The 144179-nt window shown below is 44.3% G+C and overlaps 1 protein-coding gene across 1 annotated transcript; it reads right to left on the bottom strand.

Moving 5' to 3' along the window:
• Positions 1-41513: 41513 nt before the first annotated feature.
• Positions 41514-101064, bottom strand: LOC138638134 (leucine-rich repeat-containing protein 15-like). The gene is made up of 2 exons (XM_069727174.1): positions 100928-101064; positions 41514-43795 (listed from the first exon to the last, which is right to left on the bottom strand). The coding sequence occupies exon 2, from the start codon at positions 43785-43787 to the stop codon at positions 42012-42014; it is 1776 nt and encodes a 591-aa protein (XP_069583275.1). The 5' UTR covers positions 43788-43795; positions 100928-101064; the 3' UTR covers positions 41514-42011.
• Positions 101065-144179: the final 43115 nt, after the last annotated feature.

Raw genomic sequence — 144179 nt, forward strand, 5'->3', positions numbered from 1 at the left:
ATTTCTCTAAGATGGTGCATTTGGTGCCGCTTCCTCGGTTACCTTCAGCACGGGCCTTGGCGGTGTTGTTCATTAAGCACTTTTCCGATTGCATGGTATGCCTGATAAGATTGTCAGCGATCGGGGTCCCCAGTTCGCATCTCGGTTTTGGAGAGAGCTCTGCCGTTTACTCAGCATAGAGTTAAACCTCTCTTCTGCATACCATCCCGAGACGAATGGGTTGGTGGAGAGAACCAACCAGACTCTGGTGACATATTTGCGTCATTTTGTCTCTGCTAGGCTGGACGACTGGGCATCTTTGCTACCTTGGGCGGAATTTGCCTTGAACAACGCCGTAGCCGATTCCACTGGTCAGACTCCTTTTCTCCTTAATTACGGCCAGCATCCGCGTGTCCCTGTGCCCGTGTCATCCACCGATTCTAGGGTGGCAGATTGGGCGGTGGAGGCACGTGACATCTGGGACCGCACACAGGATGCCATCCGGGCCTCCAAGGAGAGAATGAGGGTTTCGGCTGATACACACCGGTGCCCCGCTCCGGTCTTTGCTCCTGGCGACTTAGTGTGGCTCTCCGCCCGTAACATCAGGCTGCGAGTTGAGTCCACTAAGTTTGCTCCTCGCTACATTGGCCCGTTTAAGGTTCTGGAACAGGTCAACCCTGTGGTCTACCGTTTGGCTATTCCTCCACGCCTTTGTATCACCGATACTTTTCACGTTTCCCTCTTAAAGCCCGTTCGTTTGTCCCGGTTTTCTGAGTCATCTGCTGGGACATCGGGTTCATCCACTGATGAGTTTGAGGTGAATGCTATTGTGGGGTGCAAGGTGGTACGTGGCAAGAAATTTTATCTGGTGGACTGGAAGGGTCACGGCCCAGAGGATAGAACCTGGGAGCCTGTAGAGCACATTCGGGCTCCGCTGCTTATTGCAGCTTTTGAGCGTAGTGAGGCTCAAGGAGGGGGGGCCCTAGGAGGGGGGGTAATGTTAGGAGTCGAGTTTCCTCTGCTGCACAGGAGGAATCTCGATCCGTGTCTGCATCGGCCGCAGTGGGGTCTGCTCAGCGGAGGCGTCGCTCCCAGCGTCTTGCTGGGACTGATTCTGTGCAGAGGGTTACTACTGCCTTTTCTGGCTCTCCTGTTGTACCCTGCACTGATCTGCGGCGAGCAGGCTTCTCTGGGACTAAGTCCTTATTTTCACACACATGAGCATGCCCAGGGCAAGATCTCCCGTTGGAGATCAAGGGTCACATGCTCAGGTACTGCAGCACATTCCATTGGTCCTCCAGGAAGGTCCTGAAAGGGCAAAACTTCGGTAGCAGCTTCCTGTGCTGCAACTATATAAACTGCGCATGACCGCACGGCCATGCGCTAGTATTGTCTTGATAATATGTGTGTGTGTTGTGAGTGAAAGTCGCTCTTTAAAATACCCTCCCTATTGGATGACTGTTCGCGGAAGGTGTATGTTTGCTATTTAGCGCCCGACTTGTCCAACAGCACGTTACACACATAACAGCGTCTAGTTGCTGTGACCGCCTGTACGGCGCCGTGCGCTTCCTCTGCGCTTTCCTTACCCAAGCCTGGGTGGTTAGTGGCGTCCGTCAGTGCGGCACTGCATGCACTCTCGTGCCTTTATATACTATTTTTAATAGTTTCCTTACACACCCAGTTGCGGTGTTGTGCCAGCAAATGGTCTAATCGGACTTCAATCCTGTGTTGGGGTTGTGTTCGCTGACTTCTTGCTCGCGCTCTATGTGCGGTACCGCGGTCCTGTGACTCAACAGGATCGCTTCTTTCACGCAGGGTGAAGTTAACCCGTGCGTGTATACTTATAGTACCGCCATATAGTCCGTCTTACTAGCAGCAGGGTTTTTACCTGCACGGTGGACCTCGGACTGCGAACGCACCTAGTTTCATATCATCTATACTTGGTACGTTCCGCCAGTCCTTAACACTGACTGAGCTTGTTGAACTGTTAAACTTCTCTTATTTCCTGCCATTATGATACAGGAACGATATGCAGTATATTTTTGTATCGTGTTAGCCAGTAGAAAGAAAAATATTTCTATGCCTAATGAAGGGACTTGAGTATGTTGAGGAGAGCCATAAGATCAAATAATTAACCTCAAGACATAAGAGATTGGGAGATACGACCCATAACAAGTATTGTTTCACCTTACATAAGCTCACTCAGATCAAAGTGAGACACAATAAAGATGGCTGCCATTTCCTGTTTCACCACACCATGTGATGATATCCAAGATGACGCCCACCCTGATGACCCAATGGGTCCACCCATGGTGATGCCCACCCTGATGAGCTCATGGACCAACCCACCCTGATGACCTCATGGATCCACCCACAGTGATGCCCACTCTGATGAGCTCATTGACCAGCCCAGCCTGATGACATCATGGAACCGACCATGGACTAGCTCATTGCCCAACCTACTAACCAATGGAATACATCCGATCTCTCCCATTTTAGAGCTAACTGAGCCCCCTTACAGGGGTTATATAAGCCTATGTTAGGCTTAAATAAAGGTCCTTGGAGCTGAGACATAGATTGATCAAGGATAGTTTACATCCGACTGTGTGTTGTCTGATGTATTTCTTTAGCACATACCTGATCAATATCCATTAGACCAGGAGTAGGCAACTAGAGTGAACATTTCTTATTGTTCAACCTCAAAAGTCTCGAAAGCTTGCAATTTGTTACCATCTTGTCAGTTAGCCATTAAAGGGAGCCTGTCACCTCATTTTTTAGCTATGAGCTGCGGCCACTGCCTTTCAGGGCTTATCTACAGCATTCTAGAATGCTGTAGATAAGCCCCCGACCTAACCTGAAAGAGAAGAAAAACAAGTTACATTATTGTTATGATAGGCAATTCAGTAACACAATGTACATAGCGATCAGAGCACATACAGTGATCTGACAATAACCCAAAATAATAGAACGAGCTCTGAGACGTGGAAACTCTGTAGACCGCAATTCCTGATCCTCTCCAAACACAACTAGAGGCAGCTGTGGATTGCGCCTAACGCTCCCTATGCAACTCGGCACAGCCTGAGAAACTAACTAGCCTGAAGATAGAAAAATAAGCCTACCTTGCCTCAGAGAAATACCCCAAAGGAAAAGGCAGCCCCCCACATATAATGACTGTGAGTAAGATGAAAAGACAAACGTAGGGATGAAATAGATTCAGCAAAGTGAGGCCCGATATTCTAGACAGAACGAGGATAGGAAAGATAACTTTGCGGTCTACACAAAACCCTAAAGAAAACCACGCAAAGGGGGCAAAAAGACCCTCCATACCGAACTAACGGCACGGAGGTACACCCTTTGCGTCCCAGAGCTTCCAGCAAAACAAATAGACAAGCTGGACAGAAAAAATAGCAACAAATAGCAAAGAAGCACTTAGCTATGCAGAGCAGCAGGCCACAGGAATGATCCAGAGAAACACAAGTCCAACACTGGAACATTGACAGGAAGCATGGATCAAAGCATCAGGTGGAGTTAAGTAGAGAAGCAGCTAACGACCTCACCAGATCACCTGAGGGAGGAAACTCAGAAGCTGCAGTACCACTTAACTCCACAAACGGAAGCTCCCAGAGAGAATCAGCCGAAGTACCACTTGTGACCACAGGAGTGAACTCTGCCACAGAATTCACAACAGTACCCCCCCCTTGAGGAGGGGTCACCGAACCCTCACCAGAGCCCCCAGGCCGACCAGGATGAGCCACATGAAAGGCACGAACAAGATCGGGAGCATGGACATCAGAGGCAAAAACCCAGGAATTATCTTCCTGAGCATAACCCTTCCATTTAACCAGATACTGGAGTTTCCGTCTTGAAACACGAGAATCCAAAATCTTCTCCACAATATACTCCAATTCCCCCTCCACCAAAACCGGGGCAGGAGGCTCAACAGATGGGACCATAGGTGCCACGTATCTCCGCAACAATGACCTATGGAATACGTTATGTATGGAAAAAGAATCTGGAAGGGTCAGACGAAAAGACACAGGATTAAGAACCTCAGAAATCCTATACGGACCAATAAAACGAGGTTTAAACTTAGGAGAGGAAACCTTCATAGGAATATGACGAGAAGATAACCAAACCAGATCCCCAACACGAAGTCGGGGACCCACACGGCGTCTGCGATTAGCAAAAAGTTGAGCCTTCTCCTGGGACAAGGTCAAATTGTCCACTACCTGAGTCCAAATCTGCTGCAACCTGTCCACCACAGTATCCACACCAGGACAGTCCGAAGACTCAACCTGTCCTGAAGAGAAACGAGGATGGAACCCAGAATTGCAGAAAAACGGCGAAACCAAGGTAGCCGAGCTGGCCCGATTATTAAGGGCGAACTCAGCCAAAGGCAAAAAGGACAGCCAGTCATCCTGATCGGCAGAAACAAAGCATCTCAGATATGTTTCCAAGGTCTGATTGGTTCGTTCGGTCTGGCCATTAGTCTGAGGATGGAAAGCCGAGGAAAAAGACAAGTCAATGCCCATCCTACCACAAAAGGCTCGCCAAAACCTCGAAACAAACTGGGAACCTCTGTCAGAAACAATATTCTCTGGAATGCCATGCAAACGAACCACATGCTGGAAGAACAAAGGCACCAAATCAGAGGAGGAAGGCAATTTAGACAAGGGTACCAGATGGACCATCTTAGAAAAGCGATCACAGACCACCCAAATGACTGACATCTTTTGAGAAACGGGAAGGTCAGAAATAAAATCCATAGAGATATGTGTCCAAGGCCTCTTCGGGACCGGCAAGGGCAAAAGCAACCCACTGGCACGAGAACAGCAGGGCTTAGCCCGAGCACAAATCCCACAGGACTGCACAAAAGTACGCACATCCCGCGACAGAGAGGGCCACCAAAAGGATCTAGCCACTAACTCTCTGGTACCAAAGATTCCAGGATGACCAGCCAACACCGAACAATGAAGTTCAGAGATAACTCTATTCGTCCCCCTATCAGGGACAAACAGTTTCTCCGCTGGGCAACGATCAGGTTTATTAGCCTGAAATTTTTGCAGCACCCGCCGCAAATCAGGGGAGATGGCAGACACAATTACTCCTTCCTTGAGGATACCCGCTGGCTCAGATAAACCCGGAGAGTCGGGCACAAAACTCCTAGACAGAGCATCCGCCTTCACATTTTTAGAGCCCGGAAGGTACGAAATCACAAAGTCAAAACGGGCAAAAAACAACGACCAACGAGCCTGTCTAGGATTCAAGCGCTTGGCAGACTCGAGATAAGTCAAGTTCTTATGATCAGTCAATACCACCACGCGATGCTTAGCTCCTTCAAGCCAATGACGCCACTCCTCGAATGCCCACTTCATGGCCAGCAACTCTCGGTTGCCCACATCATAATTTCGCTCAGCAGGCGAAAACTTCCTGGAAAAGAAAGCGCATGGTTTCATCACTGAGCAACCAGAACCTCTCTGTGACAAAACAGCCCCTGCTCCAATCTCAGAAGCATCAACCTCGACCTGGAACGGAAGAGAAACATCTGGTTGACACAACACAGGGGCAGAAGAAAAACGACGCTTCAACTCTTGAAAAGCTTCCACAGCAGCAGAAGACCAATTGACCAAATCAGCACCCTTCTTGGTCAAATCGGTCAATGGTTTGGCAACACTAGAAAAATTGCAGATGAAGCGACGATAAAAATTAGCAAAGCCCAGGAACTTTTGCAGACTTTTCAGAGATGTCGGCTGAGTCCAATCATGGATGGCTTGGACCTTAACCGGATCCATCTCGATAGTAGAAGGGGAAAAGATGAACCCCAAAAATGAAACCTTCTGCACACCAAAGAGACACTTTGATCCCTTTACAAACAAAGAATTAGCACGCAGGACCTGAAAAACCGTTCTGACCTGCTTCACATGAGACTCCCAAACATCCGAGAAGATCAAAATGTCATCCAAGTACACAATCAGGAATTTATCCAGGTACTCACGGAAGATGTCATGCATAAAGGATTGAAACACTGATGGAGCATTGGCAAGTCCGAACGGCATCACTAGATACTCAAAATGACCCTCGGGCGTATTAAATGCAGTTTTCCATTCATCGCCTTGCCTGATTCTCACCAGATTATACGCACCACGAAGATCTATCTTAGTGAACCAACTAGCCCCCTTAATCCGAGCAAACAAATCAGATAACAATGGCAAGGGGTACTGAAATTTAACAGTGATCTTATTAAGAAGGCGGTAATCTATACACGGTCTCAGCGAACCATCCTTCTTGGCTACAAAAAAGAACCCTGCTCCTAATGGCGACGATGACGGGTGAATATGCCCCTTCTCCAGGGATTCCTTCACATAACTGCGCATAGCGGTGTGCTCAGGCACGGATAAATTAAACAGTCGACCTTTTGGGAATTTACTACCAGGAATCAAATTGATAGCACAATCACAATCCCTATGCGGAGGCAGGGCATCGGACTTGGGCTCATCAAATACATCCCGGTAATCAGACAAGAACTCTGGAACCTCAGAAGGGGTGGATGACGAAATTGACAGAAATGGAACAACACCATGTACCCCCTGACAACCCCAGCTGGACACCAACATGGAATTCCAATCCAATACTGGATTATGGGCTTGTAGCCATGGCAACCCCAACACGACCACATCATGCAGATTATGCAACACCGGAAAGCGAATAACCTCCTGATGTGCAGGAGCATGCACATGGTCAGCTGGGTCCAGTACTGAGGCTTATTCTTGGCCAAAGGCGTAGCATCAATTCCTCTCAATGGAATAGGACACTGCAAGGGCTCCAAGAAAAACCCACAACGCCTAGCATAATCCAAGTCCATCAAATTCAGGGCAGCGCCTGAATCCACAAACGCCATGACAGAATACGACGACAAGGAGCATATCAAGGTAACGGACAGAAGAAATTTTGACTGTACAGTACCAATGGCGGCAGACCTAGCGAACCGCTTAGTGCGCTTAGGACAATCAGAGATAGCATGAGTGGAATCACCACAGTAGAAACACAGCCCATTCAGACGTCTGTGTTCTTGCCGTTCAACTCTGGTCATAGTCCTATCGCACTGCATAGGCTCAGATTTAATCTCAGGTAATACCACCAAATGGTACACAGATTTACGCTCATGCAAGCGTCGACCGATCTGAATGGCCAAAGACATAGACTCATTCAAACCAGCGGGCATAGGAAATCCCACCATGACATCCTTAATGGCTTCAGAGAGACCCTTTCTGAAAATGGCTGCAAGCGCAGATTCATTCCATTGAGTGAGCACGGACCATTTTCTAAATTTCTGGCAATATAGCTCTATCTCATCCTGAGCCTGACAAAGAGCCAGCAAATTTTTTTCTGCCTGATCTACTGAATTAGGCTCATCGTACAGCAATCTAAGCGCCAGGAAAAACGCATCGATATCACTCAATGCAGGATCTCCTGACGCAAGAGAAAATGCCCAGTCGTGAGGGTCGCCACGCAAAAAAGAAATGACGATCCTAACCTGTTGCGCTGGGTCACCAGAGGAGCGAGGTTTCAAAGCCAGAAACAGTTTACAATTATTCTTGAAACTCAGAAATTTAGTTCTATCTCTAAAAAACAAATCTGGAATAGGAATTCTCGGTTCTAACAAAGAATTCTGAACCACAAAATTTTGAATATCTTGAACTCTTGCCGTGAGCTGATCTACACATGAAGACAGACCTTTAATGTCCATTGTAACACCTGTGTCCTGAACCACCCAAATGTCTAGGGGAAAAAAAAGACAAATCACAGTGCAAAGGAAAAAAAATGGTCTCAGAACTTCTTTTTTCCCTCTATTGAGAATCATTAGTACTTTTGTCTTCCTGTACTGTTATGATAGGCAATTCAGTAACACAATGTACATAGCGATCAGAGCACATACAGTGATCTGACAATAACCCAAAATAATAGAACGAGCTCTGAGACGTGGAAACTCTGTAGACCGCAATTCCTGATCCTCTTCAAACACAACTAGAGGCAGCTGTGGATTGCGCCTAACGCTCCCTATGCAACTCGGCACAGCCTGAGAAACTAACTAGCCTGAAGATAGAAAAATAAGCCTACCTTGCCTCAGAGAAATACCCCAAAGGAAAAGGCAGCCCCCCACATATAATGACTGTGAGTAAGATGAAAAGACAAACGTAGGGATGAAATAGATTCAGCAAAGTGAGGCCCGATATTCTAGACAGAACGAGGATAGGAAAGATAACTTTGCGGTCTACACAAAACCCTAAAGAAAACCACGCAAAGGGGGCAAAAAGACCCTCCGTACCGAACTAACGGCACGGAGGTACACCCTTTGCGTCCCAGAGCTTCCAGCAAAACAAATTGACAAGCTGGACAGAAAAAATAGCAACAAATAGCAAAGAAGCACTTAGCTATGCAGAGCAGCAGGCCACAGGAATGATCCAGAGAAACACAAGTCCAACACTGGAACATTGACAGGAAGCATGGATCAAAGCATCAGGTGGAGTTAAGTAGAGAAGCAGCTAACGACCTCACCAGATCAACTGAGGGAGGAAACTCAGAAGCTGCAGTACCACTTTCCTCCACAAATGGAAGCTCCCAGAGAGAATCAGCCGAAGTACCACTTGTGACCACAGGAGTGAACTCTGCCACAGAATTCACAACACATTATACTCACCCAGGTGTGGTCCAGTTCCGATGGGCGTCGCAGGTCTGGGTCCGGCGCTTCCAATCTTCATGCGATGTCGTCTTCTTCCTTGCTTCTTGTCGTGGCTCCTGCACAGGCGTACTGATCTGCCCTGTTGAAGGCAGAGCCAAGTACTGCAGTGCACAGGCACAGGACCTCTATGACCTTTCCCAGCACCGGTGCACTGCAGTACTGCAGTACTTTTGAGGTATCCACAAAATCACATTGGCGTGCCAAATAAAAAATGACGTCTTTGCAAATATACATGTTTTTCAAAACTATATCGTCTCTCGTTAATTAGAACCCTAAATATCCTACTGTTACTCTCTATTTACCTGTCATTGCTACCAGGGCTATGCTTCAGTAATTCTTTGCTTGTTGGTTGAATATGCACTGCTCTTTTTCCTTATTGTTCAATCAAATTGATAAATCACATGAGCGGGTTTCCAGTCTTCAGCTCAGAGTAACACCCTTGTGCCTCTGCCAATCTTTACTTTCCCCTGAGGGTCCAGAAGAAACGCAGTTCAGAAACAGGAACAGTCTTGGCACAGTCTACACCTTTCCATCTGTTTTTAATAAGAATCATCAATGTTTTACCTTGTTGGTGAGTGCTATCTTGTTTCTTCTATATTGGACATTACTTACTCTCCCCTGCATAGAGTAAGAATTGCCCGGCTGTGTATCAATCAAAGAAGTGAGTGTGCTACAGATTTTAAAAAATCTCTATATCTATGACATCAGTAACATTATCTAACATTACCATCTTCCCTTCCACATTGAACATAATTGTATCATCCAGATGTCAGGAGGACCAAGTATCCTCGGGATACATGCATTAGTATACTGTACTAGTTGCAAATACACTGTGTTCCAAATTATTATGCAAATTGGATTTAAGTGTCATAAAGATTTAATTGTCTTGTTTTTCAAATAAACTCATGGATGGTATTGTGTTTCAGGGCTCAATGGATCACTGAAATCAATATTAAACACATGTGATAATTAGTTTTCCAGGTGATTCTAATGAAAGGAAAACTACTTAAAAATGATGTTCCACATTATTAAGCAGGGCACACTTTTCAAGTAACATTGGGAAGAAAAAGGATCTCTCTGCTGCCCAAAGCATCAAATAATGCAATGCCTTGGCCAAGGGATGGAAAATTAGATATTTCCCGAAAACTTAAGCGTGATCATCGTACTGTTAAGAGATTTGTGGCTGAATCTGAGCACAGATGTGTTCGTGCTGATAAAGGCATAATGAGGAAGGTTTTTGCCAGGCATGTTCATCAGATTAAGAGAGCCGCTGCCAAAAAGCCATTACAAACCAGCAAACAGATATTTGAAGGTGCTGGTGCTTCTGGAGTCCCTCAAACCTCAAGGTGTAGGATCATTTGAAGGCTTGCTTTGGTTCATAAACCTACTATTTGGCCACCCTAGATAGTGTTTACAAGCACAAACAGTTGCAGTGGGCCCAGACATACATGAAGAGTAATTTTCAAACATTCTTGTTTACTGATGAGTGTTGAGCAACCCTGGATGGTCCAGATGGATGGAGTAGTGGATGGTTGGTAGATGGTCATCATGTCCCAATAAGGCTGCAACGTCAGCAAGGAGGTGGAGCAGTCATGGGGAAACAGCTGTTAGGGCCCTTTAAGGTTCCTGAAGGTGTGAAAATGACCTCTGCAAAGTATATAGAGTTTTTGACTGACAACTTTCTTCCATGGTATAAATAGCAGAAACGTGCCTTCAGGAGCAATACCATCTTCATGCATGACAATGCACCATCTCATGCTATTATTATTATTTATTGTTATAGCGCCATTTATTCCATGGCGCTTTACATGTAAGGAGGGGTATACATAATAAAATCAAGTACAATAATCTTAAACAATACAAGTCATAACTGGTACAGGAGGAGAAAGGACCCTGCCCGCGAAGGCTCACAATCTACAAGGGATGGGTGAGAATACAGTAGGCGAAGGTAGAGCTGGTCATGCAGCGGTTTGGTCGATCGGTGGTTACTGCAGGTTATAGGCTTGTCGGAAGAGGTGGGTCTTCAGGCTCTTTTTGAAGGTTTCGATGGTAGGTGAGAGTCTGATATGTTGTGGTAGAGAGTTCCAGAGTAGGGGTGATGCACGAGAGAAATCTTGTATGCGATTGTGGGAAGAGGAGATAAGAGGGGAATAGAGAAGGAGATCTTGTGAGGATCGGAGGTTGCGTGCAGGAAAGTACCGGGAGATGAGGTCACAGATGTACGGAGGAGACAGTTTGTGGATGGCTTTGTATGTCATGGTTAGGGTTTTCTACTGGAGTCTCTGGGCAATGGGGAGCCAGTGAAGGGATTGACAGAGGGGAGAAGCTGGGGAATAGCGGGGGACAGGTGGATTAGTCAGGCAGCAGAGTTTAGAATAGATTGGAGGGGTGCGACAGTGTTTGAGGGGAGGCCACAGAGCAGGAGGTTGCAGTAGTCAAGGCAAGAGATGATGAGGGCATGGACTAGGGTTTTTGCAGATTCTTGGTTGAGGAATGAATGGATTCATGAAATATTTTTGAGTTGAAGTCGGCAGGAAGTGGAAAGGGCTTGGATATGTGGTTTGAAGGAGAGATCAGCATCAAGGATTACCCGAGGCAGCGAGCTTGTGGGACTGGGGAGTGTGGGCAGCCGTTTACTGTAATGGATAGGTTCATTGGGGGGGTCATGTGAGATGGGGGAAAGATGATGAATTCTGTTTTGTCCGTGTTAAGTTTCAGAAATCTAGCGGAGAAGAAGAATGAAATAGTGGACAGACATTGAGGGATTCTGGTCAGTAGGGAGGTGATATCTGGAACAGAGATGTAGAGCTGTGTGTCATCAGCATAGAGATTATACTGAAAGCCATGAGATTCTATGAGCTGTCCCAGGCCAAAGGTGTAAATGGAGAAGAGCAGGGGTCCTAGGACTCAACCTTGTGGGACTCCGACAGATAGGGGTCGAGGAGGTGGTGTGTGAGTGGGAGACGCTGAATGTCCGGTCTGTTAGGTATGATGAGATCCAGTATATGGCCAAGTCTGTGATGCCAAGGGATGAGAGGATCTGTAATAATAGCGAATGGTCCACTGTGTCAAAGGCAGCCGACAGGTCCAGGAGGAGGAGGACAGAGTAGTGTCGCTTGCTCTTGGCGGTTAAGAGGTCATTGGTGACCTTAGTAAGGGCAGTTTCAGTGGAGTGGTGTGACCGGAAGCCAGATTGTAAGCGGTCAAAGAGGGAGCAAGAAGAGAGATGGGAGGACAGTTCAAGATAGACGTGTTGTTCCAGTAGCTTGGAGGCATAGGGGAGAAGTGATATAGGGCGATAGCTAGATACAGAGGATGGGTCAAGAGAGGGCTTTTTGAGGAATACCTCTGAGTCATTGGCTGCTATGGGCATAAAAGGAGAGGGACATGAGTAGCTCTCATGTATATGAGATGCAAATATTTGAGCATCCACGGTCAGTAGATGGCAGCAGTGGGGAACGGCAGTTAGTGTCTGCAGAGCGAGGACAGTAGCATGGAAGGGGAGTAATCCGCAGCACTGCAAAAGGGAATAAGAGGCAGTGAGGTGGCCATAAGAAAAAGGCGGGTAACTGTTCCCCAGAGCACGCACACACAGCAAGAACCCAGGCCAAGGGTTAGGTGTTCCCCAGGCTGGTGCTGTCTTGTGCGCGAGACAAGAAAACAGTCATTTGCAACATGTGCCGTACCAAGAACAGCAGGGGCATGACCACTACCAGCCTGACCACCAACAACATGCTCAGGCACATGTCATCCAAGCACCTAACTAGGTGGGCCAAATGCTTGGGTCCACAATCTCTGTTTGCGGGTCACACCACTGCCTCTTCCCCTGTGGTAGGTGCTTGCCAAATCCATGACCAGGATGCAGGCACCAATGCATCCACTTGTCATTGGACAAGTGTAAGAACCATCAGCAACCACATCCACTTCCTTGTCCCAGTGCAGTGTTCAGCTGTCCCTACCCCAGGCTTTGGAACGCAAGCAGAAGTATGTAGCCACCCACCCACAGGCACAAACAATAAACAGCAACATGTACAGAGTTTCCAGGCATGCCATAGAAATGTTGCCACTTAGGTTTGTGGACACTGAGGCTATTCACAACCTCATGGAAGTGGCCATCCCTCGGTACTTGGTCTCCAGCTGTCACTCTTTCTCCCATTATGCCATCCAAGCCTTACACAAGCCTGTGTCCCATAGCATCACACGTGCCCTGACCAATGCAGTTACTGGGAAGGTCCACTTAAACACTTACACATGGACAATTGCTTGTGACTAGGGATGCTACATTTCCCTCACGGCACACTGGGTGAACCTTGTGGAGGCCGGGACCAAGTTGGACCTTGGTACGACACACGTGCTGCCGACACCTAGAATTGCGAGACTTCCCCCATCTCCTACACCAGTTCCCCTCATCCTTGATCTCTGAATTGTCATTCATACAGTGGGGAAAAAAGTATTTAGTCAGCCACCAATTGTGCAAGTTCTCCAACTTAAAAAGATGAGAGAGGCCTGTAATTGACATCATACTGTAGGTAGACCACAACTAAGAGAGTCAAAATTGATAAAACAAATCCAGAAAATCACCTTGCCTGATTTGGTAAGATTTATTTTTCAAATTATGGTGAAAAATAAGTATTTGGTCATTAACAAAAGTTCATCTCAATATTTTGTTGTATATCCTTTGTTGGCAATGACAGAGGTCAAACATTTTCTGTAAGTCTTCACAAGGTTGGCACACACTGTTGGTGGTATGTTGGCTCATTCCTCCAAGCAGATCTCCTCTAGAGCAGTAATGTTTTGGGCCTGTCATTGGGCAACATGGATTTTCAATTCCCTCCAAAGGTTTTCTATGGGGTTGAGAGCTGGAGACTGGCTAGGCCACTCCAGGACCTTCATATGCTTCTTACGAAGCCACTCCTTTGTTGCCTTGGCGGTGTGCTTGGGATCATTATCATGCTGTAAGACCCATCCACATTTCATCTTCAATGCCCTTGCTGATGGAAGGAGGTTTGCACTCAAAATCTCACGATACATAGCCTCATTCATTAATTCATGTACACGGATCAGTCGTCCTGTCCCTTTGCAGAGAAACAGCCCCAAAGCATGATGTTGCAACGCCCATGCTTTACAGTAGGTATGGTGCTCTTTGGATGCAACTCAGCATCCTGTCTCCTCCAAACACACAAGTTTTTTGTCTACCAAAAACTTCTAATTTGGTTCCATCAGACCATATGACATTCTCCCAATACTCGCTAGATAATCCAAATGCTCTCTAGCACACTTCAGATGGGCCCAGTCATGTACTGACTTAAGCAGGGGGACACGTCTGGCACTGCAGGATCTGAGTGCCTGGCAGCATAGTGTGTTACTGATTGTAGCTTTTGTTACGGTGGTCCCAGCTCTATGCAAGTCATTCACCAGGTCACCCCGTGTGGTTCTGGGATTTTTGCTCACCGTTCTTTTGATCATTTTGACCCCATGGGGTGAGATCTTGTGTGGAGCCCCAGATCCAGGGTGATTATCAGTAGTCTTGTATGTCTCCCATTTTCTTATTATTGCTCACACAAAGCTGCTTGTCTATTGCAGATTCAGTCTTCCCACCCTGGTGCAGGGCTACAATTTTGTTTCTGTTGTCTTTTAACAGCTCCTTGTTCTTCACCATAGTGGAGTTTGGAGTATGACTGTTTGAGGTTGTAGACAGGTGTCTTTTATACTGATAACAAGTTTAAACAGGTGCCATTACTACAGGTAATGAGTGGAGGACAGATGAGCCTCTCAAAGAAGAAGTTACAGGTCTGTGAGAACCAGAAATCTTGCATGTTTTAGGTGACCAAATACTTATTTTCCAGCCTAATTTGCAAAAAAACATCTTGCCAAATCAGACAAGGTGATTTTCTGGATTTGTTTTCTCAATTTTGACCCTCATAGTGGTGGTCTACCCATGATGTCAATTACAGGCCTCTCTCATCTTTTTAAGTGGGAGAACTTGCACAATTGGTGGCTGACTAAATACTTTTTTTCCCACTGTATATGCAACAATACGATTACTGCAGCCAGGGCTGGACTGGCCATCTGGCAATTCTGGCAAATGCCAGAAAGGCCTGTCTGGTAGTGGGCTGCTTTGTCTGCTACATTGTCATCAGAATCTGCACCCTCAAGATGCCCATACTTTTAACAGTTGTGACGGAGCACAAAGTCACCAGCACCGTCACTTTCCCCAGCAGGCAGCGGGCGTCCCTTCTGTCTGCTACCTGCTGGAAGTCAGCACCAACAGGAGACATCGGTGGTGCAATGACGTCACTGCATCGCACCGCCAGCATCCACTGCGAGAATAACTAGAAGAGGAGTCAGATGTTACGGAGGATTAGGTGTCTGGATTAGGTGAATATTTCTTTTTTTCATTTTTGAGGGGTTGTGAGGGACTATCACACTATATAGAGTGCTGTGAGTCGGACCATCATAGTATATAAGGGGCTGTGGGTGGACCACCATAGTATATCGTGTCCTATTGGGGGGACCATCAAACTGCACAGGGGCTGTTGGGAGAACCATCATACTATATGGGGTCTGTTGGGGGTACCATTATACTACATAGGAGCTGTGACATGTATCATCATAATATATAAAGAGCTGTGGGGTGTACCATTATACTATATAAGGGGCTATTGGAGGGACCATCATACTATATGGGGGTCTGTTGGGGGTACCATCATATTACATAGGAGCTGTGAGTTATACCATCATAATATATAAAGAGCTGTGGGATGTACCATCATACTATACGGGGGGTTATAGGGAGACCATCATACTATTCAGGGGACTGTTAGAGGGACTGTCATACTATATGGGGGCTGTAAGATGGTTCATCATACTATATAGGGGGCTGTGATGTGCACCATAATTCTATATAGGGTGCTGTGGAGGGACTGTCATACATAATTGGTTTATCAGGGTCTTCATAGTATTTGAAAGATCTATCATACTGTGTGGGGTAGCTGTGGAGGGACCAGCTTACTGTCTAGGGTGGTTGTGATGGAAATCATACTGTGTGGGGTGGCTGTTGTGGTACATTATGTTGTCTGGAGGTCTATAGGGTACAATATACTAGGTTGGGGGCTGTGGTGGCCATCATACTGTATGGGATGGATATGGGGGTCACCATTCTGTACGGGAGGCTTTGATAGACATCATACTTTATATATGGCTCTGTGGTGGAGCTTATAATGTGTGGGGGCCTGTGGTGCCTCTCATACTGTATATTGTGGGCTGTGGTGGATACCATTCTGTATAGGAGGCTGTGGTGACAATCTTACTGTGTGGGGTGCTGTGGGGCATCATACCTTGTGTAAGGTTTGGGGGGTCACCATACTATGTGGGGGCATAATATTCTACGAGGTCATGAAAGGGGTATCATAGTAAGACCACTTAGAGGCTTCAGTATAAGGGCAAAATAACTGTCTAAGTGTTGCAGTACACTTCCTTTCTCTGTTTCTTAAAATATTTGGAGATATGATCTTCTTTGACTGTGACGTGATAGGATTTTTTTATGACACCTGTTATTTCTATGTATGCCCCTTTTCAGCAGTCTTATTTCTGTACAGTAAAGAGGCACTGAGGATCGTTATTATAAGGAGGCACAATGGGGGGATCGTTATCATTTTAGGGGAAGCAAGGAGCCATTATTATTATTAATATAAGAAAGCACAGGAAATATTTACTGGGCAGTAAGTGAGATATAACACTCTTCTACTTAAAGGAGCACGAGAAGGAGGGCTGACATGTACCGCACATTTCTTACATATGGGTTGTGACACAACAGGTCAGACCTGAATCAGGATCTCAGCTACTGCAGGGCCCTTAGATATTTATCCTTCGTTTTTCCTTTTGTTCCCCTGATGAATCCCCTCTACTGGGGAGGAAATGCGTAGGGAGAAAAACAAACTATACTATGGTGGGTATGTCTGTTCCTGTGTGACCTGAACCTGCTAATGAACAATTCAACAAACTGATGAGATCAAACTATGTTTTTAATTGAGCATTGGTTTCAGCACTGGCACTTTATCAATGTGTATATATTTTTTCTTGTGTCACTACTTTGAATGTCCAGAGTTAATTTAAGTTTATCTTGAATAAAAGTTACATTTTAGATATAGGGAATCTCTCCTTGCTATATTCCTGTTACATAGACTTTAATCTCAACCCCTTTAGCGATCAGTATGGTAGTATTATTAGTAGTGTGTATCCTGGTACGATTTGGGTATGGTTTGTTGGTATTTGTCTGTACTATCGCATTATTATTTTGATATAATTATTGAATTTTAGATAGCAATGTTATTGGTATTATTATAAATATTGGTCTTGTAGTAAATCTTGATTTCCTCCAGGCAGGGTAATATTGGTAATATAGCCCCACATGGGGCTCAGGGGAGAGGACAGCATGGGCCTGTGTGATTTCAAATGCCAAGGCCGAATTTCTGTCCCAGTCTGTCCCTGACTGCAGCCTAGGTGCATTATTTTACATTTATAACATCAAAGTTCATCTGCCAAGTGTTTGTCCATGCAGATATTTTCTCTAGATAGTTCTGTAATACTGTCAAGCTGAGTTTTTATTATCATACAAAGTTTTGTGTCATCAGCAAAGGATACTTCTTGGATATCGGTCAGACACCTCTCACTCAGCCAAACTAGATCTCCACTTTGCACTGACGAGGGGCAGTACCACGAAACACAGTGTCTGCAAATTGAGATTCTGGTTTGGCTTTTATCCTAAGTCATGTGACAAGGCTCGTGAAAGGGTCGACATTGACTTGTAGGATTGCTACCTTCCAATAGGTGGCACTAGAGTTCTAGTTCTCGTCCTCTCTGAAGAGATAATTTACATAATTAGCATATTTCCCAGAGGAGCATTGCAGCTTTAAGTCTCCTCATCTCGGCATGCTTAGCATGTCAATCTCCACAAGTAGAAAACATACTTCTTGGATCCCAGTCGGACGCCTCTCACACAGCCAAACCAGATCTCCACTTTGCACTGGCGAGGGAAAGTACCCCGAAACACAGTGTCTGCAAATTGAGATTATGGTTTGGCTTTTATCCTAAGTCATGTGACAGGGCTCGTTAAAGGGTTGACATTGACTTTTAGGATTGCTACTTCCAATAGGTGGCACTAGAGTTCTAGTCCATTTCCTCTCTAAAGAGACAATTTGCAGCAAAGACTGACACTTTACTCTCAGTCCTATCCACATGGTCATTAAGTAAAATAATACAAAGAATTGGCCTAATTCAGATCCTTGTGGACCCCACTACTGACTATTTTGATTTAGTGAATGTACCATTTAGAACAGAGGTCTCAAACTGCATTCCTCAAGGGCCGTAAACAGGTCATGTTTTCAGGATTTCCTTGTACTGCACAGGTGATAATTTAATCACATACACACATAATGATTACAGCACCTTGTGCAAAGCTAAGGAAATCTTGAAAACACGCATGGTTTGCGGCCCCCGAAGAAAGCAGTTTGAGACCCCTGATTTAGAATGACACTTTTCTTGCTGTCCCTTAACCATTTTTTCACCCATCTGCACGTATTTCCCCTAATCCTTGCTTCTGAAGCTTCAGTACATTCCTGTTAAGTAGTATAGTATCAAATGCCTTTACAAAGTCCAGATATGTCACATCTGCTGCATTACCAACATCCAGATTTGCACTTAGGTCGCTGATAGCTTTATTTAAACATTGAGAATTTGATTTTGTGCACATTAACTATTAGATAAGTACATTTCCTACCTGCACTTATTAGTAGAGCTTTCCTCACAGACTACACAGAGCCCTGGTTCGCAAATTAACTGCTGATAGAGTAGAATGTTACCAGATCTCCTTCAATTAAAAAGCTCCTTACATGAGAAAGCTATTTTTGCATGTTCCTATACTGTACAGTTAGTGATTGGACAGTTTCAGAATGCGCAGGGAAATACCTCACAAGAATAGGAATGGTAAAATTTAGTTGTCAATTTATTCCTACATTTACAAAAGACAAATGTTATTTCATGAAGAATGCAAGTCACGAGAATTGCTGGATTCTCCTTATTTTCTCTCTCTTTTTACAACCATTGTTTTCCGATTTAAAAAACGAGGCCACGACCAATCAGCGACGGGCACAGTCCGGCCGCAAATTGGCCCCTCCCTCCTCCCCTGCAGTCAATGCCCCCTCCCTACTCCCCCCCCAGTCAGCGCCCACATAGCATTAACCGGACTGCCTTACACCGCGGCATAACGCGGTGTAAGGCAGTCCCTTAACGCTGCCATTAACCCTCTGTGTGACCAACTTTTTACTATTGATGCTGCCTATGCAGCATCAATAGTAAAAACATATAATGTTAAAAATAATAAAAAAATTTATAAAATCATTATATAATCACCCTCCGACGGCCCCCTTCTCTAGCCCAGGACTTTCCCACTCCTTGCGTGCCGCTCCGGTCCCCAAAATGCATTGCGGCAATGACCGGAGATGACATAGCGATCTCGCGAGACCGCCACATCATCACGAGTTATTGCCGCTTGGGACCGGAGCGGCGTGCAAGGAGCGGGAAAGGCCTGGACTGGATCCAGGGGCCGTCGGAGGGTGAGTATATAACTATTTTTTATTTTAATTCTTTTTTTAACAGTGATATGGTGCCTGTTCTGTCCCCACATGAGGCGAATGGAGGTGTAGTTGATTAATAAGAGTTGTGAGAGAATTGTACCTTCCGTATTTTCCTCCACGTGAGGCAGACAGGACCAATGCTGCTCAGCGTCTGAATAGATGATGCACTCCAGGGATTGTGTAATCCAGACTTGTTTATTTTGTAGATCTGGACATACAGCCGATAACTGGTGATACAGTACTTTCTCCAGAAATGCAGGTGTAGACAGGGTACAGTAAGATGTAGCACCAAGTATGACTGCAAGTGTGAGCAACAAAAGAGAGTGGTCAAAAGACGGATGCCTTCCTAAGCCGGTTAATGTGTGTCTTCTCACAACAGAAAGTAAACTGGAAATGGCTGCCAGAGGAAGAGAAGATTTGACCCCTGAACCGGAAGTAAGACATGCCCACAAGAAATAATGAATAAAAAGCTGCCATACGGAAAAAGGCCACTGGGTGGCAGCAGAGTTAAATACAGAGTAAAATATAAACATACATGGAAACTGAGGAATATACATGGAACGGCACACTCCCCGTCTGAAATTCCATAAGGGATTTCACTATATTAATGTCCTTAAAATAATGTCCAACAACCTAGAAAAATGAAACCAAACATGCATGCAATGCAATAACAACTTTAAACAACATAAGACATTAAGTCAATTCCTGAGATAATCCAAAGGAAAACCCATCTTCGGATCAGAGAAGCCGCACTAGGCCAAACTATCTCTGACCCACTGTAATCCAATGGACAAAGCTACTATTGCAGAGTTCTGTTCAGGGTTTATCCTCCCGGAATGTCCTTGATCGGGAGTACCAGTACGAGCTTGTGGATTCGCCTCTGAAATATCTTAGGTTCACCTTTCACCTTTCCACCTTCCGGACCTTACCGTCTTCACTAGGGAAAGTCTTTGTAATGATTCCCATAGGCCAGTCAATCCTTTGAGCTTGTTGTTCCTTCATTAACGCGATATCTCCTTCTTTCAAGTTCGGTTTACTCTGTCGCCATTTTCTTCTTCCTTGCAGAACCACAAGATACTCCTTTCTCCACTGGTTCCAGAAGTAATTGGCGAGGTACTGTACACGTTTCCACTGCTTCTGGTAGGAATTTGCGTGAGTAAACTCTCCACTGACTGTTAGCGGGTTCCCGATCTTTTGGGTAAGAAGAGTAGCTGGCGTAAGAATAGTTGGCGTTTCAGGATCCATTGACACTGGGACAAGGGGTCTTGAGTTGATTATGGCGGAAACTTCAGCCAGAAGAGTAGCCAAGGTCTCATGCGTAAGTCTTGAAGAGATTATGTCCATAAGCATAGAGTTCAAGATGTTGCGTGAGATCCCGATCATCCTTTCCCAGGAACCTCCCATGTGAGAACTATGCGGAGGATTGAAGATCCAGGTGCAACCTCTTTCTGCCAGTTGATCCTGAATTGGCTTGATGTCAATATCCAGCTCTCGACATGCACCGATGAAGTTGCTTCCGCGGTCGGACCTTAACTGTTTCACTGGTCCTCTGATCGCTAGAAACCGCCGAAGAGCGTTAATCAGGCTGGATGTGTCCATAGATTCTATTACTTCTATGCGAATGGCACGGACACTCATGCAAGTGAATAGTACGGCCCAACGTTTGCTGTTAGCATGACCTCCACGAGTCCTGCGTGCAGATACCATCCATGGCCCAAAGACGTCTAGGCCAACATAGGTGAAAGGCGGTTCGGTGCTCAGTCTGTCGAAGGGTAGGTCGGCCATTTGTTGATGTACCTCTTTTCCTCTAGTTTTGCGACATTGCACACAGCGATGTATTGATCCCGCTACACGTCTTTTCATGCCTATGATCCAAAGTCCCGCAGACCGTATCTTGCCCTCTGTGATCTGCCTGCCTTGGTGTTCAGTTTTTTCATGAAAGTGCCGAATCAGTAGATCGGTGATGTGATGTCTACTGGGAATGATGCAAGGATGTTGCTCTGAAAACTCTAGCTTGGCTCGACTTAATCGACCACCGACTCTCAGCAAACCGAAGCTGTCCATTAGTGGATTCAAATGGGCAATGGGGCTTTTCAGAGGGATCTGCTGTTTGTGGTATAAGCATTCCCATTCGGTACTGAATACACTCTGCTGCACATAAAGTATTATAAGGGACTCGCAGTGAGAAATGTCCTCAGCAAAGAGTGGTTTTTGGCAGACGTGCCAACCATGACAGTCTTTGTCTCCATGGGAATTGTGATAAGATCTCACAATGTGGACTAACCTTGACATAGTCTTGACGAGTTTCATCCAATTGGAGAAGCGTTCGAAGCGCTGGCAACCGAGGGTGGAGGTTGGTTTAGCGTTCGTGGCCAGAGCACTGACCTCGGAGTGGACTTCTGGATCATCATCCGGATCCTGGATGCTGAAGACTTCCTGGACACATTCACTTCCCTTCTGTTCCAGCAGAAACTTTGGACCTGAAAGCCAAGAAGAGTTAGTAAAGGAATTTATAGACATAGGTCTAGTGGCATGGTCAGCTGGATTAAGTTCAGATGGGATATAGTGCCACTGTTCAGGTTTGGAAGACCTTCTTATTCTCTCAATGGGGTTACTGACGTACCCGTAGAAGCGCCTTGTTTGGTTGTAGATGTAACCTAAGACAACTTTACTGTCACTGTAGTATTGTACGTCATCTATGTTAGTGTCCAGCTCATGCTGAATAAAGTCTGCAAGTTCTACTGCAAGCACAGTCCCACAGAGTTCAAGCCTGGGAATAGTGTGGTCAGGCTTGGGAGCCAACTTAGCTTTGCCGAAAATGAAACCAACGTGATCTTGATTGTCGGATCCCGTCACCTTCAGGTAGGCAACAGCTGCAATGGCCTCCGTGGATGCATCCAAGAACACATGGAGTTCCGTCCTAGTGCTAGCAGCAAGTGAGATTCCGGCGTAGCATCTCGGTATATGGATTTCATCCAAAGCACACAAAGACTGCTTCCAGGTTTCCCATTTCGATTCCTTATCAGGAGGAGTGGGGTATCCCAGTCCTTGACGGTTTCGGATAGCTGTCTCAGAAGGTATTTACCTTGTATGGTAATTGGTGCTACGAATCCCAGTGGGTCATACAGGCTATTTACCACTGACAGGACACCACGTTTAGTGAATGGTTTGTCTGCACAGTTGATTTGGAATCCGAAAGTGTCGACTGACATGTTCCATCTCAAGCCTAAGCTTCTCTGCACAGGCGGTTGGTCTGGTCCTAGGTCTATGTCCTTGAATCCAGGTGCGTGGTCACTTGACTCAAAGGCTCTCATGACAGCCAGGCTGTTTGAAGCAATTTTGTGCAGTCTAAGCTTAGCTCGGTATAGCATATGTTGGGTCCTTTTAAGTAGGTTGATTGCCGCTTCTTCTGTGGGTAGAGATTTTAGTCCATCATCTACGTAGAAGTCTTCCTCTACAAAGTCTCTGGCGTCTGTTCCATACTCGGACTCTCCTTCTTGTGCGGTTCTCCGCAGGCCATATGTTGCCACTGCGGGTGAAGGGCTGTTCCAAAATACGTGCACCCGCATGCGATACTCCACTATCTCTTTGCTGGGGTCATTGTCCTTGTACCACAGGAACCTGAGGAAATTCCTGTGGTCCTCTCTGACTATGAAACAGTGGAACGTCTGTTCAATGTCGGCGGTGATGGCAATGGGCTCTTTCCTGAACCTCATCAACACTCCTACTAGGTTGTTTGTCAGATTAGGACCTGTGAGGAGTACATCATTGAGAGATACGCCTTGATGTTTGGCACTTGAATCAAAGACAACTCTAATTTGTTTAGGTTTCTTCGGGTGATATACTCCAAATGAGGGTAGGTACCAGCACTCCTCATTTTCCATTAAGGGAGGCGCTGGCTCCGCATGATTGTTATGGAAAATTTTGCCCATAAAGGTGACGATGTGTTCTTTCATCTCCGGTTTAATGCTTAGTGTGCGCTGGAGAGAGTTAAATCTGGACAAGGCTTGTTCACGATTGTTTGGGAGCCTTACCCTGGTAGCTCGGAAAGGTAAGGGAAAAACCCAGTGATTGGTCTCATCCTTAAGGAACTCATTGTCCATTATCCTGACAAATTCCTTGTCTTCCATAGATGGGGCTACTTTGTTGTCATCCTTAGTGGTACGAAACACCAATTTTCCCAAGTCGTCTGCATAGGGAGAAGGGATAACATCAGGCAGCTGTACAGGATCTGGAAGCTTTTCCTTCACCTCATAGTGATGAGGACATGGTTTGCAGAAGGTAGTGCGCCCGTCTCGGCGTACGTACGTCTTAAAGGAATGGACTCCTGTTCGGTCCAAGCATACATTTCCTATGACTACCCACCCCAAGTCAAGTCTCTGGGCGTAGGGGGCGTAGTCAGGACCATTACACTGTTGGCGGACCTTATGTATCCTTAAATTATCTCTGCCAAGCAGAAGTAGGATTTCAGCATCTGTGTCCAAAGGTGGGATAACGCTGGCTAGGTGCCTTAAGTGTGGTTGGTGGAAAGCAGCTTCCGGGGTAGGGATCTCATCCCTTTGGTCTAGTATTTGATCGCATTCGATTAGCGTAGGTAGGGGTATTTCTACGTCTTCATTGACAGGAGAAGCGATGAAACCTTGTGCTCTTCTGCCACTAGTCTCTATGCGCCCCGAGCAAGTATTCAGAGTGTAGGGAGTTGCTGGTCCCTTGATTCTAAAGGCTTCAAAGAACTTAGGTCCAGCTAGGGATCGATTGCTCTGATCATCAATGATGGCATACATTTTTACAGCCTTCTCTGGTTGCCCTTCTGGATAGACTCTGATTAGGCATATCCTGGCACAGCATTTAGCACTTTGACTCTCCCCACATACCTCTGAGCATGAGCAGGAAACAGCTGTGGTGGACTTGGCGTGATTCTGTGGCTCCCCGCCATGGTTTGTAGCGGGACCAGAGGTAACTGCAACTGCTGGATCGCCGGTGACTGAGGCTGGGTGGAAAGCTGATGGGTGTCTGTCGCTGTGACACTCCTCACACTTAATGGCAGATTTACAGTCCTTGGTCATGTGTTCTGATGAAGCGCAGCACTTGAAACATACCCCAAGTTCGCTGAGGATTTTCTTGCGCTCTTGCATGGTTTTGGACCTGAAACCTCTACATTTGTTCAGTGTTGTGAGTTCTGTTCTGGAGCTCCCTCCTGTGGTTGCTAATGGTATGTTTGCGAGTTCTGCCCTTGGGCTCCCTCTGGTGATTTCGAGTGGAACTGCTGCTCCGTTAGGTAGCTGTAGCAGCTGCCTTCACTAATCGCCTTGCCTGGGTTTGTTATTTAAACCTGCTCTGGGCTTTAGTCCATGCCTGCTGTCAATGTTCTTGGTTGGATTTGATTCTTCCCTTGGATTTCTCATATGGCCAGTCCTTGTCTGCAAAAGATAAGTTTTGCTAGTTTTGTTTGTCCATTTGTTTGGACTCTATTGCTTTGCATTTTGTCTCTTTTGTCCAGCTTGTCACTATGTATTATTCAGGCCAGCTGGAAGCTCTATCAAAGCAGATTTGCCCCTCCACACCGTGAGTCGGTGTGGAGTTCATTTTTGTAAACTCTGCGTGGATTTTGTAGTTTTTAATACTGACCGCACAGTATCCTTTGCTCTCTGTCTATCTAGTTTAGTATTGGCCTCCCTTTGCTGAATTCTAATTTCATTTCTGTGTTCGTCATTTCCCTCTCCTTTCACAGTCAATATTTGTGGGGGGCTGTCTTTCCTTTTGGGAGTTTCTCTGAGGCAAGATAGCTTTCTATTTCCTTCTTTAGGGTTAGTTATATCTTAGGCTGTGACGAGGTGTCTAGGGAGTGTCAGGAACATCCCACGGCTATTTCTAGTTGTGTTGTTAGGATTAGGGACTGCGGTCAGTAGAGATACCACCTTCTCTGAGCTCGTTCCATGTTGCGTTTTAGCCACCAGGTCATTTCAGTGTGGCCTCTTAACCACCAGGTCATAACAGTACAGCAGGCCCAAGAATGAATTGAATGCATCTCAAAAGAAGGAAAAAAAAAGAGTTTTGAACCATTTTTTTTTCTGTGCTCTGTTCTGTCTTTTTTTTTTCCTCTTGATATCTGAGTGGTGCTGGATATATGCTCTGGTATGGAGGTTCAGGGTTTGTTTTCTCGTGTGGATAAACTTGCTGCAAGAGTCCAGAGTATCCAAAATTATGTTGTTCAGACTCCGGCTCTAGAGCCAAGAATTCCTACTCCTGATTTGTTTTTTGGGGACAGATCCAAGTTTTTGAACTTTAAAAATAGCTGCAAATTGTTTTTTGCTTTGAAACCCCGTTCTTCTGGTGATCCCATTCAGCAAGTGAAAATCATCATATCCTTACTGCGTGGTGATCCTCAAGACTGGGCATTTGCTCTTGAAACAGGGAATCCGGCATTATTGAATGTAGATGCATTTTTTCAGGCGCTCGGATTGTTGTATGACGAACCTAACTCTGTAGAGCATGCTGAGAAAACACTGTTGGCCCTGTGTCAGGGTCAGGAAGCAGCAGAGTTATATTGCCAGAAATTTAGAAAATGGTCTGTGCTCACTAAATGGAATGAAGAGGCACTGGCTGCTATTTTCAGAAAAGGTCTTTCTGAAACCCTTAAAGATGTTATGGTGGGCTTTCCTACGCCTACCGGTTTGAGTGAATCTATGTCTCTAGCCATTCAGATTGATCGGCGCTTGCGTGAGCGCAAGGCGGTGCACCATATGGCAGTGTCCTCTGAGCGAAGTCCTGAGCCTATGCAATGTGATAGGATTTTGACTAGAGCAGAAAGGCAGAAATTCAGACGTCAGAATGGCCTGTGTTTTTACTGTGGTGATTCAGCTCATGTTATTTCTGATTGCCCTAAGCGTACTAGGAGGGTCCCTAGGGCTGTTACCATTAGTACTGTGCAGCCTAAATTTTGTCTTGTCTGTTACCCTGATTTGCTCATTGTCGCCCTTTTCTGTTATGGCATTTGTGGATTCTGGCGCTGCCCTGAACTTAATGGACTTAGAGTTTGCCAGGCGCTGTGGTTTTTCCTTGGAACCTTTGCAGAGTCCTATTCCCTTAAGGGGAATTGATGCTACGCCATTGGCTAAGAATAAACCTCAGTACTGGACACAGTTAACCATGTGCATGGCTCCAGCACATCAGGAAAATATTCGTTTTTTGGTGTTGCATAATTTGCATGATGTTGTTGTGCTGGGTTTTCCATGGTTACAGGTACATAATCCAGTGCTGGATTGGAGATCTATGTCTGTGACTAGTTGGGGTTGTCAGGGGATACATAGTGATATTCCTTTGATGTCCATTTCCTCGTCCCCTTCTTCTGAAGTTCCTGAGTTTTTGTCGGATTTCCAGGCTGTATTTGATGAGCCCAAGTCCAGTTTCCTGCCTCCTCATAGGGACTGCGATTGTGCCATTAATTTGATTCCTGGCTGTAAGTTCCCTAAGGGCCGACTATTCAATCTGTCTGTGACAGAGCATGCCGCTATGCGGAGTTATGTAAAGGAGTCCTTGGAGAAAGGGCATATTCGCCCGTCTTCATCACTGTTGGGAGCTGGATTTTTTTTTGTTGCCAAGAAGGATGGCTCCTTGAGACCCTGTATAGATTATCGCCTTCTCAATAAGATCACTGTCAAATTCCAGTATCCGTTACCTTTGCTTTCTGATTTGTTTGCTCGGATTAAGGGTGCTAGTTGGTTTACTAAAATCGACCTCCGAGGGGCGTATAATCTTGTGCGTATTAAACAAGGTGATGAATGGAAAACAGCATTTAATACGCCTGAAGGCCATTTTGAATATCATGTGATGCCATTCGGGCTCTCTAATGCTCCATCTGTGTTTCAGTCCTTTATGCATGATATCTTCCGGAATTATCTGGATAAATTTATGGTTGTGTATTTGGATGATATTTTGGTTTTCTCCGATGATTGGGAGTCTCATGTGAAGCAGGTTAGGATGGTGTTTCAGGTCCTTCGTACTAATGCGTTGTTTGTGAAGGGGTCTAAGTGCCTCTTTGGAGTTCAGAGGGTTTCTTTTTTGGGTTTCATTTTTTCTCCCTCGGCTATTGAAATGGACCCTGTTAAAGTCCAGGCCATTCATGATTGGACTCAACCTACATCTGTAAAGAGCCTTCAGAAATTTTTGGGCTTTGCCAATTTCTATCGTCGCTTTATTGCTAATTTTTCTAGTGTGGTGAAGCCTCTGACCGATTTGACGAGGAAGGGCGCTGATGTGGTGAATTGGTCCTCTGTGGCTGTTGAGGCCTTTCAGTAGCTTAAACGTCGTTTTACTTCTGCCCCTGTGTTGCGTCAGCCAGATGTTTCCCTCCCTTTTCAGGTTGAGGTTGATGCTTCTGAGATTGGGGCAGGGGCCGTTTTGTCTCAGAGAAATTCTGATGGCTCTTTGATGAAACCATGTGCCTTCTTCTCCAGAAAATTTTCGTCTTCTGAGCGTAATTATGATGTCGGCAATTGGGAGTTGTTGGCTATGAAGTGGGCATTTGAGGAGTGGCGACATTGGCTTGAGGGAGCCAAGCATCGCGTGGTGGTCTTGACTGATCACAAGAATCTGATTTACCTCGAGTCTGCTAAGCGGTTGAATCCTAGACAGGCTCGGTGGTCTTTGTTTTTCTCACGTTTTGATTTTGTGGTCTCATATATTCCTGGATCTAAGAATGTGAAGGCTGATGCCCTTTCTAGGAGTTTTTTGCCTGATTCTCCGGGAGTTCTTGAGCCGGCTGGGATCCTCAAGGAGGGGGTGATTCTTTCTGCCATCTCCCCTGATTTACGGCGGGTACTTCAGGAGTTTCAGGCTGATAAACCTGACCGCTGTCCTGTGGGGAAATTGTTTGTTCCTGATAGATGGACTAGTAGGGTAATTTCTGAGGTTCATTGTTCGGTGTTGGCTGGTCCCCCTGGGATTTTCGGTACCAGAGATTTGGTGGCTAGGTCCTTTTGGTGGCCTTCCTTGTCGCGGGATGTGCGTTCGTTTGTGCAGTCCTGTGGGACCTGTGCTCGGGCTAAACCTTGCTGTTCCCGTGCCAGCGGGTTGCTTTTGCCTTTGCCTATTCCTGAGAGGCCCTGGATGCATATTTCCATGGATTTTGTTTCTGATCTTCCTGTTTCTCAGAGGATGTCTGTCATCTGGGTGGTTTGTGACCGGTTTTCTAAGATGGTCCATTTGGTGCCGTTGCCTAAGTTGCCTTCCTCTTCTGATTTGGTTCCATTGTTTTTTCAGCATGTGGTTCGTTTGCATGGTATTCCGGAGAATATTGTGTCTGACAGAGGTTCCCAGTTCGTTTCTAGGTTTTGGCGGTCCATTTGTGCTAGAATGGGCATTGATTTGTCTTTTTCTTCTGCATTCCATCCTCAGACAAATGGCCAAACGGAGCGAACCAATCAGACCTTGGAAACCTATTTGAGATGCTTCGTGTCTGCTGATCAGGATGATTGGGTGACCTTTTTGCCGTTGGCCGAGTTTGCCCTTAATAATCGGGCTAGTTCGGCTACCTTGGTTTCGCCTTTTTTTTGTAACTTTGGTTTTCATCCTCGTTTTTCTTCAGGGCAGCTTGAGCCTTCTGACTGTCCTGGTGTGGATTCCGTGGTGGACAGGTTGCAGCAAATTTGGACTCATGTGGTGGACAATTTGACGTTGTCTCAGGAGAAGGCTCAGCGTTTTGCTAACCGTCGTCGGTGTGTTGGTCCCCGGCTTCGTGTTGGGGATTTGGTCTGGTTGTCTTCTAGTCATGTTCCTATGAAGGTTTCTTCCCCTAAGTTCAAGCCTCGCTTTATTGGGCCTTATAAGATTTCTGAAATTATCAATCCAGTGTCTTTTCGTTTGGCCCTTCCAGCTTCCTTTTCCATTCATAATGTGTTCCATAGATCCTTGTTGTGGAGATATGTGGTACCTATGGTTCCCTTCGTTGATCCTCTTGCTCCGGTGTTGGTTGAGGGGGAAATGGAATATGTGGTGGAGAAGATTTTGAATTCTCGTTTTTCGAGGCGGAAGCTCCAGTATCTGGTCAAGTGGAAGGGTTATGGCCAGGAGGATAATTCTTGGGTTGTTGCCTCCGATGTTCATGGTCCCGATTTGGTTCGTGCTTTCCATTTGGCTCGTCCTGATCGGCCTGGGAGCTCTGGTGAGGGTTCGGTGACCCCTCCTCAAGGGGGGGGGGTACTGTTGTGAGTTCCGTTCTGGAGCTCCCTCCTGTGGTTGCTAATGGTATGTTTGCGAGTTCTGCCCTTGGGCTCCCTCTGGTGGTTTTGAGTGGAACTGCTGCTCCGTTAGGTAGCTGTAGCAGCTGCCTTCACTAATCGCCTTGCCTGGGTTTGTTATTTAAACCTGCTCTGGGCTTTAGTCCATGCCTGCTGTCAATGTTCTTGGTTGGATTTGATTCTTCCCTTGGATTTCTCATATGGCCAGTCCTTGTCTGCAAAAGATAAGTTTTGCTAGTTTTGTTTGTCCATTTGTTTGGACTCTATTGCTTTGCATTTTGTCTCTTTTGTCCAGCTTGTCACTATGTATTATTCAGGCTAGCTGGAAGCTCTGGGAAAGCAGATTTGCCCCTCCACACCGTGAGTTGGTGTGGAGTTCATTTTTGTAAACTCTGCGTGGATTTTGTAGTTTTTAATACTGACCGCACAGTATCCTTTGCTCTCTGTCTATCTAGTTTAGTATTGGCCTCCCTTTGCTGAATTCTAATTTCATTTTTGTGTTCGTCATTTCCCTCTCCTTTCACAGTCAATATTTGTGGGGGGCTGTCTTTCCTTTTGGGGGTTTCTCTGAGGCAAGATAGCTTTCTATTTCCTTCTTTAGGGTTAGTTATATCTTAGGCTGTGACGAGGTGTCTAGGGAGTGTCAGGAACATCCCACGGCTATTTCTAGTTGTGTTGTTAGGATTAGGGACTGCGGTCAGTAGAGATACCACCTTCTCTGAGCTCGTTCCATGTTGCGTTTTAGCCACCAGGTCATTTCAGTGTGGCCTCTTAACCACCAGGTCATAACAGTTCAGTGAGTGTGGTCTTTTGTGAATGGGACACTCACGATTGAAAGACTTATCCCTCAACGGAATAGTATTCTGCTTATCGGCAGGTACTGCAGGTGATGGCAGGTTAGTCTTTCTGACGCTTATACTGTTCCTCAAGTCCTTGCGCCTATGTGTGAAGCTTTCATACCTTGATGAAGGTGTTGCTGGAGCTGCAGTGTTAGACTCCAGGAAGTCGAGGCTAGGGTTGTTCCTCATTTGGGCTTGTTCGTCAATGAACTTGCAGAACTGAATGAACGGAGGAAAGGTGACATCATGTGACCTTTTATACCTGGAGACGCACACTGCCCACTTCTCTTGCAGACTATGTGGCAGTCCAGACAGACAAGGGTCTCTTTTAGCAAGATCCAGCTCCATAAGCAGGTCACTTAAGTCCAGAAGCTTGTGGGCTTCCTTAAGGTTGATCCTTGGAACGTTCTGCAGTCTCTTGAATAGGGACTTTTCTATGGCTTCAGAGCTGCCATAGGTTCTTTCAAGTCTCTGCCAGGCCGCAGCGAGACCTGCTTCAGCTTGCCCCACATAGATGGTCCTAAGACTCTTGATACGGTTTGTGGATTCAGGGCCCAACCATTTTACCATGAGGTCGAGCTCCTGCTCCGCGGATAGGTTGAGATCAGCAATGGCGGCCTTGAAGGTTGCTTTCCAGGCTCTGTAGTTCTCTGCACGGTCATCGAATTTTGAGAGGCTAGTGCTGATTAGCTCCCTGCTCACCATGAACCTGGCAAACTTGGACATGTCTGATCCTTCACTCCTTGTTACCGTAGTAGCTTGTGGTGCCCCTCAGGCATATAAGCTGTGTGGCGTGGAAGGGTGAATTGTTCCCGGGTAGAATGATGTTGCTGCAGGGTTGAGCTGTGGTTTAACCTCTGGAGATTCCGATGACTGCTGCTTGAACTGGGGAGGCAGGCTGGAGTGTGCCTTGTAGTCGTCTTGCGATGATGACTGCTCCTGAGGGGGTGCATCACGACGTTGGTTTTGGGTCTCTGTAGGGGCTGTGGGCGACACTGGCACCATAGATTGGGCTGACTTGGACGTTTCTGCAATGTTGGGTTGAACGTCGCTGGAGAAAGTGTGCGCTGCAGGTATTTGTTTCTGCACATAGTCTCTGGTACGAACAGCTGGGTCGTCTTCTTCCTGTGGTGGCAGGCAAATCGGGTCGAGGTTTTGCTTCAATGCTTGCTCGAGTATTTTTACTTCGGCTAATGCGATTTCTTCCTCCATTTCTGTTTGAAGAATCTTTGCTCGAGCCTCTGCTTCTGCTCTCTTCGCTTCTGCTTCTGTTTGAAGAATCTTTGCTCGAGCCTCTGCTTCTGCTTTATTTTCAGTGTATGAACGTCTTAGCTTGGACCGCTCTGCATTTAAACAGGCCTCTAGAATTCTGTCACTGAGGGCTGAAGTTCTTGAGCAGGATGATTTGTATGACCAGAGTGTTCAGATGAGGCTGACCTCTGCAATCTAGTTTCTTGCAGATGGGCGATACGAAGCTCCGCTTTATCTTTGGTGTCTTGCACGGCGGCGTCCCTTTCTCTGTCCGTGGAATCTGCCTTGCTTAACTCTGATAGGGCTTCATCGATTTTAGAGTCTTTTAGGAAGGCAGCCTACTTTGCGGACAGTCTCTTGTATCTGCCGTGGGCCACGTCTAGCTGTCTTATAGTGTCCTGTAAACTCGCTATATCATCTTTGTGGCGTTGGACGCTTGACATGAGGGAGGCAACTCGATCCCATAGGCCATCCAGGTTGTCATTGAACTCATCCCTTGTGGAATTCTCGAGGACCTTTAATGTTGGCTTGATGGAGCGTACTGGTCGTGCACCTGGGTCTGCTGCAGAAGCGGGCTCTGCTTCCTGGTCTTCATGATGGACAGTATCGGGTTGTATTTGCTCTGTTTCAGCATTGGGGAACTGCGTAAGGTCCTTTTCGGCCATTTTGATTTAAGGTGCGCTGTCCCTTTAACCCCTTCCCGACCTTTGACGCCACGTAGGCATCATGAAAGTCAGTGCCAATCCGACCCATGACACCTATGTGGCGTCATGGAAAGATCGCGTCCCTGCAGATCGGGTGAAAGGGTTAACTCCAATTTCACCCGATCTGCAGGGACAGAGGGAGTGGTAGTACAGCCCAGGGGGGGTGGCTTCACCCCCCACCGTGGCTACGATCGCTCTGATTGGCTGTTGAAGCTGAAACTGCCAATCAGAGTGATTTGTAATATTTCACATATTAAAACTGGTGAAATATTACATTCCAGCCATGGCCGATGCTGCAATATCATCGGCCATGGCTGGAAACACCGATCTCCCCCCCAAGCCACCGATCTGTCCTGTACACTGCTCCGCTCCCCTCCATCCTCCTGTCCGCTCCCCCCGTGCTCTTGTCCGCTCACCCCGTGCTCCAATCCCACCCCCCGTGCTCCAATCCAACCCCCCTGCACTCCAATCCACCCCCCATGCTCCAATCCACCCCCCTGTGCTCCAATCCACCCCCCCCATGCTCCGATCCACCCCCGCGCTCCGATCCACCCCCCGCGCTCTGATCCACCCCCCATGCTCCAATCCACCCCCCCGTGTTCCGCCCCACCCCATCATACTTACCGAGCCTCCTGGGGTCTGTCCGTCTTCTCCATGGGCGCCACCATCTTCCAAAATGGTGGGCGCATGCGCAGTGCGCCCGCCGAATCTGCCGGCAGGCAGATTCGTTCCAATGTGCATTTTGATCACTGTGATAAAATCTATCACAGTGATCAAAATAAAAAAAATAGTAAATGACCCCTCCCCCTTTGTCACCCCCATAGGTAGGGACAATAATAAAATAAAGAAATTTTTTTTTCCACTAAGGTTGGGGTTAGAACTAGGGTTAGGGTTAAGGTTAGGGTTAGGGTTTCGGAATGTGCACACGTATTCTGGTCCTCTGTGGATTTTTCCGCAGCGGATTTCATAAATCCGCAGTGCTAAACCGCTGCGGATTTATGGTGGATTTACCGCAGTTTTTCTGCGCATTTCACTGCGGTTTTACAACTGCGATTTTCTATTGGAGAAGTTGTAAAACCGCTGCGGAATCCGCAGAAAGAAGTGACATGCTGCGGAATGTAAACCGCTGCGTTTCCGTGCAGTTTTTCTGCAGCATGTGTACAGCGATTTTTGTTTCCCATAGGTTTACATTGAACTGTAAACTCATGGGAAACTGCTGCGGATCCGCAGCATTTTCCGCAGCGTGTGCACATACCTTTAGAATTAAGCTATGTGCACACGGTGCGGATTTGGCTGCGGATCCACAGCGGATTGGCCGCTGCGGATTCGCAGCAGTGTTCCATCAGGTTTACAGTTCCATGTAAACCTATGGAAAACCAAATCCGCTGTGCCCATGGTGCGGAAAATACCGTGTAGAAACGCTGCGTTGTATTTTCCGCAGCATGTCAATTATACTTCGTGGCTGTGCAATATACTACTTGGCTGTGCTATATACTACGTGTGCTGTGTTATATACTGCATCGGCTGTGCTACATACTACGTGGCTGTGCAATATACCACGTGGGCTGTGTTATACACTACATGGCTGTGTTATACACTACGTGGGCTGTGTTATATGCTATGTGGGCTGTTATATACTACGTGAGCTGTGTTATATACTACGTGGCTGTGTTATATGCTATGTGGGCTGCTATATACTACGTGGCTGTGCTATATACTATGTGGACTGTGCAATATACAGTTATATGAAAAAGTTTGGGCACCCCTATTAATCTTAAGCTTAATGTTTTATAAAAATTGTTTTTTTTGCAACAGCTATTTCAGTTTCATATATCTAATAACTGTTGGACACAGTAATGTTTCTGCCTTGAAATGAGGTTTATTGTACTAACAGTTAAGAATATCATCAAAAAGTTAATTTATTTCAGTTCTTCAATACAAAAAGTGAAACTCTTATATTATACTAGATGGCAGCCCGATTCTAAAGAATCGGGAGTCTAGAATCCATATATACTTTATTTATTCAAATGTAAGAATAATACAATTAATAAATAATAGTAAGAAAGAACAAAAATAATAGGCAGTATATGGAGAAAACACCAAACAAAAGTTCAAAATTGGTGTGAAAATGTCACTGAACCACTTCACAACTAAATATATATAGTTTTGGTAAATGGTATTATCATTTTTTTGACGAAATTCGGCAGGAGCTTGAAGAGCAACGTCACTGGGCCCGCCTCCACGCAGTAGAAACTTGCTGTGAGGTAAAAATTCAAAAATCACACCAAAATGGCGGGCGGAGTGTGTCACAGTACGGCACGTTTCTGATTGGTCGCTCGCAGCAGGCGGCAACCAATCAGACACTGGACACTGTTGACGTCACTTATCTCCGGACATTAGCTCCGGACATTAGCTCCGGACATTAGCTCCGGACATTAGCTCCGGACAAAGCCACGGAAGTTGGCACAAATTGCAGGAAGTAGTATTCTAGGCAATTATATATTAGACTAGATGGCAGCCCGATTCTAAAGAATCGGGAGTCTAGAATCCATATATACTTTATTTATTCAAATGTAAGAATAATACAATTAATAAATAATAGTAAGAAAGAACAAAAATAATAGGCAGTATATGGAGAAAACACCAAACAAAAGTTCAAAATTGGTGTGAAAATGTCACTGAACCACTTCACAACTAAATATATATAGTTTTGGTAAATGGTATTATCATTTTTTTGATGAAATTCGGCAGGAGCTTGAAGAGCAACGTCACTGGGCCCGCCTCCACGCAGTAGAAACTTGCTGTGAGGTAAAAATTCAAAAATCACACCAAAATGGTGGGCGGAGTGTGTCACAGTACGGCACGTTTCTGATTGGTCGCTCGCAGCAGGCGGCAACCAATCAGACACTGGACACTGTTAACGTCACTTATCTCCGGACATTAGCTCCGGACATTAGCTCCGGACATTATCTCCGCACATTAGCTCCGGACAAAGCCACGGAAGTTGGCACAAATTGCAGGAAGTAGTATTCTAGGCAATTAATCTCCGGACATTAGCTCCGGACATTAGCTCCGGACATTAGCTCCGGACAAAGCCACGGAAGTTGGCACAAATTGCAGGAAGTAGTATTCTAGGCAATTATATATTAGATAGAGTCATTACAAACAGAGTGATCTATTTCAAATGTTTATTTCTATTAATTTTGATGATTACGGATATTAAAATACGAAATATTGGCCTGCTGAAATGTATGTTCAGTAAATGCACTCAATACTTGGTCGGGGCTCCTTTTGCATCAATTACTGCATCAATGAGGGGTGGCATGGAAGCGATCAGTCTGTGGCACTGCTGAGGTATTATGGAAGGCCAGGTTGCTTTGCTAGCAGCCTTCAGCTCGTCTGCATTGTTGGATCTGGTGTCTCTCATCTTCCTCTTGACAATACCCCATAGATTCTTTATGGAGTTAATGTCAGGCGTGTTTGCTGGCCAATCAAGCACAATGATACTGTTGTCTTTAAACCAGGTATTGGTACTTTTGGCAGTGTGGACAGGTGCCAAGTCCTGATGGAGAATGAAAATTCCATCTCCCATAAGCTTGTCGGCAGAGAGAAGCATGAAGTGCTGGTAGATGGCTGCGCTGACTTTGGTCTTGACAAAACACAGTGGACCTACACCAGCAGATGACATGGCTCCATAAGCCATCGCTGATTGTGGAAGCTTCACGCTAGACCTTAAGCAGCTTGGATTTACTGTCTCTCCACTTTTCTTCCAGACTCTGGGACCTTTTTGGAGATGGAAATTTCATTCTCCAGCAGGACTTGGCACCTGTCCGCACAGCCAAAAATACCAATTTATGGTTTGAAAACAACAGTATCATATCGTCTGACCTTAACCCCATAGAGAATTTATGGGGTATTTGTCAAGAGGCAGATGAGAGACACCAGACCCAACAATGTAGATGTGCTGAAGGCTGCTATCAAAGCAACCTGGGCTTCCATAACACCTCAGCAGTGCTACAGTGAGACATGCCATGCCTCATTGATGCAGTAATTAATGCCAAATGAGCCCCCAACCAAGTATTGAGTGCATTTACTGAACATACATTTCAGTAGGCCAACATTTCATATTTTAAAATATTTTTTTCAAGCTGGTGTTATGAAGTATTCTAATTTACTGAGATAATGACTTTTGGGTTTTCAGTGGCTGTAAGCCATAATCATCAACATTAACAGAAATAGACGGTAAATGAAGGTGAATGTTTCTACAATAAAATTATTTGTTTAAGGAGCTGGGACATTCACCTTCATTTACTGCTGCTTCACGTCGAGTCTGGACGGAGTCCCGTGCACCTGTGGCTGGAGTTGGTGAGCTGGTTAGGGCTTTCAGACCAAATTTTCTATATATTTGTGAACAGAAATAAGCACCCAAAATACATCATTCTGTTTGTAATGACTCTATATAATATATGAGTTTCACTTTTTTGTATTGAAGAACTGAAATAAATTACGGTAACTTTTTGATGATATTCTAATTTTGTGAGATGCACCTGTATGTTCAGCACACAGACGGCACATGAATGTCTTGTAGACTTGTATTGGCCTTTTTTATCCATGATACCGTAACAAAATGAACATGTCTCTGTGAGATTTGCATGGACACACGGGCAGTGTAAAAACACAGACATGTGGATAGCACCATGGATTACATTGGGTATGTGTAGTAACTGTGAAAAAAACCAGTATGTGCTGCCTTATTTGATTGATTGTCCCTACATGTCTACACTGACACTACAGGATTTGAGCAAACACAGTGTCAGTGTGTGTGTGCTCTCATCCCTCTCTCCTGTCAACAGCGCTCACTCACTGCACAGAATATCACAGTAGGGGGTGACCGCTGCACATTGCAGAATGAGTGTGCGCCCACATTGCCACAGCGTATGTGCACTCAGCTCCTGCATTGTCAATGTACACGTTTGTGGCCGAGAACTCAATTCAGGCAGGGCTCGCTCTGGGCTAGTGAGCGCTGTCAATCAGGATAAGGGGAGGTGCGCAGCATGTTGACTGAGTGGGCGGAACAGTGCAGATTATTATGACATTTTGTTTGATCCGCTATTAACAGCATTTATAGATATGGTTTACAGCCGCTATATGGGTTATAGGTAGAAAACTAGAGAAGCACATTGACGTCCATAGTGGAGTTTTTTTTAGGAATGCATGTAACGTGTGCATAGGTCATTGCGCAGAAAGGAGGAGCAGGTAAGCTGTGCCCATCACTTATCTCAAAGTTCCCATTTATTGAGAACCTCAATGGCCAGGTTGACAACTGCAAGATTTCTGGCATTTTTAATAAATAGTAACCACTTTAAAGAAAAAAGCATAACCCCAAATTTTTAGAAATGTTTAATACAAAAATGTGAACTAAACAATAGGTCATTCTCTGATGACACATTCTTTTCAAATGTGTTTATTTTGCTGATAAATTCAGTACTAGAAAACTAAACTAACTAAAAAACAATAAGAGCAGTAAAAATACTAGTCTAAAAAATACAAGTTATATAGAAAAGCTATTCACTCATAAAGCAACCAATATACTGTACATAACGCTGCAAATAGACAAGGCGTTCTGAGAAAAATATTTCCGGTTCGGCCATCTGGTAAGGTATGCCTGGACATACTTGTGCTGGTCATTTTCTTGCCAGTCATATTCCTGAAAGGTGAGCTCCGTTCCAGTCTTCTATTGTACCAGGCGCCTGCACTCTGAGCAGTCACTCACACGAGCGTACAACTCAGACAAGTGCTATCTGATATTATATGCTATCTAATGTTATCCCATGGGGCGGTGCTGATCAGCAATTTATTTCTCAAGCCATTTCGGCACAAAAAAAAAACTTGCAGCATGTTGCAAATGGCTCTTCATCAGGCTTACGAGGACAATGGAAAAGATGGAGAAATGAAGTTCTCCATCTTCTGTCATTAGTATAATCGAGCTGATTCTCTTGCATGAGAGGATTATCACTCGTGTGACCCCAGTCAGACTCTCTAAATCACAGTTTCGTTTCTGTGGAGCAGTTTCTCTATGTAATCCTACGGAACTCGTGTCAGGGCTCTCATGGGAAAACACAGAGAAAACTGACATCTGATCCATACATGAAAGCCTGAATGTTTTGCATGGTCAGAGTGGGGGTCATGAGGTACAACTACAGGACCAGAACGCAGCTGACTAATCGGGAATACAGTGACCAGTAAGAAAATGAATGGGCAACATGATGTTGCAACAGAATCCCTAATTCCAGTGATGTGTCACTTACCGGGATGCTTGATGTAGTTTTGATAAAATCACTGTTTTATAAGCAGGACATTATCACTAAAGGGTCTCCACTTTCATGAGCTCTTTATAACTCCACCTCCACCATGGATTGGCAGCTTTCTGCCTATGCACAGTGCACCAGTGGTGTGGGCTGGGGTTTACAGAGCTCAGTATTAGAGAACTGGTAGATCTGCAGCAGATAAAATTAGCGATTTTATTAAAACTACAGAAACCAGTAAAGTAAGTAATCCCTGGAATCAAGGTCTATGCTGTTCTCAGATGACGTAACAAAAACCTGGTGGCAGATTCCCTTTAACAACACAATTATGTTTATTACCAACAAATGAAAAGATCCATTATTTCTAGGAGTGCATCATCAAAAAAAAACATAACCTTACCACCCAAAACATAAAAATGACTGTAATAGTAAATCAGAAGTTAGAGCAGAAGTGATCATGTTTTACTTACAGAAACATTTAGAAAAAGTGACAAAAGGAAGTCCAGTCATATTGGTTATTAAAGGGAACCTGTCACCCCCCAAATCGAAGATGAGCTAAGCCCACCAGCATCAGGGGCTTATCTACAGCATTCTGGAATGATGTAGATAAGCCCCTGATGTATCCTGAAAGATGAGAAAAAGAGGTTATACTCACCCAGGGGCGGTCCTGCTGCGGTCCGGGGCCTCCCATCTTCAGAATGCTGTAGATAAACCCCTGATGCTGATGGGCTTAGCTCATCTTCGATTTTGGGGGTGACAGGTAGTTCCCTTTAACTTTCTTTTAATTGTGGTATAATTGCTATTATATGATTGAAGTAGTTGTCCACTACTAGGACAACCCATTCTCATTCCTTATGTTTGGCCTCGGTAAAATGAAATTCTTATTTTCACCTCCTGTGCCAGGGGTGTCGGCACTCATATTCCAGGGGTTCTTATGACGCGTGAGCCATGCGCCAATCAGAGTCGTCTTCACTCTCCCCTCCTTCATACTAATAATCAAAATGAAGTGAGAGCTGAGAGCGGCCGCTCACTTCCTGTTACTTACTTATACGTCTGAAGGTGGGGAAACTGATGCCAGCGGTGATTGGGCGCAGGGCTCACGTGTCATAAGAACCTCTCGTGAGCTCTGGGAACATCATGAGTGCCGCCACCACTGGCACAAGAGGTGAGTATAAGCTCTTTTATTTTAACAGGTCCAAATGAGAAGGATTGAGAAGGGGAATGAGAAGAGGTTATCCCAGTGGTGGAAAATTCCTTTTAAGTCAGCATTCTGGGCAAGTTACAATTATATGTAGTATTATATGTGGTCATTAGCTACCAAGATGGTGCTGTAGATGACAAGTATGGCTTTAATTCCCTTTGTTGCTTTTGCTACCAGAACAAAGCATTATCTCAACGTCTCTATAAGTAAAAAACCTAATCTAATTTTTCTCAGATTGTACCCTTCTAGAAAACTGATTTACATTTATTTATTAAGGTATCTTCATATTTATCATTTACTTTAAAATGCATGACTTCTTCCATCAAAAATTGCAGAAAATCTCTATTTTGAGGATAGGGACTCATATTAATTTTTATGGCCCTCTTTTTTCTGCCTTAGTTAAGAGGTAATACTGATAAATAACCTGTAGCTTGTGTTAAGAAAATACAGTAGTGACAGTCAGACTACAATTCTCATGTTTTATACCATTCCCAGTTGTTTTGCCATAGTCATAGCCTCCACAATTATAACTGTATTCAATATATACACGCACATATAATGTTAATAGACATAACTGTTATTTTAGGCTCATGTTGTTGGTATACAATGTCCTGCTAATTCATATTACAGATTTGTGGATAATTTTTAGGCTGGGATCACATAAATCAATTGCATCATACTCTCTTTTTTTGCCTAATGTAAAAAGGTATCAATTCCCACCTCTCTTTTTACCCTTTTACCCCCATGTGCTGGTCTAGGACACTTGTCCCACACAACAATGGATGAACCGGGCTGGATCCATTGCAAATAGTATGATACGTTCCTCCATCAGTTTTCATTCTGCATTTTTGTCATACTTTAGATGGAAACATTGACCTGGTGCCGGCCCTATGCAATCCCAGCCTTAGTAATAGCCCCCCGAGGAAGCAACACTTGCGAAACGCGCGTCGGGGCCTTTCCTTCCATGCACGGCAGCAGCAGGTTGGTGCACTTTGCATTTGATATTCCCTGTCTCTTCCCCATCTGCCATTTGGCAGGCATAGCTTGGGCTCAGTCTTTCTCACGCATGTATATGGGACCTCCCGGGATATTATTTAACATGTATTTGTGTTGATGAGCCGCTTGGGGTGAGTCACCATATAACGCCTGCATTGAACACTTTGTTTATATGGTAATCCACTGTTTGCACCTCCCTGCTGTTTGCTAACTATTCTGGAGCTCTCTTTCTCTTATGTAATTGCCCACTTATTGTTATAATTATACTCCACGATTAGATTGAATATTGGGCTAACATCTCTATCTATCTGGTACATCCTCAACAGTTTATATATATATATTTATATATATGGTTTTTATGGTATATTTATCATTGCTGATTTGCTCCTTATCTGATAGTGGTATTCGTGCGTGGCACTAGGTCTGCCTCTCCTTTTTCTATTGTATCTTTATTACTCTGGTTTTTATTGTGGTACTTATTTGTAATATTTTAGAGTCTTCTCAATAAAATTGTTAATTTTAGCTCTTGTGTCCATCTTTTTCTTGGTTTTCTATTGTATTAATTATGGCGGAGCATTTATTTTGATTGCCCTTTCTATAGGTTTACTGACTTAGTAATAGGTAGATTATGACTGTAAAAAGTTTTATTGAATTAACAGAAGAAATATTGAAATATTCACAAGATTGATCTTTTACAGTTTACTTCATTTACATGGAAATGCAATAATAACCTCCCAAGTCTTAAGAATATTAAAATCCACACAAACAGATACTTCTAGATTTTTTTTTCCTGAGAACATATAAAATGCTCACAGTCACCAGAAAGCTGTGGTAGTACCAACTGTGAGAAGAATGTGCTGAGTCTTTTTCCTTTGCAAACTTCTTTGTGGTTGAATATATTGGAAACTTTATGCAACTCCTATTATACATTATAGAGAGTGGAGTTTATTTTGACCACATCTGTGCATACTAAGTCTTGTGAAAAAAATAAGAAATGTTTCCTGATTTGAGAATCAATGGTCAAGGATCCAGTAACTTCCAATGAAGTCAAATATACTGAAGCAATCTTAAAACAGTGCTTCAATGGAAAATGTCCCAGTGATTAAATGTGAAAACTAATTCCCTCATGCTTGATTCTGCTGCTTCATTCTCATCAGTACCACATGGTTCTTCTTCTTCCTGTGATATAGTACACAGGCAATAACTGTACAAACAACTGCTATGCAGCACAAAACAATTATTGCAATAACTACTCCAATCATCTTGCTTCCACCATGTCCTTTTTCATCAGTAATTAGGTCTTCGTCTGAGGCATCAACAATCTCATAATCATCATTGTTAACAACTGAGTTTCCAGATTGGGTTGTGGTGGATGTGGTTGTGCTACTAACTTGTTTGGGTTCTTCAGAAGTTTGGATTGGGACATTAGTACTAATTTCTTCATAAATAGATGTTGTTTCGCCCATTTCTGGAGCTACTGTGGATTTCAGAGATAATAGTTGCTCTTCGTTAAGCTCAGCTATGGGTGTTCCTATGAAGGGAAAGTTGACACATACAAGTTGACTTTGGTTTCCAAGTTTTCCCAAATTGTTAGCAATCCAATTCTTGAAAGGAAGAATGTGATGGTCGCATTTCCATGGATTATTGAAGAGTCTGACTTCATTTACATGTTCTAGAGTTTCAAAAATGTCCTCTGGCAGATACTCTAGAGAATTATTTTGCAGTTGTATGGTCACTAAAGAATCCATGTTTCTAAAGACTCCTGCAGGAAGATGTTTAATCTTGTTGCTATGAAAAGAGATGTTTTGCAGCTTGTACAGGCCCTGTAAGACATCTTCATTTAAAGTGGACAGTGCATTGGTATGAAGTGAAAGTTCCAGAAGTTCATCTAATCCATTGAAGGCATTTCTAGAGATAGATTGGATTTGGTTCCTGGATATAATCAACAGTTGTATTTGTGTTAGATTGGAGAAGGAATTATCCACAAGTTCTTCAAGATGATTATCATATAACCAGAGTTCTTTTAATTTTGGCAACATCCCAAACACACCTGGGGAAATGTGTTTTATGGCATTTTCAAATAAAGTTAGTTTTGATAGTTCTGGTAAATTCGCAAATAATCCTTGGGGTAACGATGTGATCAAGTTATTTGATAAGTATATTTTCTGTAAATTTGGGTTGTTGGAGAACATGTCAGCAGATATTTGGCTTATCTGATTACTTTGCAGTGCAACTTCTTGTAGGTTTGTAAGTGTTTTCAGTAATCCCTCAGGGACATCCTTTAACTGATTTTCATAGGCTCGAAAGGTTTCAAGTTTAGTGACTTTATCTAAAGTTCTTGCGTGTAGACGTGAAATATAATTTTTAGCTAAATTCAGCTTTAAAAGTCCGTTCATCTGATCAAAAGCTCCCCTTGGTATGGACCTGAGCCTGTTTCCTAATAAGTTGAGTTCCCGCATGCTAACTAGTGGAGTAAATAGTGATTGGGCAATCTGACCAATCTGGTTGTTTGACACAAAAAGTGTTTCCAGCTTGGCTAGGTCTTTAAATAAACTTTCAGGCAATTCTTGTAGTTTATTGTTGGCCAAACTTAAATAACGGAGAGAAATAAGGTTTTTGAACGCATTAGGACCAATCACAGATAGCTCACTTTTTTCAATTCTCAAAATTATCAGAGATGTCATGTTTTCCAAGACACCATCTTCGATTTCAGAGACTTCAGTGTTTATGATCTGAAGGTTTTTGGTGTTCTGAGAGATAGAACGTGGAACTTCAACAATATCTGCTCCAAAACAGTCTACCTGGCCAGCTCGAAGGCATCTGCATTCTTTAGGGCACTGGCTGTAGGTTTGATGAATCATAAGGACAAGCACAATCCCAATGAGATGACGGGTCCACATTGTGACACCTAAAATAAAAGGGAAAGTGTTACATTTCATTTATTATTCGATCTTATCCCAAAATAAGGAAATGTTCTGATAAGATGATAAAAAATGCATTGCCTAAAACAAATGTAACAAATCGGCACAACACACTTTGTCTATTACACAGAAAAAAAAGTCACACTGGTTTCTGCTAAATTTAGCAATTTTGAAATGAAGGGTTATTCGGATCTCTGCCATTGATGCAGTCAGGGCTAGATAATTAGCCTTGTGGACTATGCTGTTTCTTACCCCCATTATAAGTTGGTGTTACGTAGAGAGAATGGCAGTGTCCACGCTGTTTCTGTAACTTGCTTGTTAACCTAGCCTTACTGTTTATGAATTTATCTGTTGTGCATAAAAGAATTTTGCAACTTTACATTATATATATTACACTTATTGAGAGAGCTGTATTAGTATTTCCGCAGAGCTGCTCTTCAGGTTTTATTGGTGACTCAATGTCTCTACAATATCTGTACAGAGCTTCTTCTGATTATCTTGATTTTTAGAAGTGTAGTCCTTATACCAGGCAAGGAAAAATTAACCATCCCACTTCTTTATAGAACTTCACTATTAGGTGTTGCTGTAGTGGCAACTTGGTCAATTGTTTCCAAATATGACTAACATAATGGCAAATGAAGATTGGGCAAAAGGAGGGGATAAACTCTATATAATCGGTTCAAGATATGTAGTCAGTGCAAAATATTCCTGGAATATGCAATAATATTCTGAGCTACAAAGTAAAAAAAATGGCAGCCAACCACTTTTCCACATTTAACCCCTTTACCCCCAAGGGTGGTTTGCACATTAATGACCAGGCCAATATTTACAATTCTGACCACTGTCACTTTATGAGTCAATAACTCTCGAATGTACCTTGGTGATTCTAAGACTGTGTTTTCGTGACTTGCTGTACTTTATGATAGTGGTAACATTTCTTGGGTATGACTTGTGTTTGTTTGTGAAAAAACTGGAAATTTGGCGAAAATTTTGAAAATTTTGCAATTTTCCAACTTTGAATTTTCATGCCCTAAAATCACACAGATATGTCACACAAAATACTTAATAAATAACATTTCCCACATGTCTACTTTCCATCAGCACAATTGTGGAACCAAAATTTTTTTTGTTAAGGAGTTGTAAGGGTTAAAAGTTGACCAGCGATTTCTCATTTTTACAACACAATTTTTTTTAGGGACCACATCACATTTGAAGTCACTTTGAGGGGTCTATATGATAGAAAATACCCAAACGTCACACCATTCTAAAAACTGCACCTCTTAAGGTGCACAAAATCACATTCAAAAAGTTGATTAACCCTTTCTGGTGCTTCACAGGAATTTTTGGAATGTTTAAAAAACAAATGAACATTTAACTTTTTTTACAAAAAAATTACTTCAGATCCAAATTTTTTTTATTTTCCCAAGGGTAACAGGAGAAATTGGACCCCAAAAGTTATTGTGCAATTTGTCCTGAGTACGCTGATACCACATATGTGGGGGGAAAACCACTGTTTTGGCGCATGGCAGAGCTCGGAAGGAAAGGAGCACCGTTTGACTTTTTCAATGCAAAATTGACTGGAATTGAGATTGGATGCCATGTCGTACTTGAAGAGCCCCTGATGTGCCTAAATAGTGGAAACACCCACAAGTGACACCATTTTTGAAACTAGACCTCCCAAGGAACTTATCTAGATGTGTGGTAAGAACTTTGAACCCCCAAGGGCTTCACAGAAGCCTATAACGTAGAGCCGTAAAATTTTAAAAAAATCATATTTTTTCCCAAAATGATCTTTTCACCCCCAATTTTAATTTTCCCAAGGGTAACAAGACCCCAAAAGTTATTGTGCAACTTGTCCTGAGAATGCTGTTACCCCATATGTGTGGGTAAACCACTGCTTGGGCGCATGGCAGAACTCGTAAGGGAAGGAGCGCCGTTTGACTTTTTAATGCAAAATTGGCTAGAATTGAGATCGGAAGCCATGTCACGTTTGGAGAGACCCTGATGTGCCTAAACAGTGGAAAGCCCCCACAAGTGACACCATTTTGAAAACTAGACCCCCAAAGGAACTTATCTAGATGTGTGGTGAGAACTTTGAGCCCCAAGGTGTTTCACTAAAGTTTATAGCGCCTGAGCATGAAAATTAAAAAATCATTATTTTTCTACAATCATAATATTTTAGTCACCAATTTTTTATTTTCCCAAGGGTAACAGGAGAAATTGGACCACAATAGTTGTTGTCCAATTTGTCCGGAGTATGCTGACATCCCCAATGTGGGAAAAAAATTACTGTATGGGCACACGTCCAGTAGTGGCGTTTTGGTATGCAGACTTTGATGGAATGGTCTGCAGGCGTCTTGTCACGTTTGGAGAACCCCTGATGTGTTACAGTGGAAACCCCCACAAGTGACCCCATATTGGAAACTAGACCCCCAAGGAACTTATCTAGATATGTGGTGAGCATTTTGAACCTCCAAGCGCTTCACAGAAGTTTATAACGTAGAGCTGTAAAAATAAAAAATCATATTTTTTCCACAAAAAAATGATCTTTTCACCCCCAATTTTGTATTTTCCCAAGAGTAACAGAAGAAATTAATTGGACCCCACGAGTTATTGTGCAATTTGTCCTGAGTACGCTGATACCCCATATGTGGGGGTAAACCACTGTTTGGGCACATGGCAGAGCTCAGAAGGGAAGGAGCGCCAGATTTTACTGTCATGGTTTGCAGGTGCCATGACCCAATGGGAGAGCCCATGAGGTGCCAAAACAGCAGAACCCCCATAAGTGACCCCATTTTATGGATTACATCTCTCAATGAATTCATCTAGGGGTGCAGTGATCATATTAAAACCATGGGTGTGTCACAGAATTTCATACTATTGGGCAGCCATGCGGAGAGACTCGGGAGGAACGGAGCGCTATTTGTCTATTCAAGTGAATGGGTCTGTGCACATGTCAGTGTATTTCCACGGACCGTGTGCCCCTGGGCAAATCACGCTGACATGTCTCTTTTTTAATGTCAGCACAGGCCACAAAACATCCAGCACATGTGCATATGCATAACAGTGTCAATAGAAAAAACAGCCGCACACTCAAGACTTGCAGGTTTTTACGTGAAAGTTGTATTTTTTATTATTAGTACAGGCATCACCAAATGCTTATTAGTGTTCAGAGAAAATGACGGATACTTTAAGTTAACCGTAACTTAAAGTATCCGTCATTTTCTCTGAACACTAATAAGCATTTGGTGATGCCTGTACTAATAATAAAAAATACAACTTTCACGTAAAAACCTGCAAGTCTTGAGTGTGGGGCTGTTTTTTCTATAGACACTGTGACTTTGTGTTCAGCCTGCACCTTTTTTCCATGCGGAGTGCACCACATCTCTTGTACTACATATGCATAACACACATGGATGTCATCCATGTGACACACAACGGCACTGGGAAAGAAGTGTTACAGTAAGCACTGTTCCCCCTGATTCTCCACTGCTTGTGCCGATCACTGACAGAGCAGGGGAGAATGATGAGTGCCATGTTCAGCACCCGGTGCCGGGGAAGAGCGCTTACTGTAACGCTTCTTCCCTGGCGCCTGTCCTTGTGGTACTGATGCAGCACACGCATGCAACACGTGTGCTGCAAGTATTACACACACGAACACTGACATCTCCGGTACCAGAAATATCAGGACGTGTGAAAGAGGCGTTATAGCGGATTTTTATGTTTGGCAGCTGTCAAACACTAAAAGACGCTTTTTATTTCAAAAAATAGTTTTTGCATCACCATATTTTGAGAGCTATAATTGTTCCATATTTTGGCCCACAGAGTCATGTGAGGTCTTGTTTTTTGCGAGACAGGTTGACGTTTTTATTGCTACCATTTTCGGGCATATGACATTTTTTGATCGCTTTTTATTCCGATTTTTGGGAGGCAGAATGAACAAAAACCAGCAAATCATAAATTTCGTTTGGGAGAGACGTTTATACCGTTCCGCGTGTGGTAAAATTGATAAAGCACTTTTATTCTTCGGGTCAGTACGATTACAGCGATACCTCATTTATATTCTTTTTATGTTTTGGCGCTTTTATACAATAAAAATTATTTTAGATAAAAAATAATTATTTTTGCATGACTTTATTCTGAGAGCTATAACATTTTTATTTTTCCGCTGATGGAGCTGTATTGGGGCTCGTTTTTTGTGGGACGAGATGACGTTTTCAGCGGTACCATATTTGTTTTTATCCGTCTTTACGATCCACTTTTTGTTCGGCGATATGATGATGAAGCATTGTTTTTTGTCTTGGTTTTTTTTATGGTGTTCACCAAAAGCGGTTAAATAGTGGGACAGTTTTATAGGTCAGGTCATTACGGACGCGGCAATACCAAATATGTGTACTTTTATTGTTTCGATTTTTTAATTTAAATATTTATTTATTGATAGAATAAATATTGATTTTTTATTATTTTTTTACTATTTTTTTTTAAATATATTTACAATTATTTAGAAAAAAAATTGTATTTCATTCTTACTTTTACACTTTGTCCCACTATGGGACAATCATTTTGTGCAGGCTAATCGCTTCTATAGCATGCAGATCTGCATGCTATAGAAGCTGTCAGCGCTGTAGCTTCTGTACACTAACCTTAGAGACTTCCTGACATGCACTGCGCATGACAGGAAGTCTCTCAACTCTGGAGGCCCGGATGTCATCATGACACGACACCTGGTCTCCATGTCAGTCATCGGGGCCCCGTGGCGTGCCGCAGGTTTTCCGCTCCAAAGGCAAAGGGGCTGTCAACCCCTATGCCGGCTCCAGAACGCTGCGATCATATTTGATCGCAATGTTCCTGGGGTAAAGTGCCGGGAGCGGTCTGTGACCGCTCCTGGCACTTTGTGCCGGGTGTCAGCCGTGAGGATCATCTTGAAAACATTATTCCCCTTCAAAATCCTGTCCATTGAATGATACTTGTCCCAACAGTTTTTCCACTTCCCAAAACATATTCTTCTGAACTTAGTTCCTCCAGCTATTTTTTCCCTTTAGGTTTTTCTTCATTCTTGGAAATAAGAAGTCGCATGGGGCAAGGTTGGACTGTAAGGGGGGGTGAGAAACCATTGTCATGCTGGTTTTCGCCAAAAAAGATTGATTTTCAACGCTGTGTGAGCAGCCAGTGTCCCGATGGCCACAATTCAGGTGTTTTTTTTCTCACTGCCTAACGCAATCGCTTCAGCACTTGCAGATAGTAATGATGGTTCATTGTGCTGTCCTGACTCCTGAGGAACAAATTCAACGTAAATGACTCCTTTGATGTTGAAAAACAAACCATCATGGACCTCAGATTTAACATAGTAACATAGTAACATAGTTAGTAAGGCCGAAAAAAGACATTTGTCCATCCAGTTCAGCCTATATTCCATCATAATAAATCCCTAGATCTACGTCCTTCTACAGAACCTAATAATTGTATGATACAATATTGTTCTGCTCCAGGAAGACATCCAGGCCTCTCTTGAACCCCTCGACTGAGTTCGCCATCACCACCTCCTCAGGCAAGCAATTCCAGATTCTCACTGCCCTAACAGTAAAGAATCCTCTTCTATGTTGGTGGAAAAACCTTCTCTCCTCCAGACGCAAAGAATGCCCCCTTGTGCCCGTCACCTTCCTTGGTATAAACAGATCCTCAGCGAGATATTTGTATTGTCCCCTTATATACTTATACATGGTTATTAGATCGCCCCTCAGTCGTCTTTTTTCTAGACTAAATAATCCTAATTTCGCTAATCTATCTGGGTATTGTAGTTCTCCCATCCCCTTTATTAATTTTGTTGCCCTCCTTTGTACTCTCTCTAGTTCCATTAAATCCTTCCTGAGCACCGGTGCCCAAAACTGGACACAGTACTCCATGTGCGGTCTAACTAGGGATTTGTACAGAGGCAGTATAATGCTCTCATCATGTGTATCCAGACCTCTTTTAATGCACCCCATGATCCTGTTTGCCTTGGCAGCTGCTGCCTGGCACTGGCTGCTCCAGGTAAGTTTATCATTAACTAGGATCCCCAAGTCCTTCTCCCTGTCAGATTTACCCAGTGGTTTCCCGTTCAGTGTGTAATGGTGATATTGATTCCCTCTTCCCATGTGTATAACCTTACATTTATCATTGTTAAACCTCATCTGCCACCTTTCAGCCCAAGTTTCCAACTTATCCAGATCCATCTGTAGCAGAATACTATCTTCTCTTGTATTAACTGCTTTACATAGTTTTGTATCATCTGCAAATATCGATATTTTACTGTGTAAACCTTCTACCAGATCATTAATGAATATGTTGAAGAGAACAGGTCCCAATACTGACCCCTGCGGTACCCCACTGGTCACAGCGACCCAGTTAGAGACTATACCATTTATAACCACCCTCTGCTTTCTATCACTAAGCCAGTTACTAACCCATTTACACACATTTTCCCCCAGACCAAGCATTCTCATTTTGTGTACCAACCTCTTGTGCGGCACGGTATCAAACGCTTTGGAAAAATCGAGATATACCACGTCCAATGACTCACCGTGGTCCAGTCTATAGCTTACCTCTTCATAAAAACTGATTAGATTGGTTTGACAGGAGCGATTTCTCATAAACCCATGCTGATATGGAGTTAAACAGTTATTCTCATTGAGATAATCCAGAATAACATCCCTCAGAAACCCTTCAAATATTTTACCAACAATAGAGGTTAGACTTACTGGCCTATAATTTCCAGGTTCACTTTTAGAGCCCTTTTTGAATATTGGCACCACATTTGCTATGCGCCAGTCCTGCGGAACAGACCCTGTCGCTATAGAGTCACTAAAAATAAGAAATAATGGTTTATCTATTACATTACTTAGTTCTCTTAGTACTCGTGGGTGTATGCCATCCGGACCCGGAGATTTATCTATTTTAATCTTATTTAGCCGGTTTCGCACCTCTTCTTGGGTTAGATTGGTGACCCTTAATATAGGGTTTTCATTGTTTCTTGGGATTTCACCTAGCATTTCATTTTCCACCGTGAATACCGTGGAGAAGAAGGTGTTTAATATGTTAGCTTTTTCCTCGTCATCTACAACCATTCTTTCCTCACTATTTTTTAAGGGGCCTACATTTTCAGTTTTTATTCTTTTACTATTGATATAGTTGAAGAACAGTTTGGGATTAGTTTTACTCTCCTTAGCAATGTGCTTCTCTGTTTCCTTTTTGGCAGCTTTAATTAGTTTTTTAGATAAAGTATTTTTCTCCCTATAGTTTTTTAGAGCTTCAATGGTGCCATCCTGCTTTAGTAGTGCAAATGCTTTCTTTTTACTGTTAATTGCCTGTCTTACTTCTTTGTTTAGCCACATTGGGTTTTTCCTATTTCTAGTCCTTTTATTCCCACAAGGTATAAACCGCTTACACTGCCTATTTAGGATGTTCTTAAACATTTCCCATTTATTATCTGTATTCTCATTTCTGAGGATATTGTCCCAGTCTACCAGATTAAGGGCATCTCTAAGCTGTTCAAACTTTGCCTTCCTAAAGTTCAATGTTTTTGTGACTCCCTGACAAGTCCCCCTAGTGAAAGACAGGTGAAATTGCACAATATTGTGGTCGCTATTTCCTAAATGCCCAACCACCTGCAGATTTGTTATTCTGTCAGGTCTATTAGATAGTATTAGGTCTAAAAGTGCTGCTCCTCTGGTTGGATTCTGCACCAATTGTGAAAGATAATTTTTCTTGGTTATTAGCAGAAACCTGTTGCCTTTATGGGTTTCACAGGTTTCTGTTTCCCAGTTAATATCCGGGTAGTTAAAGTCCCCCATAACCAGGACCTCATTATGGGTTGCAGCTTCATCTATCTGCTTTAGAAGTAGACTTTCCATGCTTTCTGTTATATTTGGGGGTTTGTAACAGACCCCAATGAGAATTTTGTTACCATTTTTCCCTCCATGAATTTCAACCCATATGGACTCGACATCCTCATTCCCTTCGCTAATATCCTCCCTTAAAGTGGACTTTAGACAAGACTTTACATAGAGACAAACCCCTCCTCCTCTCCGATTTTTACGATCCTTTCTAAACAGACTGTAACCCTGTAAGTTAACTGCCCAGTCATAGCTTTCATCTAACCATGTCTCGGTTATTCCCACTATGTCAAAGTTACCTGTAGATATTTCTGCTTCTAGTTCTTCCATCTTGTTTGTCAGGCTTCTGGCGTTTGCGAGCATGCAGTTTAGAGGATTTTGTTTTGTTCCAATCTCCTCACTGTGGATTGTTTTAGAAATGTTCTTACCTCCCTTCTGAGTATGTTTTCCTGGGTCGTCTTTGTTCGAGTCTAATGTTTTTCTTCCCGTCCCCCCTTCTTCTAGTTTAACGCCCTCCTGATGAGTGTAGCGAGTCTTCTGGCGAATGTGTGTTTCCCAGGTTTGTTGAGGTGTAGTCCGTCTCTGGCGAGGAGTCCATCATACCAGTAATTCACACCGTGGTCCAGGAATCCAAATCCTTGTTGTCTGCACCATCGTCTTAGCCAGTTGTTTGCATCAAGGATCCTGTTCCATCTCCTGGTGCCATGCCCATCTACTGGAAGGATAGAAGAAAAAACTACCTGTGCATCCAGTTCCTTTACTTTCTTCCCCAACTCTTCAAAGTCCTTGCAGATTGTCGGTAGGTCCTTCCTTGCCGTGTCATTGGTGCCAACATGTATCAGAAGAAATGGGTGGACGTCCTTGGAGCTGAAGAGCTTTGGTATCCTATCGGTCACATCCTTGATCATCGCACCTGGAAGGCAGCATACTTCTCTTGCAGTTATGTCCGGTCTGCAGATGGCTGCTTCTGTGCCTCTCAGTAGTGAGTCTCCCACCACCACCACTCTTCGTTGCTTCTTGGCTGTACTTTTTGCTGTCACTTGTTGCTGTGTGCCCTTTTCTTTTTTGCTTGCTGGTATTTCTTCATTCTTAGGTGTGCCATCTTCATCCTCTACAAAGATTTGATATCGGTTCTTCAGTTGTGTGGTTGGTGATTTCTCCATGGTCTTCTTGCTTCTTTTGGTCACATGCTTCCACTCATCTGCTTTTGGAGGTTCTCTGACACTTTTTGCACCTTCTGTGACCAGTAGAGATGCTTCTGTTCTGTCTAGAAAGTCTTCATTCTCTTTGATGAGTTTCAAAGTTGCTATTCTTTCTTCCAGACCCCGCACCTTTTCTTCTAAAAGGGCCACTAGTCTACACTTCTGACAGGTGAAATTGGATTCTTCTTCTGGTCGATCTGTGAACATGTAGCACATGCTGCAGCTCACCATGTAGGTTGTCACATCTGCCATGTTGCTCCTAGATCCTGCTGACTTGCTGTGTGTTTTCCTTCTTGTGTAATCTACTCAGCCAAGCTCTCTTGCAATAATGTCCTACAGGCAAAAATTGGTTTGATTTCACTTGCCATGCTTTTTGGTCTGGGTGATGAAGGTGTCTTCTACTGCTGTTCTGCTGTTCCCCTGTGATGATTTTTGACAAAAAAATCAGGGTCACCCCCCCTTACTTGCCCCACCTAGCCCTCTGCAACTTCTTCTTATTCCCAAGAATGAAGAAAAACCTAAAGGGAAAGTGTTTTCAGGACGCAGAAGATGTTAAGAACAAATAGCTGGAGGCACTTAGCTCAGAAGAATATAAAAAATGTTTTGAACAGTGGAAAAACTGTTGGGACAAGGGCATATTATCTAATGGACAGGATTTTAAAGGGGATTCATGTTTTTGAGATGTTATTTTGAATAAAAATAAATAAATAATTAATTCTTGTTATTTGGGGGGTTATCCCCTCATATATAGTCCCTTGCAGTCCAATCAAAATAAACCTTTCCCTCTGCTTCTTAAGTAAGTGGGCCGCCTAATCTCTTGGGCACAGGTTGCTCCAGTAATATGTCCTCTCCTGTGTATGGGTATATTGCATGTAATACATGCAATTGAAATGAGCAGTAGGAAAAGCTTTCCCTGTGATAAAAATCCAATCACTGGGTTAAGAGGAGTCAACTCCACGGTAAATGTGAATTAGCTACTTATAACAATCAATTACATTCAAACGTATATGATCAAATCGGATACTATAGCTAAGTCCGCCATTTTCCTCTGGACAAGTTCCCCTGTAAATGGCCAATGGTACTTCAACTATCTGAATACTGTAAAGGGAATCAATAAACCAGCTCATATACAGGATTCAATAGGAACTAAAATATTCGGGCAGATTTACTAACCCTTTTTTAATATAGTGACTGTATAAATATAGACTGGAGAAGGGTTTATACATCCATGAATTGGTCTCAAATTGGAAAATCCACCCAAAACTGATCCGAGCTGGTTTATAGACATATATAAAGCTGCTAGGCTAGGTTGGGACATGCAGAGGTCCATTTCAATGATGTGTGACATCTCAAGGACTAAATAATATGAAAATTCACCAAATTCATCACCATGGCTTATGTTGGATGACAAGTCTGGTGCATGTTTAGACACTTTTGTCTAGTTTTACACCGCCTCTTGATTAGCTTACTTTTAGACCACTGGCGGACACAGACAGAAAAGAGCCCCTGTCCAAGAACAGTGTCTATGGGAACTTTGTAGTCTAATATCTCCTCTTAATACGCAATTTCACCTGCTTTGAAAATGAAAATGGGCCCCCTTACCTCTTCCGCCCCTGAGCAGCTGCGGAGGTTGTACCAATGATATGTCCGCCCCTGTTTGTATGCCACATTTTGGCACATATTGGAGCCTCATAAGTCATGCCCTCATCTCAACTAAGCCACGCCCACTCCAATAAGCCATACCCCTTTTCAGGTGTGCGGCAACCATTGATTTAAACACTACTGTCGGGCATAAATCAATTTGCACAAAGTTGTCCAGAGTTTAGGGTGCGCACACTTCTGCACCAATCTTTTTTTACTTTCAGAGAGAAATACAGAAATAATATAATATGGTATCAATCTCACAGAAATTGCAGCCAGTATGTGCCTTATCTGTGGGCTCAAAATATTCGCTATCTCCAGGAAGCTAAGTTATGTTGTCTCAGTCTTGTCAGACAAGCTGGGGGAAGAGAGAGGAAATAAAAACAAGACTAATGCCGGCCACATGTGTCTGAGGCCTCAACTTCCAGCTGCGTTCAATACAGACATCTTTATTCTTTCAAGATATAAATAGAGAGGGGATCAGCCAACGTGTAGCACGTGATAAGGATTAGTTGTCCTTAATGTGCTGCTCCGCGCATACATCATTGATGGGTCATGGAAGTCTCTTGTTTTACATTGTTTTGGTGTTACTTCAGATCCCGATCCAATACTGACCACAGGTTCATACAAGGACTCTATCAATGCTATGAAATACATATCTAATAGAGATATCACGTATGATATGTTAGATATTATCGACTATGGACAGCAATAGATTTCTGTTTTATAGGATAGTATTAAGCAGTCAAGAAAATGAAGTATTTCTCAAGCCAAGAAAATACAGAGGTTCTAAAATCTCAGTTTACTGTTCCGTAACAGGTTTATCCATGTGTCATCGTTGTAAAAGTGGAGTGAGGGCATGGTCACAGATGATCAAATTGCTGATACAACTTTCCATTGTAATTATTCATGTTTTAAACTCTTTAATATTTTTTTTTTCACCCTGGTTTCACACTATGCTTGGTTCTTGCTCATCACACCATAGTGGGATACCATCTGAATACTCGAAAGCCAATACACAGACATTGCTGATGTCATCAATTTCAATAAAGCACACAGAGTCCAAAAATGAATTGCTGTATTCCACTTGACCTCCTTTCTGGAACTAAGCTGAAATGGAGTCTAAAGTTTTTACATCAAAGGGTATTCAGATGGAAGTAATGAATTCAATTCTAAGCAAGGATGAGGGCATGGTGTGAATTCTGACAGACCCCATACACATTAAATAAAAGCCAAACCACCAATTTATGTAATATTGGACTGCTATCAAAAGTGCATTGGGAGCCTCCCTACTGTCCCCAACAGATTATCTTCAGGAACATAAGGATCATGGGACTGGAACTCAATTGATGATTCTGGTAGCAGCACTCTCACAGAGAACATACGAATGCTTGGTGAAGGTCAGAGCTCCTGTGTATGGGGGAGTCAAGAGTGTTTAAACTAGGAATTGGGGGGGAGGGTATTCATTTTATAGGAGGGGAAGATAGTGCAGATAGAGACCTGGGCACAAATAAGGAAGTTGGAGGTGGCGGTGGCATGGGGGGTGGGGTTAGAACAGTTAATAATTTAAGAAAGAATAGAGGTGCAGAGAGATATATAAAATGTATGTATACTAATGCCAGAAGCCTCGCCAACAAAATGGACGAATTAGAACTAATGTTGTTGGAGCATAATTATGACATGGTGGGGATATCTGAGACATGGCTGGATGAGAGCCATGACTGGGCTGTTAACTTGCAGGGCTATAGTCTGTTCAGAAATGACTGTACAGATAAGCGAGGGGGTGGGGTGTGTCTATATGTAAAATCATCCTTAAAACCCATCCTGCGTGATAATATAGGTGAATTTAATGAAAATGTAGAATCCCTGTGGGTGGAGATAAGGGGAGGGGGAAAAAATAATAAATTACTGATAGGGGTTTGTTATAAATCTCCAAAAATAATGGAAGCAATGGAGAATATCCTCGTAAAGCAAATAGATGAAGCTGCGACTCAAGGAGAAGTCATTATTATGGGGGACTTCAACTACCCTGAAATAGATTGGGGAACAGAAACCTGCAGTTCCAGCAAAGGTAATCGGTTTTTGACAACTATGAGAGACAATTACCTTTCACAACTGGTTCAGGACCCAACAAGAAGGGGGGCACTGCTAGACCTAATATTAACCAACAGGCCAGACCGCATATCAAATATAAGGGTTGGGGGTCACTTGGGTAATAGCGATCACAAAATAATAAGTTTTCATGTATCCTTTAAAAAGATGTGTAATAGAGGGGTTACAAGGACACTAAACTTCAGGAGGGCAAATTTCCAACGGATGAGAGAGGATCTTGGTGCAATTAACTGGGACGATATCCTGAGACATAAAAATACACAAAGAAAATGGGAGACATTTATTAGCATCCTGGATAGAACCTGTGCACAGTATATACTGTATGGGAATAAACATACCAGAAATAGGAGGAAACCAATATGGCTAAATAGAGCTGTAAGGGGTGCAATAAGTGACAAAAAGAAATCATTTAGAGAATTAAAGGAAGTAGGTAGTGATGAGGCATTAAATAAATACAGAAAATTAAATAAATTCTGTAAAAAGCAAATCAAGGCAGCAAAGATTGAGACAGAGAGACTCATTGCCAGAGGGAGTGAAAATAATCCTAAAATATTCTTTAACTACATGAATAGTAAGAAACTAAAAAATGATAGTGTTGGCCCCCTTAAAAATAGTCTGGGTGAAATGGTGGATGAGGATGAGGAAAAAGCCAATATGCTAAATGACTTTTTTTTCATCAGTATTTACACAAGAAAATCCCATGGCAGACAAAATGACTAGTGATAAAAATTCCCAATTAAATGTCACCTGCTTAACCCAGCAGGAAGTGCGGCGGCATCTAAAAATCACTAAAATTTACAAATCTCCGGGCCCGGATGGGATACACCCTCGAGTACTGCAGGAATTAAGTACAGTCATTGATAGACCATTATTTTTAATCTTTAAAGACTCCATAATAACAGGGTCTGTACCACAGGACTGGCGTATAGCAAATGTGGTGCCAATATTCAAAAAGGGGACAAAAACTGAACTCGGAAATTATAGGCCAGTAAGCTTAACCTCTACTGTGGGTAAAATCCTGGAGGGCATTCTAAGGGATGCTATACTGGAGTATCTGAAGAGGAATAACGTCATGACCCAGTATCAGCACGGGTTTACTAGGGACCGTTCATGTCAGACTAATCTGATCAGCTTCTATGAAGAGGTAAGTTCCGGACTGGACCAAGGAACCCAGTGGACGTAGTGTATATGGACTTTTCAAAAACTTTTGATACGGTGCCACACAAAAGGTTGATACATAAAATGAGAATAATGGGGATAGGGGAAAATATGTGTAAGTGGGTTGAGAGCTGGCTCAGGGATAGGAAACAAAGGGTGGTTATTAATGGAACACACTCGGACTGGGTAGCGGTTAGCAGTGGGGTACCACAGGGGTCAGTATTGGGCCCTCTTCTTTTTAACATATTTATTAATGACCTTGTAGGGGGCATCCAGAGTAGAATTTCAATATTTGCAGATGACACTAAACTCTGCAGGGTAATCAATACAGAAGAGGACAATTTTATATTACAGGATGATTTATGTAAACTAGAAGCTTGGGCTGATAAATGGCAAATGAGCTTTAATGGGGATAAATGTAAGGTCATGCACTTGGGTAGAAGTAATAAGATGCATAATTATGTGCTTAATTCTAAAACTCTGGGCAAAACCGTCAATGAAAAAGGCCTGGGTGTATGGGTGGATGACAAAATCATATTCAGTGGCCAGTGTCAGGCAGCTGCTACAAAGGCAAATAAAATAATGGGATGCATTAAAAGAGGCATAGATGTTCATGAGGAGAACATAATTTTACCTCTATACAAGTCACTAGTTCGACCACACTTAGAATACTGTGCACAGTTCTGGTCTCCGGTGTATAAGAAAGACATAGCTGAACTAGAGGGGGTGCAGAGAAGAGCGACCAAGGTTATTAGAGGACTGGGGGGTCTGCAATACCAAGATAGGTTATTACACTTGGGGCTATTTAGTTTGGAAAAACGAAGACTAATTGGTGATCTTATGTTAATGTATAAATATATGAGGGGACAGTACAAAGACCTTTCTGATGATCTTTTTAATCATAGACCTGAAACCGGGACATGGGGGCATCCTCTGCGTTTGGAGGAAAAAAGGTTTAAGCATAATAACAGACGCGGATTCTTTACTGTAAGAGCAGTGAGACTATGGAACTCTCTGCCTTATGATGTTGTAATGAGTGATTCATTACTTAAATTTAAGAGGGGACTGGATACATTTCTGGAAAAGTATAATGTTACAGGGTATATACACTAGATTCCTTGATCCAGGGCGTTGATCCAGGGAACTAGTCTGATTGCCGTATGTGGAGTCGTGAAGGAATTTTTTTCCCCAATGTGGAGCTTACTCTTTGCCACATGGTTTTTTTTTGCCTTCCTCTGGATCAACATGTTAGGGCATGTTAGGTTAGGCTATGGGTTGAACTAGATGGACTTATAGTCTTCCTTCAACCTTAATAACTATGTAACTATGTAACTATGTAAACTTGTCAGCCATGCAATAGTTCAGTGAACAGTTACCTAATGGGTAAGACTAGCTTTCGGCTGTTGTCACACACTATACAACAAATCATTTCTTGGGCCATATTGATACACTTCACAAGAGGACAATGATGCTCAGACATAACAATAAAATATGGATCATGTTTTTTTGGGTAGTTTATATAGGAATTCATTCCCTAACACCATGTGAATATAATTAATTTACTCATTGTACTGATTTATCTCCGTCACGTCTTAAGGTACCTTCACACATAACGATATTGTTAACGATATCGTTGCTATTTGTGACGTAGCAACGATATCGTTAATGAAATCGTTATGTGTGACAGCGACCAACGATCAGGCCCCTGCTGGGAGATCGTTGGTCGCTGAATAAAGTCCAGAACTTTATTTCGTCGCTGGACTCCTGCTGACATCGCTGGATCGGCGTGTGTGACACCGATCCAGCGATGTCTTCACTGGTAACCAGGGTAAACATCGGGTAACTAAGCGCAGGGCCGCGCTTAGTAACCCGATGTTTACCCTGGTTACCATGCTAAGAGTAAAAAAAAACAAACACTAGATACTTACCTACCGCTGTCTGTCCCCCGGCGCTGTGCTCTGCTCTCCTCCTGTACTGGCTGTGAGCCGGAAAGCAGAGCGGTGACGTCACCGCTCTGCTTTCCGGCTCACAGACAGTACAGGAGGAGAGCAGAGAAGCAGAGCGCAGCGCTGGAGGACAGACGGCTGTAGGTAAGTATCTAGTGTTTGTTTTTTTTTACTTTTAGCATGGTAACCAGGGTAAACATCGGGTTACTAAGCGCGGCCCTGCGCTTAGTTACCCGATGTTTACCCTGGTTACCGGCATCGTTGGTCGCTGGAGAGCGGTCTGTGTGACAGCTCTCCAGCGACCAAACAGCGACGCTGCAGCGATCCGGATCGTTGTCGGTATCGCTGCAGCGTCGCTAAGTGTGAAGGGGCCTATAAAGCAAATAATCTACACAGCTCCAGTTGGACAGACAATCAGCAGATTTGGCTTTTAGTAACAAAAACCCTCACTGTTGCCCTGATCCACTCCCGCCTGGACTACTGTAATGCTCTATTAATTGCATTAATTGGCCTCTCCCTCACTTGACTTTCCCCTCTCCAGTCCATCCTTAATGCAGCAGCCAGGGTCGTCTAACTGGCTGCCCATTCTCATTATAGGATCCAATTCAAACTATTTGTTCTCACCCACAAAGCTCTCCACAGTGTGGCACCCCCCTACATCTCCTCCTTCATTTCTGTTTATCATCCTACCCGCTCGTTACATTTTGCAAGCGACTTTTTGACTAACCCCTGCACTAATCCATACATCCCATTCCTGGGTGCAAGACTTCTCTCGAGTTGCACCAATACTCTAGAAAGATCTACCCCGAGAAATTGGGACTAACCACAACTTATACAGTTTTAGGCACGCCCTAAAAATACATCTGTTTAGGGCAGCCTATCACACTTTCTAATCAAACTATATATATATAGCCCATTCACTATTTCTCTGAACATAATTCTCCACCAAATTCCACCGCACCCAAAAGCACTACAAATACTGGCTGGCGACTACATCATGCAGCCTTTATCTACCCCCATTTCCTTAAGATGGCTGGACCATCATTGTAAATAATCACCTGTACTTTGTGTCTCCCCCCACCTCATTGTACATTGTAGGCTCTCACAAGCAGGGTCGTCATGATCTTTGCTTTAATTATTGCATCACCTTTAACGTTGTTGCCTATGACTGTTGTGTATGAACTGCTGAATTGTAAAGCGCTGAGGAATATGTTGGTGCTAAATAAAGAAAGATTATTATTAATTACGGTAACCACAATCACTTAGGCTGCCGTCACACTAGCAGTATTTGGTCAGTATTTTACATATGCACCACTTCTGCATTTATCACCCACTCCTGGTTTTGGCTTACAGATACTGAGGTAAAATACTGACCAAATACTGCTAGTGTGACGGCAGCCTTATACCTTCCTATGGACAACACTCCTATGACAAAGGGACCATTTACTTATACATTTCCAGGAGGAATAACAGAGGATTTCAGAATAATAAAGGAATATCACAATACAGAGTCCCAAGTAAAGATGCTCCAAAAATTTAATTTTACAAGGTATATTTCTTCCGGTTCAGATGGAATGTGAAGGCTGCAGCGGTCGTGTAAATTATTTTACCACTCAGCAGATCTCGATTCCAATAAACCAATGAGGGACACAGTAAAGAGTGAGGTACAGAAGCACCAGGCCTAGAGGTGACTAGGATATTTTTTTTTCTTTTATCACACTGGGGACAACCCCTTTAACCCCTTAGCGACCGCCGATACGCCTTTTAACGGCGGCCGCTAAGGGTACTTAAACCACAGCGCCGTTAATTAACGGCGCTGTGGAAAAAGTGAATAGCGCCCCCCCAGAGGCCGATTTTCTCCGGGGTCTCGGTTGCTGGGGGTAGCCGAGACCCCAGAGAACATGATTCGGGGGGGTTTTAACCCACCCCGCATTTGCGATCGCCGGTAATTAACCGTTTACCGGCGATTGCAAAAAAAAAAAAAAAAAAACGCGATCTCTTTTTAATTTCTCTGTCCTCCGATGTGATCGCACATCGGAGGACAGAGAAAAGGGGTCCCAGATAGCCCCCCAATACTCACCTATCTCCCCCGATGCTCCTCGTGTCTCCCGGTGGGCGCCGCCATCTTCAAAATGGCGGGCGCATGCGCAGTGCGCCTGCCGGCCAGCCCCGCGAGAATCTTTGGGGTCTCGGCTGCCGGGGGTAGCCGAGACCCCAAAGAGCATGATCGGGGTCGGTTTTACCGACCCCTGTTTTGCGATCGCCGGTAATTAACTGTTTACCGGCGACCGCAAAAAAAAAAAAAAGTAAAGTGTAATTCTCTGTCCTCTGATGTGATCGCACATCAGAGGACAGAGAAATAGGGGGATTCGGGGACCCTACAATATTCACCTGTGTCCCTGGATCCTCTTGCTGCTCCTCCTGGCCGCCGGCAGAAGAAAATGGCGGGCGCATGCGCAGTGCGCCCGCCATCTGTCTCCATCTGCCGGCCGGCAGGAGAACAGCAGTTGGGGCTAAAATTAGGGTTAGGGTTAGGGGTAGGGTTAGGGGTAGGGTTAGGGGTAGGGTTAGGGTTAGGGGTAGGGGTAGGGTTAGGGGTAGGGTTAGGGGTAGGGTTAGGGTTAGGGGTAGGGCTAGGGTTAGGGTTAGGGCTAGGGTTAGGGCTAGGGTTAGGGTTAGGGCTAGGGTTGGGGCAAAATTTAGGGTTAGGGTTGGGGCTAAATTTAGGGTTAGGGTTGGGGCTAAATTTAGGGTTAGGGTTGGGGCAAAATTTAGGGTTAGGCTTCTTTCACACTTACGTCGGTACGGGGCCGTCGCAATGCGTCGGCCCGACATACCGACGCACGTTGTGAAAATTGTGCACAACGTGGGCAGCAGCTGTAGTTTTTCAACGCATCCGCTGCCCAATCTATGTCCTGGGGAGGAGGGGGCGGAGTTACAGTCACGCATGCGCGGTCAGAAATGGCGGATGCGACGTACAATAAAACGTTTCATTGAAGGTTTTTTTGTGCCGACGGTCCACCAAAACACAACTGATCCAGTGCACGACGGACGCGACGTGTGGCCATCCGTCACGATCCGTCGGCAATACAAGTCTATAGGCAAAAAACGCATCCTGCGGGCACATTTGCAGGATCCGTTTCTTGTCCAAAATGACGGATTGCGACGGAATGCCAAACGACGCAAGTGTGAAAGTAGCCTTAGGGCTAGGGTGAGGTTTGGGGCTAAAGTTAGGGCTAGGGTTGGGGCTAAAGTTAGGGTTAGAGCTGGGATTAGGGTTAGGGTTTGGATTAGGGTTGGCATTAGGGTTACGCTTGGGATTAGGGTTAGGTTTGGGATTAGGGTTAAGGTTAGGGTTGTGATTAGGGGTGTATTGGGATTAGGGTTAGGTTTGAGGTTAGGGTTGAGATTAGGATTAGGGGTGTGTTGGATTTAGGGTTTTGATTAGGGTTATGGTTAGGGTTGACATTAGGGTTGTTTTGGGGTAAGGGTTGTGATTAGGATTATGGATCAGGTTGGGATTAGGGTTAGGGGTGTGTTGGGGTTAGGGTTGGAACTAGAATTGGGGGGTTTCCACTGTTTAGGTACATCAGGGGGTCTCCAAACAAGACAGCCAATTTTGCGCTCAAAAAGTCAAATGGTGCTCCCTCCCTTCTGAGCTCTGCCGTGCGCCCAAACAGTGGATTACCCCACATATGGGGCATCAGCGTACTCGGGTTAAATTGGACAACAACTTCTGGGGTCCAATTTGTCTTGTTACCCTTGTGAAAATAAAAACTTGGGGGCTACAATATCTTTTTTTGTGAAAAAAAAAATATTTTTTATTTTCACGACTCTGCATTCTAAACTTCTGTGAAGCACTTGGGCATTCAAAGTTCTCACCACACATCTAGATAAGTTCCTTGGGGGGTCTAGTTTCCAAAATGGGGTCACTTGTGGGGGGTTACTACAGTTTAGGTACATCAGGGGCTCTGCAAACGCAACATAATGCCCACAGACCATTCTATCAAAGTCTGCATTCCAAAAAGGCGCTCCTTCCCTTCCGAGCTCTGCCGTGCGCCCAAACAGTGGTTTACCCCCACATATGGCGCATCAGCGTACTCGGGATAAATTGGACAACAACTATTGCAGTCCAATTTCTCCTGTTACCCTTGTGAAAATAAAAACTTGGGGGCTACAATATCTTTTTTGTGGAAAAAAAAAATATTTTTTATTTTCACGACTCTGCATTCTAAACTTCTGTGAAGCACTTGGGCATTCAAAGTTCTCACCACACATCTAGATAAGTTCCTTGGGGGGTCTAGTTTCCAAAATGGGGTCACTTGTGGAGGGTTTTTACTGGTTAGGTACATCAGGGGCTCTGCAAATGCAACATAATACCCGCAGACCTGTTGTGAATTCTGTGGCTGAATTCACTCCTGTGGTCACAAGTGGTACTGCAGTTTCTGAGCTTCCTCCCTCAGGTGTTCTGGTGAGCTCGTTAACTGCTTCATTACTTAACTCCGCCTGATGCTGCTATCCTTGCTCCTTGTCAATGTTTCAGTGTTGGATCTGAGCTTCTCCTGAGTGTTCCTGTGACCTGCTGCTCTGTATAGCTAAGTGCTTTTTGCTTTTTTGTTGCTTTTTTTCTGTCCAGCTTGTCTTTTCTTTTGCGGGAAGCTCTGAGACGCAAAGGGTGTACCGCCGTGCCGTTAGTTCGGCACGGTGGTTTTTTTTTTGCCCCTTTGCGTGGTTTTGCTTTAGGGTTCGCTTTACTGTCCTCGCTCTGTCCTAGAATATCGGGCCCCACTTTGCTGAATCTATTTCATCCCTACATTTTGTCTTTTCATCTTACTCACAGTCATTATATGTGGGGGGCTGCCTTTTCCTTTGGGGAATTTCTCTGGGGCAAGTCAGGCCTATTTTTCTATCTTCAGGCTAGCTAGTTTCTTAGGCTGTGCCGAGTTGCCTAGGTCGTTGTTAGGCGCAATCCACAGCCGCTTTTAGTTGTGTTTAGGATAGGATCAGGTGTGCAGTCTACAGAGTTTCCACGTCTCAGAGCTCGTTCTTGTATTTTTGGGTATTTGTCAGATCACTGTGTGCGCTCTGATCGCTAAGCACACTGTGTTTCTGGATTGCCTTCATAACACCTGTCATTAGCAAACATAACAGTACAAGGAGCCCAAACTAATGATTCTCAATAGAGGGAATGAAAAAGTTCTGACATCATTTTTTTTTTTTTTTTTTTTTTCTGCTCTGTGTTCACTTTTTTTTTTCCCCTAGACATTTGGGTGATTCTGGACACAGGTGTGGACATGGATATTCAGGGTCTGTGCTCTTCAATGGATAATCTCGTTATAAATGTACAAAAAATTCAAGATACTATTGATCAGAAATCTATGTTAGAACCAAGAATTCCTATTCCTGATTTGTTTTTTGGAGATAGAACTAAGTTTCTAAGTTTCAAAAATAATTGTAAGCTATTTCTGGCCTTGAAACCTCATTCTTCGGGTAATCCTATTCAACAGGTTTTGATTATTATTTCTTTTTTGCGCAGCGACCCTCAAGACTGGGCATTTTCTCTTGCGCCAGGAGACCCTGCATTGAGTAGTGTCGATGCGTTTTTCCTGGCGCTCGGATTGCTGTACGATGAGCCTAATTCAGTGGATCAGGCTGAGAAAAATTTGCTGGCTTTGTGCCAGGGTCAGGATGATATAGAAGTATATTGTCAGAAATTTAGGAAATGGTCAGTACTCACTCAGTGGAATGAATCTGCGCTGGCAGCTTTGTTCAGAAAGGGTCTCTCTGAGGCTCTTAAGGATGTCATAGTGGGATTTCCTATGCCTGCTGGTTTGAATGAGTCTTTGTCTTTGGCCATTCAGATCGGTCGACGCTTGCGCGAGCGTAAATCTGTGCACCATTTGGCGGTACTGCCTGAGGTTAAACCTGAGCCTATGCAGTGCGATAGGACTATGACTAGAGTTGAACGGCAGGAATACAGACGTCTGAATGGTCTGTGTTTCTACTGTGGTGATTCCACTCATGCTATTTCTGATTGTCCTAAGCGCACCGCTAGGTCTGCCGTCATTGGTACTGTACAGTCCAAATTCCTTCTGTCCATTACCTTGATATGCTCTTTGTCGTCGTTTTCTGTCATGGCGTTTGTGGATTCGGGCGCTGCCCTGAATCTGATGGATTTGGATTATGCTAAACATTGTGGGTTTTTCTTGGAGCCTTTGCGGTGTCCTATTCCATTGAGAGGAATTGATGCTACACCTTTGGCCAAGAATAAACCTCAATACTGGGCCCAGCTGACCATGTGCATGGCTCCTGCACATCAGGAAGTTATTCGCTTTCTGGTCTTGCATAATCTGCATGATGTGGTCGTGTTGGGGTTGCCATGGCTACAAACCCATAATCCAGTATTGGATTGGAATTCCATGTCGGTATCCAGCTGGGGTTGTCAGGGGGTACATGGCGATGTTCCATTTTTGTCGATTTCGTCATCCACCCCTTCTGAGGTCCCAGAGTTCTTGTCTGATTATCAGGATGTATTTGAAGAGCCCAAGTCCGATGCTCTACCTCCGCATAGGGATTGTGATTGTGCTATCAATTTGATTCCTGGTAGTAAATTCCCTAAAGGTCGATTATTTAATGTATCCGTGCCCGAACACGCCGCTATGCGCAGTTATGTGAAGGAATCCCTGGAGAAGGGACATATTCGCCCATCGTCATCACCACTGGGAGCAGGGTTCTTCTTTGTAGCCAAGAAAGATGGTTCGCTGAGACCGTGTATTGATTACCGCCTTCTTAATAAGATCACTGTTAAATTTCAGTATCCCTTGCCATTGTTATCTGACTTGTTTGCTCGGATTAAGGGGGCTAGTTGGTTCACTAAGATAGATCTTCGTGGTGCGTATAATCTGGTGAGAATCAGGCAAGGAGATGAATGGAAAACTGCATTCAATACGCCCGAGGGTCATTTTGGAGTATCTAGTGATGCCGTTCGGACTTGCCAATGCTCCATCTGTGTTTCAGTCTTTTATGCATGACATCTTCCGTGAGTATCTGGATAAATTCCTGATTGTTTACTTGGATGACATTTTGATCTTCTCAGATGATTGGGAGTCTCATGTGAAGCAGGTCAGAATGGTTTTTCAGGTCCTGCGTGCTAACTCTTTGTTTGTGAAGGGATCAAAGTGTCTCTTCGGTGTGCAGAAAGTTTCATTTTTGGGGTTCATCTTTACCCCTTCTACTATCGAGATGGATCCAGTTAAGGTCCAAGCCATCCAGGATTGGATTCAGCCGACATCTCTGAAAAGTCTGCAAAAGTTCCTGGGCTTTGCTAATTTTTATCGTCGCTTCATCTGTAATTTTTCTAGCATTGCCAAACCATTGACCGATTTGACCAAGAAGGGTGCTGATTTGGTTAATTGGTCTTCTGCTGCTGTGGAAGCTTTTCAGGAGTTGAAGCGTCGTTTTTGTTCTGCCCCTGTGTTGTGTCAGCCAGATGTTTCTCTTCCGTTCCAGGTCGAGGTTGATGCTTCTGAGATTGGAGCAGGGGCGGTTTTGTCACAGAGAGGTTCTGATTGCTCTGTGATGAAACCATGTGCTTTCTTTTCCAGGAAGTTTTCGCCCGCTGAGCGTAATTATGATGTGGGCAATCGAGAGTTGCTGGCCATGAAGTGGGCATTCGAGGAGTGGCGTCATTGGCTTGAAGGAGCTAAGCATCGCGTGGTGGTATTGACTGATCATAAGAACTTGACTTATCTCGAGTCTGCCAAGCGCTTGAATCCTAGACAGGCCCGTTGGTCGTTATTTTTTGCCCGCTTCGACTTTGTGATTTCGTACCTTCCGGGCTCTAAAAATGTGAAGGCGGATGCTCTGTCTAGGAGTTTTGTGCCCGACTCTCCGGGTTTATCTGAGCCAGCGGGTATCCTCAAGGAAGGAGTCATTGTGTCTGCCATCTCCCCTGATTTGCGGCGGGTGCTGCAAAAATTTCAGGCGTATAAACCTGATCGTTGTCCAGCAGAGAAACTGTTCGTCCCTGATAGGTGGACTAATAAACTTATCTCTGAACTTCATTGTTCGGTGTTGGCTGGTCATCCTGGAATCTTTGGTACCAGAGAGTTAGTGGCTAGATCCTTCTGGTGGCCATCTCTGTCACGGGATGTACGTACTTTTGTGCAGTCCTGTGGGATTTGTGCTCGGGCTAAGCCCTGCTGTTCTCGTGCCAGTGGGTTGCTTTTGCCCTTGCCGGTCCCACAGAGGCCTTGGACACATATTTCGATGGATTTCATTTCTGACCTTCCCGTTTCTCAAAAGATGTCAGTCATTTGGGTGGTCTGTGATCGCTTTTCTAAAATGGTCCATCTGGTGCCCTTGGCTAAATTGCCTTCCTCCTCTGATTTGGTACCTTTGTTCTTTCAGCATGTGGTTCGGTTGCATGGCATTCCTGAGAATATTGTTTCTGACAGAGGTTCCCAGTTTGTTTCAAGGTTTTGGCGAGCCTTTTGTGGTAGGATGGGCATTGACCTATCCTTTTCCTCGGCTTTCCATCCTCAGACTAATGGCCAGACCGAACGAACCAATCAGACCTTGGAAACATATCTGAGATGTTTTGTTTCTGCAGACCAGGATGATTGGGTGTCCTTTTTGCCGTTGGCTGAGTTCGCCCTTAATAATCGGGCCAGCTCGGCTACCTTGGTTTCTCCATTTTTTTGCAATTCTTGGTTCCATCCTCGTTTCTCTTCAGGACAGGTTGAGTCTTCGGACTGTCCTGGTGTGGATTCTGTGGTGGATAGGTTGCAGCAGATCTGGACTCAGGTAGTGGACAATTTGATCTTGTCCCAGGAGAAAGCTCAACTTTTCGCTAATCGCAGACGCCGTGTGGGTCCCCGACTTCGTGTTGGGGATCTGGTTTGGTTATCTTCTCGTCATATTCCTATGAAGGTTTCCTCTCCTAAATTTAAACCTCATTTTATTGGTCCGTATAGGATTTCTGAGGTTCTCAATCCTGTGTCTTTTCGTTTGACCCTCCCAGACTCCTTTTCCATACACAATGTATTCCATAGGTCGTTGTTGCGGAGATACGTGGCACCTATGGTTCCATCTGTTGAGCCTCCTGCCCCGGTTTTGGTGGAGGGGAATTGGAGTATATTGTGGAGAAGATTTTGGATTCTCGTGTTTCTAGACGGAAACTCCAGTAACTGGTTAAATGGAAGGGTTATGCTCAGGAAGATAATTCCTGGGTTTTTGCCTCTGATGTTCATGCTTCCGATCTTGTTCGTGCTTTTCATGCGGCTCATCCTGGTCGACCTGGGGGCTCTGGTGAGGGTTCGGTGACCCCTCCTCAAGGGGGGGTACTGTTGTGAATTCTGTGGCTGAATTCACTCCTGTGGTCACAAGTGGTACTGCAGTTTCTGAGCTTCCTCCCTCAGGTGTTCTGGTGAGCTCGTTAACTGCTTCATTACTTAACTCCGCCTGATGCTGCTATCCTTGCTCCTTGTCAATGTTTCAGTGTTGGATCTGAGCTTCTCCTGAGTGTTCCTGTGACCTGCTGCTCTGTATAGCTAAGTGCTTTTTGCTTTTTTGTTGCTTTTTTTCTGTCCAGCTTGTCTTTTGTTTTGCTGGAAGCTCTGAGACGCAAAGGGTGTACCGCCGTGCCGTTAGTTCGGCACGGTGGGTTTTTTTTGCCCCTTTGCGTGGTTTTGCTTTAGGGTTTTTTGTAGACTGCAAAGTTCGCTTTACTGTCCTCGCTCTGTCCTAGAATATCGGGCCCCACTTTGCTGAATCTATTTCATCCCTACGTTTTGTCTTTTCATCTTACTCACAGTCATTATATGTGGGGGGCTGCCTTTTCCTTTATGGAATTTCTCTGGGGAAAGTCAGGCCTATTTTTCTATCTTCAGGCTAGCTAGTTTCTTAGGCTGTGCCGAGTTGCCTAGGTAGTTGTTAGGCGCAATCCACAGCCGCTTTTAGTTGTGTTTAGGATAGGATCAGGTGTGCAGACTACAGAGTTTCCACGTCTCAGAGCTCGTTCTTGTATTTTTGGGTATTTGTCAGATCACTGTGTGCGCTCTGATCGCTAAGCACACTGTGTTTCTGGATTGCCTTCATAACACCTGTCATTAGCAAACATAACACAGACCATTCTATCAAAGTCTGCATTCCAAAACGGCGCTCCTTCCTTCCGAGCTCTGCCGTGCGCCCAAACAGTGGTTTACCCCCACATATGGGGTACCAGCATACTCAGGACAAATTGGACAACAACTTTTGGGGTCCAATTTCTCTTGTTACCCTTGTGAAAATAAAAACTTGGGGGCTAAAAAATCTTTTTTGTGGAAAAAAAAATATTTTTTATTTTCACGGCTCTGCATTATAAACTTCTGTGAAGCACTTGGGCATTCAAGGTTCTCACCACACATCTAGATAAGTTCCATGGGGGGTCTAGTTTCCAAAATGGGGTCACTTGTGGGGGATTTCTACTGTTTAGGCACATCAGGGGCTCTCCAAACGCAACATGGCGTCCGATCTCAATTCCAGCCAATTCTACATTGAAAAAGTAAAACGGCACTCCTTCTCTTCCAAGCTCTGCAGTGCGCCCTAACAGTGGTTTACCCCCACATATTGGGTATCAGCGTACTCAGGAGAAATTGCACAACAACTTGTGTGGTCTAATTTCTCCTGTTACCCTTGTGAAAATAAAAATTTGTGGGCAAAAAGATCATTTTTGTAGAAAAAATGCGATTTTTTTTTTCACGGCTCTACATTATAAATTTCTGTGAAGCACATGGGGGTTCAAAGTGCTCACCACACATCTAGATATGTTCCTTAAGGGGTCTAGTTTCCAAAATGGGGTCACTTGTGGGGGGTTTCCACTGTTTAGGCACATCAGAGGCTCTCCAAACGCGACATGGCGTCCAATCTCAATTCCAGCCAATTCTACATTGAAAAAGTAAAACGGCGCTCCTTCACTTCCAAGCTCTGCGGTGCGCCCAAACAGTGGTTTACCCTCACATATGGGGTATCGACGTATTCAGGAGAAATTGCACAACAACTTTTGTGGTCTAATTTCTCCTGTTACCCTTGTGAAAATAAGAATTTGTGGGCGAAAAGATCATTTTTGTGTAAACAAAAGCGATTTTTTATTTTCATGGCTCTACGTTATAAACTTCTGTGAAGCACTTGGGGGTTCAAAGTGCTCACCACACATCTAGATAAGTTCCTTAAGGGGTCTAGTTTCCAAAATGGTGTCACTTGTGGGGAGTTTCCACTGTTTAGGCACATCAGGGGCTCTCTAAACGTGACATGGCGTCCGATCTCAATTCCAGCCAATTCCTGCATTGAAAAAGTCAAATGGCGCTCCTTCACTTCTAAGTTCTGCGGTGCGCCCAAAAAGTGGTTTACCCCCACATATGGGGTATTGGCGTATTCAGGAGAAATTGCATAACAAAATTAATGGTTACATTTCTGTTTTTACACTTGTGAAAATAAAAAAAAATGGTTCTGAATTAAGATGTTTGCAAAAAAAAGTTAAATGTTCATTTCTTCCTTCCACATTGTTTCAGTTCCTGTGAAGCACGTAAAGGGTTAATAAACTTCTTGAATGTGGTTTTGAGAACCTTGAGGGGTGTAGTTTTTAGAATGCTGTCACACTTCATTATTTTCTATCATATAGACCCCTCAAAATGACTTCAAATGTGATGTGGTCCCTAAAAAAAAATGGTGTTGTAAAAATGAGAAATTGCTGGTCAACTTTTAACCCTTATAACTCCCTAACAAAAAAAAATTTTGTTTCCAAAATTGTGCTCATGTAAAGTAGACATGTGGGAAATGTTATTTATTAACTATTTTTCATGACATATCTCTCTGATTTAAGGGCATAAAAATACAAAGTTTGAAAATTGCAAAATTTTAAAAATGTTCGCCATATTTCCGTTTTTTTCATAAATAATCGCAAGTAATATCGCAGAAATGTTACCACTATCATGAAGTACAATATGTCATGAAAAAACAATCTTAGAATCAGCGGGATCCGTTGAAGCATTCCAGAGTTATAACCTCATAAAGTGACAGTGGTCAGAATTGCAAAAATTGGCCTGGTCATTAAGTACCAAATTGGCTCTGTCACTAAGGGGTTAAGAACAATCATTTGTAAACACAAAACATATCACATTAGGAATACAATCCGAACCACCCACTAGAGATACAAGAAACTTTAAAGGGTAATAGTACTTTCAAGCGCTTTTCCAGAGTAAACTGTCTTGTGTGTGCATATGAGGTAAAAACACTATTTCTGGTCATTGTAAGTCTTCTGCATTTTCACCAATTCTCCACTTCTGAATGTTCGATCTCTACTTGCAATTGACTCTGAGATGGTGGTAGGAGACTAGGTGCTGTGATATTTCGCATACATACAGATGGATACTTGTCATTCACTCCTTAATTATCACAGACAGAAGCAGTAGAGTCATGGATAAAATAACACAGCAGCACTCAGCAGTGTAAATGTGAATCCAGCTCCAGGGTGAGGTAAAAGTCTTGTTAGAAAGCTCTGCACAATCTCTCTGTTTTACCCTGTGTCTGTTTTCTCACTATGCTCGTTATATCTCCCCCCTCCTCCAAAGAGTATAGTGGGCCGTGCCACATGACGCCAAGTTGTGTTGACAGTCCTTGTGTGAGCAAGTTGGGTCTTAGCTGTTTTTGCAAAGTGGATGGTGAATTCTGGAGGCAGGAGGGGAGAGGAAGAAGTGGCTCACATGTTGGGAAGGAAGCAGATTTCTCTGATAAGATATATTACAAAGTTTCTTTTAAGTGGGAGACCCTGTTTATAATTCATCTTCAAAGCAATAACCGGATTCTTGCAGATGGATTTGTCGTTCCCTATAATGTTCTGTATCTGGAAAATGTCGCTGGTTTTGTTTGTGTCTTAGATGGCTTGTTCTCGGTTACTACAAAGGTAAAGATCTATAACAGAACAGGTTAAATCAGCCATGTCTCCATTCCAAATCAAAAAACAAAGCCTTTCCATTACAGTGGAGCATTTCCATTCAGTGTTTCCGCATTACCCCTTTCAGTGGTTAGACAGCATATCTCAGCTGCCAAGTTTTGGACATTAATTCAGTTACCGTGTTCAGCGAAAAGTTAAGGCAGAATAAAATCTTGAAGAGGGTTGGCAGCTTTACCTCCACATTCTTAGGAACAGTATGTTCTCAGTGATTTCATAGGGAAATGGAGTCATTTCAAACATGTATACATGTATTCTAGTATATATATTTCACTGCTTATACAAGGCTGAAATAATCCACAGCTAATTAAATGTGTGTGTGTGTGTATATACAGTATATATATATATATATATATATATATATAATTGCCTAAGGGGTGCTTCCGTCTGTCTGTTGCGGAAATCCCGGGTCGATCAATCAGCAACAGGCACAGTCCAGCCGCGAATGGTCCCCCCCTACTCCCCTCCAGTCAGTGCCCCCTCCATACTCCCCTCCAGTCAGCGCCCACATAGCGTTTTAGCAGTACGTTGAATGGACTACATTACACCATGGCATAACGCGGTGTAACGCAGTCCGTTAACACTGCCATTAACCCTGTAAGTGTGACCAACTTTTTACTATTGATGCTGCCTATGCAGCATCAATAGTAAAAACATATAATGTTAAAAATAATTTTAAAAATAAAAAAACATTATATTCTCACCTTCCGGCACCTTTCCCGCTCCTCACGATGCTCCGGTCCCAAGATTGCATTTCTGCAATGACCGGAGATGTTGTAGCGGTCACACGAAACCGCTACATCATCACGTGTTATTGCCGCAATGCATTCTTGGGTCTGGAGCGTCGCGAGGAGCATCGCTAAATGCCTGGCTTGGATCAGGGGGCCGACGGAAGGTGAGTATATAACTATTTTTTATTTTAATTCTATTTTTAACAGGGATATGGTGCCCACATTGCTATATACTACGTGGGCTGTGTTATATACTACGTGGCCTGTGTTCTATACTACGTGGCCTGTGTTCTATACTACGTGGCCTGTGTTATATACTACATCTCTGTGCTATATACTACGTGGCCTGTGCTACATACTGTGTGGCTGGGCAATATGCTACGTGGCTGTGTTATATACTATGTGGGCTGTGTTATATACTACGTGGCTGGGCAATATAATACATGGCTGTGTTATATACTACGTGGGCTGTGTTATATACTATGTCTCTGTGCTATATACGTGGCCTGTGTTATGTACTACGTGGCTATGCATTATACTGCATGGCTGGGCGATATACTACGTGGCTATGCTATATACTTTGTGGGCTGTGCTATATACTACGTTGGCTGTGTTATATACTGCGTGGGCTGTGCTATGTACTACGCGGACTGTGCTATATACTACATGGCCTGTGCGATATACTACGTGGCTGTGTTATATACTACGTGGGCTGTGCTCTATACTACATGACTGTGCTATATACTATGTGGCTGTGTTATATACTACGTGGGCTGTGCTATATACTACGTGACTGTTATATACTACGTGGGCTGTGCTCTATACTATGTGGCTGTGCTATATATTATGTGGCTGTGTTATATACTACGTGGCCTGTGTTATATACTATGTGGGCTGTGCTATATACACACACACATTTAATTCGCTATATGTATACATGCCGTATGTACATATATGTATGCAACATGTAGATTTCATTTACTTTGTGCACACTATGGATCACATTAGGCTTGCTGAGCATTCGACTACTACACTTTTAAGTGAAAAAGTTGTACTAGGAAATTTTGTGAGCTGCACCACAACTCCACTGTATTGGATATATCTGGGGAGGATGTGTCTGTAGGCTTAAATATAGGAACTTGTCAGCAATCTGTTTTAGTAAATACTTATTTCCCATAAAACCTCCGATGCTTTTTTTCATAGAAATGTGTCTTCGGATTTTCCTGTTATTCCTCCTGGAAATGCATAAGTAAATGGACACCTGGTTGTTACCATTTTTCTTGTCATTAAAGGACACTCCTACTTACAATGGAAATGGTGATGCCCAAATGTCAATTTATTTATACATTTTCAGGCAGTGGAAAGGCACAATGTATGAGTAATAAAAAAGGCTGCTCCAGAGCAGAATTGGCATTACAAATTTTTACTAAAGCCGATGTCAGAACTAGAGCCAACAGACCCATATCTTTAGGCTATGTGCACACGTTGCGGATTGTATGCGTTTTTGCCGTGGTTTTTCGCCGTGAAAACACATACACAACACAACCCATTGAATTCAATGGGATTCCGGAATGCTGTGCTAGTGCTGCGTATTTTTCCTCGGCGGAATCGCATTGCTTCCGCACACATAGGAATACATTGATCCGCTTACTTCCCGCATAGGGCTATGCCCACCATGCGCAAAGTAAGCGGATCATGTGTGGATGGTACCCAGGGTGGAGGAGAGGAGACTATCCTCCAGGCCCTAAAAATTAATTAAAATAAATAATAGTTATATACTCACCGTCCGGCGGCCCCGGCAGCCTTCCCGCTCCTCGCGATGCTCCCATTCCCAGTGATGCCTTGCCACAATGACCTGTGATGACGTAGCGGTCTCGTGTGATGCTACGTCATCTGGGGTCATTGTCGTGAGGCATCGCTGGGAACGGAAGCATCGCAAGGATCGGGAAGGCTGTGGGGGCCGCCGGAAGGTGAGAGTATCACGATTTTGTATTTTTTTTATTATTTTTAACATTATATCTTTTTACTATTGATGCTGCATAGGCATCATTGGGGGGTCTTACACAGGATACCCCCACTGGTCAGCTGTTATCAGGTCATGCTGTGGCTGGATGTGCTCAATGTATGGAGTCAGATCATTCATCACAGCTCAGTACACGGTGTAGTGATCATCCGTGATACTAGTAAAAGTTGAGTTGCAGTATCCAAAAATGTTGTTACAACTCTGTACACCAGGGGTGGGGAACGTCAGGCCCCAGGGCCATGTACGGCCCTCGATGACCTTTTACCAGGCCCCTGAGGAGATTCTCGGTGACTGCATTCTGGGCAGGGAGGTGTATTTTGATTGCCACAAGCTCATTAATTTCTTCTTGCTCTGTTAGTACACACATGCAGTGTTCACTACTGAACACTGAAGGGCATGCAATGAAAGATTACGTCCTGAAACCAGTGCCAGAGTCAGGATGTACTTTGTGGGCAGAGTTTGTATAGCCCCCGAAGGATGGTATAAATATCCAAATGGCCCTTGGCAGAAAAAAGATTCCTCACCCCTGCTGTACACTGTTTGCTACAGCAGCTCTGTGGTGCCGGTTCTGGGCAACCTCTTTAAAAATCCACTCACCAGCTCTGTCTCCCATTACATTACTGGTTTGGGCGATAGCTCCCTGCTGCATGAGGATCAACTCATCAAATGTGTGTATTTATTTCAGGGGGCAGAAATTTAGACTTCCTTCACCCTTGTTTTATGGAGACTACCGTCAACGCCATGGTTACGGGGAGATTGAATCTTCCACACACCCAAGGGTCATCCACACCCTGACAATGCTGCATTTGGATACAAGAGACAGAACCCCAAAATGTATAAAAAGTGTGAAAAGAAACCACAAAAAGGCACCGATTGTAGAGCATATGTATTTTTCTCTTGACTTGCATAAACCAGTGTCACCTCTACCTTGTGGGCTAGAAAGCAGAATTGACCGGTGCCTCGTCCTGACAGCACATTGAGCTTCTACAATTACAAGATTACTTTGTAACTGCGACTATTGAGAGCAGTACAGAATCCAGGCAGCAGCCTCTTATCCTCGTCTGCCCTCCCATCCTGACGGTCCAGCACAATTTACAGTCTACTGCTCTAGGAAGACTTCCAAACGCTCGCCGCCTGCTCCGTCTTCTGTGCTGCGCATCAGAAATGATAACCAAACCTGAAACAGTTAATACATATGATACCGTATATGCCAGGATCTGCCCAATCCCGTTCACCCACAGATGTTTATTACATTTAATAGTCGGCATAAGCCCGGATTAGGTAAAGAATTCAGGTTATTTTATAAGCAACTCAAGATAAGTTCAAGACATTCCACAAAACGAAATGCAGCAGAGAGGTGATTGATGGATACAGACAAGGGTTTATTGCTATATTCCCCTCTATTAGTGAAGGTGTTATCTGAGCATGCTCAGGTGCTAACCTAGTGTCTTCAGCGTGCTCGAACAATATGTTCAGGTTCCCGTGCCTGCATGTCTCACAGCTGTTCTACATCCGCAACACATGCAGGGATTGCCTAACACACAGGCCGTCCATGTGTTGTGACTATGACACTGTCGTGACACATGCAGCTGCCGCACCAAACAGCTAATTATCGGGAGCGCTCCAGGTATCCGGGTTCCCGAGACAGCTATTCGGGAAGAGCTATACATATTCAGATATGGAGGGAGCCAAAGCTATTCGCTCATCCCTATCATTATGGCTCACAATCTAAAGCAAACTATCCAGGCAATATCATCCACCTGGATCAGTGATAAGGTGACCCCAAAATAAGATCACTGGGGCTCAGACTGCTCCCTAAATCCTGTGTGAATGGAGCAGTAGCAAACCCGTGTGACCACCTCTCCATTCACTTCTATGGGTTTCTGAGAATGGTAGTGCCCATATGTGACCACTGCTCCCGCACACAGGGACTGGAGTAATGGTAACACATGAGCTTCACTCACACCGGGGCATACGAGAACGCTGTTCTTATGATCGGTAGGAGTCTCAGAGGTTGGCCCCCATTGATCACACAGTATATTGATCACCTACTATGGGGATAGGCGATAAATAATATTTGCAGGATAACAATAGGCTAAGCAACGGATGGGATTTATTCACAAAAACAAAGATGTCTGATTACTGTATCTTCAAAGTCACTTATTACACAGACCTGCCTCCTGTGATAAATCTCTCATTTTTAGCTGGGGGTAAATGCCGCTGTTCTGCTGACTCTGGTATTATTCTTCTTTTGTTCTTGAACATCTGCGCTCCTGAGATATGGCTCCTCTTTCAGTAGACTTTTTATCCAACTGGTCGTGGTCCTCCAGAAGAATCACATAGAGAAGAGCAGGGGATCACACCCACCAGGCTAAAAATACTGCATTTGTGTGAAGAGGAGAGGGGGCCAATATCTCAGGAAAGGAGAGGCGCAGATAAAAAATAAATATGACACCAGAATACCAGAATCAGCAGAACAGAGGCATTTATATTCGGGTAAAATACACATTTATCGCAGGTAATAGGTCCTCTTTACTAGGCGACCTGTGCCCTCTCATATAGAAACCGTTGCTTAGACTGGTTCCTGCTCTTGCCGTTGTTATCTTGTGGTTGAGCCATCTTTCCTGAGTCAGTACAAATTCAGTGGGCAGATGGTTATCCAATAAAAGGTCCTATCTACAAATCTTGATGTTATGAATTACGATATATGTTGGTTTTGAGCTGTTTTATATAAACATCCCTATCCAAGCAAATAGTCTTCTTATGCACCTAGCTAATGTAGATATCAGCCATTAACAAGTCTTTTTAGGAAGTTAGATAAAAACTTTTAGTGATTCTTCCATAGACTGCGGGGAGGATTCATCAAAGCTTTTACAGTAGAAAACGAGCATAAAATGCTTTGAAAAGCCTCAATATGTTAGCACAACACAGAATTGCGCAAAGATTTTGGAATTTTTGGTATTTTCACGCTAATTTGAACATGCACTGAGCTGATGAGCAGCTGGGGTGAGACAGGGTTGAGGCTACGCCTGCCCGTCAAATTTTTTCTTTCAAGAGAAATGTGATTGGACTAACGTTTGAGGCTATATGCACGCAGGCGCACGCTACGGGAGAGGTGAGCAAAATTCATTAAGTGGCAAGTGCATCTTAATGAATTCGGCTCAGCGTACTCCAGTGAGCCCCTTATTAAGACAACTGTGGGCAATACCAGTCTTAAAGGGATTTTCCAATCAAAACCAATAAGTCTGGAGTCACTGTGTGCTGCAGGAATTTGTCAGTCTCTGACCCGGGACCTGAGGGTAAGTATGAGTTATACATTCCCCTGGCCAGTGAGCGTGGTCTCACTCTCCATACACTTGTATAGAGTGAGGCCGCATTGTCTAGTTGGATATGGCCACTGGTTGTCCACGTCACTAGACGGGGTGTGGCCCCATTTCTATGGAAATCAAAGAATCATAGAATGTTAGAGTTGGATGGGACCTCCTGGGTCATCTGGTCCAACCCCCTGCTCAAAGCAGGATTCACTAAATCATCCCAGACAGATGTCTGTCCAGCCTCTGTTTGAAAACCTCCATGGAAGGAGAACTCACCATGTCTCATGGCAGCCTGTTCCACTCATTGATTACCCTAACTGTCAAAAAGTTTTTTCTAATATCTAGTCTGTGTCTCCTCCCATTCAGTTTCATCCCATTGCTTCTCGTCTTTCCTTGTGCAAATGAGAATAAAGATGATCTTTCTACAATGTGACAGCCCGTGAGATATTTGTAGACAGCTATTAAGTCTCCTCTCAGTCTTCTTTTTTGCAAGTTAAACCTTCCCAGATCCTGCAACCGTTCCTCATAGGACATGGTTTGCAGACTGGTCACCATTCTGGTCACTCTTCTCTGAACTTGCTCCAGTTTGTTGATGTCTTTTTTAAAATGTAGTGCCCAAAACTGGACACAATATTCCAGATGAGGTCTGACCAAAGGTGAGTAAAGGGCAATAATGACTTCACGTCATCTAGACTGTATGCTTCTGTTAATACATCCCAGAATTGCATTTGCCTTTTTTGCTGCTGCATCACACTGTTGACTCATATTCAGTCTGTGATCTATTGACAATACAAATATCTCGCTGAGGATCTGTTTATACCAAGGAAGGTGACGGGCACAAGGGGGCATTCTTTGCGTCTGGTGGATAGAAGGTTTTTCCACCAACATAGAAAAGGATTCTTTACTGTTAGGGCGGTGAGAATCTGGAATTGCTTGCCTGTGGAGGTGGTGATGGCGAACTCAGTCGAGGGGTTCAAGAGAGGCCTGGATGTCTTTCTGGAGCAGAACAATATTGTGTCATACAATTATTAGGTTCTGTAGAAGGGTGTAGATCTGGGAATTTATTATGATGGAATATAGGCTGAACTGGATGGACAAATGTCTTTTTTCGGCCTTACTAACTATGTTACTATGTTATTATTATACTCAAGTCTTCACATGTGCTGTTCCTTAGCCCTATGCCTCCCATTCTGTATATGCTTTTTTCATTTTTATTACCCAGATGTAGTACTTTGCATTTTTCCTTGTTAAAAACCATTCTTTTAACTGCTGCCCACTGCTCCAGCTTATATCTTTTTGAATCCTCTCTCTCTTTTGTCTAGTATTAGCTATTTCATATAAATTCCTAGCTAAATAAGACCCACCTCTTCTGAAAAGCCTACAACCTGCAGTGATCCCCAGTATACTGAACCGCCACATGACCAGCTCTACCCTCACCTAGTGTATCCTCACACATCCCCTGTAGACTGTGAGCCCTCGCGGGCAGGGTCCTCTCTCCTCCTGTACTTGTGTGTGCCTTGTTTTACTCATGTTTATTGTACTTGTCTATATTCGCCCCGTTCACAAGTAAAGCGTCATGGAATAAATGGCGCTATAAAAATGAATAATAATAATAATAATAAAATAAATTAGCTATTCAATATCCATATAAATGTATGGAGTGAGGCCACGCCCTCTAGTTGGACATGCCCACTGGTTGTCCACTTCACTAGATGGGGCGCTGCCTCGTTTCAATAGGTATGTATAACTCATACATACCTTCCAGTCTCGGTTCTGAAGCCAGCAAATCCCCGCAGTGCATCAGGTAAGGGGAATTCGTAAGTCTGCAGTCACACAGATTGACTGTAGACTTATCAGTTTTGACCAGACAATCCCTTTAATGAATGTATCCCAAAGGACAGGGCCGTATTTGCACTTGAGGGCACGGGACGATGCGGGGGGTGGCACCTGAGCAAGGTTTTTTCTTTTTTCTTTTAATTTTTTTATTTAAGTCCTGGGCCACCTCCCCATTGACCGCCCCCCCCGGCTGCCCGCCCACTTGCCTGCCTGCCTGCTTGCCTCCCACCCTCCTTGAAGACATCATACTCACCCTGCTCCAGCGATGCCTGTTCTCGGCGCCTGCAGCTCATCCTGAGGGAGCAGTCACGTGGTACCGCTCATTAAGGTCATGAATATGGGCATATTCATGACCTTAATGAGCGGTACCATATGACCGCTCACACAGGAAGAAGGTGCTGTGCCGGGAGTCGGGACAGAGCTAGGGGGATGTTCGGTGCGGCCGCAAGGTGTGGTAAAGGTGAGTATGAGGGACGGGGGGACAGGGGATGGAGGGGATGAAGGAGGACGGGGAGCCGAGCCATGCAAGATGGGAGCAGGAGCGGGAGTGGGGGGTTGAGAGATGAGCCATGCATACATGAGGGGGGGAATATGAGCCATGCATATGGGATGGGAGGGAGATGAGCCATGCATACATGAAGGGGGGGAATATGACCCATGCATACGGGGGGGAATATGAGCCATGCATACGGGGGGGAATATGAGCCATGCATACAGGAGGGGGGAATATGAGCCATGCATATGGGATGGGAGGAAGATGAGCCATGCATACATGAGGGGGGGAATATTAGCCATGCATAGAGGAGGGGGAGAATATGAGCCGTGCATATGGGATGGGAGGGAGATGAGCCATGCATATGGGATGGGAGGGAGATGAGCCATGCATACAGGGGGGATATGAGCCATGCATACAGGATGGGGGGAGATGAGCCATGCATACAAGATGGGAGGGGGGCATTATACAGTATTGAGCATCATGTGGGGTCATTATACAGTATGGAGCATCATGTGGGGCCATTATACAGTATGGAGCATCATATGTAGCCATTATACAGTATGGAACATCATGTGTGGCCATTATACAGTATGGAGCATCATGTGTAGCCATTATACAGTATTGAGCATTATATGTGGCCATTATACAGTATGGAGCACTGTGTGGCCATTATACAGTATTTAGCATCATGTGGGGCCATCATACAGTATGGAGCATCATGTGTGGCCATTATACAGTATTGCGCATAATGTGGGGCCATTATACAGTATTGAGCATCATGTGTGGCCATTATACAGTATTGAGCATCATGTGTGGCCCTTATACAGTATGGAGCACTGTGTGGCCACATTTTTTTGTTTATAATTATTGTTTATGAAACAGTGTGATCAGCAGTGCTAAATGGGTGTCGTTGGGACGTGGATATGGGTGTGACTAGTTATGAAATGGATGTGGTCAGAGGCGTGGCCTAAAATTTGCCGCAGTGCACTACGCGTGCCGCAAACTTTATACCTCTTTCCCTTCTTCAAAAGTTGGAAGGTATGGTACTGCATTTGCCAGATCACGGCAAGTGCCGCAAATCCCATAGGGAATGAATGAGGCCAAACGCAGTGTTGCCGTAAGTGATCCGTTACAAGGCAGATGCAGAAAAACTGCCCGATCTGCTGCAAAAGGCTACTTTCACATCACCGATTCTTGTCAAAGTCACTGCCGATAGTGTCATACTCACCAAAGGGGGAGGCAACACTAAAAGTGCCTAGGGCAGCAGAAATTCTAAATACGGCCCTGCCAATGGACCATATTAAAAATGAGAACGTGCACTTTTTATAAATGTATTATCTATTTTTTTAAATTGTAAAGTGCAACTTAGCACTGGGTCCAGTCATATATCTGTGTTTATAGACGCTAATATAAACATATGAGAGTTCTGTACATGTGAGAAGCAGACCGTGTCTGGTAGTGATTAGCATAAACAAGGGATGTCAGGAAGCTTGTAAGTAATGCTTGAATAAACTCCAAAGTGTTAGCTACAGAAGTAATGGCGCCCACACATGCTGAAAGCTGCTGGGTGGCTCTCCAGAACCATCTTTACTGTCTGTATTTTTTGCTTTGAAATATACTTTTAACCAAAAATGAGACCTTTAAGGCTACAGTACAGACCAAAAGTTTGGATACACCTTCTCATTTAAAGATTTTTCTGTATTTTCATGACTATGAAAATTGTACATTCACACTGAAGGCATCAAAACTATGAATTAACACATGTGGAGTCATATACTTAACAAAAAAGTGTGAAGCAACTGAAAATATGTCTTATATTCTAGGTTCCTTAAAGTAGTCACCTTTTGCTTTGATGACTGCTTTTCACACCCTTGGCATTCTCTTGATGAGCTTCAAGAGGTAGTCATCAGAAATGGTCTTTCAATTTTGAGGGACTTCCAAGAGATGCTTAGCACTTGTTGGCTCTTTTGCCTTCACTCTGCGGTCCAGCTCACCCCAAACATCTCGATTGGGTTCAAGTCTGGCGTAGCACCCCATCACTTTCCTTCTTGGTCAAATAGCCCTTGCACAGCCTGGAGGTGTGCTTTGGGTCATTGTCCTGTTGAAAAATAAATGATGGTCCAACTAAATGCAAACCGGATGGAATAGCATGCCACTGCAAGATGTATTGGTAGCCATGCTGGTTCATTATGCCTTCAATTTTGAATAAATCCCCAACAGTGTCACCAGAAAAGCACCCCCACACATCACACCTCCTCCTCCATGCTTCACGGTGGGAACCAGGCATGTAGAGTCCATCCGTTCACCTTTTCTGCGTCGCACAAAGACACGGTGGTTGGAACCAAATATCTCAAATTTGGACTCATCAGACCAAAGCACAGATTTCCACTGGTCTAATGTCAATTCTTTGTGTTCTTTAGCCCAAACAAGTCTCTTCTGCTTGTTGCCTGTCCTTAGCAGTGGTTTCCTAGCAGCTATTTTACCATGAAGGCCTGCTGCACAAAGTCTCCTCTTAACAGTTGTTGTAGAGATGTGTCTGCTGCTGGAACTCTCTGTGGCATTGCCCTGGTCTCTAATCTGAGCTGCTGTTAACCTGCGAATTCTGAGGCTGGTGACCTGGATAAACTTATCCTCAGAAGCAGAGGTGACTCTTGGTCTTCCTTTCCTGGGGTGGTCCTCATGTGAGCCAGTTTCTTTGTAGCACTTGAGTTTTTTGCCACTGCACTTGGGGACACTTTCAAAGTTTTCCCAATTTTTCGGACTGGCTGACCTTAATTTCTTAAAGTAATGATGGCCACTCGTTTTTCTTTACTTAGCTGCTTTTTTCTTGCCATAATACAAATTCTAACAGTCTATTCAGTAGAACTATCATCTGTGTATCCACCAGATTTCTGCTCAACACAACTGATGGTCCCAGCACCATTTATAAGGCAAGAAATCCCACTTATTAAACCTGACAGGGCACACCTGTGAAGTGAAAACCATTTCCGGTGACTACCTCTTGAATCTCATCCGGAGAATGCCAAGAGTGTGCAAAGCAGTCATCAAAGCAAAAGGTGGCTACTTTGAAGAACCTAGAATATAAGACATCATTTCAGTTGTTTCACACTTTTTTGTTAAGTATATAATTCCACATGTGTTAATTCATAGTTTTGATGCCTTCAGTGTGAATGTACAATTTTCATAGTCATGAAAATACAGAAAAATCTTTAAATTAGAAGGTGTGTCCAAATTTTTGGTCTGTACTGTATGTGCACACGTTGCGGATTAGGCTTAGGAATTTCTGGTGCGGATTCTGCCTCTCCTGGCAGAAAACGCACCTGCGGATTTGTCGCGTATTTTTGCGGTTCCACAGCATTTTTTGTGCGTTTTTGCTGTGGTTTTCTTGCGGATTTGCTGCGTTTTTAACCCCTGCGGTTTTCTATAATGGAATGGGTACAAAAACGCCTGCGGATTCACAAAAAAGAAGTGAATTGCTACTTCTTTTAAACCGCAGTGTTTCCGCAGCGGATTTTCCGCAAAGTGTGCACAGCATTTTTTTTCTCATTGACTTACATTGTACTGTAAATCAATTGCGGATCTGCAGCATTTCTGCTCTGCAAAAAACGCTGCGGATTCGCAGAGAATCCGCAAGTGTGCACATACCCTTAAGGTATGAAAACTTGGCACATTTCCCCTATAGACCTTCTGAGCTGCAGCAACATTTGCAACGGTAAAAACTACAGCAGATTTTGAGGTTTAGCCGCAAATTACAAATCTGCAGTGACATCCACAGCATGAAGTGACATGCTACGCAGTGTTCCCCAACTCTGGTCCTCAAGAGCCACCAACAGGTCATGTTTTCAGGATTTTAGTATTGTACAGGTGATGGAATTATTGCCTGTGCAGGTGATGCAATTATCACCTGAGCAATACTAAGGAAATACTGAAAACATGACCTGTTGGTGGTTCTTGAGGACTGGAGTTGGGGAACACTGTGCTACAGACTTCGTAGCCTCCGCACCAGTCAACTTATGTTAAACATATTCTTTGACACATGTTTTTTAAAAATCTTACTTAAATTTACGTATTGATAGTGAGATGCAGTGGCACAAACATGATCTGATGTCTGATTAGAATAATTTGCCACATTCAGAATCATCTTCAAAACTGCATTCACAAGTACAGGTTTTGATGCAGTTTTTAAATCCAAAAATGCATTAGAGAGGAGAAGCTGCGGGCATTTTAGGAACCTCCTTCTGTGATCCATTTCTTGCTTTGACTTCAAAAACGGCATAAAACACATGAATATGGACATATACACTGCTCACAAAATAAAGGGAACACTTAAACAACAGAATATAACTCCAAGTAAATCAAACTTCTGTGAAATCAAACTGTCCACTTAGGAAGCAACACTGTTTGACAATCAATTTCACATGCTGTTGTGCAAATGGAATAGACAACAAATGGAAATTATTGGCAATTATCAAGACAAACTCAATAATGGAGTGGTTCTGCAGGTGGGGACCACAGACCACATCTCAGTACCAATGCTTTCTGGCTGATGTTTTGGTCACTTCTGAATGTTGGCTGTGCTTTCACACTCGTGGTAGCATGAGACAGACTCTACAACCCACACAAGTGGCTCAGGTAGTGCAGATCATCCAGGATGGCACATCAATGTGAGCTGTGGCAAGAAGGTTTGCTGTGTCTGTCAGCGTAGTGTCCAGAGGCTGGAGGTGCTACCAGAAGACAGGCCAGTAAACCAGGAGATGTGGAGGGGGCCGTAGGAGGGCAACAACCCTGCAGCAGGACTGCTACCTCAGCCTTTGTGCAAGGAGGAAAAGGAGGAGCACTGCCAGAGCCCTGCAAAATGACCTCCAGCAGACCACAAATGTGCATGTGTCTGGACTCTGCACAAATGGTTAGAAACCAACTCCATGAGGATGGTCTGAGTGCCCGACGTCCACAGATGGGGGTTGTGCTGACAGCCCAGCATCGTGCAGGATGCTTAGCATTTGCCACAGAAAACCAGGATTGGCAAATTTGCCACTTTCGCATTGTGCTCTTCACAGATGAAAGCAGGTTCACAATGAGCAAATGTGACACATGTGACAGAGTCTGGAGATGCCTGCAACATCCTTTAGCATGACCGGTTTGGCAGTGGGTCAGTAATGGTGTGGCATTTTTTTGGAGGGCCGCACAGGGTTCTTCCTAATGCAGCACAATGCCAGACCTCATGTAGCTGGAGTGTGGCCGCAGTTCCTGCAAGATGAAGGCATTGAAGCTATGGACTGGCCCACCCGTTCCCCAGTCCCCAGACCTGAATCCGATTGAACACATCTGGGACATCATGTCTCGCACCATCTACCAACGTCACATTGCACCACAGACTGTCCAGGAGTTGGCAGATGCTTTAGTCCAGGCCTGGGAGGAGATCCCTCAGGAAACCATCCGCCCCTTCATCAGGAGCATGCCCAGGCATTGTAGGGAGGTCATATAGGCACGTGGAGGCCACACACACTACTGAGCATCATTTCCTTATCTTGAGGCATTTCCACTGAAGTTGGATCAGCCTGTAACTTCATTTTCAACTTTGATTTTGAGCATCATTCCAACTCCAGACCTCCGTGGGAAATTAGTTGTGATTTATGTTGATAATTTTTAGGTTTTATTGTTCTCAACACATTCCACTATGTAATGAATAAAGATTTACAACTGGAATATTTCATTCAGTGATATCTAGGATGTGGGATTTTAGTGTTCCCTTTATTTTGATGAGCAGTGTACTTTAAAGTGTAACCATTATTTTCATTTTTATTTCATAAATCAATAGCACACAGGAAAATAAGCAACTTTGTAATTTATCTTATCAGAGAAATCTGCTTTTTCTTCTGCCAAAAGTAATCAGTCATTATCAAAATTCTAGGTAAAATCTGTATTCAGTGAGGACTTTTCCATTACTGAGAGAGGGGATGAGAGCAGCTACTGATGAGAGTCTATGTGGAGGGGAGGAGCTAGAAGCAGAGCTCCTCCCTCTCCAATCTACATAGACTCTCATCAGGAGCAACGATCATCCCCTCTCTCTGTAATGGGAAAGTCCTCACTGGATACAGATTTTACCTAGAATTTTGAAAATGACTGATTACTTTTGACAGAAGAAAAAGCAGATTTCTCTGATAAGATAAATTACAAAGTTGCTTATTGTAAGGGTACCTGTACACTTAGGATATGTTCACATGACAGGTGGTTCCTACGCTTAAACTGCCTGAAAATTGCTAAATAAATTATGTAAAAATCACTCGCTCTTCACATGCTCAGGCTTTCCAACATGTTCTAACTACTTCAGGTTTGCAAAGATGCCAAATGGTTAAAAAATGTGAGCAGACTATTCTTCGGGTGTTTTCCGCTCTCAAGATGCTCTATACTTTCTATTAGTAGTCAATTGGCAGGCTCAAAATATGGCGGGCAGACCCCAGGCAGATTTGCAAGCATTTTTGCATGAAAACTAGTTTCTTCATTATTTATGAGGTTAAAAATGACCAAAAACTCCAGCACAAAAGACACCACAAAAGCACTATAAGAACACTAAAAAAAACCTGTTGGCATCCAAAAAGCATCTAGCTTCCCTTAATATTTTCCTCTGTAGTTCGCCTGCGCTGAAAAAAAGGCATTGTATGAACAGACCCTGAGAAGATTTTTTTTTTGCTGAGGGTCTCAGAACTGTGTTTAGAAAAACCCATCCAGGCTTCCCGTGAACTATTGCGCTTTACACCCACAAGTCAAGTAGAAGCACATGTAGGAGATGGAAACTGATACACTTGCAATCTACAATTTATGACCATTGGGATATAAGAAGACTTACATTCCCAGAATTCTGCAGTGGTAAGAGAAGATAAGAGAAGCACGGAAAGACCACAACACTGTGTGGATTAACCCGTCCAGAATGAAAACAGTAAAGGACTAATGGAGCCATGGTGCTTCTTGGCCAGTCTGCACGACTGTCTGCTTAGGATTGCTATAGGGAGCCATGGTGCTTCTTGGCCAGTCTGCACGACTGTCTGCCTAGGATTGCTATAGGGAGCCATGGTGCTTCTTGGCCAGTCTGCACGACTGTCTGCTTAGGATTGCTATAGGGAGCCATGGTGCTTCTTGGCCAGTCTGCACGACTGTCTGCTTAGGATTGCTATAGGGAGCCATGGTGCTTCTTGGCCAGTCTGCACGACTGTCTGCTTAGGATTGCTATAGGGAGCCATGGTGCTTCTTGGCCAGTCTGCACGACTGTCTGCTTAGGATTGCTATAGGGAGCCATGGTGCTTCTTGGCCAGTCTGCACGACTGTCTGCTTAGGATTGCTATAGGGAGCCATGGTGCTTCTTGGCCAGTCTGCACGACTGTCTGCTTAGGATTGCTGTAGGGAGCCATGGTGCTTCTTGGCCAGTCTGCACGACTGTCTGCTTAGGATTGCTGTAGGGAGCCATGGTGCTTCTTGGCCAGTCTGCACGACTGTCTGCTTGGGATTGCTATAGGAACCCCACCGTGGGGAACGTGGTGGTGTGTGTGGGTGCAGCATTCAGCTCGTAAACATGCACATTGCCATATACTTTAGCAATGTAAGGAAATGTCACAACTCTTCACAAGATCCATTTTTTTACATAAGGTAAAATTCAAATAGTATCCATTTTATGTTGTATACTAGTATGATATTTATGGTGGGACAATCCCTATGGTGAATTATCTAGGAATTCCCAGACTGTGCTTTGAGACCAGGTAAGAAAAAAATCATAATATGTTCAATTTCATGTGTGCTGAACTATAATACCCTAGGTTATTGCTACTATGGGGCAATGCTGAGCCTCATAGAGGCGTCATACAGAAACGTACATTTGTTATTGGATCCAAAACACAAACCTATACTCCATGTGCTACTGCATAGTCTCCATATACATGAGCTACAGCAGATATCTTTGCGAAAAAGGTACGAGGAAGCCACGCGTTTCACTCTTTGCATTGCAATAAGAGAAATTCCAGTCTATATCCGCCACAAAAAAAATGACATGCTGTAGATTTCAAACCCAGATCTCCTGTCAGTTTACGTGCGGATGTATTTCTTAAAATCTCATGAGCTTTGATGCACCATGACCGCATATGCCGAGTACGGTCTTTTCCTACGTATGTAACCTAACCACCAAGACTGCCCACCGACCAAACCTTTTCCTTAAATAAAAACATAACCAATTATTCTTTTGGATATTTTGGCCACAGCGGCCAACTTTTATTAACAAAATTAACATAAACATAAATACAACAGTATAAATTCGAGGGGAGGGTTCTTGGAGCTAAAAAGATCTGGCAAAAAACCCCACAAGAGAAGATCGACCACCATATTACCCTCAGCCGTGAAAACCAGCTCGAGGGCACCGTACATCCCGTTCCGGGAAGAGAAAAAACCACCGACAGCTCCCAGGGTAAAACCCCGTCCAGAGCCCATACCAAAATGCCAGATCCAACCCCACCACATTTTAAATTGCCTGCAATTATGCTCCAATTCCTTCCCCCAACCAATCAGCGTCAACTCCAAGAACCCCCGCCCCCCCACTGCCACTGTGACAATAAACGAATAAAATGCAAATAATGACCAAACACCCGCATACAAAGTGTAATCCCAAACCCCAAAATGCCTTCTTTTTTTTTTTTTTTTTTTTTTTTATCTTTTAACAGATATATAACTTCCTTCGCCAAATCAATATATAAACTCTGCCCAACAATTCCCCCCCCCCCCCTCATTAAAAAACCCCCAAGCACAAGCCAACAAGGGAGGGTGGGTGGGTCTTCCTTCCTCTGGATTAAGGTAGGGAATGGCGGTTTTCCCGCACTTTCCCTACTACCTCCCCCTTCTAAACCCCTCCCCCCCCCTTTCCATTCTCCTATCCCCAGCCGTAGCATTATTTAAAAAGACCGCCCGGCTCAAAGCAGTCATGGGGGGCCTCCTCCCAGCTGCGCTTTGTTCCAGCCCCCATCTTGACCGCATATGCCGAGTACGGTCTTTTCCTACGTATGTAACCTAACCACCAAGACTGCCCACCGACCAAACCTTTTCCTTAAATAAAAACATAACCAATTATTCTTTTGGATATTTTGGCCACAGCGGCCAACTTTTATTAACAAAATTAACATAAACATAAATACAACAGTATAAATTCGAGGGGAGGGTTCTTGGAGCTAAAAAGATCTGGCAAAAAACCCCACAAGAGAAGATCGACCACCATATTACCCTCAGCCGTGAAAACCAGCTCGAGGGCACCGTACATCCCGTTCCGGGAAGAGAAAAAACCACCGACAGCTCCCAGGGTAAAACCCCGTCCAGAGCCCATACCAAAATGCCAGATCCAACCCCACCACATTTTAAATTGCCTGCAATTATGCTCCAATTCCTTCCCCCAACCAATCAGCGTCAACTCCAAGAACCCCCGCCCCCCCACCACACACGAACAGCCCTGACCACCTCAGGCTCGTGAGTGCCCCAACGCCACCAACGCCCGTTCAACTCCCTCTTGCAATGCTAAAGTCCACAAATCAATCCCAATTGCGTTTAAGTGGACTCCGTCCTCCAACCAATAGTTACCAAGCCCTGACTCCAATTCAAAATGTCTCACACTAATCCCCCCGTTCCTGGAAACAAAACCCGCTATTGCCCTATTCAACTTGACCCTAGCCCTATTAATACCCTTCAAAGATCTAGCCCCCCTCCACCGTTGCCTAGGCACAATATCTGACCATACAATCAACACCCCAGGAAATGATACCTGCAACCTCAACAAATCGAACCGTATGTCCCTAATCAACTCCCTGACAGGCCGCACACCCAAGTCGTTCCCCCCCAAATGCACAATTAAAATATCAGGTTGTCTATCTAAACGAACCGCCTTAGAAAATTCAGAAAGGGCCCTACTCCATACCATCCCCCTATATCCCAACCACCGAATGACAACTTGACGCCTACTAAACCCCAGTTGCCTACCGTCCGGCCTGACCTCGGCCCGCAGCGCCCCCCAATGAACGAACGAATGTCCGAAGATCCAGGCTAAGTAAGGGGACACACCTGCAACAAGATGCATGAAGAAAAAACACTTGGGTCAAATACAAAAATCATAATCACCCACTAAATTAATGACGGACGTAACTTAAGTAACGATTGGAAGTCCACCTGCCAATTCTACAAATGTCTTCCGCGCCCAAACCCAAACTATCTGCTTCTGATGCCGCCCCGATACGAAATGAATGCGACCCAAACAAATCCGGAGAAAGGCCCAACTCCCGCAAGCCCCTTCTTAACACCGCAATGAACTGAAAGCGTGACAAAAAGGACCCATCTACGTGACACAACAAAGGGCCAGATCTGCCTGACCATAACTGCCAGTATGCTTCCAGACAACCTCTAGGGCACATCAGAGACCCGTTAACCCTCCCCAGCACCACACGTTTTCCTCGCCCCATTTGGTCAGTCTTTGAACGCCGAATCCAAAAAACGATACCCCCCGTCCAAACTTCCACATCCTCCGCCAACAAACCCCCTGCCCGAACTCTGGAACTCGACACCAGCTCCCCAACACGCAATGCCCCAAAAAATGCTAATGAAAAAGCGAGACGAAATAACGCCAACTCAAAACTCGAACCACAAATAATCTCCAAAACTCCTCCCAACCGTTCCAAAAGGCTAAACGAAATGGGGCGGCGACGGTCAATCGACTGATTGCCTCTCCTAAAACCCCTAAGTGCTTGTCTGACCAAAAAATGCTTAGTCGCGTCCACCAACCCCTGCAACTTAAAAGCAAAAGCCAATCCAGCAACAAATTTGTTTACCTTCGAAATCGACCAACCTTCCTCGGCCGCCTTACCGATCAAGAATAACACCGCCAACATCCTATCTTCGTCAGACACCAACTGGCCCCACACCAACACCCAACTTTGCCATACCCTCCAAGAGGCTTCGTATGATGCCCAGGTTTGACTCGTCACAGACTCCCGAATCAACCGGCCCGCTCGTCCATAATCACGCTCCAAAGATGCGAAGGGCATTCCTCTCCCGAGATCTCCGCGTCCGGCGCCAATTCCCGAAAACGGTCCCACTGGAAACGAGACAATGCATCGGCTATTGAGTTCTGCACACCCGGCACATGCACAGCCGAAATACAAGCGTTCAGTTCCAAGCACCGGAAAACCAACTCCCTTACCAACTTAACCACCGGGGGGGATGAGGCCGATAAACTGTTCATCACCGACACGACGCTCATGTTGTCGCAATGAAAACGAATCCTCCTGTTAGCAAACATTTCACCCCAAATGGAAACCGCCACCACGATGGGAAACAATTCCAGCAAAACCAGATTTTTTGTAAGGCCCAACTCCCTCCACTGGCCCGGCCACCGTCCGGCACACCAACGACCACCGCAATAGGCCCCGTAACCAGCCGAACCGGCTGCATCCGTATAAATCTCGCAATCAAAGTTTGTTAAGACCTCCTGCTGAATCAACGACCGCCCGTTGTAATTGCACAAGAAACGTTGCCACACTAGCAAGTCGTCTTTGTGTTCCTTGCTCAGGCGAACAAAATGATGCGGCTCTTTCACACCTGCTGTTGCGACCGACAACCTGCGACAAAATATCCTGCCCATGGGTATGATCCGACATGCAAAATTCAATCTACCCAAGAGAGACTGCAACTCTTTCAAAGTCAGCTTCCTCCTCCTTCTAGCTCTATCAACCTCCTGCTGCAGCATGGCCAACTTATCCTCCGGCAACCGACACTCCATTCTCTCGGAGTCAATTAAAATTCCCAAAAAACTCAACACTGTGGTGGGACCTTCCGTCTTATCCGCCGCTAATGGGACTCCAAAAAGTTCTGCTACCCAAAACATAGCCGTTAACGTATTACGACACACTGCGGAATCAGGCGGCCCAATAAACAAAAAATCATCCAAATAATGGATAACCGACTGAACTCCCGCCACGTCCCTAACCACCCACTCCAGAAAAGTACTAAATGTCTCAAACAATGAACAAGAAATGGCGCAACCCATTGGCAAACATCTGTCCAAATAGTAACCACCATTCCAAAAGCAACCTAACAACGGAACACTGTCCGGATGCACCGGAAGCAACCGGAAGGCCGATTCAATATCCGTCTTTGCCAACAGCGCCCCCGGGCCATGCCTTCTCACCCACTGTACCGCTGCATCGAATGATGTATACTCGACAGAGCACAGTTCCTGGGCGATGCCATCATTTACCGACCGACCCTTTGGATACGACAAATGTTGAATCAACCGAAATTTATTCGGCTCTTTCTTAGGCACCACCCCCAAAGGGGAAACCACCATACCCTCAGTCGGCGGGTTCAAAAACGGCCCAGACATCCTTCCCAACTCCACTTCTTTCTTGAGTTTAACATCAACCACTTCGGCATGCAACATTGCCGACCGCAAATTCTTAATCGAAAAAGGAACCTCGTGACTCGGAGGAGGAATCCTAAAACCATCCGCAAAACCATTAAAAATAATACCTGCCTTCACCTGATCAGGGTACCTATTTAGAAAGGGGGCCATCTCGTGAAGCCTCACCGGGCTCTCCCCCTTGACCGGCACCCACAACTGGCTTTCCTTTCCCCTTCCTGAAACACTTTGAAGCCCCGTGTGAACTTCCATTACAGTGGGAACACACGTGCTTAAATTTACAGGTGTTACCGTATTTACACTGCCCGTCATTAAACTGCCAGCAGGTTCCAGACTTCTCCTTTGCTCCCTGTGCACCCTGACTACTGCTTCCGTGTCCCGCCTGCTGGCTGCCACCACCCCCGGACCCATGAAAGGACTGCCCATGTCTAGCTGGGGCCATAACCTTCAGCCAAAGGCCTATATCCTTCTGGTCCCACCTAATTTCCGGCCTCACCGCCTTCCTCTGCCTAAACTGCTCATCATACCGCAGCCACGTCTGACCGCCGTATGTACGATGCGCCTCCCCAATCGAGTCCAGATAACAAAACAAACCCGAGCAATTCTCGGGCACTTTCTCCCCCACTACGCTCGCCAATATTGCGAATGCCTGTAACCAATTCGCAAATGTCTGCGGAATTAACCGCCACCTCCGCTTTTCTTCCTCCTCCTTTTTGCTATCGTCTTTTTTCCCTTTATCCAAGTTAAACTTCTCCAACGGAAGCAGGGAAAAAATTTCCACGTACTCGTCTCTCCAAATCTTCTCCTTCACCTCCTTTTTTAAATGCGCTCCCAACGGCCCTTCAAAGCACACATAAACTTCCCCTTTCGCTCTGTCATCTAATTTAACCGTATCGCCTTTCTCCTTCTCTGTCTGAACCGAAACCGATACACCTGCCGATGCCACCTCCAATACCCGACTAGGGCTTACCAACCCACTTCCCGACGGGGGTACCACCCCTCGCCCGGCCAACCACGCCTCCACCGGCGATGCGGCAACCCCAGTTGCTGACCCCCCCTCCAATCTACGCAAAATTTGTGACATACCCTGCAATAAGTCCTGCATACCTGGCACCTCTGCCACAATCGGCCCACTCCTCTGCCGTTCCTCACACACCGCCACCCGACCTCCCCTAACTTCCTGCAACCCGGCCCCTGCGGGCGACAAACCAGACATAGACTCATACTCACAACGCTGCGCGGGTGCTGTGTCCCCGCCAGCCAGACCTCCGGATCCCTGTCGCTCCGACCTCCCTTGACGATCACCGCTGGACTCCGACACCTCCTCACTGCGTCGATGCCCTGGGCCCGCGCCCCTGGCCTCCTCGTCACCAGGGGGGACCCGAGCGTGCTGGAACTGCTGCGCCGCTAGCCCTCTCTGCCCCAGGCCCGCGCCCCTGGCCTCCTCGTCACCAGGGGGGACCCGAGCGTGCTGTAGCTGCTGTACCGATCCACTCCTCCGTCCGCCGTCAGTATCCCCCGCCACCCCACCGTCCGATGGGTAACGGGTAAACGCTGCTCTATGTTCCGGAGATCTCCTGGGCGACCGCGACCGATCCCCGCGTTCCAACCCGGGCGAGCCCGCCCGGTCGTGTAACATTCTTCGCTCCCGAGCAGGCAGCTCGACACTGCTGCCTGCATCTCTCCCTCCGCTGCGCCGTTCGGTACAAGCGGGACGTATAAGATCCCCCGACCGCTGACCGTCCGCCGCCTGTGTACTCCTCGTGGTCATCCCAGCAGGCACCCTGGGAGGTGATGGGCTGTGGGTGCCTGCCGCCGGTAAAGGGTCCGGATTACTGGCTGCTGCTGCTGCTCTTCCTGGCCGTGCTGCTCTTCCTAGCCGCGCTGCTCCTCCTGGCTGTGCCACTCTGCCTGGCTGTGCTGTTCCTCCTGGCAGCTCTGCTCTTCCTCTTCCTGCCGCTGCGCGCCCCCTGGGCGCTGTGGATCTGCAGGGGGCAGGGGGAGCGGCGGCCGCTCTCCCTCTGGACACCGGCACAGCAGGAGAAGCCGGTGGAGCGGCGGCCGCACGTCCCCTGGGAGCAGGAGATCTGACAGGAGCTGGGGAAGCTGCGGCTGCGCTCTGCCTGGATCGCGCAGGCCGCACTTCCGGTCCGGCGCTCCCGGCAGCAGCGGCGGTGTCCTGGGCCCGACTCCCGGCGCCTGCAGACCGGGCACTTGGATTCCTGCCGGCGCGGGAGCGAACGGAGGGGGCAGCGCCGCCGGACTCACCGCCCGCAGGGTCCCTGGAGGGGCTCCGGAGCCTGCGCCTGCCACGCGCCGGGACTTCGGGGGATAGTCTCTCTGGGGGCCTGGTCCTCCTGCCCCGTGAGCTCTGCCCGGATCCTCCTGCAGCACCGATGATGGAGGCCAGCTGGGCCTCAAGCCAGCCCCCTCTCCTGGACCTGGCCATCTCTCTCAGCTGGGACATCATTGAATCCGCCGACGCCATCCTGCACGTCTTCCTTCCTCTGGATTAAGGTAGGGAATGGCGGTTTTCCCGCACTTTCCCTACTACCTCCCCCTTCTAAACCCCTCCCCCCCCTTTCCATTCTCCTATCCCCAGCCGTAGCATTATTTAAAAAGACCGCCCGGCTCAAAGCAGTCATGGGGGGCCTCCTCCCAGCTGCGCTTTGTTCCAGCCCCCATCTTTAACGCAGCAGACTTTTTACTAATTACGCTGCCTTTAGGTTCTTCTACTTTGGATGGCAAGTATAGCACTGCAGACAACACTTTTCTTGCCATCAAAAACACAGGAATCTCAAATGGCTGAAAAACAATGCCAGGAATACATTGGTTTAGGAATAAAGGATGAGGAAATGCCCTGGAGTTGTTTCTATTGTACTATAACATATGGAAATCACAGAGGCAATTGCAATTTTGCAACTGCTGTTTTTCAATTAAAGTCAATAAGATATAAAATGTCACAAAAATGCTAGAAAAAGAACACAACTGCGTGATAATAAGCAGCAGAGGGTCAAAATGCACAAACCACTAGGATATAAGCAGAGAGATAACGTGCAACCGGGGCAGTGTATGGAGGCCCAAGAGGTAACAGAACGTTAACTTATGCGGGGCCAACAAATATCAAAGTTTATGTGGCACCCCAGGAGTCCGGATGCCACAGTGGCATTGCCTCCCTCACAGGGGGTGATGTCATGCCTGGAAGCAAGAAGGGATCCCCTTAGCATGCAACACTGGCATGCAACACTTTCCTGACTCCAGACCAGAAGGGGGAGTTCTAAACCTAGCTTCAGGCTTTTTAAGCTGGTCTATAAGTTCTGGCCTGGAGGCGGGGTTAGCTAGTGTTAGTCAGAGAGGAGAGAGGAAGTCAAGGAGGAACCTGAGGATTGGAGCTGTAGATAAGATCACCTCAGGGCCAAGTGCTACAGACAGGACGCCGGAGTCTGTGGTTGTGCGGGTACTAAAGTCCCGGCAGCTAAATCCAGAGGGCAGGGGACTGCAGGTCTCCTGGCCCATCACAACATCTGAAGGCGCAGCAGCAAAGGAGAGCCCGGAGCCACCACGAAGGAGTCACATCTGTAATATACACAAGTTGCCTGCCATACACACAAGGACTAAAGAACAAGAAGGAGCCGAGGACTGAGCATAGCTTTAGGCAGAAAGGACATCAAAATACAGCACAAAAGGGAGGCCTACTCTGAACTCACCGGGTTAGGTGGATTCCAAATTGCTTCCAGACTGCCCGGATCTCCATAACCATCTGTAATCAGTGCCATGGACTGCACCACAAACTGTGAGTTAGGCTGTGTGCACACGTTCAGGATTTCTCATGTTTTTTTCGCAGTTTTTCGCTATACAAATGCGATAAAACCGCAAAAAAATGCATAAATCAAGCATCCTATTATTATAATGCAATCCACAATTTTTGTGCACATGTTGCGGTTTTTCCACAGCGGAATTGCATTGTGCAAAAAAAACGCAGCATGTTCATTCTTTGTGAGGAATAGCGGGGATTCCGCACACATAGGAATGCATTGATCCGCTTACTTTCCGCATGTGGCTATGCCCACTATGCGGGAAGTAAGCGGATCATGTGCGGTTGGCACCCAGGGTGGAGGAGAGGAGACTCTCCTCCAGGCTCTGGGAACCATATACCTGTAAAAAAAAAAAGAATTAAAATAAAAAATCGTGATATTCTCACCTTCTGGCTTCCCCGGCAGCCTTCCCGCTCCTCGCGATGCTCCCGTTCCCAGTGATTCTTTGCGGCATCTGTGGTCATTGCAGCAAGGCATTACTGGGAACGGAAGCTTCCCGGAGCATCGTGAGGAGCGGGAAGGCTGCAGGGGACGTCGGAAGGTGAGAATATCACGCTTTTTTATTTTTTTTATTATTTTTAACATTATATCTTTTTACTATTGATGCTGCATAGTCATGCAGCACTTGTCTGATACATGCTCCACGTGTCTGTCTGATACATACCTCCCATGTCTGATACATGCCCCCCGTGTCTGTCTGATACATGCCTCCCGTGTCTGATACATGCCTCCCGTGTCTGATACATGCCTCTCGTGTCTGATACATGCTCCACGTGTCTGTCTGATACATGCCTCCTGTGTCTGATACATACCTCCCGTGTCTGATACATACCTCCCGTGTCTGATACATACCTCCCGTGTCTGATACATGTCTCTCGTGTCTGATACATGCTCCCTCTGTCTGATACATGCTCCCCGTATCTGTCTGATACATGCCTCCTGTGTCTGATACATGCCTGTCGTGTCTGATACATGCCTCTCGTGTCTGATACATGCCTCTCGTGTCTGATACATGCCTCTCGTGTCTGATACATGCTCCCCATGTCTGTCTGATACATGCCTCCCGTGTCTGATACATGCCTCCTGTGACTGATACATGCCTCTTGTGTCTGATACATGCTCCCCGTGTCTGTCTGATACATGCCTCCCGTGTCTGTCTGATACATGCCTCCCGTGTCTGATACATGCCTCCCGTGTCTGATACATGCCTCTCGTGTCTGATACATGCCTCTCGTGTCTGATACATGCTGCCCGTGTCTGTCTGATACATGCTCCCCGTGTCTGTCTGATACATGCCTCCCGTGTCTGATACATGCCTCCCGTGACTGATACATGCCTCCCGTGTCTGATACATGCCTCTCGTGTCTGATACATGCTCCACATGTCTGTCTGATACATGCCTCCCGTGTCTGATACATGCTCCCTGTGTCTGTCTGATACATGCCTCCCATGTCTGATACGTGCTCCCTGTGTGTCTGATACATGCCTCCCATGTCTGATAAATGCTTCCTGTGTCTGATACATGCCTCTCGTGTCTGATGCATGCTCCCCGTGTCTGTCTGATACACGCCTTCCGTGTCTGATACATGCTCCCTGTGTCTGTCTGATACATGCCTCCTCGAATGTCTGATACATGCTCCCCATGTCTGTCTGATACATGCTCGCCATGTCTGTCTGACACATGCCTCCTGTGTCTGATACATGCCTCCCGTGTCTGATACATGCTCCCCGTGTCTGTCTGAAGTATGCCTCCCGTGTCTGTCTGATACATGCCTCCCATGTCTGTCTGATACATGCCTCCCGTGTCTGTCTGATACATGCCTCCCATGTCTGTCTGATACATGCCTCCCGTGTCTGATACATGCTCCCATATCTGATACATGCTCCCATGTCTGATGCATGCTCCTGTGTCTGATACATGCTCCCATGTCTGATACATGCTCCCGTGTCTGATACATGCTCCCCGTGTCTGATACATGCTCCCGTGTCTGATACATGCCTCCCGTGTCTGATACATGCCTCCCATGTCTGTCTGATACATGCCTCCCGTGTCTGATACATGCCTCCTGTGTCTGCTCCCCGTGTCTGTCTGATACATGCCTCCCGTGTCTGATACATGCCTCTCGTGCCTGATACATGCCTCCTGTGTCTGATACATGCCTCCCATGTCTGTCTGATACATGCCTCCCGTGTCTGATACATGCTCCCGTGTCTAATACATGCCTCCCGTAGGTCGGGCACCATGTATAAGCTGGCAGGTTCCCTTTTAGCTACTTGTCTAACAGTTATAGGACCATGGAGCCAAACCGTACCCTCTCTTTCTAAATGATAGGAAAGCCAACTCTAACTGCATCACCCCACTAATCCAGGATCCCCATCCTTTTTACTACAAGTATCCCAGTTCTAGGTGATCACATACCTTTATAGCCTATCCTGTGTAAAAGTGATAAACGTTTTTCATGGTCTAGCTTTTTAAGCCTTGTCTATAAGAGCGTAAAATGAGTATTTTTCCCAATCAACGGGTCTCGGTAAAAGAAACAAGGAAGGAAACTTTTGGAAATGAAAGAAGAAATCATGCATGAAATCATAAACCTAAAATGAAATAGCAAAAATCTAAATGGAATCACTGATGGAGCTGAAAGCCTCTATTGAGTTCATTTCTGTCATGTGCTTTTCCTAAGAGCTGCATCTAACGTGATCGTGTAGCTCCATTACAGGGACCAGTGTTCTGCACAAATTCCTTCTTCTTTCCGCAATGACCGTATTTCAGTAAATCCCTACACACAAGTACACAGGCTGCATTTTGTCTTGGAAACACATTGAACTCAGCCAAAACGTTATACTGTACTTGTAGGAGGATTTCCTGACAAACATTTTCATGTGTTCCCAATATTCTATTTTACATGCACTGAATCATTGTATTTGTATCCAAAAGGTAACGTCATCTGAATTGGAAAGTTTCCAGGTCAACTCTTGTAGGTCTTAAATCTGTGCACTTCACCAATACGTGCGGATTGCTGAGAATTGGCCTGTGTATACATTGCATTGGAAATATTTCATTAGAATCTGTGCCGAGCTGGATTCGTTCGGAGCACATTAATCTATTGGTGTACATGAGAAATGACCGTCCATATTTCCAGGTTTCAAAACATGTCCTAAGCGAATCCAAGTATGCGTTCACGCTCCAGACTGAAGTGAGCAGTCCCACACTAAACACTTGGAAGAGAGGGACATGCAGCATCTGTTTTATTAGCAGCTCCCTGAGACAAAAGAAATTTTAGGGAAAAAATAATCTATACTGTCTGGCTGAAGTTTTTCTAATAATTAGGTCCATTAGACCACCCGTACGGTATTTAACCGTCTGTAAAGTAAGATAGCATAAGGAGATCGGTTCATAAAATATTAAAAAATTTCAATAATTGCTTAAAGCTTTCACACAAATATCTTGGATAATCCAGAAGATTTCAGTAGAAATTCTTTTCAGGAAAGAAAGAAAAATTAGACAAATATTGTGAGACTATGAGCAAGATAATAGACTCCAGATGTCACCTACCCTGGTTGCTGGATATCCTGTAGCTCTCCGAGTTGCAGCTCTATAGACTGAGGAAGGGTTTTGGGTCCCTCCTATATACAGCTTGGAGATCAATGAATCAGCAGAGGGGGATGTGTCAATAGGTTAAAACATTTCTTCACTTTTTCCAGGAGCAGTTTTGCTGGTTGGTGGGTACTGCCCTCCTCCTCACCGCTCGCCTGTCTGTGGAATGGGATTTCCCGGTGATTAAGCTGTTAATATATGGGACAAAATAGTTTTTGTTTGGAGATCAGTCCTGTGCTTGAGCAAAAGTTCATTTTAACACACTCTAAGAAGAAAGTTCACTCTGGCTCCTTCACTCCTCCTAGAGATGATGAGTATTTAAACAACTGCATACTTCTGGCCATAGACCGAGCAGGTGGAGTTTCTGGGAAAGCTGCACTCAACTTAGATCCTAGATAAAACTATAAAATTTTTAAAAAACTTTTATTCAATTTGTTATAACGCTAATCATTGAGTGTACTTATTATATCCACTGATATGCCTAAACCTACTTCTGTATTCACTTATATTCATAAAACAGATCAAGCCACTTTGGGGGCTATTTCTCTTCAACAAACTAATGTCAAATATTATTATGATATTACTGTAAAAGATTTATTAAGGAACTGTACTCACAGTATGTTACAATGCAACATTTACAAGATAATCAAATTTGTAGAGTGCAAGTACTAAGTCTGAATCATAATGTGTACAGGAGGCTGTAAATACAATAGTTAATGGGAATCTGTCAGCAGGTGTTTGCTATGTAATCTGAGGACAGCATGAAGTAGGGGTTAAAACACAGAATTCAATGATGCGTCACTTATCGAGCTGTGTGCTGTTTACTTACAGTGAAGGCTACATCACTAGGAGATTATCATTGCCAGGTCTGATGTGCATGAGCTTGCTAGTCCAACTCCACCCCCTCCTCTGATGAGCAGCTCAATATCAATATACAATGTACATAGAGAGCCTGGTGTGGGCAGGGTTCACTGTGGTGGGGGCAGGGTTAGCTTCTGCAGCTTTGCTTCATGATACGCCACCTTTTGATGCAGCAAAAGGTGGCACAATAAAGTATTAAGTTAAAGGGGCCTAATAATATTGCACGCCCCACTTTTCAGTTTTTGAATTTCCACAAAAATTTAAATAACCAATAAAGTTCGTTCAACTTCACAATTGTGTTCCACTTGTTGTTGATTCATCACCAAAAATGTACATTTGGTATCTTTATGTTTGAAGCATGATATGTGGGAAAAGGTTAAAAAGTTCTGGGGGGCTGAATACTTTCACAAGGCACTGTATATGACAGAAAATACCCAAAAGAGACACGATTCTAAAAACTGCACCGTTCAAGGGGCTCAAAACCACATTCAAGAACTTAATTAACCCTTCAGGGGCTTCAGAGGAACTGAAGCACTGTAGAAGGAAAAAATGAACCTTTAACTTTTTTTCACAAGCATAACAAGGAGAAAACAGACCTCGATTTTTCTGTGCAATTCCTCATGAGTATACCGATGCCTCCTAAGTGGAGAAAAAACACTGTTTGGGCGCACGGCAGGGCTCAGAAGGGAAGGAGCACAGTTTGACTTTTTGAGCGCAAAATTGGCTGGAATCAAGAACGGACACAATGTCGCGTTTGATAAGCTCCTGGTGTGTCTAAACTGTTGAAACCCCTCACACGTGACCACATTTTGGAAACTAGACCCCTCAAGGAATTTATGTAGATGTGTGGTGAGCACCTTGAACACCCAGGTGCTTCAGAGAAGTTTACAACGTAGCGCTGTAAAAATCAAATTTTTTCCACAAAAATGATCTTTTAGCACCAATTTTTAATTTATAAGTGAGTAACAGGAGAAAATGGGAAAACCACTGTTTGGGCGCAAGGCACGTCTCGGAAGGAAAGGAATGATGGATTGCAGTGCAAACTTTAATGGAATGGTCTACACACGCCATGTTGCAAAACGTACTGGTGACTGCAACGTACTAGTCACTACAGTGTACTGGTCACTACAACGGCAGTTTGCAATTTTCACTCTGCAACATTCTTTGCTGCTTGTTTCTGGAAAATACCCATGGAGTGAAAATCATCACTACTCCTGTAGATAAATTCCCCAAGGGGTATAGATTCCAAAATGGGGCAACTTGAGGGGGGATTCTGCTCTTCTAGCAATTAGAGGTTTTGTATATGGAGTCCGCAAACTGTTCTAGGAAAATCTGCGCCCTGGAAGGCAAATAGCGCTCTTTTCCTCCTGAGTCTTCCCGTATGTCTAAGTAGTACTGTAAAACCACATATGGGGTATTTCTCCTCATTTCTCCTTGCTGGGGATTCCCCCTCGTATCCCCCTTTTCTACAGTTTTGGGCACCGGTGCTCAGGAAGGATATAATGGAACTAGAGAGAGTACAAAGGAGGGCAACAAAATTAATAAAGGGGATGGGAGAACTACAATACCCAGATAGATTAGCAAAATTAGGATTATTTAGTCTAGAAAAAAGACGACTGAGGGGCGATCTAATAACCATGTATAAGTATATAAGGGGACAATACAAATATCTCGCTGAGGATCTGTTTATACCAAGGAAGGTGACGGGCACAAGGGGGCATTCTTTGCGTCTGGAGGAGAGAAGGTTTTTCCACCAACATAGAAGAGGATTCTTTACTGTTATTGCAGTGAGAATCTGGAATTGCTTGCCTGAGGAGGTGGTGATGGCGAACTCAGTCGAGGGGTTCAAGAGAGGCCTGGATGTCTTCCTGGAGCAGAACAATATTGTATCATACAATTAGGTTCTGTAGAAGGACGTAGATCTGGGGATTTATTATGATGGAATATAGGCTGAACTGGATGGACAAATGTCTTTTTTCGGCCTTACTAACTATGTTACTATGTTACTATGTATTGCCATGATCAGTAGAAATTGTGGGACAAATTTTGGTGCCATTTTTACCCACTTCTTATGGGAAAATGTAATATCTGGGGCTAAAACTAAATTTTGGTGGTAAAAATGTAGTTATTTTTTCTTCACTGCCCAATGGTATAAAATTCTGTGACACATCTGTTTTCTCATTCACACTTGAAGAGTAGTGTTGAGCGATACCGTCTGATACTTGAAAGTATCAGTATCGGATAGTTTCGGCCGATACCCGAAAAGTATCGGATATCGCCGATACCGATATCCGATACCAATGCAAGTCAATGGGACACCAAGTATCGGAAAGTATCCTGAAGGTTCCCAGGGTCTGAAGGAGAGGAAACTCTCCTTCAGGCCCTGGGATAAATATTAATGGGTAAAATAAAGAATTAAAATAAAAAATATTGATATATTCACCTCTCCGGCGGCCCCTGGACATCACCGCGGGTAACCGGCAGGCTTCTTTGTTTAAAATGAGCGCGTTTAGGACCTGAGGAATGACGTCGCGGCTTCTGATTGGTCGCGTGCCGCCCATGTGGCCGCCACGCGACCAATCAGAAGCCGCGACGTCATTCCTCAGGTCCTAAATTCCTAGAATGAGGAGTTTAGTGCCTGAGAATGACGTTGCGGCTTCTGATTGGTCGCGTGGCGGTCACATGGGCGGCACGCGACCAATCAGAAGCCGCGACATCATTCCTCAGGTCCTAAACGCGCTCATTTTAAACAAAGAAGCCTGCCGGTTACCCGCGGTGATGTCCAGGGGCCGCCGGAGAGGTGAATATATCAATATTTTTTATTTTAATTCTTTATTTTACACCTCACTATGGATCTGATACCGATACCCGATACCACAAAAGTATCGGATCTCGGTATCGGAATTCCGATACCGCAAGTATCGGCCGATACCCGATACTTGCGGTATCGGAATGCTCAACACTATTGAAGAGTAATCCAGCGGGGAGCAGGTACCTCCATAAAAAAATCTAAATTTATTAGTTCATGATTAAAATCGTTCCAATGGTGTACCATAAAGAAATATTATGTAAGACATTTGTCGAAACGCGTAGGCTAACCTTGCCATAGTGCTATAAGCTGTAATGTATTGATATTCACCTAGTATTTCTTTATGGTACTCCATTGGAACAATTTTAATCATGGAATAATAAATTTAGATTTTTTGAGGAAGTACCAGCTCCACGCTGGATTACTCTTCAAGTGTGAATTACATGAACCAGTTGCTCAGCTTTTTTCTTCCGTGCGGGGATAGATTAGGAGCAGCCTGGAGAGGTAAGCTGACTTGTTTTTTCTATATTTTTGTTTACACCCGTTTTATCAGTATGACCACTGCACCCCTAGATGAATTCATTGAGAAGTGTAGTTTGTAAAATGGGGTCACTTATGGGGAGCTCTGCTGTTCTGGCACCTCATGGGTTCTCCCAGTGGGTCATGGCACCCACAAACCATTACAGTAAAAACTGGTGCTCTTTGCCTTCTGAGATTTGCACTGTGCCTGAAAACTATTTCCCGAATACATGTAGGGTTTTGGCGCACTCAGAAAAAAACAGACCTCAGTTTGTTGAAAACAAATCCTATTAGCCCTTAGAAAAATTAAAAACTTGGGGCTAAAACAAAATTATAGTGGTAAAAATGTAGTTTATTCTTTCTTCACCGCTCAGTGGTATAAAATTCTGTGAGGCATATGTGGTGTCAATATGATCACTGCACCACTGGATGAATTCAATGAGGAGTATAATTTGTAAAATGAGATCATATATAGGAGTTTTCTGTTGTTCTGGCACCTCAGGGGCTCTGCCAATATGATATGGCACCCTCAAACCAGTCCAGCAAGATCTGAACTCCAATGTGGCACCTCTTCCCTTCTGAGCTTTGCACTGTGCCTCAAAAGTAGTATTCCTCCACATATGGGGTATCGACATACTCAGGAGATATTGCACAACAAAAGGTATGGTGCAATTTCTCCTCTTACCGTTGAAAATGCAAAATTTGGGGCCAAAATAACATTTTTGTGGAGAAAATTATTTTTTTTATTTTCACGGCTCAACGTTATGTCTGTGAAGCACGTGAGGGTTCAAGGTGCTCACCACACATCAAAATACATTCCTTTAGGGGTCTAGTTGCCAAAATGGGGTCACTTGTGGGGGGTTTCCACTGTTTAGGCACATCAAGGGCTTTCCAAATGGGATATGACGTCCGCTAATGTTTCCAGGAAATTTTGCATTCAAAAAGTCAAATGACGCTCCTCCCCTTCTGAGCCCTGCTGTGCGCCCAAACAGGAGTTTTCTACCCCATATTGGGTATCGGCATACTCAGAAGATATTGCACTACAAATTGCATGCTGCAATTTCTCCTGTTTCCCTTATGAAAATGGAATATTTTGTGCTAAAAAACATATTTCTGTGGAAAATTAGATTTTTTTTATTCTTATCGATCAACGTTATAAGCTTCTGTGAAGCACCTGAGAGTTCAATGTGCTCACCACACAACTAGATCAGTTCCCTGGGGGGACTAGTTTCCAAAATGGTGTGGGTTTTTCACTGTTTAGGCACATGAGGGGCTCTCCAAACGCGACATGGCATCCTCCAATTGTTCCATCAAATTTTTAGTTCAAAAAGTCAAATGGTGCTCCTTGCCTTCTGAGCTTTGCTGTGCACCCAAACAGTGGTTTTCTCCCTCATATGGGGTTTCGGCATGTTCAGTGGAAATTACACAACAAATTTTGGGGTCCATCACCTTGCCAAAATAAAAATAAAATTGATCTGAAGTAATTTTTTGTGAAAGTTTTTAGAATGGTGTAACTTTTGGGTATCATCTATCATATAGACCCCTCAAAGTGAATTCAAGTATGATGTGGTCCCTAAAAAAAAATGGTTTTGTAAATTTTGCTGGAAAAATGAGAGATCGCTGGTGAACTTTTAAACCTTTTAAGTTCCTAACAAAAAAAAATTATTTCCAAAATTGATGTAAAGTAGACATATCCGAAATGTTAAAAAAAAATTGGCCTGGTCATGAAGGTGAAAGCCAACTGGGGGATGGTGGGGTTAAGCCCTGAAGAGGGATTCCTCAGAAGGCAGCAACAAACAGACCTATTAATTTGCCTACGCTGCCTGTCCAATGATGCTTTGCAAAGCAGTAAATCTATCCTAAATACAGGAAAGAAAATATAAAATGCTTTAACATCACATGTACCAAGCTGCTTTTTGGGGGATTACATTACCTAGGAATGGAAACACTGGTGTCCCTGTGGTAGTAAGTTTGGAAATCACTTCTGTAAACTCTTAGCCATCTCTACTACGTTTCCTGCAATATCACAGTAAATATATCTTGGCCAAATGATATCACTAGAAGGGAAATATAGCATGCTTTGCCAGCCCCTGCACCAAGCTGATTTGGGATGGGAATGCCATTAGAACTTCTTTAGAAGTGGAAACAATGGTCACGGGTTCCCATGTGATGATATGTTTGGAAGTAACTTCCCTAAATTATCCGAATCTCTTAGCGTCCTGTACCACAATTTCTGCCATTCCATAGCTCCACGTTTAAGCTACTGACCACGGTCAGGACAAGGTCAGCTTCTTCCAGGATGCTTGTCGTCAACTACTTGGAGAAGGGAAATCATATTGTCCATACAGTCTATAAGGGGCAAGACTGAAACAAAGGGAGGTGCATGAAATGTCCCAGCAAGATTAGTGTTTGTTCTCCCAGAAGGAAAATGACATGAATATATATGATGTACAACACTGTATGGTGATAGTGAATGAAAATTTACTCTCACCACTTCAGTGCATCAATCAGCAATTTAATGGAAGTTGAATAGATGTGAGAAGTACCATCTCGGTATAGTTTTATTTGACAGCAATTCTTTATGATTTTTTCATCTTTGCTAATTGAAACAGGAATTTTACTTCCAATCTAAAATGGGGAAAAACCAATGTCTCAATGGGCTGTAATCTGGAAAAAATAAGCACACATCTGGAATATGACAAGTCATATAAATAGCACAAAATAAAAGTGCCTGCTCTGCAAAACTGGAATATATACAATAAGTATTAACTAAATCCAGATCTTAAAGCAGGACGGAGGCTGGAAGAAAGAGCATTTCCAACTCTCAGTAATTAACAACTGCAAACTTTCTTCTAAGGACAAATCAATATTGCTTCAATTAAGGGGATGACAACAACTATATCTCTCCTATGAGTATCTTAAATTAAAAGGTAAGTATTTAATTGTGATAGCTAATTAAAATGTTAAAATCCAACTGACTTAAATTAAATAAGTATTTACATTAATTTTGCAGCAAACACAAATATTTATAAGTATGTGCTGGTAATTGAAAGTAGATGAAAATGTTATTACTTTGGTCACATAATATAATGACATAGTCATAAACAATATACTACAAACATGCATACATTATCCAAAATTGTGTTAACCAATAGCTTTCTAGAGGGTTGATGCTCTCAAAGTAGATGGTAGGAATATAAAGGCTGTGATGGAACTATCTGTTACAGGAAATCTAGTAAGAAAAAGAGACAGAAATCTCAAAGAGGTGGTGATAAAGGATTATTGGTATTTTGTTAACCAGAAATAAGTAAGCAGTAAAAACACTCTTTACTATTGTTCAAGGCACAAAATAAAATCCTACTAATTTCTCTAATAAATTGATTGTCCCACTAACAAAGCCATTTTTATTAATAGATCTTGAAATAATAATCAGTTCCACAATTGAATGTGTTAATAAAGATATTCCTGTCCTGAGATAATTTTGAAAATGTGAGCTGATATGTACTGTGTAATCACTGTGTCCAGCTATGTAAAGCTGCTCCAGTTCATGGTCAGAACATTCTACTCTCCTGGCCAAGGGAGGAAGCATAAGTACTTATAATTGTGTGTACAGAACTAACAAAGCAGGAGCTCACAGACCATAGGAACTGACACGGACACTGAAGCTGTGTGCATTTTCCAACAGGAATATTTATCTAGAAGATTTATTGAGACAAGAAGTAAAATTGAAGAATTTAAATCCTAGGAAATCCTAGAGGACAATTTGCTGACATATCAAGAGAACTGTTATCTTCAAACAGGTCCAAGTATCTGCTGTTTTTCTATTCTCATCTTTTTTTTTTTTCTACTATATTCAGCTGTGTATTTTCTGTCCTGAAATTTACAGCATTTCCAGTCCCTAACGATTATACTAAAATAAAAGATGCCCAAGAATAGCAATAAAAAAATCTATATATATAATCGTGTAAGGGCCACTTCCGTCTGTTTGTCTGTCTGACTGTCTGTCACGGAAATCCAGCGTCACTGATTGGTCGCGGCCGGGAAATACTCACCAAGCTCCTGCGATGTCTCTCAGCGCCGGCAGCAGGTCCTGTGTGAGCAGTCACATGGTCCCACTCATTACAGTGATGAATATGCGTGTGATAGAGGCCTCAGTGCCCCCTCCAGTCAGCGCTCACACAGGTTTAATGGCTGCGTTACACCACGTCATGCTGCGGTGTAACACAGTCTGTTAACGCTGCTATTAACCCTGTGTGACCAACTTTTTACTATTGAAGCAGCATCAATAGTAAAAAGATCTAATGTTAAAAATAATTTAAAAAAAAAATTAAAAAAATCATTATATACTCACCTTCCGACGCCTTTCCCGCTCCTCGCGATGCTCCGGGTCTCGCGAGACCGCTACGTCATCATCTTGCGAGACTGCAATGCATTCTTGGGACCAAAGCATCGGGAGGAGCATCACTAAACGCCTGGCCTGGATCCAGGGGCCGCTGGAATGTGAGTATATAACTATTTTTTATTTTAATTCTTTTTTTTAACAGGGATATGGTGCCCACATTGCTATATACTACGTGGGCTGTGTTATATACTATGTGGGCTGTGTTATATACTGCATGGGCTGTGTTATATACTACATCTTTGTGCTATATACTATGTGGGCTGTGCTATATACTACGTGGCTGTGCTATATGCTACGTGGCTGTGTTATATGCTATGTGGCATGTGCTATATACTACGTGGCCTGTGCTATATACTATGTGGCCTGTGCTATATGCTACGTGGCTGTGCTATATGCTACATGGGCTCTGTCATATGCTATGTGGGCTGTGTTGTATGCTACTTGGCTGTGGTATATTTCTCTGCTGTATCTGTGTATCATGAATCGTGGTATGTGTTAAAGAAGGGGGCCCACTGAGACTCTTTCGCCCAGGGCCCTCAAAACCTGGAGCCGGCCCTGGCTTCACTGATTGGTCACGCTCGGCCGCCAGCGAACAATCAGCGACAGGCGCATTCTGGCCACGAATTGGTGCAGAATTTGAACCACGCTTCACTAATTGGTCGCACCCGGCTGGCAGAATCCTGTGTATAAATTGCATTATTCTGAAAACTTCATAAATAAACTACATACATATTCTAGAATTCCAGATGCGTTAGAATCGGGCCACCATCTAGTTATTATTATAATTAAGTTGTGGAGCCATCTGTAAAATTGCACAAATTAATATACACAATAGCATGACCCTCGGAAGCAGACAAAAGGAAATAGAGATGCTGAGTGTAGTAATAAGTAAAATACTTTGTACACAGAATATTCTGGGTACATGCTCAACTTACTGTAAATTGGTGTGGAATTGATAAGGTACAACTGCAAAGAAACTCCATAGAAACCAACATTGATAATGTTATCAGTTTGTAATAAATGCGTTCCTGGATTCCCAAGAACAGTATACATAATAGAATAATCAACGGAATTTAAACCTTAATTGGCGCTGCTGTAGTGATATGATGGCTAGATACATTAAAATTATTAAAATAATGTTATCCTTGTTTTTCTGTGTATCATTTTCTTTTTCTACAAATACTAGGTAGAAATTAAAGGATAACGTTATTTTAATCAGATATGAGTACATCTATCTAGCCTTTCAATCCAGCAGAGCTGATTCCACCTTCGATTCCACGTTATGTCTGAAGAACTAATAGAAGAGGTAATAAAGTAACTAATGAATGGGATTACAATAATAAATATCAGGTCCTATATTTGTAGTTGGTAACATTGACTATGATACAAGAGGAAACCGAGTCATAGAAATGTCATATAAACTACACATAAAGGTGATCATTTATAAACTATAATGCAAGCCCTGTCTGAGTTGTATCACTGACTGATCATTAGTGAAAATTCAGGAAACCAGGTGCATTGGTGTCAGACATTTGGATTAGTCATCTCAGATTCTTCCACGTTTCTGAACTTTTTACATCCAGAAGCTTTGAATTGTGATTATTCTTTACTGATATGGTGCCAGCAATGTCTGCTGTCAGATAATACAAAGCACACACAACACAATGAAAATAAGTATTAGGCAAAATGTTCAGACAATGAGCCACAGGATGGCAGGGCGTTGTTCATTACAAGGGTTTTCCCATCTTACAAACTAATGACATATTGTTGCTACTGTATATGCCATCAGTTTGTAGTTTGTGGGCATCTAAACTCTGGGACAATCATTGATCAAGTCAGCAAAAGGTTAGGCTTATTTCTATGACTCGGAGTACAAGGAAAAGAATCAGCAATTTGCTTTACTTTATTCTCAACATCATTGCTTGAAAGGCAAATCAGAACTTCCGCTTGAGTGCAAAAGACCTTCAGAAAGATTTAGCAGACTCTGAATGAAGTTGTGGTGCATTGTTCTAATGTTCAGAGACATTTGCTCAAATATGGGATTCATAGAAGGGCAGAAAAATAACTCTCCTGCATCCTCACCATAACATTCAGCATCAGAAGTATGCAAAAAAAACATCTAAGCAAGCCTGTTGTATTTTGGAAACAAGTCCTGAGGACCGATGAGGTTAAAATTGGACTCTTTGGCCACAATAATCAAAGAGATGGGTGGAGAAAAGGAGCACAGAATTTCAGGAAAAGAACATCTCGTTAACCATTAAGCAAGGCAGGTGGATCAATCGTGCTTTGGGGTTGTGCTGCAGTCAATTGCATGGGGAACATTTCATGGGTAGAGGGAAGAATGGATTCAAATACATTTCAACAAATTCTTGATGAAAAAAAAACCATCTGTAAAAAAGCTGAAGTTGAAAATAGGATGGCTTCTACAAATGGATAATGATCCTAAACACACGTCAAAATCCACATTAGACGACCTCAAAAGGTGCAAGCTGAATATTTTGCAATGGCCCTCACAGTCCTCTGATCTGAACCTAAATGATAATAAGTGGCTGGACCTCAAAATAGCAGTGTGCGCAAGACGACCCAGGAATCTCACAGAACTGAAAAATTTTTCTAAGGAAGAATGTATGAAAATCTCTCAAACAAGAATTCGAAGACTCTTGTCTGGCTACAAAAAGCGTTTACAAACTGTGTTATTTTCAAAAGAGGGTGCTACTAGGTACTAACACGCATGTGCCCAAAGTTTTGCATTGGCCCATTTACCTTTTTGCAATTTTTAAAATGTAAAAGATGAAAATATATGTTTTGTCTAAAATATAAAAGAAATGTGTCATCTTTAAGTTTAGGCTTTTTAGAGCTTGCTTAACTGTTCACAACGACAGCAATTTTGAATTCAATTGTTATCAACCCACACCAACTCAGCCACGAATTCTGGCCACCTTATCTTCTTGTCTTCTTCTTGTTAAAGCGATTACAGGCCCCTTTCCCTTGTGTATTTGGTTCATGATTCATCAATTCTGTAGATGCGATACAGCTCATCCATTACTCGCCCCTGGAAGCAGACCTCCTTGGTCAAGGTGAATTCATTTTGGGCACACATATATGCTGATGAAGTCTCGACAGATGGCCCTGGCTGCATCTTTGGCTGTCTTATCCCTGGTGGGGGTCACCACCACGAATTTAGTGAAGTGAACAATCATTACTATGCAATATCCATAGACATTGTGTGATGTTTCGCTTATCAGATAGTCAGCCATCGGGACCTCCAAGGGCACAGAGGTCCAAGTAGTCCAAATAGTTCTCTGATCGAGGTGTTTATTCAGCTCACATCAGTGACATATCGCAAAAAGCTTTGACTTTGACCACTTGCTGCAGTTGGGTCCAATATACCAATCATTGCAACCAACAAAAGGCCTTTCCAATGCCGAAATGGGCACCTCTCTGATGAGCTCTCTTTAGCCAGCTGTATCCCCAGCACTTCTAGAACCACTACTTGGCAGATAACATCGAACTCTTGAAGTAGTTAAATCCTTCTGCACAGCAGGCCATTTTTCAGATAGAGCCTTTCCTACTGGCCAAGATCTGCAGGGTACTTAGGGCTAAGCAGTCCTAGCCTGCTGGTCAGGCTGTTGCCCCAGAGCGACCCACCTTCTCAGCTTTGCCTGCTCCAGATTGGACTGTTGCAGGTGTATCCCCTCATCTCTAGAACAGCCCAGAATCTTGGTGGGTCTGGACTCATTTCTACACCCTTGGGCGGTTACTACAGCACAGGCGAACTGCCCAAAATCTGTGGTCTTGTCACTTTGAAGATCTTCACCTCTGTCTCTCTTCAGCCCGGCTTGGGTGACTTTGGACAGGGCATCGGCATGTGTGTTTTGGGACTTAGGGTGGTTTCACACTTGCGTTTTAAAACGCATGCATTTTTTAAAAAAAGCATGGTGAAAAAACGCATGTAAACGCGTGCTAACGCTGCGTTTTTTTTATGCATGCGTTTTTGCATGTGGTGAAAAACGCGGCGTTTTGACGCGTTTACATGCGTTTTTTAATGCGTTTGCATTTTTTAAACGCGTGCTGAGAAATGTGTGACAGCTGCCAATCATCAAAATAAAGTAAAAAACCCACTATAAACAGAAATAGTTAGGGTTAGGATTAGGGTTAGGGGTAGGGTTAGGGGTAGGGATCATAACCCTAACCCTAAAGGGATTACGGTTAGGGTTAGGGGTAGGGTTAGGGATAGGGTTAGGGATAGGGTTAGGATCCCTTTAGGGTTAGGGTTAGGGTTAGGATCCCTTTAGGGTTAGGGTTAGGATCCCTTTATCACCTTTATGGTGGGGGGTGGCATATCAGTGTGTTTTCTGGGTTTTTTTTAATAAAAATGCATGCGTTTTTAACGCAAACGCATGCGTTTACATAGACATCAATAGGTTTTTTTGCCGCGAAAAAACGCATGTGTTTTTTTGCGGCAAAAAAAACGCCGCAAAAATTACTACATGTTGCATTTCTGCAACACAACGCATGCAGAGAAAAAACGCATGCGTTGCAAAAACGCGTCAAAACGCATGCAAAAAAACGCATGCGTTTTTAATGTTAAATATAGGGGGAAAAACGCATGCTTTTTTTGCGTTTTTTACCGCAAAAACGCAAAAAAAAAAAACGCAAATGTGAAACCAGCCTTAGACCGATTGGAGATCCTGTACTGATATTTTGACATTCTCATGACCCACTGCTGTTCTAGCGCAACCAGCTTCACATTTTCCAGGTGTTCATCCGCACATGTATTTCTGACCCTGACTAATACCCGAATTTCTCACTCATGGCCCATACCAGCGTCAGCAGCTCAAGTTTGAATGATCTATAATTTTCAGGATTCTTTTCCGTGTCTCTTAGTGGCCTACTGGCATACGCGATCACACTCTCTCTTCCTTCTTGCACCTGGGCCAATACTCGCCCCAGTCCGTACAGGCTTCCATCGGTGTAGAGCACGAAGGGTTGTGAGAAGTCAGCGTAGGCCAAGATTGGGGCATCCCTCAGTGTTTCCCAGATATTTAATTTCCCACTTAAATAGGTGGCATTTCTAGGCGTAACTTTTAATCCGTATTTTTGCAGCCGCTCCAATACTTGCTCCAGCTGGTTAAAATGATCTTCAAATGTGGCAGAATAAATGATTATTATGTCATCTAGATATATCAATGTCACTTCAAAGTTCAGATCTCCCAAGCATCTTTCTATCAAACGTTGAAAGTTCCTGGTGAATTTGTCGGTCCAAAATGCATCCGGTTGAATGAGAACAGGCCCACAAGAAGTACAAAGGCTGTTTTGGAGTGATCCTTAACAGCCACTGGGATTTATCAGTAGATGCTGGCTAAATCGAGTAAGAAGATATATTTGGCTTTTCACAATGCATATTTTGCTTTTCACAATACAGATAGGGACTCCTCGATTCTGGACATGGGAAGGAGTTCCGTACAGTACAAGCGTTTAGTCTCCAGTAGAAAGCAGAGTTCTTTTTACGAACTGACATGATGGGGGCCGTCCAGGGATACTGCCTCTTGTGGATCAGGCCGTTGTGCAGCATGTGAGCCAGCAATTCTTTCACCTCCTGGTACCTTGTGTTGAATAGCCTGGGTGCACCCAAAGTCATTTTCATGTTATGCAAACACCCCCTTATCGCTGTAATAACTATTCAACCTATCTAACTTGCCTCAAAGAGAACTCTGAGGTTGGCGTCCATCTGCTCCAAGAGGCGATGTCCAGCCAGTGGTTTTCTTTTGGCCTCCTGACTATTGAGCGATACCGCTAAGGTCCGTGGGTCTTCACCATAGCAATCATGGTAAAATAGAAAGTAAATCAATAACATAAAAATGTTAAAAGTGCCCCCACAGAAACTGAGACTTGCTACCGCCAGTCCAGTTAAAACTTTCACCCACAGGGCTTGTGGGGTAATATCCCCACGGATGTAGCTGAAAACTTTCAGCCCCAGACTATGGGGCATAGTACCTCCAGAGAAGCTGATTCAAATTTCACCCAGAGAACATGGGGAACAATACCCTTACATAAGATTACACTAAATTTCAGCCACAGAGCATGGGGCATGATACCCCAAATGTTCAAAAATGTATGCTACAGTACTGTGTGCACTGCAAATGCATCTGAGGAAAACATTGTAGGTCCCGAATCATGAAGCGTTTACCTTGAAAAAAATGACTGCTCAAAGCAGGCAACCACACCTGATTTCGGGCCTTGAGCACCAGTCTGAATTTAACGAATGTGCAACCTTTCGGTACTTAAAATTTCAGCCACAGAGAATGGTACACAATATCCCACAGCAGAAGTTTAAAAATTTCAGCCCCAGAGCATGGGGAACAATACCCATACATAACATTACAGTAAAATTCACCTACAGAGCATGTTTTCACATTTCCTTGAGAAAGCTGATTTAAAAATTTCACACCCAGACAATGGGTCACAGTACCGCCACAGCTCTAAAATGTCTGCTACAGTAGCGTAAGTTACAAATGCCACCGATGATAAGCTGGTAGCATGTTTTTGGATATCTTAGATCGAGTTAGAGGTCCACAGTGAAGGCTGGCTACCAACAGTCCAGTTAGAAATTTCACCCACATAGCATGTTTGTTATGACCTGGTGGTTAGGAGCACCCAGAATGACCTGATAGTTAAACCTCATACAGGACGAGCTCTGGGATGTGGGAGCTCTGCTGACCGCAAGCCCTAATCCTATCACACACACTAGAAATAGCCGTGGAGCGCTCCTGACCAGACCTAGGCGCCTCGTCACAGCCTAAGAACTATCTAGCTCTAGAGATAGAAAATAAAGCCTACCTTGCCTCAGAGAAATTCCCCAAAGGTAAAGGAAGCCCCCCACATATATTGACTGTGATTAAAGATGAAAGTCACAAACGCAGAAATGAAACAAGTTTCAGCAAAGGGAGGCCAGACTTACTAAATAGACAGAGGATAGGAAAGGTAACTTTGCGATCAGCACAAAAACCTACAAAAGACCACGCAGAGTGTGCAAAAAAGACCTCCGCACCGACTCACGGTGCGGAGGGGCCACTCTGCATCCCAGAGCTTCCAGCTAGCAAGACAAAATCATGATAACCAGCTGGACAAGAAAACAGTAAACAAATAAAGACTATCAGGAACTTAGCTTCTGCAGGAGAAGGCAGGTCACCAGAGAGATCCAGGAGCGAACTGAAGCAATGCAAAAACATTGACAGCTGGCATGGAGTAACGATCTGAGAGGAGTTAAATAGAGCAGCCAACCAAAGGATAAACCACGTCACCTGTGTAAGGAACCTCAGAAGCAGCAGCTTCACTCATAGCCACCAGAGGGAGCCCATAAACAGAACTCGCCGAAGTACCATTCACGACCACAGGAGGGAGCTCGACAACAGAATTCACAACACATGTTTACACATTTCCTCTACAGAAGCTGATAATAAATTTCAGTCACAGAACGTTTGCATATTTAACCCACAAAAGCAGATAACAAATTTCATCCACAGAGTATGGGCCAGAGTACCCCCCATAGAATCTTCTTAAAAATGTCACTCACAGAGCATGTTTTCACATTTCTCCTACAGCTCCAAAATTTCACCTCCAGTAACATACAAGCAGCTGAAGATATAAAGATTGTAGTTTGATTCTAGATACAGCTGGTCCGGAGTGACGGCTGTGCTGCGTCTGATTAGGAAGGAAAGACCCGCCTCCGGGAACATTTCACAGTATGAGGGGGCACATTTTATAAACGTTTATTTCAGCGTGTGCAGGCATCAAAACTAAAAGAGCCACCTTGTCAGAATGCAGCATTTGTACTGCACAAGGTGGCTCTTTTTGTTACAAACGCCTGAGATGGGTGACAGGTTCCCTTTAAAGCCTTGGAGGCCCGAAGTGATTTCCTTGAAAAAAATTAGGGTTCAACTCAGGCAACCACACCTTAATACTTCAGCTAAGGATAATGGAATTGTACTCCATTTCTGTTTTTTTGTTTGTTCGAACTGGGGCCATATTCTGAAAGGCAGCCCGATAAACGCCTGTCACATTCAAAGAAGGTAGCAGTCAAGCAAATTAACCAATTCTCAACAGCAGGTGATGTTGCAAGACAGATTAGAAATCCGTGACAACTTAGAGACTCTGTAATTGGAATGAGAAGTTAATTATGTAATGAATATTGGGCCCGACCACAAACATAGAGTAAAATTATTTTTTAGGCACTCTACTCATACAGACACGGCTGCAGAGTACACAGATGATTTGGGGTACAGTACCCCCACATAAGCTAATAACAAATTTCACCCACAGAGCATGTTCTTACATTTCCTTGAGAAAGCTGATTAAAAATTTCACACCCAGAAAATGGGGCACAGTTTTTACATAGGCAGGGCTGCAGTGTACACACATATGCTTAAATGCACAGTACTCTAACAGACATGTGTTAAAGAATACACACAGCGGCTTTTGGCATAGTACTCCCACAGATATGGGCTAAAGTATACACATAGCAGCTATTGGCACAGTACTATCACAGAAATGGTTGCATAAGAGTAGATAAATATGGGTAGCAAAATATGTTTAGATGCACATCACTCCCGCCGACACAGTTGAAGATTATTAAAACTTTTGGTTACGCATGGTGCTATCACAGACAAGGGTGTAGAATACACAAAGAGAGTGCTTTTTTACCCCTTCACGACATGCGCTGTACATGTACGGCGCATGTCGGGTCTCCCCCTTTGATATGGTCTCCAGCGCTGAGCCCACAGCGGCTGGTAAATAAAAGACTAGGTGCGGGGAACTTAGATTAGTTGCATCACTGCAGTGCTGCAATAAAAAAAAACTCAGGAGCGGTGCTTTAACAAAGCAAAGATTCCCATTTGTGGCTGAGAGAGTGTGGGCATCCACATAACCATCAGACATGCAGATTACAGAAAGTTCTGCAGCTAATCTTGTTTATATTTTATCAGCTGTGAGGCAGTGACCCCTGGTACAGCTAGGGGGCGCTGTATGTGCTCTCCAGAATGTGCATGGAAGCGTAGTGAGGCCATGAGGGCGTACTACAGACACAGGTGTGGCTGTAATTAGAATAGTGAAGCAGTGACTGATTAAAAAGCCCTGTAGTACTGGGGGAGGTGTGTCAGTGTGTTCTTGGAAGCAGACAGGGCAGTTGTCTGCAGAGCTCTCTCTGTGTGGAGCAGCACAGAGGCTAAAGGAACCAGAGAGACTGACACCCTGCGTCTTGGGCTGTCTTATGTGTACCCGGCTGCACTCCAGAGGATAAAGAGTGCAGTGCGCTGAGTGAGTTCAGAGACTTGTTATCGGCGTGTGGTCACCCAGGGAAACTGGACAGAGGGAAGTTCGGCCTGTGTATTGACTGCATCATATAGCCATGCATTATTAATGGACTGTATGAAGAAGCCGTATACTATATTGACTGTGTGAAGTAACACAATAAAAGAACGTTTTGTTTGAACTTGCTTGGGTCACTGCCGTTTCACTGTATATGGTCCTACCGCTGCATCACACAGCTTATTTCTTATTCTGCATAATAGAAAATGTGCACAGTAAAATTAGTTTCTTCGTATGATGTATTTCCAGAAAATAAATTATCAGATCCCCTTCACATGACAGTGTTTCTGGTACGTGTGGTGACAGTTTTCAGACGCACACCCATTATAATCTATTGGGCTACACACATGTCCGTGTGATCCACACATGGACAAGTCTGTTCTTTTCCAGCAGCATAAATGTCAATACGTCTCGCACATGGATGACATAAAGTCTGTCTGTTTTTCAGGTTTCCAGTCTGGACTGCATCGGATTCGTTGGACTACATCCGACTGCTTGGGGTTTTTTTTCAATAAATTGGTGAACCAGGGAAAGTGTTGGGGAGTGTTTTTTCAAATGAACTATTTTTGCTTGTAAGAAGAAAAGGGAAAATTGATGGCGCTCATCACACTGTGAGGTAATCGGTGTCCAAGATGGAGAGGGCATGTGGAGGGTCTGTTGGTGAGGCACAGCCATGAAGAAGAGGAGGAGGAGGAGGAGGAAGGAATCTGGCACCACCATCCAATGATAAAATTCAGTTTATTCACAAACCATTAAAAAAGGATCCAAGGAAACCGTATAAAACCTCACGCATTTCTGGCACAGCACGTGTTTAGCACTTAAAGGGAATCTGTCACCCTCCCCTCCCCCCCCAGGCATTTGTAACTAAAAGAGCCACCTTGTGCTACACTAATGGTGCATTCTGACAAGGTGGCTCTTTTAGTTCGGGTCCCTGGCACTGCTGCAATAATCGCTTTTGAAATTTGTCCCTCATACCTGTGAAATTGTCAGGGGGGCAGGTCTTCCCCCCCTAATCCAGACACAGCCGTCACTCATGGCCTCTGCGCGCTGGGCGCCACCTGCTCTTCCTTCATTATCGTCCCCGGCGCCTGCGCTGTAAGTTCGAAGGGCAGCGCAACTGCGCATGCCCGAAAAAAAAATAACAGCGCACCTGGGACGCTAATGAAGGAAGAGGAGGCGGCGCCCGGCGCGCAGAGGCAATGAGTGACCGCTGTGGTGCGTCTGGATTAGGGGGGAAAGACCCGCCCCGTGGCGATTTCAAGGTATGAGGGACAAATTTCAAAAACGATTATTGCAGCAGTGTCAGGGACCCGAACTAAAAGAGCCAGCAGCATTAGTGCAGCACATGGTGGCTCTTTTAGTTACAATTACCTGGGGGGTGACAGGTTCACTTTAAATATCTGTCATTTCTATTCTGCATTTTATTCCGGTACGTGTCACACAGACAGCACACGGACAACATACCTCCACACAGACACGGATAACACCGGTACTGGTCTTTCCAGTGTCAGAAATATCAGGACATGTGAAGGAGGCCTAAGAAGCAGTGAGTTCTGATCTCTTAACCATGAAAGTTGTGGTGAATCAGAAAAGAGCAGCTGAACAGCCTATTCCTTGAAATTACACAATGAGCATTGCTTACACAACTGTCCTTACACAACATCAGCTGTATGACATGTAACATATGACTCAATCTTAGAGAAAAACCACAAAAGTTATACAGTTTTACCATTTTTAATGGATAAACACACCGCTAATCCACAGTCTAAAACAGGAGATTTTCAAATCCTCCTGAATTTCATTTTTTCTCGTACTTTGTACGTAGTGTAGCCAAGACAAATGGGATGTTAGATCTTTTTACCTTATTGAAGCTCGCACAAACTTCTAAGGGTAGATCAGTAAACACTGTGAGTTGGACGCTGCGTACTAGTGCAGCGTCCAACCCACAGCGGTCAGATGTTACAGCATAGTGGATGGGATTTCAAAAAATCCACAGATTTCCGCGGCTTGCCACGGAGACGGACATGCAGCGCGTCTCTCCAGACCGCAGTATGTCAATATCTCGTACGGAGACTAGCATCTCCGCAAGATAAATTTCACCAGTACAATATATTGGACATGGTGAATCCACACGGTTCAGTGATCACATGCAGATTTACCTGCGCCACGTCTAAAGCGTTGCCACTTCTGTATCGTGTGCACCTGGTGTAACTGCTTGATTTCATAAATAAATGTGCAAGAATATGTTAAAGGTTTTTTCCTTTTCCTTTACCAATTTTAAAATATGGATGTCATCCTTATAAAAGAAGAAAATAAGCTATACTTAGTGCTTGAATTTGCCCCTTACGGGCTATCTCTGTAGCACGCAGCAGAGCTGAGAAAGCTAACCACGCCCACACCAGCATCTTTATGTATGTAATCTATTGACAGTGAGCTATTTATCACCGAATGGGGTTCAGTTTGACCAGTACGTGCCAACTAGTCACCGAAACGATAATGTCATATTGATGAAACCTTCACTGTAAGTAATAAACCTTCACTGTAAGTAAACAACAGCACATGGCATGATAAGTGGCACAGAGCTGAATTCTGTGATTTAATCCTCTACTTCATGCTGTCCTCAGGTTACATAGCAAAACCTGCTGATAAATTCCCTTTAAGATATCAGGAAATAGTCAAATGTATGATTTATGGTTTGTTTACACTAGCCAACTAACGGCAATAAGCAACCACCAATCAACTGTATGTTTGCTCATTGGCAGTTGATAATAGCCTGATTTCATAAGCCAACTTTAGCTGTGCACTGAATATTCTGTAATAGATTGCATAGTGCACATAGGGTGCCACTTATTACACAGGTCGATGTACTGCTGAGAACAATGATTTTTTGTGCACCGAAAAGATCAATTTTATCCAACTAACAAGCATTTTGCTTGTTCATCAGGTGATCAGCAGTCGGTTAACACCAGGGCCAGAATGAGGTATTTTGTCCTAGGCAGACAAAGCTGATGCATCACCAGAACCACCATCAGTACATGAAAACATCAACAAACATAAGACAGCAATCAATTGTAATGCCAGATCAGCCCCATATATAATTGTATCGCATGTGGACCCATACAGGAACAGTACTGATGAGGCGCAGGCAGTATCACAAACATTTACATCCAGGTGTCTTATAGATGACATCTTCACCGATTTAGTTGTTCTCTTTATTTTCTTTCCCATCTTGTTCCGGCGGTGTGATGATTTTTCACATCCATCTTTCATCTCTGTAGCACATTGTAATACAGTACCCCTAAATATAACAGTGTCAATATAATGCTAATGAAAAAAAATATCTACCCTACTCTCCTGAATAAATGCTCCTCACTGTGCTCCCTACACAAAATATGACTCCCACAATGTCCTTTTTATGGTGCATGGCCTCCACACTGTCTTCTCCTTTCCATACTGAGCCCCCACTTCACACTGTCCCCTCACACTGTGTCCTACCTATACGGCCCAGTCTTTATACTGTGCCTCCTCCTCACACTCCCTGTATACTGTCCCCTCCATACTTTGCCCTTACAATGCCCCTCTCTATACTACCCCTCATACTACCCCATCTCTATATTGGGCACCCTCCCTCATACATCTCCCCATCCATGCTAATTCCTCACACATTACCTCCCTCCCCATACTGTCTCCTCACAGATACTCCCCCTTCTGTCAATTCTGTCTCCCCTCATATCCACTTTGCTAATACTGTCTCCTCACAGATTCTAACCCTGTCTCCTCACACATCCCACATTGCTCTCCACACTAAATCCTCACACATGAGCTCTCTCCCTGTCCATACTGTCTCCTCACATTCATCCCTTCCCATACTGTCTCCTCCCAAAATCCCCCTATCAGTACTGTCTTGTCACACATCCCCTACCTGTCCATACTTTCTCCTCACATATTAACCCCATCCATACTGTCTCCTCACGCATCCCTTGTCTATACTGTCTCCTCACACATTCGCCCATCCATACTGTATATTCACACATACTCCCCTTTCCCGATACTGTCTCCTTAGATCACACCCCATGCTGAAGTCACCCTGATCAGAAGTGCTGGTGGTCAGAGCTTCAAATGTACTTACACCTGAAAAAGAGATTACAATTCAATGCTGGGAGCCAGCGTTTCAGTTTCACACCTTCACTGAGCCATCTGTCAGCTGCCTCACTCCAGGGTCCGAAAAAATGCAGCCATCTGGTCTGCCGCTTAAGGTGGCCCAATGGTGCCCCTATACTGGCTGCACCTTAGGCAAATGCTCCGCCTGTCCCTCCCTAGACATGCCACTAGTAGATTAGGTAGATTATACATATACACTTGTGCTCAAAAGTTTACATACCCATGTAGAATTTTTGCTTTCTTGGCCTTTTTTCACAGAATATAAATGATAACACCAAAACTTTCTCTCCACTCGTGGTTAGTGGTTGGGTGAAGCCATTTATTGTCAAACTACTGTGTCTTCCCTTTTTAGATCATAATGACAACCCAAAACATCCAAATGACCCTGATCAAAAGTTCACAAACCCCATTTCTTAGTATCATGTATTGCCCCCTCTAACATCAATAACAGCTTGAAGTCTTTAGGAAGGCTAGGTTCAGGGTCCACTCTGAGCCTGGATTTATGCAGCAGTAATGACAGGAGTTCAGTGCTTATAAGTCGTGAATTAGTGACTGTAAAGGTACCGTCACACTAAGCGACGCTGCAGCGATACCGACAACGATCCGGATCGCTGCAGCGTCGCTGTTTGGTCGCTGGAGAGCTGTCACACAGACCGCTCTCCAGCGACCAACTATGCCGGTAACCAGGGTAAACATCGGGTTACTAAGCGCAGGGCCGCGCTTAGTAACCCGATGTTTACCCTGGTTACCAGCGTAAAAGTAAAAAAAAAAAAAAACACTACATACTTACCTTCCGCTGTCTGTCCCTCGGCACTCTGCTTCTCTGCCCTGTGTAAGCACAGTGGCCGGAAAGCACAGCGGTGACGTCACCGCTCTACTTTCCGGCCGCTGTGCTTACACAGGGCAGAGAAGTAGAGCGCCGAGGGACAGACACCGGAATGTAAGTATGTAGTGTTTGTTTTTTTTTACTTTTACGCTGGTAACCAGGGTAAACATCGGGTTACTAAGCGCGGCCCTGCGCTTAGTAACCCGATGTTTACCCTGGTTACCAGTGAAGACATCGCTGAATCGGCGTCACACACGCCGATTCAGCGTTGTCAGCAGGAAGTCCAGCGACGAAATAAAGTGCTGGATTTTCTGCAGCGACCAATGACATCACAGCAGGATTCTGATCGCTGCTGTGTGTCAAACTGAACGATATCACTAGCCAGGACGCTGCAACATCACGGATCGCTAGCGATATCGTTCAGTGTGACGGTACCCTAAGTTCGGTGCGACGGTACCCTAAGTTCGGTGCTATCTTATCGGTGCAGAATAAGGTTTCTCATTCACTCACAGCATGAACCAGCATGCAGAATAAGGTTTCTCATTCACTCACAGCACCAACCAGCAAGCACCCTGAGTCACTAAATCACTGCTTGTCATCAGGGACAGCACTGCCTCCTGCCATTGCTGCTCTGGGGAATCTGATCTGCAGCAGTTATTACAGCTCCCAGTTGTCCGTCATGTGGCACTCCAGGAGTTCGGGTACAACAGTGATGCTGCCTTCCTCTCGGGGAGGTTAGTGCCATGCCTGGAGACAAGTGGGATCCCTTTGGCAGGTAAATCTTACACATAACATATTCTAACTCAAGGCCAGAAGGTGGGAGCTCAAAACCCTGTTTTAGGTGAACTTCCCTGATATCCATCCTGGTCTGGAGGAGTTAGTTCAGTCTGGAGCAGACAGTGAAGGGAGAGGAGTGATTAGGAGCTCAGGGAGGCTGCAATTGGGCCTCATGTGAGCCAGAGCGCAGAAACCGGGCACCGGGAGCCCGAGGTTGTGGATAACTACTAGGTCCACAGCAGAACCGGAGGGCATAGGACTGTATGTTAATTGCCCATACCATACCTGAGGCACAGCAGCAGATAGAGTCTGGAGTTACCGTGTCAGAGACCCCCAAGAGTACAGCTCAAGCTGCCTGCCATTCAGGTACTGTCCCAGGACAGGAGAGAGAAAGGGGCACCTTGCCAGCGAACTACAGGTTGCAAGGGACCAGAAAACCAGTGCCTAGAGGAAGGCTCCCAACCTGACATACCAAGGGAGATTACTACTTGTATTCAGGCTGCCCGGACTCCTTCTGCACCTGTTGCCGGTACCCTAGACTGAGGCCTGCTACCATCAGTAAACCAGGTAAAGACTGCAACTCCGTGTCATCCGTTATTTAACGGCAACCCACCATCCTTGCCATACACCTTGGGAGCCCTGGGGACCCTGCTACACCTGTGGGAAGCGTCACCATCTTGCTGCAACAACATCACCCCAGAGAACCCCTTTAAGCAGCGTCGGTCCCCTCTGACCGAGAACCACAGGTGGCGTCACAAATAGACTTTATTCTAAATACCCTTTAAAGACTTATTTCCACTTTTAATTGAGTGCCCAGGGCCATGGACTGGGTTGCAGCCATCGTGACATCCCCTTTAAGTGCGACCGGACCTGGTACCGAGTATCCCCATTGCCCTAGTGGGCGACTCAGTAACCTTGTGATCTGGAAGGAGAAGAGGCATTGAGATCGGGAACACAATGGCAGCTGGAGGAGACGCGTTTTGCACTGTATGGATGTGGGAGCATCGGGAGATTCTAAGAGCTGGAGGAGGAGCTGTGCAGACCAGGGGCATCGTGTGTGCACTGCACTGAGGAGCACGGAAAGTTCCCGAGCAAAATAGACTTTAAATCAAAATGTCTGGTGATGCCCTTGACTAAGACTCTAGTGTGTCAGCGCCGCTGAGTTAAGCATTGCGTGAGTTTTTGCGTCTTCTTACAGACTGAATACAATTGAGTGCAGAGATGGAGCGATGGTGAGCACAGTCAATGACTGAGACTGCTTCCCTGTGTGCTTGCAACCTGGCCGTCTCTGTGCTGAATGCCTGTAGCCGAAGCAAGATATTAATCTTTTTTTTAAGCTGCGCCCCCCTCAGGAAAGCCAGGGATAGCCCCCTAGGTTAATACTTCGCGATTATCAGTAACAAGCATCCCCAGGAACTGTTCTTCGGGATAATTGTGTAATGTTGTGCTCTGTCCAAGAGCATTTATTGGCCGGGACTGATAACTAAGAGTCATTATAGAGATGTAATGTCTAAGACTCGTACAAACTACATTTCAAAGATTTCCATGTGTCTTGATTGACTGTGACATTGACTATAAATAGTGATATTACAATCGTTTTCAGCAATTTTAAATACTATTGTGTTAGTAGTTTATTAGACCACACTCCAATATCTGACCCGTAGCTTTGTTTTATACACAGCATCCATAGGTGGATATTCTTCCAGGTAGCACAATCCGCTCGCTAAAGTATAATGTGTCCTTGTCAGTCTGTCAGTTATTTTACACGCCATCTTGTACCGTTCACCATTTGTCTTTTATAAATGAGGTTCAATTTTTGACACCGGTAGAGTGGATGATAAATATGTTTTACACTACTGACAAATGTTTAAATCTATAAATCTGATGAAATTATGTGCCAGATACAGAGCAGAGGACCACCATTGACTGGCTCATGGTCCTGTCAATCAGAGTGGGTTGACCATAACTTATTGACCGCAGCAATTACATTGAGAAGAACCAATTCTATAGAATGAATGTATGTTCAGAAAAGGATGAAGGAAAGAAAAAAGTGGTATACATGATGGAATGAAAAGGCATATGTATGAATAAGTCATGAGCCACCGACTCTCTGATCATTTTCCCAAACAGTGTACAAAAGAGGGTTTTTTTTAATAAATGCCATAACTAGTCTTTCTCTTTACTGACAAAATGTTACTGTAAAGCTCTTATACAGCTGTGTCCAAGAACATTCCTATCATAAGGCAGCAATGTTTATTTTGCAGAAATTCAGTTCATTGAAACACGTTTTGAGCATATCTAAAGTCCATGCTTAAAGGGATCCCATGAGATCTGCATGTAAACATCTGTTCTGCTCATTTGTATTTTTGCCAGAAGGACCAAACAATCCTTCTCTATAAACTTTGCTGATAGTACTGGTGCGTTATTTACATATCCATAAGATAAGGTTGAGGCCAAATGCTTTTCCTGAAAGGACCTTTCTATGCAGTCATCTCACACTGAATGTACTGTACTTATAGTCTCACCAGATGTTCATGTCTGCAGCTTATCTATACAATCTTGAAGGTCTTTAACATGTTTGTGACTTTTTAGACCAGGGGTCTCAAACACGCAGCCCGTGGTCCACATGCGGCCTCTGAGGCTACTTTATGCGGCCCGCAGGCACTGTAGACGCCTTGGCATCCCTGCCCAATTCAGGGGAACAGCAGCATTTTATTTCAGCTGAATGTGTGTCCTTAGACTCACATTCAATTGAAATAATGTACCTGTTATGGTGGGGAGGTGAGGGAGTGGCAGCGGCGGAGCTGCCGGTCACAGGAGACGGAAGCCCACTGCTGCGGCTAACCCCTATTCCTGCTGCTAAAGAGATATGAATATTCATGACTCTCCTTGCCCATGGAAGTGGAGAACAGTGAATATTCATTTCTCTGTAATAGCTGACATAATAAGCGCAGTCTCCGGCCTCCTGCAGCGGATGGGCGATCAATCACATGTTCCCGCTACTAAAGAGAATGCTCTTCACGCCTATGGGAGTGGAGAGCAGTGAGCATTCATTCCCTTAAGTAGTGGGCACACATGATAGCCCAGCCGCAAGAAGCTGGCTACTGTGCCCGCTATTCAAGATCAATGAATATTCACTGCTCTCCACTCTTATAGTCCCAGCATGGAGAGCAGTGAGTACTCTGGCAGTCCTCTGCTTGTATGCAGCGCATGACGTCACTGCCATGCACTGCTTAGAAGCATAAATCAGCTGCTGGCATCAGAAAAACACACTGCGAGGGAGAAGGTAAGTAGAATGGTTTATGGTTTTTTTATGTTTTTCTCATGGGGGCCATGTATACCAGGATAGGGATTAGGGGGCCATACCTACCTGGATAGAGATGAGGGCTCCATGCATACCAGGATAGGGATGAGGGGGCTATGCATACTAGGATAGGGAAGAGGGGGCCATACATACCAGGATAGGAATGAGGGAGCCATGCATACCAGGATAGGGAAGAGGGGGCCATGCATACCAGGATAGGAAAGAGGGGGCCATGCATACCAGGATAGGGAAGAGGGGGCCATGCATACCAGGATATGGATGAGGAGCCATGCATACCAGGATAGGGATGAGGGGGCCATGCATTCCAGGATAGGGATGAGGAGGCCATGCATACTTGGATATGGATGAAGATGCCATACATACCAGGATAGGGATGAGGGGCCATGCAAACCAGGATAGGGATGAGGAGGCCATGCATACCAGGATAGGGATGAGGGGGCCATGCATACCAGGATAGGGTTGAGGGAGCCATGCATACCAGGATAGGGATGAGGAGGCCATGCATATCAGTGATTGATGATTGGTAGCCTGCTTACCCTGCCCAATTATCAGAAAAAGATCATTCCTGCTAAGTTACTAATAATCATGTAGTGTAACTGCACCTTAGTTAATCTCATGTAGAGTGCTCCACTATGTAGCGTCTATCACAATTCTTAACCCATTAGTGAATGTGCCAATTTTTTTAAATCTGACCAGTGTCTATTTATGTGATAATAACTCTGGAACGCTTCAACAAATTCCAGTGATTCTGAGAATGTATTTTCTTGGCACATTATAATTTATGATAATGGTAAATTTAGGTCGATATGTTTTGTGTTTATTTATAAAAAAAAAATCTGAAATTTGACAAAAATAAAAACAAATAGCAATTTTCCAGCTTTGAATGATTATCCCATTAATCCAGATAATCATACCATAGAAAAACATTAATAAATAACATTTCCCTCATGTCTGCTTTACATTGGCATCATTTGTAAAATGTTATTTCATTTTGTTAGCATTTAGGGAGGTTTAAAAATGTAGCAGTAATTTTTCATTTTTTTCATGGAAATTTACAAAATGTATTTTTTAGTAACCTATCCAGGTTTGAAGTGACTTTGGGGATACTATATATTGGAATATCCCCAAAAGTGATATCATTTTAAAAACAACACCCTCTGATAAACTGAAAACTGCTGTCAAATAGTTTATTTACCCTTCAGGTGATTTTCAGAAATTAATGCAAAGTGACATGACGGGAATGGAAAAGTGTATTACTACCACCTAAAAGTCGCTAACTTATGAATAGGTTACTACAGCCGGCAGACTCTAAGACCGCTATTTGGTCGTGAATTTCTTCGGCAAACATCAGGACGACACAATCATGATCTAAGGAGGAGGCCCCCACACCACGTGGTTAAACAGATACGGACGGTGCCAACACTGATCGTGGCTGATACAGCACGTTGTCAGCTATAGTGTACAGCCGACAGCTGCTGGATTGTCACCGGTATGGGGATGTTATTCTCTTATATCACAGGTCAGTAAAAGACATATTGGCGGTCATTAAGGGGTTAAAAAAACATGACTCTGAAAGAACCTCTACAGAGTCATTCAATGTTAAGAGGCCAAAGGAGTTACTTTGCTCTCTTCCTCATCGACACCCAAGCAGTATTCATTTTTTTTCAAACATACACAAAAAGTAGCAGACCATATTTTTGTAAATGCCTAAAAATATGAACCCTGCTGAAACGGAAGACAGGCAGAGTCAAAAGTGACTTCTTTGGTCTGATAATAGTGAATGGCTCCGTTGAGGCTCTGTCAGTTGAGATACCATGTTGGGTACCCTGATTTTGGGGGCTTCTGACAGGAACACCAATGCAGTGCTCAGCGGAGAGCACTGTACGAGTATGAACTTAGATTTAAATGGTGACTATTTTTTCAACCAACCTTATATAATTCAATAGTCAAAATGAATATTAGAAAATGTATAAAATATCCTATTAAAGCAACTTGCTTTGTCCCCTTCTCCTGCCTTCTGAACTCATTATCCACAGTGGGAAAATAAACTGCTCAAATATGTCATGGGCAAAGCAAGAAGAACTCAGGGCACACAGAATTATCGTGTGGGCCAAACCTCCAATATTGCTTAGATCAACTGACTATTGTCTAATGTGGTTTCCCGACAGTTCCTTAACAGATGATATTTGAGAGGGAAGGAACAGGTAGTTTGAATTCAGATACCTGACCCTTCTGTTCTCAGGAAGATAAATCAGACAGTAGATTATTCCTCTTTTTCCATGAAAACCTATGTCTAAGTCAAATGTTCATGTGTATGGGAGTCAAGAAAAATTGCATCTGTATGGCGAGCATTAACATCTCCATACACAGTAAATCACTGGAACACGTCGATTTCAGTGGGATCAATTGACTATCTGATGTGTATAGATACAGGAAAAATATATATTGTGTATAGAGGCTTCCAGACTTTCCCATGACAAACAAGGTTGGGGGAGATAAGGATCTCACAGTTTGAATTAAAATGCCAGTGTAGCGCCAATTTACCACCATGGCCCCTTCTTGCTCCTCCTGCTGCTGCTGCCAGGGGTCTACGGACAGCTTTCAGATCACCGGGCACTATGGTCTGGGTGCATGTACGCTCCCGCCCCCTTAAAGGTGCACTGCTCACCGTTCTAAAGTGTTCCCAGCCAATGGGTGGGCGACAATTATTATTTAAGGCACCTCCACCTGTAGAGACATGAGCAATGTGCACACTCTGCTTGTTGCATACTTGATAGTTCTCAGATCTCCTGTTCTAAGTTTGTCTTCCAGTACCCATCTGTTCCTGCCTGTGCCTGCCTGTATGCCAGCCATGTTTGCTGTACCTACCTGCCCCTGCTGCAGGTGTGGACAGCTTTGTTGGTGAGTGTGATGAGTTTATTTTGCACTCTATAGTGGATGGGAAACGAGTGCAGTGTCGGAGCACTGGATGGAAGCATCTTTGTAGTAGCTGGACAATGTTCCACCTGTCTTTGCCCAATCGCTATCATAAATTCGGTAGGTCAAATCAAATGCACACCCTTGAAAGTTGTCAGCTCTAGTTATAGTACATGTTATTCTGGCCCACCTAAATGAATTTCCTGCTTGCCAAGAAAAAAAAACTTGCAGCAATACTGCTGGTGATTTACACAGCAAATCTGTATAAAAAGAAAAAATATATCATCATACTGTGCCAAATTACATTTATAAATATGATATATGTGGGGCTTTTTTTACTTAGGTTACCATAAACTTTTTGTCACTTTGTGGTTACAGCTGCAGAGGAATTAGTACAAGAAAGCATGCAGATGTAGCTCCGGATGTCTCTTGAATGAAATGAGCGTAGCTTTAAAATGATAACATTATAACGTGATAGCACAAATGTGGTGCTCCTCCAATACACAGATTTGAGATTTATCATAGACTAGCTGAAGAGCCCGGCGTTGCCTGGGCATAGTAAATATCTGTGGTTAGTTATAGCACCTCACGTCTCTTATTTTCCTATCATGCCTCTCATTTTCTCCCTTACACCTCTCATTTTCTCCCTTACACCTCTCATTTTCCCCCTCACTCCTCTTATTTTCCCCCTCACTCCTCTCATTCCCCCCTAACACTTGTCATTTCGACTTCACATCTGTCATTTTCCAATCACTCCACTATTTTCCCTCACTCCTCTCATTTTGCACTCACACCTTTTCATTTTCACCTCAGTATATACATGTTTGTCATCTCCCTTATATATAGTATACACCTGTATGTCTTCTCTTGTATATAGTATATACCTGTATGTCATCTCCCCTGTAAATAGTATATACCTGCTGTATGTCATCTCCTCCTGTATATTGTATATAGCCATGTGTCATCTCCTCTATTATATACCTGTATGTCATCTCTTCTGTATATACTATATACCTGTATGTCATCTCCTCCTATATATAGTATATACCTGTATGTCATCTCCTGTATATATATATATATATCTGTATGTCATCTCCCCTGTATATAATATATACCTGCTGTATGTCATCTCCTCTATATACCTGTCATCTCCTCTATATACCTGTCATCTCCTCTTTTATATAGTATATACCTGTATGTCATCTCCTCATGTATATAGTATATACATGTGTCATCTCCTCCTGTATATAGTATGTACCTGTAAGTCATCTCCTCCTGTATATAGTATATATCTGTGTATCATCTGCTCCTGTATATAGTATATACCTGTGTGTCATCTCCTCCAGTATATAGTATATACCTGTATGTCATCTCCTCCTGTATATAGTATATACCTGTGTGTCATCTCCACTGTATATAGTATATACCTGTGTGTCATCGCCCCTGTATATAGTATGTACCTGTATGTCATCTCCCCTGTATATAGTATATACCTGTGTGTCATGTCCTCCTGTATATATATATACCTGTATGTCATCTCATCCTGTATATAGTATATACCTGTGTGTCATCTCCTCCTGTATATAGTATATACCTGTGTGTCATCTCTCCTGTATATAGTATATACCAGGTTGTCATCTCCTCCTGTATATAGTATATACCTGTGTGTCATGTCCTCCTGTATATATATATATATACCTGTATGTCATCTCATCCTGTATATAGTATATACCTGTGTGTCATCTCCTCCTGTGTATAGTATGTACCTGTATGTCATCTCCCCTGTATATAGTATATACCAGGTTGTCATCTCCTCCTGTATATAGTGTATACCTGTGTGTCATGTCCTCCTGTATATATATATACCTGTATGTTATCTCATCCTGTATATAGTATATACCTGTGTCATCTCCTCCTGTATATAGTATATACCTGTGTGTCATCTCTCCTGTATATAGTATATACCTGTGTGTAATCTCCTGTATATAGTATGTATCTGTGTGTCATCTCCTCCTGTATTAGACCGCTTTCACACATTATTTGGTCAGTATTTTTACCTCAGTATTTGTAAGCTAAATTGGCAGCCTGATAAATCCCCAGCCAACAGGAAGCCCTCCCCCCTGGCAGTATATATTAGCTCACACATACACATAATAGACAGGTCATGTGACTGACAGCTGCCGTATTTCCTATATGGTACATTTGTTGCTCTTGTAGTTTGTCTGCTTATTAATCAGATTTTTATTTTTGAAGGATAATACCAGACTTGTGTGTGTTTTAGGGTGAGCTTCATATGTCAAGTTGTGTGTCTTGAGTTGCATGTGGCGACATACATGTAGCGACTTTTGTGAGATGAGTTTTGTGTGGCGACATGCGTGTAGCAACTTTTTGTGTGTCGAGTTGCATGTGACAGGTTAGTGTAGCAAGTTGTGTGCAGCAAGTTTTGCGGATGGCGAGTTTTGCGCGTGGCGAGTTTTATGTGTGGTGCGTTTTGAGTATGTGCAAGTTTTGTGTGAGGCAACTTTTGCATGTGTTGCAACTTTTGTGCATGTGGCAATTTTTCCGTGTGTGCAAGTTTTGCGTGTGGCGAGTTTTCCATGAGGTGAGTTTTGCACGTGTGGCGAGTTTTACATGTGGCGAGTTTTGCATGAGCCTAGTTTTGCATGTGGAGAATTTTGCACGTGGCGAGTTTTCCATGAGGTGAGTTTTGCACGTGTGGCGAGTTTTGCGTGAGCCTAGTTTTGCGTGTGGCGAGTTTTCCATGAGGTGAGTTTTGTATGTGTGGCGAGTTTTGCGTGAGCCTAGTTTTGCATGTGGCGAGTTTTGCGCGTGGCGAGTTTTGAGTGGCGACTTTTGTGTTTCGACTTTTATGTGGCGAGGTTGGTGTATGTGTGTTGAAATGTGTTCTGAGGGTGGTATATGTGTTCAAGCACGTGGTAGTTTGTGGCGCCTTTTGTGTGTGTGTTCATATCCCCGTGTGTGGTGAGTATCCCATGTCGGGGCCCCACCTTAGCAATTGTACGGTATATACTCTTTGGCGCCATCGCTATCACTCTTTAAGTCCCCCTTGTTCACATCTGGCAGCTGTCAATTTGCCTCCAACACTTTTCCTTTCACTTTTTCCCCATTATGTAGATAGGGGCAAAATTGTTTGGTGCATTGGAAAGCGCGGGTTTAAAATTTCACCTCACAACATAGCCCATGACGCTCTCGGGGTCCAGATGTGTGACTGTGCAAAATTTTATTGCTGTAGCTGCGACGCCTCCAACACTTTTCCTTTCACTTTTTCCCCATTATGTAGATAGGGGCAAAATTGTTTAGTGAATTGGAATGCGCGGGGTTAAAATTTCGCCTCACAACATAGCCTATGACGCTCTCGAGGTCCAGACGTGTGACTGTGCAAAATTTTGTGGCTGTAGCTGTGACGGTGCAGATGCCAATCCCGGACATACATACATACATACACACACACATTCAGCTTTATATATTAGACTAGCTATTGAACCCGTTCTACACCCGGGTGGCGAGCATTTATATTGGTATATGGTCTCCATCCTGGTATGTGCTGCTCCATCCTGCGTCCCCATCATGTCATGTGCTGCTCCATCCTGCCATGTGCTGCACCCATCCTGCGCCCCCATTCTGTCATGTGCTGCTCCCATCCTGCGCCCCCATTCTGACATGTGCTACTCCCATCCTGCGCCCCCATTCTGACATGTGCTGCTGCTGCCATCCTGCGCCCCCGTTCTGTCATGTGCTGCTCCCATCCTGCACCCCCGTTCTGTCATGAGCTGCACCCATCCAGCTCCCCCGTTCTGTAATTTGCTGCTCCCATCCATATGCCCCATACGCTGCTCCATAAAGGTTGATGGCCCCCATAAGATGCTCCATATTATATGCCCCGTACACTGCTCCATAAAGGTTTATGACCCCCATAAGATGCTCCATAGTATATGCCCCCGTGCACTGCTCCATTATGGTTGATGGCCCCCATAAGATGCTCCATATTATATGCCCCGTACACTCCTCCATTATGGTTTATGGCCCCCATAAGATGCTCCATATTATATGCCTTTTACATTTCAAAAACCTGACCTGCACATCCAAACATAGACTCAGTGTGAACAGGTGCTGAACCTAGAGTCGCCAACTCGTATATAGTTAAGTAAATAAGGCAGCACACTGCAGCGCTAGAACATACAAACTTGAAATACGAAATTTGAACTGCATTACTGCACTAGAAATATGAAAAATGAGAGCGTTTAGCGCATAAAAATGGCCGATTTTATGTGTACCTGGTAGCCCCTTTACGGCATCTCTCTTATACCAGGTCCTACGCTTGCCTTTCCTCGCTGAGAATAAACGTCTACATCTGAATGGGTACATGTGAAAACCTCTTCCTAGACTAAAAATTCTCTCTCTCTATGGAGGGGTATTGGACCTGCTGTAATTAAAACACCTGTAGGCTAGGAGGCGGAGTGCACGATCAGAAGGCTAGAGAATACATTTCAAAAACCTGACCTGCACATCCAAACATAGACTCAGTGTGAACAGGTGCTGAACCTGGAGTCGCCAACTCGTATATAGCTAAGTAAATAAGGCAGCACACTGCAGCGCTAGAACATACAAACTTGAAATATGAAATTTGAAATGCATTACTGCACTAGAAATATGAAAAATGAGAGCGTTTAGCGCATAAAAATGGCCAATTTTATGTGTACCTGGTAGCCCCTTTACGGCATCTCTCTTATACCAGGTCCTACGCTTGCCTTACCTCGCTGAGAATAAACATCTCCATCTGAATGGGTACATGTGAAAACCTCTTCATAGACTAAAAATTCTCTCTCTCTATGGAGGGGTATTGGACCTGCTGTAATTAAAACACCTGTAGGCTAGGAGGTGGAGTGCACGATCAGAAGGCTAGAGAATACATTTCAAAAACCTGACCTGCACATCCAAACATAGACTCAGTGTGAACAGGTGCTGAACCTAGAGTCGCCAACTCGTATATAGTTAAGTAAATAAGGCAGCACACTGCAGCGCTAGAACATACAAACTTGAAATACGAAATTTGAACTGCATTACTGCACTAGAAATATGAAAAATGAGAGCGTTTAGCGCATAAAAATGGCCAATTTTATGTGTACCCGTTAGCCCAGTGTAGGACCTGGTATAAGAGAGATTCCGTAAAAGGCTACCAAGTGCACATAAAATTGGCCATTTTTATGCGCTAAACGCTCTCATTTTTCATATTTCTAGTGCAGTAATGCAGTTCAAATTTCGTATTTCAAGTTTGTATGTTCTAGCGCTGCAGTGTGCTGCCTTATTTACTTAACTATATATGAGTTGGCGACTCTGGGTTCAGCACCTGTTCACACTGAGTCTATGTTTGGATGTGCAGGTCAGGTTTTTGAAATGTATTCTCTAGCCTTCTGATCGTGCACTCCGCCTCCTAGCCTACAGGTGTTTTAATTACAGCAGGTCCAATACCCATATTATATGCCCCCATACACTGCTCCATTATGGTTGATGGAGCCGAAAAGTGCAGACTGGTGCTTCAGGAATCGGAGCCTGCGCAGTCTGTGCTTTCCGCCGCCATTTTCTTGAAGACACACGAAAGCGCGGACTGTGCATGCGCCGATTGCGGGAGAAGGGAGACATTCATTGCCCGGACTCAGGGGGCCTAAAAGTAAGAAATCGCTGTGGCATGAAGTGCCACAGCGTAATGAGGGCAGGATCCTGTGAAGACGCTACCTGATTGTGTTCCGCCGCCATTTTCTTTCTCCTCCTGCTGCCGGAATTGGTGCCTGCGCAGTCCGCGCTTTCCGGCGCCATTTTCTTGAAGACACACTGCAGTGTGTCTTCAAGAAAATGGCGCCGGAAAGCGCGGACTGCGCAGGCGCCGATTCCGGGAGCAGGACCAAGAAAATGGCGGTGGAAATGAATCAGGTGGCATAAGTAACAAATAGCTGTGGCATGAAGTGCCACAGCCTAATGGCACAGCAATTTGTTACTTGCGCTACCTGATTGTGTTCCGCCGCCATTTTCTTTCTCCTCCTGCTGCCGGAATCGGCGCCGAACCGGCAGAGGGACCAAGAAAATGGCAGCGGAAAGGCATCAGGTGGCGTAAGTAACAAATTGCTGTGGCATGAAGTGCCACAGCCTCATGGCACAACAATTTGTTACTTGCGCCACCTGATTTCATTCCGGCGCCATTGTCTTGCTCCTCCTGGTGCTGGAATCGGCACCTGCGCATGTTGAGGGAGGATCTAAAGTGATCCTTCACGGTTAACTCAGTGATTTCCAAATTAATCTACAGGGCGTTGCCGGCAACTGAAAATGACCCGACAGAGACGCGTGCCTCTGTGTGGGGGATCGAGCAGATCTCTGGGCCCCCGTTTATTGTCTGACTTTTCATAGTCATAGAAATTATACTTCAACCAATCAGCATAAGAACACGTTCACAGTTCTTAACCTATAAGAATGCAGGAACAGTCTGTACGTCAAAGTCTCGTAGAACAATACACCCTCAGTCTCATGTCCTGGCAGATTGTAACAATCAAGGTCTCATCAAGGTCTCATAACAGCTGTAAACTTTAGTCTACTAACAAAATTTATATCAAAACAACAAAATGGAGTCGAAAAGCACAAAATGGAGAATCTTTCTTAATATGTTCCTTCACACGCAGTCCGCGCTTTCCGGACTGCAGTGTGTCTTCAAGAAAATGGCGCCGGAAAGCGCGGACTGCGCAGGCGCCGATTCCAGCACCAGGAGGAGCAAGACAATGGCGGCGGAAAGAAATGGCGTAAGTAACAACTTGCTATGGCGGCGGAAAGGAATGGCGTACATAATAAATTGCTGTGGCATTAAGTGCCACATCAGGGCATAATCAGGGCGGAAATATATGGACGATGTCCCCCTGCTCCCAACCTCCTGCTCCCGGTAGTCTGCGCCTTCCGGCGCCATTTTTTTTCCTGACACTATAGTGTAACGCTAAGGCTACGTTCACATTAGCGTTGCGCCGCCGTGCGTCGGCGACGCGTGCGTCGTTTTCCGACGAAAATCGGACGCACAGAAAATGCTACATGTAGCGTTTTCTTGCGTCCGACGCTAGCGTCGGAAACGACGCACGTGGCGAAAAACGCCACCAAAACGACGCACGCGTCCCCTATGTTAAACATAGGGGCGCGTCGCCGCTGCGTCGCCGCTGCGTCGCCGGCGCAACAGCGACGCACATTGGCGGAACGCCAATGTGAACGTAGCCTAAGAGCGTCGCGCCTGCGCAGTCTATAAAGGCTTCGGACAGAGTGACGCTCCCAGCGTTATATTATAGATAGCATGTTTTCCAGTTACCTGCTAAAGCCTGTGTGTCACTGATGTGACATTAGATCACTGTCTCTGGACGACGGAGGAAGTAATGCTATACAAAATAGCACTTGTTCATGAGCCCACCTCATGCTGATATTCAGATATTTCAGCATTTCTATTCTATTATACCATTAAAATTCTATTTTCCTTCTTAAATTGCTCAACTGTAGAAAATGAGTTTCTCCAGCATATTTCATTATACAGTATGTCCTAGTGTACACTGCAAACCATAATGTTAGACTTAACCCCTTAGCGACCGCCGATACGCCTTTTAACGGCGGCCGCTAAGGGTACTTAAACCACAGCGCCGTTAATTAACGGCGCTGTGGAAAAAGTGTATAGCGCCCCCCACAGGCCGATTTTCTCCGGGGTCTCGGCTGCCGAGGGTAGCCGAGACCCCAGAGAACATGATTCGGGGGGTTTTTAACCCTCCCCGCATTTGCGATCGCCGGTAATTAACCGTTTACCGGCGATCGCAAAAAAAAAAGCGATCTCTTTTTAATTTCTCTGTCCTCCGATGTGATCGCACATCGGAGGACAGAGAAAAGGGGTCCCAGGTGGCCCTCCAATACTCACCTAGCTCCCCCGATGCTCCTCGTGTCTCCCGGTGGGCGCCGCCATCTTCAAAATGGCGGGCGCATGCGCAGTGCGCCCGCCGGCCGGCACCGGGAGAATCTTTGGGGTCTCGGCTGCCTGGGGTAGCCGAGACCCCAAAGAGCATGATCGGGGGTCGGTTTTAGCGACCCCTGTTTTGCGATCGCCGGTAATTAACTGTTTACCGGCGACCGCAAAAAAAAAAGTAAAGTGTAATTCTCTGTCCTCTGATGTGATCGCACATCAGAGGACAGAGAAATAGGGGGATTCGGGGACCCTAGCATACTCACCTAGGTCCCTGGATCCTCTTGCTGCTCCTCCTGGCCGCCGGCAGAAGAACATGGCGGACGCATGCCCAGTGCGCCCGCCATCTGTCTCCATCTGCCGGCCGGCAGGAGAACAGCGGTTAGGGCTAAAATTAGGGTTAGGGTTAGGGGTAGGGTTAGGGGTAGGGTTAGGGTTAGGGGTAGGGTTAGGGGTAGGGGTAGGGTAGGGGTAGGGTTAGGGTTAGGGCTAGGGTTAGGTTAGGGGTAGGGTTAGGGGTAGGGTTATGGTTAGGGGTAGGGTTAGGGGTAGGGGTAGGGTTAGGGTTAGGGTTAGGGTAGGGGTAGGGTTAGGGCTAGGGTTAGGTTAGGGGTAGGGTTACGGCTAGGGTTAGGTTAGGGGTAGGGTTAGGTTGGGGTTAGGGGTAGGGTTACGGCTAGGGTTAGGTTAGGGTTAGGGGTAGGGTTAGGTTAGGGGTAGGGTTAGGGTTAGGGGTAGGGTTAGGTTAGGGGTAGGGTTAGGTTAGGGGTAGGGCTAGGGTTAGGGGTAGGGTTAGGGCTAGGGTTAGGGCTAAATTTAGGGTTAGGGTTGGGGCTAAATTTAGGGTTAGGGTTGGGGCTAAATTTAGGGTTAGGCTTCTTTCACACTTACGTCGGTACAGGGCCGTCGCAATGCGTCGGCCCGACATACCGACGCACGTTGTGAAAATTGTGCACAACGTGGGCAGCAGCTGTAGTTTTTCAACGCATCCGCTGCCCAATCTATGTCCTGGGGAGGAGGGGGCGGAGTTACGGCCACGCATGCGCTGTCAGAAATGGCGGATGCGACGTACAAAAAAACGTTTCATTGAACGTTTTTTTGTGCCGACGCTCCGCCAAAACACAACTGATCCAGTGCACGACGGACGCGACGTGTGGCCATCCGTCACGATCCGTCGGCAATACTATGGGCAAAAAACGCATCTTGCGGGCACATTTGCAGGATCCGTTTCTTGTCCAAAACGACGGATTGCGACGGAATGCCAAACAACGCAAGTGTGAAAGTAGCCTTAGGGCTAGGGTTAGGGTTGGGGCTAAAGTTAGGGCTAGGGTTGGGGCTAAAGTTAGGGTTAGAGCTGGGATTAGGTTTAGGGTTTGGATTAGGGTTGGTATTAGGGTTAGGGTTGGCATTAGGGTTACGCTTGGGATTAGGGTTAGGTTTGGGATTAGGGTTAAGGTTAGGGTTGTGATTAGGGGTGTATTGGGATTAGGGTTAGGTTTGAGGTTAGGGTTGAGATTAGGATTAGGGGTGTGTTGGATTTAGGGTTTTGATTAGGGTTATGGTTAGGGTTGACATTAGGGTTGTTTTGGGGTAAGGGTTGTGATTATGGTTAGGGTTAGTGATTAGGATTATGGATCAGGTTGGGATTAGGGTTAGGGGTTGGAGCTAGAATTGGGGGGTTTCCACTGTTTAGGTACATCAGGGGGTCTCCAAACACGACAGCCAATTTTGCGCTCAAAAAGTCAAATGGTGCTCCCTCCCTTCTGAGCTCTGCCGTGCGCCCAAACAGTGGGTTACCCCCACATATGGGGCATCAGCGTACTCGGGATAAATTGGACAACAACTTCTGGGGTCCAATTTCTCTTGTTACCCTTGTGAAAATAAAAACTTGGGGGCTACAAAATCTTTTTTGTGAAAAAAAAAAATATTTTTTATTTTCACGACTCTGCATTCTAAACTTCTGTGAAGCACTTGGGCATTCAAAGTTCTCACCACACATCTAGATAAGTTCCTTGGGGGGTCTAGTTTCCAAAATGGGGTCACTTGTGGGGGGTTACTACAGTTTAGGTATATCAGGGGCTCTGCAATCGCAACATAATGCCCACAGACCATTCTATCAAAGTCTGCATTCCAAAAAGGCGCTCCTTCCCTTCCGAGCTCTGCCGTGCGCCCAAACAGTGGTTTACCCCCACATATGGCACATCAGTGTACTCGGGATAAATTGGACAACAACTATTGCAGTCCAATTTCTCCTGTTACCCTTGTGAAAATAAAAACTTGGGGGCTACAAAATCTTTTTTGTGAAAAAAAAAATATTTTTTATTTTCACGACTCTGCATTCTAAACTTCTGTGAAGCACTTGGGCATTCAAAGTTCTCACCACACATCTAGATAAGTTCCTTGGGGGTCTAGTTTCCAAAATGGGGTCACTTGTGGAGGGTTTCTACTGGTTAGGTACATCAGGGGCTCTGCAAATGCAACATAATACCCGCAGACCATTCTATCAAAGTCTGCATTCCAAAACGGCGCTCCTTCCTTCCGAGCTCTGCCGTGCGCCCAAACAGTGGTTTACCCCCACATATGGGGTACCAGCATACTCAAGACAAATTGGACAACAACTTTTGGGGTCCAATTTCTCTTGTTACCCTTGTAAAAATAAAAACTTGGGGGCTACAATATCTTTTTTGTGGAAAAAAAAATATTTTTTATTTTCACGGCTCTGCATTATAAACTTCTGTGAAGCACTTGGGCATTCAAGGTTCTCACCACACATCTAGATAAGTTCCATGGGGGGTCTAGTTTCCAAAATGGGGTCACTTGTGGGGGGTTTCCACTGTTTAGGCACATCAGGGGCTCTCCAAACGCGACATGGCGTCCAATCTCAATTCCAGCCAATTCTACATTGAAAAAGTAAAACGGCGCTCCTTCACTTCCAAGCTCTGCGGTGCGCCCAAACAGTGGTTTACCCTCACATATGGGGTATCGACGTATTCAGGAGAAATCGCACAACAACTTTTGTGGTCTAATTTCTCCTGTTACCCTTGTGAAAATAAGAATTTGTGGGCAAAAAGATCATTTTTGTGTAAACAAAAGCGATTTTTTTATTTTCACGGCTCTACGTTATAAACTTCTGTGAAGCACTTGGGGGTTCAAAGTGCTCACCACACATCTAGATAAGTTCCTTAAGGGGTCTAGTTTCCAAAATGGTGTCACTTGTGGGGGGTTTCCACTGTTTAGGCACATCAGGGGCTCTCCAAACGCGACATGGCATCCAATCTCAATTCCAGCCAATTCAACATTGAAACAGTAAAACGGCGCTCCTTCACTTCTAAGTTCTGCGGTGTGCCCTAACAGTGGTTTACCCCCACATATGGGGTATTGGAGTATTCAGGAGAAATTGCATAACAAAATTTATGGTTACATTTCTGTTTTTACACTTGTGAAAATAAAAAAAATGGTTCTGAATTAAGATGTTTGCAAAAAAAAGTTAAATGTTCATTTTTTCCTTCCACATTGTTTCAGTTCCTGTGAAGCACGTAAAGGGTTAATAAACTTCTTGAATGTGGTTTTGAGAACCTTGAGGGGTGTAGTTTTTAGAATGGTGTCACACTTCATTATTTTCTATCATATAGACCCCTCAAAATGACTTCAAATGTGATGTGGTCCCTAAAAAAAAATGGTGTTGTAAAAATGAGAAATTGCTGGTCAACTTTTAACCCTTATAACTCCCTAACAAAAAAAAATTTTGTTTCCAAAATTGTGCTGATGTAAAGTAGACATGTGGGAAATGTTATTTATTAACTATTTTTCGTGACATATCTCTCTGATTTAAGGGCATAAAAATACAAAGTTTGAAAATTGCAAAATTTTAAAAATTTTCGCCATATTTCCGTTTTTTTCATAAATAATCGCAAGTAATATCGAAGAAATGTTACCACTAACATGAAGTACAATATGTCACGAAAAAACAATCTCAGAATCAGCGGGATCCGTTGAAGCGTTCCAGAGTTATAACCTCATAAAGTGACAGTGGTCAGAATTGCAAAAATTGGCTCGGTCATTAAGTACCAAATTGGCTCTGTCACTAAGGGGTTAAACAACCCAAATGTCTGCTAGTTCCACTTCACCTTTCTGCCAAGAATGCTGATTTGCATCTGGAGGTAATATGCTACAAACCAATTTAGCTTTTGCAGGATAAACAGTTTTTTATTGGCACTATTTTTATATTCAGATTTAAGTCCAACATGATGTCACCGGAGATGTGTATGAGTTGTACTTTCTGCTGTTAGGAACCACAAAAATGAATAGTGCAAATGTGCTGGACAAGGAACAAGAAGATCCATTTTCAAAAAATTAATGTTGCTGCATTATCAATTTCACACGCCAGCCCTCTATTTTGTCAATTTCAATTCCATATGTTGAAGTCTTGCTATCTGATGATAAGGGATGGTCATTGAAAACACGTAAATAACTGTAGAAATCGGGTGACTCTACAACGTTAAAATCCATAGAAAAAAATGCCATTAAAGAGACACAATTGCAATTGAATGTGACTTGTAAGTTTGCATTTATTTCCATTGCTCTTTTATGGGGTGAAATGATTTTTAAACTTCCTTAAAAATCATTGTTCTTAGCAGCACTTCATCCTTTGTGAACAAGACTTGTGCTGCCAGGAATATGATATCCATAACTCGTTATGTGTACAGAACGATCTATTACCAATCATTCTTTGTGCAAGGGAAGTGCGGTCGACCTATCTAAACAAACTATTACATGACCACAGATCAGCAAACTTGTAACCAATCAACAGTTGTTTAACTCAGCAAGCGTAAACGCACTCTTAGGGAGGGGATGAGACATGGTTGCATAAATTAAAGCACAGAGAAAATAGTGGGAAAGGTGGCATACTTCTAAGTAATACCCACTTAGCTCTGAACTTGTCCACAGCAAAGTAATATGAGAGGAGGCATAAAAATACACAGCAGTCAAGTTAAAAAATGCATAAAAATCAGCCAGAAACCTCCTCACTCGGCCTTTCAAAGCTACTAACTGACCTACACATCCTACACATAAAGACGGTAATACACTGGACTTGGTGTCAGTAACGTCCCCGCTCTTCAGATATTCCGGGTCTTGCACTGAGCTTGGCGACTGTGAAGAGCAGTATTGTTACTACCGTCACCGCTCTTCAGAGTCGCTGGGTCTCGCCTGGTCTGGGCCAGTACTGGGGGTGTCTGATAGACATCTCTCCATTACTTACA

This window comes from Ranitomeya imitator, chromosome 5 (assembly GCF_032444005.1).
Source record: "Ranitomeya imitator isolate aRanImi1 chromosome 5, aRanImi1.pri, whole genome shotgun sequence".
In the NCBI taxonomy this organism is placed as follows: domain Eukaryota; kingdom Metazoa; phylum Chordata; class Amphibia; order Anura; family Dendrobatidae; genus Ranitomeya; species Ranitomeya imitator.

Bases quoted from the DNA above. Each gene is read 5' to 3' on its own strand.
- LOC138638134 (XM_069727174.1), bottom strand. From the start codon at position 43,787: ATGTGGACCCGTCATCTCATTGGGATTGTGCTTGTCCTTATGATTCAT.